At 38.5% G+C, this 144,179-nt stretch overlaps 3 protein-coding genes and 2 long non-coding RNA genes across 5 annotated transcripts; 1 reads left to right on the top strand and 4 right to left on the bottom strand.

Moving 5' to 3' along the window:
• Positions 1–15,714: 15,714 nt before the first annotated feature.
• LOC143852822 (strigolactones hydrolase CXE15-like) lies at positions 15,715–16,964 on the bottom strand. Its single transcript, XM_077362434.1, has one exon. It carries the CDS (start codon positions 16,922–16,924, stop codon positions 15,914–15,916), a length of 1,011 nt encoding a protein of 336 aa, XP_077218549.1. The 5' UTR covers positions 16,925–16,964; the 3' UTR covers positions 15,715–15,913.
• Positions 16,965–35,103: 18,139 nt separating this feature from the next.
• LOC143852879 (strigolactones hydrolase CXE15-like) lies at positions 35,104–36,427 on the bottom strand. Its single transcript, XM_077362518.1, has one exon. The coding sequence runs from the start codon at positions 36,309–36,311 to the stop codon at positions 35,301–35,303; it is 1,011 nt and encodes a 336-aa protein (XP_077218633.1). The 5' UTR covers positions 36,312–36,427; the 3' UTR covers positions 35,104–35,300.
• Positions 36,428–38,182: 1,755 nt separating this feature from the next.
• LOC143853500 (uncharacterized) lies at positions 38,183–41,271 on the bottom strand. The gene is made up of 2 exons (XR_013237144.1): positions 39,102–41,271; positions 38,183–38,404 (listed from the first exon to the last, which is right to left on the bottom strand). It is a non-coding gene; the product is annotated as an uncharacterized LOC143853500 (long non-coding RNA).
• A 5,977-nt stretch (positions 41,272–47,248) lies between these two features.
• LOC143852528 (uncharacterized) lies at positions 47,249–49,906 on the top strand. Its single transcript, XR_013236789.1, has 3 exons — positions 47,249–47,376; positions 48,279–48,348; positions 49,674–49,906. It is a non-coding gene; the product is annotated as an uncharacterized LOC143852528 (long non-coding RNA).
• Positions 49,907–55,294: 5,388 nt separating this feature from the next.
• Positions 55,295–120,777, bottom strand: DGS1 (dgd1 suppressor 1). The gene is made up of 14 exons (XM_077361983.1): positions 120,350–120,777; positions 107,557–107,671; positions 107,202–107,405; positions 92,183–92,320; positions 91,800–91,967; positions 89,267–89,461; positions 81,143–81,243; positions 77,261–77,350; positions 72,056–72,128; positions 71,953–71,981; positions 71,725–71,848; positions 61,505–61,615; positions 56,042–56,142; positions 55,295–55,690 (listed from the first exon to the last, which is right to left on the bottom strand). Exons 1-14 carry the CDS (start codon positions 120,577–120,579, stop codon positions 55,570–55,572), a joined length of 1,800 nt encoding a protein of 599 aa, XP_077218098.1. The 5' UTR covers positions 120,580–120,777; the 3' UTR covers positions 55,295–55,569.
• Positions 120,778–144,179: the final 23,402 nt, after the last annotated feature.

Consider the following 144,179-nt stretch of genomic DNA (forward strand, 5'->3'; position numbering starts at 1 on the left):
CAGTTGGGTCCGGACGTGACAGAATGATATCGGGTCAGGACGTGACAGAATGATATCGGAGCCGCACCTCATGCAGTACGGTGTGCCAACAAGGACGCTAGGACCTGAGGAGTTGGATTGTAAGATCCCACATCGGAAAGGGAGAAAAAGTTCCAGGGCTATATAAACACGTTTTCAGCATCCTTGGGGGTGGGCCGGCACGATCAGTGCTGCTTGGAAATAAAATCGGGCGGGTTGAGACCCAGGACAATAGTTATACAGTGGGGAGGGACATGACATTCTGAACTGTGACGTGCCGTCAAACCCATTCCAAACTAAGCAAGAAGCTGGTTGTTCATTTTCAACAACTGTAACCTATAATTAAGAAGTGAAGTTAGATTCTTCTGGTGAGGAAGTGAAGTGAGGTCCTCGGGTGAGGGACCGAACTGAACACTCAAGTTAACCCTCTTGTTGTGAGGCTTCTCGTAATACTCATTGTTTCGAGGAAAATTATAAAAAGAAAAGGGTCCTCACACTCCTTTCTAAAAGGCATTTATTGGGCCCTACTTTTGCTTTGAGTACCTAATCTGATTTATTGGTCCAAAATACAACTATAAGTCCGGCTGAATGCCACATAGAACACTTTCAACAAATGATCCAATGGCCTTGATCCGTAAGCATCATCTTGGGTTCGCCACGTAAATCTAAAACGTTGATTTTTGTGGTCTTTTATCTCAAGCAAGGGGTGTCTGTCGGTTCAATATTTTTTTTTCTTCCTTCTTGAGATTTGTAGTATTGACTGAGTTTTTCTCCCTGTTCTCATTGCTGCCTCGACTTCCTCGGTAGTGTGCTTGCATTTCTAATTAAATCTTACCATTTCAAAAAAAGTCATGGGATGTCCGTCCAGGATTGCACCATAGGGGCGGTTTGGATACAGAGATTTTATAATCTATAATTGTAAAATCTTGTACTATACAAGCTAAATTTTGGATCTTATAAGCTATAATTGGATTTATAAGCTAAAAACATATAGTATTGTACATTTTCTGGATTGTGAAATCCATGTTTCAGCTTATAACATCCATGTAATGGCCGCTTAATGTTGCAAAAGAAGAACACATGCAAAAGAATTGTTTGGGTTGGAAGATGGCTTTCCAAAGTGGTTGCAGGGTTTTCATAAAATAGTAAAACTAACAAGATGAAAGAACCTAAAGAGATGGAAAAGAGTTGGCTGGAAGCACAATTCCTAAGTACGTAGGATATCATAAAAATGATTGTATCCTTACACATTCTCTCAATTAACAAACCATGAGACTCCAAGGATCCGTAGATTTTGAAGGGCACATGAGGATCTTTGCTTCGAATGAAGTGGTAGTCAACTTCAATATGCTCATACTTCATGTAAAATTATAAAAAATTGACATTAAGCAAGAGCATGGTTTGGGTTGTAATCGAACTCCAAAAGGGAAAAAGTTTGGCGGAAGCAAAATTCTAAAGAGGTTATGATATCTAAAAATGATTATCTTTTAACAAGAACATGTGGGTCAAAAATGATATGACCATGTAAGGGGAGGATGCTGGGGTTCTGAAACAACCAGTTACTCACAAAAGCTTAAGCTGATGGAGATGGCATTATTTAATCTTTTATATTTTAACATTCCCCTCACGTGTGGTCCCTCTTCCTAGGGTTGGCCTACGCGTGGCACATGTGGCCCCTCTTTTGGGTTTGGCCATTGCATGTGGATTTTTGCTATCTGGGAGGTTTATCCGGGTATGGCCTTTGGCTCTGTTACTAATAATTTTGAGATATCAGTAGAAAGTTTATCTTTTTCATTCTTAATCAATGTATCGAGGGATTTTTAGTTACAATAGATATGAGTAAAGTTTTGGTAAACGGTGAATCCTTATCAAGATAACGATAAGAATTTCACCAGAGATTCTCTAATACTCCCCCTCAAGTTGGCATGTGGATATCAAGAACCCCCAACTTGTGAATGAGACAATGAAATTGATTTTTGCCAATAGGCTTGGTGAAAACGTCTGAAAGTTGGGTTCATGTGTGCAGATAAGCCAGTTGAAGGAGGCCAACTTGAATCTTTTCTCGAAAAAAGTGACAATCGATCTCTAAATGCTGCGTGCGCGTTTCACAAAACGACAAAATCCTGGTCGCCTCAAGTCGTTCAGGACATGACGCGTTTTACAAAACGACAAAATCCTGGTCGTCCAAAGCCGTTCAGAATGAATGGCCGGACAAGATATTCCACTGCAGATTCTGCTCGTCGAAAGCCGTTCAGAATGTATGGCCGGACAAGATATTCCACTCCAATGTTCTGCTCATCCAAAGCCGTTCAGAATGTATGGCAGAACAGAAATCTCACTTGATGATTCTGCTCGTCCAAAGCCGTTCAGACTGTATGGCCGGACAGAAATCTCCCGTGATGATTCTGCTCGTCCAAAACCGTTCAAAATGTATGGCCGGACAGAAATCTCACTTGATGATTCTACTCGTCCAAAGCCGTTCAGAATGTATGGCAGGACAGAAGTTTCACTTGATGATTATGCTCGTCCAAAGCCGTTCAGAATGTATGGCCGGACATGATATTCCACTGCAATATTCTGCTCGTCTAAAGTCATTCAGAATGTATGGCCGGACAGAAATCTCACTTGATGATTCTGCTCGTCTAAAGTCGTTCAGAATGTATGGCCGGACAGAAATCTCACTTGATGATTCTGCTCGTCCAAAGCCGTTCAGAATGTATGGCTGGACAGAGATTTCACTTGATGATTCTGCTCGTCCAAAGGCGTTCAGAATGTATGCCAAACAGAAGTTTCACTTGATGATTCTGCTTATCCAAAGCCGTTCAGAATGTATGGCCGGACAGAAATCTCACTTGATGGTTCTACTCGTCCAAAGCCATTCAGAATGTATGGCCGGACAAGATATTCACTTGATGATTCTGCTCGTCCAAAGCCGTTCAGAATGTATGGTCGGACAGAAGTTCCACTTAATGATTCTGCTTGTCCAAAGCCGTTCAGAATGTATGGCCGGACAGGATATTCCATTGCAATGTTCTGCTCGTCCAAATTCGTTCAGAATGTATGGCCGGACAGAAATCTCACTTGATGACTATGTTCGTCCAAAGCCGTTTAGAACATGTGGCAGGACGAGACCGGACAGAAATTTCACTTGATGATTCTGCTCGTCCAAAGCCGTTCAGAATGTATGGACGGACATGATATTCCACTGCAATGTTCTGCTCGTCCAAAGCCATTCAGAATGTATGGCCGGACAGAAATCTCACTTGATGACTCTGTTCGACCAAAGCCGTTCAGAACGTGTAGGCGGACAAGAATTTCACTCGGGAATGTTGATCGTCCAAAATCGCTTAGAGCACTTCCGCCCGACCAAAGACTTTCATTCCAAGGCCCTGTCCTTCCATCCAAATAGAATATGATCTACAGTTCCGCACGATCCACCTCCTATGTACAATCTCTCATGTTTCCCCAAGCCATCAACACGACTTGAGGAACCGGGGAGCAAATGATGGGGTATGAAAAGTAACCCCCAATCGATTGCCGACACGTGGCCCACAAAAGGGAGGACTCTCTAACAGGTTAACACCACTCCCAGGGGTAACCAGGTAATCTGTCAAGGGCAGGTAAAATTTGGTCCGCTCATGGGCTGACACCTGTCCAAGAGCACGCAATCCAACTACCCAAGGCCTTCATTATAAATAGCCTTCACAAATGCCAAGAGAAGGGACCGAATCCCTAAGAAAGCTATCATCTTTAGCTTTGGTTTTCTCAGTTTTGTATCAATTACTGACTTGAGTGTCGAAGGGCCCGTCCGGAGCTACGACTCCGGGTTAGTCTTCTGACCTCGTGTACTTCTGTGCAGGAGATAATTCTTAATCAGTTCAGCAGTTTGGACCCGCCAGATCAGCTTCTTCATCACTGCCTCATCTGTTACCAATTTTGGGCCTAACAGGTTGTAACATCAACATCAACAATATCTGAGAGGCATTGATTCAATTAGAAGAAAAGACTACCTCCTACTAAGAAAAGAATGCTCACTTTTTTTCTTTCATGTCTAGGTTTTCTTTGTTAGGATTTTATCGTTGGGGTACTTTTTTATTGAAGTATATAATACTATAACACAAAAACGTGAAAGCAAACGATGCGTACATTCCCTTACATGGGATGAGAAAGACTTTTTCTTAATAATTTCTTAATAAAATTTCACATTTTATTAATCAAAGGAGAAAAGGGGAGGAAGAAAATAAAGGAATTAATTGTAGCATGACTTGGAAAATGACCAAAAGAAATGTTAGATTGACATCGAGAGCGAGTATAGAGTAGTTAGCCCATGAATGTGACGTCAGTATCATTTGGACCGTTAATCAACAGTCTCATCAAACAATCTAACCCTCCGAGTTTTTATATGGTGGCCGACCGTTAGCCAACAAGGGCAGAGAGAGAAAAAACTCTCTCCCTTGATTTTTGATCCAGGTCAAACCCCCTTTTTTTACTCCCCCTGGATAAAAAATCAAGGGGGTTGATATTTTCTCTCTCCGCCCTTTACATGTAAAGGGCGGGCACCATATAATATCTCCTAACCCTCCAATCAGAAGATTTGACTTTGAGAGAAATTATATGGTGGCCGACTGTGAAATCACAAGGGCAGAGAGAGAAAACCTGCCACCTTGATTTTAGATCCAAAGAAAAGTAAAAAATGGGGGCTTTTGATGGATTTAAAATCAAAGGAGGGGGTTGTTTCCTCTCTCCGACCTTTACATTTAAAGGTCGGCCACCATATAAAATCTTTGACTTTGAATCAAAGTTAACAACTTCATGCAGTTTGCATTTTTAAGGCATATTTAACTTCGTACATTTTAGTTATGGAAACTTAATATGGAAATGAATCATATCACTGTTCATCGTGATCAAATTATGATACTTTGTGATCTTGGCCATCCAACCGTTAAAGATGCTCTCAATGAATAACGTCCGAAGATTACTAGAAGTATGTTTTAATGTAATTAAGCCTGTTAGCCTGGATGCTATGATCAATAGAATCCAGGGTTTAGCCTCGGCAGATCAAGGATTAAAAGAGAAACCCCGAGAAGGGATTTTAATAATTGTACGGGGGATTTGCTAGCGTCCATTGCAAAAGGCATTTGGCAGATGGTCTGTTGCATCTGACAACAGCCACACATGCTCACTTTTCACCAGATTTTGTCTTATGGACACTAGCAAATCCCATTATACGGTCTCGGCTTATACTTACTTTTTAAAAAGGCTTTTTGGGAACTGTAAAAACCTTTTGACAGTTCTTTAAATCCCACTGTGTTAAAATTAGCGCAAATCAACCTCTTCCAGATTGTATCAGCCTTAAGACTTCTTTCGGGGAGATTTCCCAAAAAGTAGTTTACAAGTGAAAACCAAGGGCCTGTACTAATTGTAATGATTTCAATCACAGTACCGAATTCTGCCCTGATATGGTGTCCAAACCTGCACCAGCCCCAAAACAAGTATGGAGACCAATTCCTCAAGCTCCATCCAGTTCTACCCTTCAGGTGAGGTCCATAGATCAAAAAGAGAAAGAACTTCCCATTTCAAATGCCTCCTCTCTTGCACACTCCAACAGATTCTCTGCATTAAAAGATGAAGATAGAGATCTTCACCAGCTCAGCAGTAAAGGAAAATCATCGAATGAGAAGACCCAAAGAAATAAATTTGATGTTCTTGGTGAGAAAGCTGCTGATTTGGAATGTCCTCCATTGGATAATTCTAGTGATGAAGGCCAATGGCAAACGGTGCAAAAAAAGAAAGACAAGAAAGGGAAATCTCCTCTTCTTCTCCGCCTTTCTCCTTCTTGTGTTCTTCCATCTATTTCAAAGCTGCCATTAAAAATTGGATAGCTTTGGGCGAGGTGTGCTGGCGTCTCTGGATCGGTTGCGTTTTCTCAGGCGCTCTTTTGGTTCTTGATCTTGGTGCTGGAATCCTTTTGTTGTTTCGTTTTGTCCCCCCTAGCATCATTTTGTAGGGATGGTCCCCCTTTTCATTTCTTGTTTTTTGCTCCCTTTTTGTTGTTGTTGTTAGTTTCCTCCTTCGCTTGTGATCGGGGTTGTTATCATTTTTCATGTTGTATCTTTTTTTTTCTTTATATATATATATATATATATCTATATCTATCTACTATAATAAGCCGGAAGCCTTTTTTACTGTTTACCCCTGCCGCGTGTCATCGTCCCTTCCTCCCCCAGCCTATTTTTCCCTGCTTCTTTCCGGTTGAACCCTCGAACAATTCGGATTTTTCCTCTTTCTCCACGTGTCCCAGCCATCCCAATTCCTCCCTCAGAGATATTTCTCTTTCGTCTTCTCTGCAGATATTTTTAAAGAGAAGACTTCTCCTGCAGATATTTTGAAAGAGAAGACGAGCTTTAATACTCATTGTCATCTTACCCTCATTATCAGATATTTTTTACTTTTTTCCATAATTGTCATATATTAATACATGTTGTTCGTATTTTTTTCGTAGTTTAAAAACTTTGTAACCATTTGTACGTAATTTTTCATTGAAAACTTTATACTTTAGCTAATTTATTTTTCTGTGTAATGATTACTTTTTTTTTGGGTTTGCTAGCAACATTTGCCGTGCCATCTTTTCACCGAGGATGGCTTTGATGTGTAATGATTACTTTTTTTTCGTTTGCTACCAACATTTGCCAATCGCATCTTTGCACCGAGATTAGATGCCACGTCGTTTGTACACGTAGCTTCTGTGTATACATCATCAGCCTTATCTCTTCCGATACGTGTCTAAAAGACAATTAAAAAAACCTCTCATCGTCGGAGATATTTTATTACGTCTCTCAGTTCCCTTCTCTCTCTCCAACGTCTCTGCATCTCAAACACCGAATTTGAAGATCTTGCGAATTGGTAAAACACTATCCAACACATTTGTGTTCTTTCTCAGTTTTTCTAAGATTTCTTGGGTTTTTCATGAAATTTTGTTAGGGCTTTCCAATTTTGTGGAGATTTTGTTTGGGTTTCTTGGGCTTTCATCTCCCCACAATGATTTTGGGTGTGTGTCCCAAAACCCTCTTTTTTTTTAAATTTTACTTTAGGATTCTAGGGTTTTGGGGGTTTCTACAAACCCTACTTTCTCTCTCTAACATTCCCTTGATTCTTCTTATTCTTTTCTCGATTGATTATAGGAACGAATGACTTGGGACTTGGATTTGCAGAGATTTGGGTAACATCGATTTTATAAATCCTAATCTTAACTTTTGTGAAATCCATCTCAAGGATTGGTTTAGGTGTGCTTCATTCGTCGGCTGGGGAATTGTGAAGTTTTATTTATTTCCTTTCTTCAATTTGATTATATTTATGTGTTTAACAACTAAGTATGGGTCGTTCTATCCTGGATGTAGGAGTTCTCAAGCCCAAAATGATGAAGAGCCATATGGCACAGAAAATGTATGTTTTTCCTTTCTTAAATGCATGGACAATATAATTTTGATTTTTGGGCTTTTAAGGCTTATAGTCTACACTTTAAATCTTTTTATTGAGTTGGTTCTTGGCTTTATTTTTTCCTGTATGATTGTGGATATTAGGGTTTTAAGTCTAAAACTGTAGAAGGGCTTTACATGGATGTTTCTTTTTCTATGTAATTTTGTTCGAGTTTTGGTTCAAATCCTCACTGTTTTTACTTATTATATTACCGTTTCTTTCTATAGTGAAACTTCTTATACCCTTCTTACTTTGGTTTACACTTTCAAATCACCTTCTCCATGCCATGTAATACTCAATATGCACATGGCTTTGTTTCTCATATCTTTTCCATCCATTTTTTTAATGTCCACTTCTCATTGCTGGCTTTGTTTATTTTCCCTATTTTTAACCCTTCCTAATTTTTGGGGTTTCTTTGAGAAGAGGTTGTGCAAACAGAGTTCTAGATTTCTTCATACAGAGTTTCCATCATGCTGATTTCATTCAGGTAAAGGCAATGATCTTTTTGGTTATAGATAATTCAAGCATAATATTTTGTAAAATTTCTCTCCTTATTGTTGTAGCATTCAACTGATGTATGGTATTCTCTTCTTTTTGCTATATCATCTCTGCTCATCAATAAATGCTGGGGAATATATTTTTATGAGTTCCGAGTTGTTTGTCATGTGATATGAAACTGGATTTGGAAGTTGACAGATGCAAGGAAAGGATAGATATTGATAGTTATATAAGTTAATTAGGAACTTTATATATAACTCGAGGCAGTTCCCACAACTTTGAATTTCTTCGGAGCACGCAATATTTGTGTAGCTTTCTGCTCACCGATTTCTTGATTCATGTCGATTCTTTTATCTTATTTTATATGTTGCAAATGCATCTTTACCGATTTTCCATCTTTACCGATTTTGCATCAAGTTTATTGTTCTATTTTACAATGTTTTAATCAAAATGCAATGTTGTCAATTATTTCATCTCTCTATTGTCAATTGTTTTAATGCTTCTTATAATTAACCATTATCTTTTTCTTTCTTCATCACCCGTGCATCGCACGGGGTTTTTACTAAGGTATGGATTTACCTCTTTGATTTTATTTCTAAGCTATGTTTGTTTTCTCCCTTAGATTTCATTTCGATCTTTTATAGCGTGTTTGTTATCCCTCTTTGATTTCATTTCAATCTTTTACAGTAATTAAAAGAGAAACTGAAAGAGATAAAAGAGAGAAACTGCAAGAGAAGGTATGGTTTTACCTCTTTGATTTGATTTCTATACCATGTTTGTTTTCCCTCTTTGATTTTATTTCTTTCTTTAATAGCGTGGCCATGACAAGGTAGACGAAATTGACCGTGATGAAATGAGCAAAGGTAACATCCTTGTGTGTGTGTGTGTGTGTGTGTGTGTGTGTGTGTGTGTGTGTGTTTGTTTTCATTGAACTTCAAAGAAGCTCTTATATTATTACTTTAGCCAACTAATTACTTCATTTCTGCTACCTTATCTTAAAAGCCATTATTAACCAAATGCATCTATATTGTTGTCCCTCAAAGGTTTTTCTATACATGTGCAAAACATAATTTAAGAAGAATCCATTCATTTACTTTTCAGTAGTTGTCTGTCCAGAAAAGTTTAATGGTATCTTTGGATGCATCTACAAATTTTTTGCTTATATCTTATATATGCACACAGTTTAGAAGTTAAATCTGATGATTTGCTAATGATGGTTACAATTGTTTTAGAAATGATTAATAGTGGCTTCTCAAGAGGCCTTCAAAGAGTAGAAAAACATGAGCAAAAAGTGCCCGATATGAAAGTAGAAAGACAGTTGGGTTTAATTTTTATCTAATTATGTAATTCCATTGCATTTTTTCCATTTTTATCTCCATTTCTTCACCGTGTGTTTTTTGTTCGAATCTTCGTGATTTGAGTTTTTAAGTGGTGGAGAGAAGAGGCTTAAGAGGCTATATATCTTCCTTGCAATCCGGGTCCTTTAGGAACCAATTATGTAGACAGTTTTGCAGTGTCGAAAAAAATTGCTTTGCCTGTTGCTATGTTGATTTACGGATGCTACGAGTGTGGAGGCCAAAGTTATTGAACAATATCTCACATGTATGCGTAAGCTAATCACTTGCATGTAATTAGTTGGGCATGACACAAGTAGTTGAAATCTTAATTTTAGTCCCTCACTTTAATCAGATCCGTTGATGGCTCTTGTGGTCATTAAATCATCCCCTTTGCTTAGAGAGGCAACTACGTCATTGATCGTTTGGTTATCCAGGGAGTAGGGACTTGAGATGTGTAATATTATGTAAAGGCTGTGCTTCTTTGAGCTTGCTTATTTTTACTCTTTGCAAAGGTTGTGCATTTGTAAAGGTTGCGGTGCCAATGAGAACAGATTTTAGAACATGTTACAAGGCCAAGGACCAAAAATGTGCCAAATGAAAATCAATTTATTAACAGCTAAGGAAGACCTATGCAATGGTCTATTAGAACTTGGACTCTTTCTTTAGTTACAAAACATTTTTAACCTCATATTAATTTATATCTAAGATGCACCTTTTTGTCGCGATAATACCTTCTTTCTAGGAATAACATATTCTTCTATGGAATAGCATATGTTATCATTGTATTTTCTTCTATGTATTTTTTTATCAGGTTCCTCTCCCAAGTTTGGTTTTTCTACATAAATTTTCATATATTGTGCTTAATTTTATTTTATGCATTAATTTCCTCATCATTCTTTCATGCATTCTTTTGGTCGCCCCATGTGATTGATCATCAAGTTGGAAACACTCACCATTCTATAGATGATGTGATAGACATTTTACTCCTTGCCGTTCTTGAAGGAAAATATTATCGGTTGCAACTTGTATAGAGAATGCCAAAAAGATCCACAAATGTCCCCTGGGGTGAAACAATGGAAGCTATAAGTTTTGGGGGCCATCGTCATTTTATTTTTCATGTCAGAAGTTTCACATACTTCCTTTTATGTTTTATTTTCAGGTCAAATACTTCTTTCAGGTTGAGTGTGGAATTTACACCTTAGCTGAAACAAATAAATGCCTCATATGCCCTCAAATTCACACTTTTTGAGTTTTAAATACCTCATGTGCCCTCAAATTACACGCAGCTTCTGTGTATACATCAGAGATATTTTGGCATCAGAGATATTTTTGGCAAATTTCTATTACCTGATGTTGAGTTTTTTTGTAGAGTTGAACGAGGTCTTTACCAGACAATGCCCATCCTTCCAACAATCTCTACATGCATGCCTGTCTTCCCATTCTTTTAAATTATTTTTATTTCTTCATTTTTCAGGATGCTATTGAATTATCCTCCACCAGCAAAACATGTTCTTCAAGATTTTTTCTTTTTCTTTTTCTTATTCGGCCCACTATTATTTGTTTTTTCCTCACATTAAGTGATTTCTTTCTGCTTTTGGATGTTCTTTATAATAGTAGGTTATATTTTTAACCTTTTCAGTTAGTTACAGATGAGAAGTTGGAAGAGGTGGGAAAAGGCTGGCTGCTTTCTCTATCTTTTTTTTCCGATCAAGCTTATACTTAACATTTAGGAAAAAAACTACTTTAGCCATACTTAGGCCTGGTTTGTTTTGGAGTTTGAGAATGGTTCTGAGTATTGGACTCACAAGCTGTTCTCAAATTCTAAAACAAACAGGGTCATACTTTTCCATTAACGCCGTGACTGTATTGCAAGAAAAATATTTTTTATGGAAAATTACATCAAGGAGGAGCTCGATAATAAGCACGGACACAAGGCATTGCCACATCATCTACAATATTGGTATACGTTTCCCTTTTGGTTTGAATTATTTATGTGGATTGATGGGATTTTTAATACATTTTGCGGCATTTTTTCTTCTTAATGATGATTTAGGTGCGTTTCTTTCTTTCAGTGTTTCTGGATCATTGGCCCCACTTTTTTATCCATTTCACCCGCTTCACTTCTTCGTGGCATCCTCCTCTTAAAAAAATAACGTACCAGTTTCCCTCTCTTTATATGTCTAAATTTCTATCTAAATAAAAGCTAAAACGTCTCCACTGGCCAGTCGATTTCTTTATTAAAATAGGCAAAATAATAGTCGGGATTTCTGCTTATAATTTACAAATATATCTTCTTATGAATGTTTCTTCTTTCATTTCTTTTCTTTTTCAGTTATAAAGCATTTTATTGAGCTCTCCGTGCATCGCACGGCGGGTCTTTACTAGTATATATTATAGCAGAAGAGAAATTAGAGAATTTTTTGAATATTTTGAAAATTCTGTGAGATTTACACGTCTGTTTCATTTCTTTAGCATAAAGTTATGCTATACTTACCTCTCTCTCTCTCTCTCTTATACAAGGGTAAGATTGTAAGGATGAGATTATTTCTCATACGTCCTCCGCCGCAGAGTCAGAGATATTTTTCCTATGACTTTTTAGTTCCCCTCTCTCTCTCTCTCTCTCATAGTCACATCAAAGCAGATTTGATAGGTCAGAGATTTTTTTCCTGAAAAATCTATAAGCTTTTCTGAAAAATCCATATTTGGAATTTCGTTCAAATATGGCATGAATGCCTGTTATTTCTCTCCAAAATGACTCCCCTTTCCTCTGCTAAAGGACGAAATAAACCTGTCTCCATACCGTGTGTGGAAGGAATAGATGTAAAGTCAACATTTATGTCTGTCCCAACCCCTCTCTCTATACAGTGTGCTGTTTTACTCTCCCTCTAATCTATTAGAATATCATATTATGGGGTTTGCTACCCTCCTTCTCAAAAAACACCTCCGCGCTGTTCCTTTGCATGTGATGACATCCATCTATGTTGATGATGACAGCATCTATGTTGACTTTTAACAGATTTTCTCTTATTCACTGCCGTGGCTGTCTTCGCATGCAAACGGCAGACGCTAGCAAATCCATCATATTATATATAAGTAACGTCTGCTTCTTGCATGCATCTGCTGAGACCACTTTTCTAAATTTACCTCGTGAAGCCATATCTCAGCCGTTTTTATTTACAAATGATGGCATCCACGAATTCACATGTAAAAGATTGTGGAGAAATGGCTTTCCGATAAATTGCCTAGCAAATTCCTTTTTTTAATATATTGTGGACTGTACAGCCCACACCATAGGATGATCCAAACCGTCGATTTGATGGACCACAATGCAAATAGGTTGGGCCCTATAAATCATTTCCATAGGATGATCCTAGCCCTCCAATCTATAGAGAAACTATGTATAATCAAACCTCAATAGATCGGAGGCTAGGATCATCCTATGGAAATTATTTTACGCCAAAACATATTTACATTGTGGCCTACCAAAACTCATCACACGGGTGGGAAGATACAATGCATGTATTCATCGGGATATGCTAGGCAATTATTTCACTAAAAGCCATTTTTGCGGCTGACTTTTGCATGTTAGAAAAGCCACACGGGCTCATTTTTTCGGCAGATTTTGTCCTCATTTTATTCATTTGAGGTGGTTATTTTCGTATGCAAAAGGTAGCCATGAAACTGCTTCCCACAAATTTTCCCTAGCAAATGCCACATTCAAAATTCAATTAATAAAAAATCTATAGGGTGATCTTAACCGTCCGATTTAGGAGGAATTATGGAAACCTCTATAGATTAGAGGGCTAGGATCAGCCTATGGAAATTATTTTTGGGGCACAACCTATTTATGTTGTGTTCCATCACATGGACGGTTTGGATCAACCTATGACGTGGTTCGTACAGTTCTTTGTCGACCCGTGCATCGCACGGGGTTTTTTACTAGTATATATATATATATATATATATATATATATATATATATATATATATATATAGAGAGGAAAGTGAAGCTACACCGCCGGCTTAAAATATAATGGGCCCACATTGTTTTGGTGATCCAAAGAATTCATTTGATTGGCCCTCACATAGATAGGGTGTCCACCAAAAATCAGCTCCATAGGATCATCCCAACCCTTCCAACTGTGGAGGCAAAAATGGACAAATTTGTGAAGGTTTTTACACGTTCATTTTTGCCTCCACAAATCGTAGGGTTGGGATGATCCTATGGAGCTGATTTTTGGTGGACACCCTATCTATGTGAGGGCCAATCAAATGAATTCTTTGGATCACCAAAACAATGTAGGCCCATTGTATTTTAAGCCGGCGGTGTAGCTAAGTTAGCTACACCGGTGGTGTAGCTTCACTTTCCTCTATATATATATATATATATATATATATATATATATATATATATATATATTTATTTATTTATTTTTATTTTTATTTTTCTGATAGGGGTCTGCCTAACCCCAGCTTACCCATCAAAAAAAAAAAAAAAAAAGTTCTTTAAATACTAAAAGACGAGATGCATGGGTGTATACCAAAACATGCTTGGGTTGCTATGATTTACCTTTAACTACAAGGAAGTACCTTTAACTACAAGGAAGTGATATATTTACCCCCCTTCTTCCCTCCGCCACCCTCTCTAGTGTATTAATTTTTAACGTAATTTTTTACTCTAAAAGGGGGTCGCCCAGGAAAAAAAAAGAGAGAAATTATATATCATTTTCCAAAATGAGGACTGGTAGGAAAATCGAAACCCAAAAACAGAGTCCCCATCATGACACGTGTACAAGAAGACAACAACGAAAGACAATACAGTGAAAATGACCAAAACAGCCGTCATTTTGACTTTCCGTCTTTGGATTTTTTTTCCTTCCAAAATATAATTAATTAATGCAAACATGCAAGCAAGTCACGTCAGGAGCAGAAGTCAGGACTAGCTGGTCGGCTCGGTGCGCTCACATGTGAAGATTTTTTCCCCAAGTCCCTGTTCTTCTTAATCTGTAAGAATGTCAGGAAACCAAACTTCTTTAATAAACTCACTCACCTCTTCCCATCTATCTTCCAAGTGGGACTAAAATTTCCCCACGAAAGAGATTGTACAGAATTAAAAACAAATTGCTAAAGAACAAATTAAAAATTTTCAATTATGGCCATGTCTGACTGTGATAGTTTTTTCATGATAAATTAGTGTCTCCAAGTGGTACGAGAGGGGAAGGGCAGTGGCAGAACCAGAGATTTGAGAGTTGAGGGTCAGAGAAGGGGCTAAAATACAAGGAAAAAGTCGATCATATTTTGAGTAGAGTTTTTATGTCACCTTTGTTTTTTTGGCTTTTCTTACCCTCTCCTCACTCAGTGGCGGGGCCAGGATTTATATATAAGAGGGGCAAAATAAGATAATATATTTAATCCAAAAAAAATTACATTGTTAATGAAAAACTCACTACAGTTGTCCTCGACGAGTCGATCATGTTCTGAAAGCAATGCATGATTGTTTCATTATCAATGCTACAAAAATATATCATTTTTAATGTAAGTAATCAAACTGTCAGTCATCCATTGATCTGCCATCCAATTCTGTAAATTTCTAGGGTTTTATCATAAATATCTAGGGCAAATCTCATCAATCAAATGCTTTAGTCTTCAGAAATACAAAAAATAAAAGAAAAAAGGAAAAAAATCTGCCCTTACCTCCTCCTTATTCTTCTTCTTATTCTTCTTCTTTACTTCTTAGAAGAAAGTGAGAGGGGTGAAGTTGAATCGAACGGCTTGAGAGTTGCCGAGTTGGGACGGTGGGACTATGGGAGTGGGAGGGGCAAAGTTGAATCGAACGGCTTGAGAGTTGCCGATTTGGGACGGTGGGATCATGGGAGTGGGAGGGGTGAGTAGTTTCCATAGAAAGGAAAAAAGAACTCTAATTTTTTAGTGTGAATTTCAAGTTAGGGTTTATTTTAGGGCAGTGATATTTTCCCAATTCCCCCCTTGATAGATAAAATCACCCCCCTTGAGTCCTTGACATTTTCTTTTTAAGTTTCAACGGTGAAGGAAAATGTCAAAGGTGGGGGATGAAACGTCAAAATGGAGAATTTATCCACGTGCAGTGAACCAATTTCATGATCCATGAAAAGTCTCATTATCCTACTTTATTTTTATATTTTGCTACTTTTCAACTGTTGTTTTCTAGAAAAGCGAAGAAAAACTTTTCCAAAACTTTTAAAACATGGACTTTATTTAGTTTTTTTTTCAATTCATGGGCGGCGGCTGCCCCCCTCATTACATACGTGACTCCGCCCCTGTCCTCGCACATTCCCCCTCGTATCCATTCCTCTCACACTCTCCCTCAGCATTAGATCAGCTAATATTCCAGGAAAAATAATTCACGGTGACCAAACATACCCGAAAGTATGATATTTTATTTCACATAAGAAAGACAAAGCAAGCGACAGTTGAAGAGATGGGAGAGGCAAAGGAGCTCCGGCTTACATCACTCTTGAAAAACACAAATACAAGATGCAAGAAAAAAGGTGGATATATTATTTAAAATATTGTAAGTGGGACCACATAGGCCAAAAGTGGGAGCCTCAGTGCCTTTTTATAAAGTCCGAGATGGCTTCGATTAGCCTATCAGTTTCCTCACGCGTCTTGGGGTCCGAGTCCACGGCTATCTTATTAAGGTAAAAAGAGTGGCTCACGCCTTGGCTTAGAAGCAACTCCACGTCTTTTCCAGCCTTTTTCATTTCCTCTATATATTCCAACTCGCTATCCCGAATCAGATCCAACTCAGCCACCGGAATCAAGAACGGCGGCAGCTCGAGCCCCGCAAGAGGTGGGGCCGCCGACCCCATTGGGCACGTGATCGGATGGTCCTTAGTGCTTCCAAGTGGCAATGACATAGCCAAGAACTTGTCTAACATGTCGAGTGTCAAGAAAGCCGAGTCGGATTGGTTCTTGATCTCCGACTTACTTCTCTCGGCTCGGACGAAGCCGGGGTGGATCGGAATCCCCCCGGCTAATTTGAGCGGCTCCAAGTCATCGGATCCGGCTCGAGCCGCCACCTCGTGTACGAGATTACCCCCCGAGGAGTCACCTATAAGGAAGACTCGGCTAAAGTCAGCTTGGGCTTCGAGCCACGGCTCCGACGACTCTGCTCTAGCCACGGCTCGGAGCCAATGGAGAGCCGAGTAGCAATCATCGATTGCGGCCGGGAGCCTGTGCTCCGGGGCTAGACGCATTTCGACCGAGACGCAAATGGCTCGAGCCGAGGAGACGAGCCGAGTGTAGAAATGATAGTACATGTACCACTCGGCTCGGCTTATACAAAAGCCGCCTCCGTGGAAGTGGAGGAGTAGTGGGAGTTTCTGGTTGTCGTCGGGTTTTTTTTCAGGGACGTAAATTCTGACCGAGAGGCCGGAATTTGAGTCTATGATTACATCCCGAGTTGCGACTCCGTCGGAAAGTTTTTCGTTGGGGGCAATAGGGGTGGCTAAGAATTCAACTTCCGGCGGTCCAGTCCACGTCCGGTCGACGGAACCGTCCGAAAAAACCCGGAGCCAACCGGAAACTTCGTCGACTAGAGTCTTTTCGGAGATCATGGTGAGAGTCCAATTCTAACTAAGAAGGGATGGAAATATGAGAAGGTCTCCGTTTCCCTTTTATATGGGAGTGGAAAGTGTTTTTTAGAAGGAAGAAAGAAGTTTCTCATGTGACTTTGTCTGGACTTAGAAAATGTAAAGTAGACTAGTCTGAAGAATACTAATCCAGTCAAAAGAGTGGGAACCTTGTTCTAAGAATATTTTACAAACGACTTTATTTATTTTGATAATGGCACTAACTACTTAACTACTTTGTTTTGATTAGCTCTCTGTGAGGTGTTTGGTAATTGAAATAGCCTTTGATAGCTGATTAAAAAGAAGAGAGTAGTGCCATAATAAAAATATGGTAGTGATCAGTCACCTAATACTATTATTTATGACTTACGATAACACATTAAATAATGAGTCTTACTTCAAACAAAATGATCAAAATTTACTCCTGTTCAAGGAATAATTTTTAAAATAATAAGGGGTTGAGATAATGTTCAAGGAATAATTTTTAAAATAATAAGGGGTTGAGATAATGTTCAAGGAATAATTTTTAAAATAATAAGGGGTTGGACTTTGAATCCCAACTTACCTACTTAAAAAAATTTAAATAATGCCCCAAATCTAATGAATATTTTGCTGTAATGTCCGGACAGAGAGACGCCGGTAAAGTTTGTTGGATACCCCTGGAATGGCAATGATTTTGAAAACTTTAACTCTTAAAACAATGGTAATTTGGCTATGGCTACTGATATTGGAACTACCATGTTTTGATAATTACACTAACTCTTCGTGTCTTTTATTATTTAAATAAGGGTTATTACCGTTCCCAAAAAGCTCTCAAGAAACCCATTAAAAAAGAAACGACATGCTGAGTTTGTGCAGTTATTGAAACATGGCAGTGCAAATATCAATAGGCTTTAGTAATTTTCACTTTCGTTTTTTATTTGTAGAACGTAGCTCCGTTTTTGAATTACTTTCATATACATGAATTACTCACTTTGAGTTTTTATATGGTGTAAGCCCTTATAGTCCCTTATTTTTTCAAAAGACTGGGTTCAACTTGACCGGTTTTCAATTTCCTCAACCCGACCCAACCTGATTTCCAATTCGGGTGGGGTTGGGTCGGGTTGACCCGATTTGATATGGTACCAATTGTTGACTAGGAGTGTAAATGGATATTCGGAAATTCGATTACCGTCCGCTTCTGAATCCGTTTAAAGTGAATATTATCCGAATCCGTCTCAAGCGGATATTATCCGAATCCGTTTATGAGATATCCGGCTCTTAGCGGATGCGAATATGGTAAATGGTATATCCGATCCGTTTAACATCCGAATCCGAGAAGTAAATCCTTTTTATTTATTATTAATAATATCATTAATATTTATTTTTAGTAATGACACACTATCTTTTGTTTCTAAAAGAAAAGTGAATTTTCTTTTTAGAAAAAAAAAAAAACAAAAATGGCCCAAACTTATTCCATCATATACAAAAAAAAGGAAAAACTCAAAAACCACTACCAACACCATCATCCATCCCCACCGCCTCCCTCTCTCTCTGCCTTTGTTTTAAAAGGAAGAAGAAGATCTCATATATTTTAGGGTTTGAGAGTTAATTTTGTGAAGAGAATGTAGAGGTCTAGTTTTAGGGTTTGGAAAATTCATTCGAGTAAGAAGGAGAAAAAAGATAAAGTGCCGCAATAAAATGTTCGAATTTACCGAATAAACGGATATGGATAATATCCGAATTCGAACAATATCCGGCGGATACGAATTCGGTAATAGATATTAAATATCCGTCGAATCCGAATCCGAATTCGGATTCGGATAGTGTATACTGTAATCGAATTCGGATATAGCCATATTCGCTCCGAATTCGATCCGTTTACACCCCTATTGTTGACCACCTCAACTCAAGCCGGGTTGTTTTGAATTTTGAGAATCAATAGTGAGTCACCAATAATCAATTTTTAACTCACAATCGGTTCTCAAAATCCAAATCAAACAGGGACTAACAATTAACAAAGGAAAATGTTATCCGCACTACTATATTTTGATGATGACACTCCTCACTTTATTAAAGTACGGTATGGCCTGCATCATAGGATTATCCAAACTGTCCATTGTGAACTGTGGAGACTATTTCAATGTTGAAAAAGAAAAACACATATACAGAACTTCTTCAGATGGAACCCAAATTCGGATTTCGGGTCGGGTTGGGTTGCCCGACAGTCCAACCCGACCCAACCCGATCCGATTTCCAATTCGGGTTGATTTTTCTCAGCCCAACCCAACCCGATTTGCAAAAAAGCTTAACCAGACCCAACCCAAATTCGGGTTGAACCCGTCGGGTTCGGGTTGAACCCGACCCGCGTGGGAACATCCAAGTAACAATGATGGTTTCAAATTATATATAGTGCTAATGTCCTCACCACCATATTTTATAATGGCAATACTCACCGTATTTTGATGATCACACTCCTCACTTTATTAAAATGTACGATATGGCCCGTACCATAGGATGATCCAAACCGTCCATTAGATGGGCCACTGCCTACATAGGTTGTGCCCCAAAAATAATTTCATAGGTTGATCTGAACCCTCCGATCTATAGCGGGTTATAGGTTAATCCAAACCGTACATGTGATGGAACACAACATCAATCGATTGTGTCCGTAAAATCATTTCCATAGGTTGATCCTAGCCCTCCAATCGATAGAGGTTTCCATAATTGTTGTTCCTCTTCAGGTGTCCGGAATCCGTCAATATTTTGCAAGTTTCCTGCATGAGTAATATAAAGTAGTTTTTTCGTCATTGTCATGTCTTTACCTCTTCTGGTAGTTTTTTTTTCGTAATTGTCATAGACAGGTACCCTGGGTCGGTACTTTTCATACGTAGATTACGATTTTACCCTCAAATAATTTCTCATAGAGATAGATGTTAGATATCAGCAAAGGGGTTAATGGTAAAAGAGTAATGTTGATGTGTCAATCTCACAGAAAAAGAAAAGAAATTCCTTTTTCTCTAGCTATATAGTAGTAGACTAGTAAAAAACCCCGTGCGATGCACGGGCCGACAAAGAACTGTACGGACCACATCATAGGTTGATTCAAACCGTCCATGTGATGGAACACAACATCAATAGGTTGTGCCCGTAAAATCATTTTCATAGGCTGATCCTAGCCCTCCAATCTATAGAGGTTTCCATAATTAAAAAAGCATAAAGGATGGGGGTGGGATTGAAATTATGTGGCTTTAATGGGTGCCTTTGTTAAAAAGCATAAAGGAGGGGGTAGGATTGAAAATATGTGGGTTGAATGGGTGCCATTGTTAAAAAAAGTTTCCGCCAAAATTTCTGTAATTTCGGCCAGAAATTTCGGCCGAAATTTTATATCGAATAAAATATTCTTTACTTTGTGGTACCAGATTTCGATCGAAATTTCAAAATTTCATGGGTCCGAAACTGGTACCGAAATCGAAATTTTAAACCATGCTCACTACCATATTTTGATAATGGCATGGAATAACATATTGATTCCATTGCCTGACTGTGGCAATCCAAACAAAGGCATAAATCATTTTGTATTTCTTGAATAGCGTGGGAACATCCAAGTAGTAATGATGGTTTCAAATTATATATAGTGCTAATGTCCTCACTACCATATTTTTTAATGGCACTACTCACCGTATTTTTATGATCGCACTCCTCACTTTATTAAAATGTACGGTATGGCCCGTACCATAAGATGATCCAAACCGTCCATTAGATGGGCCACCGCCTAAATAGGTTGTGCCCCAAAAAGAATTTTCATAGGTTAATCCTAACCCTCCGATCTATAGAGGGTTATAGGTTGATCCAAACCGTCCATGTGATGGAACACAAGATCAATCGGTTGTGCCCGTAAAATCATCTCCATAGGCTGATCCTAGCCCTCCAATCGATAGAGGTTTCCATTATTGTTGTTCCTCTTCAGGTGCCCGGAATCTGTCAATATTTTGCAAGTTGTCCGAAATGCAAAATATCAAGTAGTTTTGTCGTCATTGTCATATGTCTATACCTCTTTTTGGTAGTTTTTCCGTAATTGCCATAGACAGGTACCCGTGTTGGTACTTTTCGTATGAATAAGACGAAGAAATTGTGAGAAAAGCATAGACATCTAATAGAGATGTAAAATATCAGGAATATATCGATGATTTTACCCTCAAATAATTTCTCATAAATATAGATATTAGATAGCAGCAAAGGGGTTAGTGGTAAAAGAGTAATGCTGACGTGTAAATCTCAGATAGAAAGAAAGGAAATTTCTTTTTTAATATATATATATATATATATATATATATATATATATATATATATATTAAAAAAATGCTCTTAGACATCATATAAAATCTCATAATAATGAGCATAGACATTGATCATTATAAATTCCATTATTTAATAGTTAGTTTTATTTCTTACTAAACCTTTATTTCTTTATTATAAAAGGAAAACGGCGTACGATATTTATGCAAAAAATAAAAGAGACTTACTCTAAAAGGTATTTTAAATAGCCAATGCATGTGTAAATTGTAAGGACTTTAGTAGCTATAAAGATATTTACATATATAAGGTATATTTATATCTATAAGTAAAGCTGAATGTGGGAAGCTGAGGCTGCGCCACGTGTCACGCCCACATTCAGCTTTACACCGAATTTCTGTGTATAAGAAGAGAATTAATTAAAAACATCTACAATTTATATACACCGAATTTCTGTGTATAACGCACATTTAAGAACGCATTAAAGTGATGTGGCACACTGTTTCACACGTTTTCCTCTATCACACATAATTTTAAAATGTTTTAAGTGGATGTGGCACCCGGAATTTAAAACGTTAATATGGAAAATGCTTTTTTTTATTTTTTTATTTTTTTAACTTTCCTATGCATCCATATCCTTCTAACATGATTTATTGCCTATTTTTCATGGCACTAAATCCAATCAAATCGTTTCCTCATCCAATATATTTTCCTAAAATATTGCAATCCTTATCATATATCTTATCTCTATCCAAATCTACTCTAAAATCAAGGATTCCAATCTCTCTCTATTAAATAGCCTAAAATGAAAAAGAAAAAAAGGCCTAAAACCAAGGATTACAATCTCTCTCGATTAAATAGCCTAAAATGGAATGAAAAAAATGCCTAAAATCAAGGATTACAATCTCTCTATTAAATAAAGCTTTGTCTCTCTGTCTCTCTCTCTCTCTCTCTATATATATATATATTAGTTATAAATCTTTCTTTTTTAGGTCGCCCCGTGCATCGCAACCAGTATATATAATAGAGACCTATGCTACAAGTCACCATCGTGCATGTAAACACGCAACCATCATAAATGCACGTTCGTGACTTGACGCCCATTTCAGCCCATTTTTGCAAGGGCGCCCGAGTTTAGCTTTCATCTTTAATAGATGATTAGAAATTTCAATGAATAACATATTTAGGGAAATGATATCAACACTGCAATGTTTTAATGCATGTAGTGAAGCATCTTGTTATTTAATATTTAAAGAGCTGTCAAAATGATATTACAGTTACAAGCCAGTTAAAAAAGAAAAGACAAGCTAAGACCGCACATGTAATAAAACATAGTAGTGTTGATATCATTTTCCTATATTTAATAACTATAAATAAATTTACTTTTTTTTATTGATTAAATAAATAAATTTACTTGATACTAAAAAAAATAAACTTTACATTTATAAGGTTTTAAATGACCTTAGAGCCACCTAAGTTAGCAAATGGCAGCAAAGAGTCTCGAAATTTGAGAGAGAATATAACTAGTCTTTGGTAGAGAAGGGTGGAGGATATCCTATATCAAGAGTGAAGATTCTTAGATGTCTCGTCTATAGATAAGAGGAATAGGATCATCACACATAGATGACTTGGTGCAGGGCTATTTAAGTTGGGCCTATCAAATGAATGATTTGGATAATTGGAGTAGCTAGCTCATATTGTATGAAAAATAAGAATGTGGGTTGATACCATAGTCAGAGAAACATGAGTCGGAAAAAAAAAAAAACAGGACGGAAAAATCCAGGTTTTATCCGATATTGGTTCAAGAAATTGTAGTAAAAATACGGAAACATGAAAAACACGTTTAATGTTTCCAAAATTTTGTCATCAATTTACAAACTAAAACGGGTTAATGTTGGAAAATCCACCAAGGAAACGCGTTATGTTTAAAACTTTTTCCAAAAAAAAAAAAATGAGTTTTTTTGTTATAAAAGTTTTAAACTGAGTAATAAACGACAAACCTAAAAGCAACTTTTTTTCAAAAAAGGGGATTTGATGGGGACTATCGCAGAAGGCATTTCACGGACCGACTGTTGCATGAGAGAGCAGCCACATAGGCTCATATTTTATCTTATTCATTTAATCCATCCTATGTGGCTGCTCTCTCGTGCAACAGCCTGTCTGCAAAATGCCTTTCGTAATGTTCCCTAGCAAATCCCTTAAAAAAAAATACACCTCTTAAAACTGCATTTCGCTAACTACAGTTGATAGTTTGATACTGTACAAAAACATGGTAAACCTATGTCTCTTTATCTCTCTCCAAGTCCAACTTGAAAAACACTTCCGGCGTCCCCTTTTTGAATACTATCCTAACTTTCTTCCTGGTCAGACTTGGAGACTTGAAAATGAACCTTATTAGAAGAAGGGAGTCGTGTTCATTCAGATTTTAAAAACTTTCTTCTACCTTTAAACACTATCCTTGTTTTCTTCCTAGTCAAACTAGAAGACTAGAAAACGCGGGGAACGTAATTATTGTACAACTTGAGGTTGGGATTTTTTTATGTTTTTTCTTTACCATTAGGAAAACACTTACAGAACGTGATTTAGTTTGTAAAATAAAGAGGAAAGTGGAATTAACCGACTATTGGAGTCTACTTTCTTGTCTTCTTGCGCATGGGTCACAACACCGTAGAGCCCACAACATATGAACCAACCCTCTATTTAATTTTTACATAGAAGGACCTTCAATTCATTACAATGTACCTCAAAAAATAAATAAAGTGTTGTATACCCACCTACATTGTGTACACCACCATTTATTCTCATCCATGAGAATGGAGGAGTTGTGGCATGTCGTTTTCTACTTTTATCAACAAACAGTAGAAAACTCAGCATATCTTTCGTTTTTAATTGACTTTTGAGAGCTTTTTGGGAACCGGGACAGCTGTTTAAATAATAAAAGACAAGATGAGTTTGTGCATTTATCAGAGTAAACATTGCGGAAAGGAAGTGATATGTTCACCCCCCTTTTTATATTTGAGACACTCCCCTCTAGTGTACTTATGACTATTCTTGTAGAGGGTGGTGTCCCAAGGAAAAAAAAAAGGGGGCGAATATCTCATTTGGCTACTGATATTTGCACCACCATGTTTTGATAATGACAAAACCCACCTTGTCTTTCCAATTTCAATTTTCTTCTCAGAGCTTTTTGAGTGCTGTAATAACTTTTGACAAGGTGAGTTTGTGTCATTATCAAAATATGGTTGTGCAAATATCAGTTGCCTATCATTTCCCTTTGCAAAATTGCTAAATACTTTCCCGTGAAAAATGCATTGGAACTGGACAACTCTGTTTTATCATTCACGGCATATTTATTTTTGGTCGGGGCACAAACTTTCGCTAGAATTTTCAATGGGTCCCAGGTTTTCAAATCATATCTGATGGTTGACAAAGTATAGATTCTGACATGGACAATGACCAAAATCCCCTTTCACATATGCTACACGGCTCTTCTTCTACTTTTTACTTTTCTACTCTCTTTTTTCAACTATTTTCACCGTCTTCCTCCCGCCACTCTTCTCGACGGCGTGTTGGAGCTCCGGGGAAGTCATCCCTTCGAAAGGTTGCTTTCTTCCTCCCGCGAAAAGTGAAAAGTAGGGTTTTGCTGTATTTAGATTAGGTTTTTCAAACCGTTTCACTGTTATTTGAGGTTTGTTTTAGGGTTTTGCAGTTTTTAGATTAGGTTTTCTACCTTTCTTTCATCTGTTAATGGAAATCTGTTTTTCCATATTATTTAGGGTTTATTTGTTGTATGTGGGAGGAAGAAGATGAAGAAAAAAATCGATAAATTGTTAGGTTGTTTTTTCCGTTTTACTTCTCTTTCATCTGATAATGGAAATATGTTTTTGCATATTATTAGGGTTTATGTGTTGTATGTGGGAGAAGAAGAAGAAGGGAAAAAATGGAAAAAATTAAAAACTCATGGATAGTGGACTATCACTTTAAAAACAAACTCCTAGATAGTGGACTATCAATACATAGTGCATTGTCCAGGTATTTAAAAAAAAAAAAAAAAAACTCTTGGACAGTGGACTATTGATCCATAGTGCACTGTCCAGTTCTTCGACTCAAAACACAATATGACACGATGGGGGTTGTCAATTCTATATTTTGGGTTATCAAATTACCTTAAAGAAAGGTCATTAATTATCCAAATGGGTTAAGAATGTACTTTTCTAAATTTGGGGTTTCTACTTTGTAAAATGGGGTTATCAAATGAATTTATGGGGGAGTTATCAAGTGATAAAATGGGGTTTTCAATCCCCCAGAAGGGGTTTCAGGATTATCTTCTGTGAACACCCAAAATTTTAATACCAAAAATACCCCTACTTAAATTTTCGTCCACCCTTAAAACGGGAGGGCATTTTTGTCTTTTGAAAACCCATTAGGGTTAGAACTCTTAGTAGAAAACTATAAATACATCATTTAGGGTTCTACAGAGCATGACCTTAATTGTTTTTGCAGCCCTCGAAGAAAGAAGTTCGTGAGAACGGCGTGGGAGAATCGATCGCAGAGCCTTTGTCTGCGAATCCGGGTAGGAACTTCAAGTCTTAATTGTTTACGTAATTAAGAAAACTAAAGAAAAAAAATATAATTAATCTATTAGGATTGGCGTGTGTGTTGATCTAGGGATGGATTCATAGACCCCTAAGAAAATAGAATTTCGAATATGGAACTAAAATATTTAGGGTTTAGATTAATCCCTAAAAAGCTTAGATTAATTATGATAAATAAATTTGAGACTTTTGGAGCATGAAATTGGATTAGATGGATTCCTCTTGTCGATACGAATCCAACGGATCCATCACGCGCGAATCAGAGTTAAAACGAGAAAGAAATGTTAGATTGACATCGAGAGCGAGTATAGAGTAGTTAGCCCATGAATGTGGCGTCAGTATCATTTGGACCGTTAATCAACAGTCTCATCAAACAATCTAACCCTCCGAGTTTTTATATGGTGGCCGACCGTTAGCCAACAAGGGCAGAGAGAGAAAAAACTCTCTCCCTTGATTTTTGATCCAGGTCAAACCCCCTTTTTTTACTTCCCCCTGGATAAAAAATCAAGGGGGTTGATATTTTCTCTCTCCGCCCTTAACATGTAAAGGGCGGGCACCATATAATATCTCCTAACCCTCCAATAAGAAGATTTGACTTTGAGAGAAATTATATGGTGGCCAACTGTGAAATCACAAGGGCAGAGAGAGAAAACCTGCCACCTTGATTTTAGATCCAAAGAAAAGTAAAAAATGGGGGCTTTTGATGGATTTAAAATCAAGGGAGGGGGTTGTTTCCTCTCTCCGACCTTTACATTTAAAGGTCGGCCACCATATAAAATCTTTGACTATGAATCAAAGTTAACAACTTCATGCAGTTTGCATTTTTAAGGCATATTTAACTTCGTACATTTTAGTTATGGAAACTTAATATGGAAATGAATCATATCACTGTTCATCGTGATCAAATTATGATACTTTGTGATCTTGGCCATCCAACCGTTAAAGATGCTCTCAATGAATAACGTCCGAAGATTACTAGAAGTATGTTTTAATGTAATTAAGCCTGTTAGCCTGGATGCTATGATCAATAGAATCCAGGGTTTAGCCTCGGTAGATCAAGGATTAAAAGAGAAACCCCGAGAAGGGATTTTAATAATTGTACGGGGGATTTGCTAGCGTCCATTGCAAAAGGCATTTGGCAGATGGTCTGTTGCATCTGACAACAGCCACACATGCTCACTTTTCACCAGATTTTGTCTTATGGACACTAGCAAATCCCATTATACGGTCTCGGCTTATACTTACTTTTTAAAAAGGCTTTTTGGGAACTGTAAAAACCTTTTGACAGTTCTTTAAATCCCACTGTGTTAAAATTAGCGCAAATCAACCTCTTCCAGATTGTATCAGCCTTAAGACTTCTTTCGGGGAGATTTCCCAAAAAGTAGTTTACAAGTGAAAACCAAGGGCCTGTACTAATTGTAATGATTTCAATCACAGTACCGAATTCTGCCCTGATATGGTGTCCAAACCTGCACCAGCCCCAAAACAAGTATGGAGACCAATTCCTCAAGCTCCATCCAGTTCTACCCTTCAGGTGAGGTCCATAGATCAAAAAGAGAAAGAACTTCCCATTTCAAATGCCTCCTCTCTTGCACACTCCAACAGATTCTCTGCATTAAAAGATGAAGATAGAGATCTTCACCAGCTCAGCAGTAAAGGAAAATCATCGAATGAGAAGACCCAAAGAAATAAATTTGATGTTCATGGTGAGAAAGCTGCTGATTTGGAATGTCCTCCATTGGATAATTCTAGTGATGAAGGTCAATGGCAAACGGTGCAAAAAAAGAAAGACAAGAAAGGGAAATCTCCTCTTCTTCTCCGCCTTTCTCCTTCTTGTGTTCTTCCATCTATTTCAAAGCTGCCATTAAAAATTGGATAGCTTTGGGCGAGGTGTGCTGGCGTCTCTGGATCGGTTGCGTTTTCTCAGGCGCTCTTTTGGTTCTTGATCTTGGTGCTGGAATCCTTTTGTTGTTTCGTTTTGTCCCCCCTAGCATCATTTTGTAGGGATGGTCCCCCTTTTCGTTTCTTGTTTTTTGCTCCCTTTTTGTTGTTGTTGTTAGTTTCCTCCTTCGCTTGTGATCGGGGTTGTTATCATTTTTCATGTTGTATCTTTTTTTTTTCTTTATATATATATCTATATCTATCTATCTACTACTATAAGCTGGGAGGAAAAGAAGAGAGTTTTTCCATTTTTTTGAAAATTATATGAGAATTACACATCACCCCCAAACACATAAATGCCTCTTATGCCCTAAAATTCCAAACATCTGAGTGAAAAATACCTCCTGTGTCCTTAAATTCCCACGACATCTCTCTCTGCTCATGTGATCTTCTTTCTCATATGCCCTAAAATTCCAACACCATCCTCTTCTTTCTCATATGCCCTTAAATTCCAACGCCATCTCTCTCTCTCTCTCTCTCTCTCTCTCTCTCTCTCTCTCTCTCTCTCTCTCCTCATGTCTTCTTCTCACCCTTCTCTCCCCGTCACATCTCTATGCTCATCCAAAGGACGGAATTTTTGGGATTTTTTTCCCAATTTCAGTTCGTCTCCACTATCCATACCAGAGATTCCACCCAAAAATCCATTCCTTTTTTTGTATTTTTTCCTAACTTAGTTTCTGTCCCACTAAGTCATTTCTATCTGCCTATTTCAGTTTCTCTTCTACTCATCCAGAACCTTAGCTTTTGGGTTTTTTTCCCACAAATATTGATCTCAAGGTCTACAAAGGCAATCAACAGCTCCTACATGTTCAGATATTTGATCACAGGTAAGGATAGCATGTTTGTTACAGTGATTTCATTTAATCTGGAATGATTGGGTTTTTTTTTTTTTTACTTTATTTTTTATCTACAAATTCCCTGATTTCCTTTAAACTGGAATGATTGAGGTTTCTTATGCCCCCAATTACATAACATAACATGTTTATTGCAGAGATTTCAATTAATCTGGAATGATTGGGCTTTTTTCTCCTTTCTTTCTTATCTACAAATTCCCAAATTTCCTTTACTCTGGAATTATCGAGGTTTCTTACGCCTCCAATTACATTAGTTGCAGCTCCTCAACAGCGTCCTTCATTAATACATGCAAGAGATACGTTGGATTTTATAAAAGATGGATTTGTTAATGCTGAATCGTATAAAAGGTCATCCATTTAAACAAATACATAAAAGGCCATCTAATGAAACCCTAAATACTAAAACTCCCTAACTCATTCAAGTTATTGTCGATGTTGTCATCAACAACCCCAAGAGAAGATGCAACTCCAATCGGTTCTGTTATGTTTGAGGTATTTTCATGTGTTTCTTTCAAAAAAAGTAACTACGGTGACTTGGGAAATGTATGATAAGAATTTTTTTTCCTTTTTCTTTTCTTCAGATGAAGCTAAGAACTTATAAATTATTTAGTGCAATATGGCTCTTTGACTCATAACGTTTTGCAGGGTCTGACAAATCAATGCCTGTGTTGGAGTTCTATTATGTGACATCATCACATCTGCCAATGAGAAAATGTCAATATTAAGAGTGATTTGTACCGAATCCTTGACCAATGTAGACTAACTATATGATTTCCATTTTCAATTGCCAACTCTGATGCCTTATTTGTATTTCTTTCACTATTGGGCTAATATATTGGGCATTTTCTAATGCTTCTTTTTAGTTTCCATTCTTTTAATAATTTCTTGCAACTATTTTATCCTTTTTGGTGGATTTTAAGTAATCAATTCAGTTATTCATCATTTGGGTATGATTTTCATTACTCTTTTTTTCATTTTAAGCTTTAGATAGGTTTTTGGATCATTTCGTGGAATTTTAGGCCTTAAGTTAATTTGGTGAAGAAATTTGTTCTCTTTGATGGGTTTGAGATAATAGAAGTAGGGGTTGTTTGATCTTTTGAAGCCTTTAGTGGTTTTAGTTTAATGAAATTTTGCTTTTATTTTTTTTCTTTTGCCCTTCACACATAAATTCTAATTTTTTTTTTTGTTTTAAAAGAAAATAATTGAATGCATATTTCTTCAATCTTAGACATTGTCTTAATTCTATATTACAGGTGTATCATATACATATTTAAATATATATCTGATTGATTGAATATAGCTTCTATGATTTCAGGGCAACTTGGTTGGATTTTGGATGCAATTGTATAGGTGAGCTTCGGATCTATTGGATGTTTTAATATTTTCATATTGGACATTTTTCTAAATCTTCTTGGTTTGTAGCTTGTCGTTGTCATTCTTTTAATAATTTCCTGCAAATATTTGATCCTTTTGCTGGATTTTAAGTAATCAATTCAGTTCTTCATCGTTTGGGTATGGTTTTAATTAAGTATTTCATTCAATTTTTCTTTTCATTTGAAGCTTTTACATAGGTTTATGGAAACATTAGGTGGAATCTTGAGCCTTATGTTAATCTGGTGAAGAAATTTTGATGGGCTTGAGATAATAGAAATAGGGGTTGTATGATCTTTTGATCATCCAGGGAGTCTATTCATGAATTTTAAGCCTTCAGTGGATTTTGGGTCAATTTCATGTTTTCTTTTTCCATTCATTTTAAAATATTTTCCCTAATCCTTTTTTTGTTGGAGTTTCATGAACTTTTGCTGTTATTTTTTTCTTTTGCCCTACACATAAATTCTGTTATTTTTTTCCTTTTATATTCAATTAAATCAAATGTAAAAGATTTGAAGCATCTAAAAGATAGGTCTTCCCCTCACTAATTCTTTAAACCAATGAGTTCAAGACAATGGCTCTATCTATATCAGAAACACAGGAATTAGATGCCTCTTTAAATTTTAACTTGAACCAATTAGGTAAAGTTGAGCTCCTCAAATTTGATATGTTCCATGCATTTTCTTACTTCCACTAGATCATTATCCAACCCTTTCGAAACTGTAGTTAATAGCTTGAGATAGTGTTCAACCAATTAATAGTATGAGATAGTGTGCTTCTCTCCTAATAGGTTAGAAGGTGACTTAAAATTGAAAATAAAATCTTGACAATTTTAGAATTGTACTCTACTTTTGTGCAAGATGCCCAAATAAATTGTCAATTAAGCTGTGAGGGCGTATTTTCTAAAAAAAAATTCTTTTATTTCTGGATAGGTAAGCTGGGACAACCATAGAGTGGAGAAACGGTGCCTCACCATTGAGCTACATGCCCAACTCATGGAGTCTCGAAGTTGTCGAATTAGGATGATTTGGCTTTAAAATGAATTCCATATTAAAAGTCTTATATTCACGGTATAGGTACTGTTGTTGCACACTATAACTGTTGAACTGTGTCTTCTTTTTCATATTTTTAGGCAGAAGCTACATTTCCAATTTCCATCTTTATATGAATGTTTTTTTTTTTAAATCATAATTCTTTTGCCTCCCATGCAAAAAACAGAGTAGTAAGAAAGCAATGCAGAGATAAGAAGAATGCCAAACTCATGTGCTGGAAATATAGTTCATTTATTTATTTTCTTTACTTGAAATTCTCATGATTGACCATATAATTTCAATCTTACCCCCCCCCCTCCTTTATGGTTTTTTAATAAAAAATATATAGGGTGATCTTAACCATCCGATTTAAGAGGAATTATGGAAACATCTATAGATTGGAGGGCTAGGATCAGCCTATGGAAATGATTTTTGGGGCACAATCTATTTATGTTGTGTTCCATCACATTGACGGTTTGGATCAACCTATGACGTGGTCCGTACAGTTCTTTGTCGGCCCATGCATCGCACGGGTTTTTTACTAGTATATATTATAGCAGAAGAGAAATTAGAGAATTTTTTGAATATTTTGAAAATTCTGTGAGATTTACACGTCTGTTTCATTTCTTTACCATAAAGTTATGCTATACTTACCCCTCTCTCTCTCTTATACAAGGGTAAGATTGTAAGGATGAGATTATTTCTCATACGTCCTCCGCTGCAGAGTCAGAGATATTTTTCCTATGACTTTTTAGTTCCCCTCTCTCTCTCTCAAAGTCACATCAAAGCAGATTTAATAGGTCAGAGATTTTTTTCCTGAAAAATCTATAAGCTTTTCTGAAAAATCCATATTTGGAATTTCGTTCAAATATGGCATGAATGCCTGTTATTTCTCTCCAAAATGACTCCCCTTTCCTCTGCTAAAGGACGAAATAAACCTGTCTCCATACCGTGTGTGTGGAAGGAATAGATGTAAAGTCAACATTTATGTCTGTCCCAACCCCTCTCTCTATACAGTGTGCTGTTTTCCTCTCCCTCTAATCTATTAGAATATCATATTATGGGGTTTGCTACCCTCCTTCTCAAAAAACACCTCCGCGCTGTTCCTTTGCATGTGATGACATCCATCTATGTTGATGATGCCAGCATCTATGTTGACTTTTAACAGATTTTGTCTTATTCACTGCCGTGGCTGTCTTCACATGCAAACGGCAGACGCTAGCAAATCCATCATATTATATATAAGTAACGTCTGCTTCTTGCATGCATCTGCTGAGACCACTTTTCTAAATTTACCTCGTGAAGCCATATCTCAGCCGTTTTTATTTACAAATGATGGCATCCACGAATTCACATGTAAAAGATTGTGGAGAAATGGCTTTCCGATAAATTGCCTAGCAAATTCCTTTTTTTAATATATTGTGGACTGTACAGCCCACACCATAGGATGATCCAAACCGTCGATTTGATGGACCACAATGCAAATAGGTTGGGCCCTATAAATCATTTCCATAGGATGATCCTAGCCCTCCAATCTATAGAGAAACTATGTATAATCAAACCTCAATAGATCGGAGGCTAGGATCATCCTATGGAAATTATTTTACGCCAAAACATATTTACATTGTGGCCTACCAAAACTCATCACATGGGTGGGAAGATACAATGCATGTATTCATCGGGATATGCTAGGCAATTATTTCACTAAAAGCCATTTTTGCGGCTGACTTTTGCATGTTAGAAAAGCCACACGGGCTCATTTTTTCGGCAGATTTTGTCCTCATTTTATTCATTTGAGGTGGTTATTTTCATATGCAAAAGGTAGCCATGAAACTGCTTCCCACAAATTTTCCCTAGCAAATGCCACATTCAAAATTCAATTAATAAAAAATCTATAGGGTGATCTTAACCGTCCGATTTAGGAGGAATTATGGAAACCTCTATAGATTAGAGGGCTAGGATCAGCCTATGGAAATTATTTTTGGGGCACAACCTATTTATGTTGTGTTCCATCACATGGACGGTTTGGATTAACCTATGACGTGGTTCGTACAGTTCTTTGTCGACCCGTGCATCGCACGGGGTTTTTTACTAGTATATATATATATATATATATATTTTATTTTTTTTTTTTTTTTTTTTTTTTTCTTCTTCTGATAGGGGTCTGCCTAACCCCAGCTTACCCATCAAAAAAAAAAAAGTTCTTTAAATACTAAAAGACGAGATGCATGGGTGTATACCAAAACATGCTTGGGTTGCTATGATTTACCTTTAACTACAAGGAAGTACCTTTAACTACAAGGAAGTGATATATTTACCCCCCTTCTTCCCTCCGCCACCCTCTCTAGTGTATTAATTTTTAACGTAATTTTTTACTCTAAAAGAGGGTCGCCCAGGAAAAAAAAAGAGAGAAATTATATATCATTTTCCAAAATGAGGACTGGTAGGAAAATCGAAACCCAAAAACAGAGTCCCCATCATGACACGTGTACAAGAAGACAACAACGAAAGACAATACAGTGAAAATGACCAAAACAGCCGTCATTTTGACTTTCCGCCTTTGGATTTTTTTTCCTTCCAAAATATAATTAATTAATGCAAACATGCAAGCAAGTCACGTCAGGAGCAGAAGTCAGGACTAGCTGGTCGGCTCGGTGCGCTCACATGTGAAGATTTTTCCCCAAGTCCCTGTTCTTCTTAATCCGTAAGAATGTTAGGAAACCAAACTTCTTTAATAAACTCACTCACCTCTTCCCATCTATCTTCCAAGTGGGACTAAAATTTCCCCACGAAAGAGATTGTACAGAATTAAAAACAAATTGCTAAAGAACAAATTAAAAATTTTCAATTATGGCCATGTCTGACTGTGATAATTTTTTCATGATAAATTAGTGTCTCCAAGTGGTACGAGAGAAGGGCAGTGGCAAGAACCAGAGATTTGAGAGTTGAGGGTCAGAGAAGGGGCTAAAATACAAGGAAAAAGTCGATCATATTTTGAGTAGAGTTTTTATGTCACCTTTGTTTTTTTGGCTTTTCTTACCCTCTCCTCACTCAGTGGCGGAGCCAGGATTTATATATAAGGGAGGGAAAAATAAGATAATATATTTAATCCAAAAAAAATTACATTGTTAATGAAAAACTCACTACAGTTGTCCTCGACGAGTCGATCATGTTCTGAAAGCAATGCATGATTGTTTCATTATCAATGCTACAAAATATATCATTTTTAATGTAAGTAATCAAACTATCAGTCATCCATTGATCTGCCATCCAATTCTGTAAATTTCTAGGGTTTTATCATAAATATCTAGGGCAAATCTCATCAATCAAATGCTTTAGTCTTCAGAAATACAAAAAATAAAAGAAAAAAGGAAAAAAATATGCCCTTACCTCCTCCTCCTCTTCCTCCTCCTTATTCTTCTTCTTATTCTTCTTCTTTACTTCTTAGAAGAAAGTGAGAGGGGCGAAGTTGAATCGAACGGCTTGAGAGTTGCCGAGTTGGGACGGTGGGACTATGGGAGTGGGAGGGGCAAAGTTGAATCGAACGGCTTGAGAGTTGCCGATTTGGGACGGTGGGATCATGGGAGTGGGAGGGGTGAGTAGTTTCCATAGAAAGGAAAAAAGAACTCTAATTTTTTAGTGTGAATTTCAAGTTAGGGTTTATTTTAGGGCAGTGATATTTTCCCAATTCCCCCCTTGATAGATAAAATCACCCCCCCTTGAGTCCTTGACATTTTCTTTTTAAGTTTCAACGGTGAAGGAAAATGTCAAAGGTGGGGGATGAAACGTCAAAATGGAGAATTTATCCACGTGCAGTGAACCAATTTCATGATCCATGAAAAGTCTCATTATCCTACTTTATTTTTATATTTTGCTACTTTTCAACTGTTGTTTTCTAGAAAAGCAAAGAAAAACTTTTCCAAAACTTTTAAAACATGGACTTTATTTAGTTTTTTTTTCAATTCATGGGCGGCGGCTGCCCCCCTCATTACATACGTGACTCCGCCCCTGTCCTCGCACATTCCCCCCGTATCCATTCCTCTCACACTCTCCCTCAGCATTAGGTCGGCTAATATTCCAGGAAAAATAATTCACGGTGACCAAACATACCCGAAAGTATGATATTTTATTTCACATAAGAAAGACAAAGCAACCAACAGTTGAAGAGATGGGAGAGGCAAAGGAGCCCGGCTTACATCACTCTTGAAAAACACAAATACAAGATGCAAGAAAAAAGGTGGATATATTATTTAAAATATTGTAAGTGGGACCACATAGGCCAAAAGTGGGAGCCTCAGTGCCTTTTTATAAAGTCCGAGATGGCTTCGATTAGCCTATCAGTTTCCTCACGCGTCTTAGGGTCCGAGTCCACGGCTATCTTATTAAGGTAAAAAGAGTGGCTCACGCCTTGGCTTAAAAGTAACTCCACGTCTTTTCCAGCCTTTTTCATTTCCTCTATGTATTCCAACTCGCTATCCCGAATCAGATCCAACTCAGCCACCGGAATCAAGAACGGCGGCAGCTCAAGCCCCGCAAGAGGTGGGGCCGCCGACCCCATTGGGCACGTGATCGGATGGTCCTTAGTGCTTCCAAGTGGCAATGACATAGCCAAGAACTTGTCTAACATGTCGAGTGTCAAGAAAGCCGAGTCGGATTGGTTCTTAATCTCCGACTTACTTCTCTCGGCTCGGACGAAGCCGGGGTGGATCGGAATCCCCCCGGCTAATTTGAGCGGCTCCAAGTCATCGGATCCGGCTCGAGCCGCCACCTCGTGTACGAGATTACCCCCCGAGGAGTCACCTATAAGGAAGACTCGGCTAAAGTCAGCTTGGGCTTCGAGCCACGGCTCCGACGACTCTGCTCTAGCCACGGCTCGGAGCCAATGGAGAGCCGAGTAGCAATCATCGATTGCGGCCGGGAGCCTGTGCTCCGGGGCTAGACGCATTTCGACCGAGACGCAAATGGCTCGAGCCGAGGAGACGAGCCGAGTGTAGAAATGATAGTACATGTACCACTCGGCTCGGCTTATACAAAAGCCGCCTCCGTGGAAGTGGAGGAGTAGTGGGAGTTTCTGGTTGTCGTCGGGTTTTTTTTCAGGGACGTAAATTCTGACCGAGAGGCCGGAATTTGAGTCTATGATTACATCCCGAGTTGCGACTCCGTCGGAAAGTTTTTCGTTGGGGGCAATAGGGGTGGCTAAGAATTCAACTTCCGGCGGTCCAGTCCACGCCCGGTCGACGGAACCGTCGGAAAAAACCCGGAGCCAACCGGAAACTTCGTCGACTAGAGTCTTTTCGGAGATCATGGTGAGAGTCCAATTCTAACTAAGAAGGGATGGAAATATGAGAAGGTCTCCCTTTCCCTTTTATATGGGAGTGGAAAGTGTTTTTTAGAAGGAAGAAAGAAGTTTCTCATGTGACTCTGTCTGGACTTAGAAAATGTAAAGTAGACTAGTATGAAGAATACTAATCCAGTCAAAAGAGTGGGAACCTTGTTCTAAGAATATTTTACAAACGACTTTATTTATTTTGATAATGGCACTAACTACTTAACTACTTTGTTTTGATAAGCTCTCTGTGAGGTGTTTGGTAATTGAAATAGCCTTTGATAGCTGATTAAAAAGAAGAGAGTAGTGCCATAATAAAAATATGGTAGTGATCAGTCACCTAATACTATTATTTATGACTTACGATAACACATTAAATAATGAGTCTTACTTCAAACAAAATGATCAAAATTTACTCCTGTTCAAGGAATAATTTTTAAAATAATAAGGGGTTGAGATAATGTTCAAGGAATAATTTTTAAAATAATAAGGGGTTGGACTTTGAATCCCAACTTACCTACTTAAAAAAATTTAAATAATGCCCCAAATCTAATGAATATTTTGCGGTAATGTCTGGACAGAGAGACGCCGGTAAAGTTTGTTGGATACCCCTGGAATGGCAATGATTTTGAAAACTTTATCTCTTAAAACAATGGTAATTTGGCTATGGCTACTGATATTGGCACTACCATGTTTTGATAATTACACTAACTCTTCGTGTCTTTTATTATTTAAATAAGGGTTATTACCGTTCCCAAAAAGCTCTCAAGAAACCCATTAAAAAAAAAACGACATGCTGAGTTTGTGCAGTTATTGAAACATGGCAGTGCAAATATCAATAGGCTTTAGTAATTTTCACTTTCGTTTTTTATTTGTAGAACGTAGCTCCGTCTTTGAATTACTTTCATATACATGAATTACTCACTTTGAGTTTTTATATGGTGTAAGCCCTTATAGTCCCTTATTTTTTCAAAAGACTGGGTTCAACTTGACCGGTTTTCAATTTCCTCAACCCGACCCAACCTGATTTCCAATTCGGGTGGGGTTGGGTCGGGTTGACCCGATTTGATATGGTACCAATTGTTGACTAGGAGTGTAAATGGATATTCGGAAATTCGATTACCGTCCGCTTCCGAATCCGTTTAAAGTGAATATTATCTGAATCCGTCTCAAGCGGATATTATCCGAATCCGTTTATGAGATATCCGGCTCTTAGCGGATGCGAATCTGGTAAATGGTATATCCGATCCGTTTAACATCCGAATCCGAGAAGTAAATCCTTTTTATTTATTATTAATAATATCATTAATATTTATTTTTAGTAATGACACACTATCTTTTGTTTCTAAAAGAAAAGTGAATTTTCTTTTTAGAAAAAAAAAAAACAAAAATGGCCCAAACTTATTCCATCATATATAAAAAAAAAGGAAAAACTCAAAAACCACTACCAATACCATCATCCATCCCCACCGCCTCCCTCTCTCTCTGCCTTTGTTTTAAAAGGAAGAAGAAGATCTCATATATTTTAGGGTTTGAGAGTTAATTTTGTAAAGAGAATGTAGAGGTCTAGTTTTAGGGTTTGGAAAATTCATTCGAGTAAGAAGGAGAAAAAAGATAAAGTGCCGCAATAAAATGTTCGAATTTACCGAATAAACGGATATGGATAATATCCGAATTCGAACAATATCCGGCGGATACGAATTCGGTAATAGATATTAAATATCCGTCGAATCCGAATCCGAATTCGGATTCGGATAGTGTATACTGTAATTGAATTCGGATATAGCCATATTCGCTCCGAATTTGTAACGACCCGTTTTCCGTCGAGTCGCTACGAGCAAAAGAAAGTAAAAATCATGAAAATATTTTTTTTTTTTTTTTTACAAGCATCAACCACGATAGAATCTTATTACAACTTGAATATGTCTTATCATAACAAAGTATCGATAGAAATGGTAAATGACGCAAGGCGTCAAAATGCAAAGACTCCAGGAATAAACTCTCTGATCACACAGTCCCTTATCCCATGGTTCCTTCATTTGCAAATGCTCCGCCTTCTAATGCCTCAACCCCTGTGGTGGAGGAATCAACGTCAGAGCAGGGTCATCCAGAGACCGAGCAAAGTAAAAGAGACAATAATAACAGTGCATACAATATAATCCACATCCTCAATAATGTCTAGAAACAATATCATAAAGATTACAATGCCCATGGCAATATAAATAAAAGCAATGACAATAATTTCAATTTATACTATGTATGCAACAATTATGAGACATCACATTCCCCAGGTACATCCGGCTTTTCCCCCATTTATTTTTCGGTCAGTTCTTTTCTGACTTTTTCATTTTATTTTTCTGCCGGTGTCCTTGCCGCACGACTACCCACTACCCCTGTCTGAAGGTAGTGACGTTATGGACTTGGATTACGGTCTCGCATTTGCCGAGCCGGGGATACTATCCCTCGGGGATACTTTCCCTTTTTGGTTGGTTTGCCAACGAAAGGCAGTACACGCTTCTCGCGTTGGCCTTTGGACCTTAGGTCCCAGGATGATTCCACCACACCCTTAAGTTCCCCTTCACTCTACCCCATGTATGCAACATGTATGGAATTACTTACCTTTGCCTTTCTTCCTGCATTCATTTGATTCCAGGCAAGCGAGTATAAATTCACTAAGCAGGTATTTATCAAGCAATTTATAAGCAGAGCTATATTGCATAGACAATTATATTGAATACCATTACAAGACAAGGTCTAGCTGTCACCTGCCTTTTCAAACTTGGAAATGTGAGTGAAATTAGAACCTGAAAAGTCCCAATAGAGTAGGAAATGATTATCCTGAAAATAAGACCACACATACCATTATTTGTATAGTGGTTTATGCGAATACTTATACCCCATTTCTGTCAGATTTGGATTCAAGAATTACTACACCAAAAGCTCATAAATCTGGTATGTTTGGAACCCAAAAACACCCACACGTACAGTGTTAAATCTGTCCTGTTTTGGGCTCGGAGATACACACACATACAGTACATAAATCTGTCCCGTTTTTGGATTCAAGAATTACACACCCAAAGCTCATAAATCTGGTATGTTTGGAACCCAAAAACACCCACACGTACAGTGTATAAATCTGTCCTGTTTTGGGCTCGGAGATACACACACATACAGTACATAAATCTGTCCCGTTTTTGGATTCAAGAATTACACACCCAAAGCTCATAAATCTGGTATGTTTGGAACCCAAAAACACCCACACGTACAGTGTATAAATCTGTCCTGTTTTGGGCTCGGAGATACACACACATACAGTACATAAATCTGTCCCGTTTTTGGATTCAAGAATTACACACCCAAAGCTCATAAATCTGGTATGTTTGGAACCCAAAAACACCCACACGTACAGTGTATAAATCTGTCCTGTTTTGGGCTCGGAGATACACACACATACAGTACATAAATCTGTCCCGTTTTTGGAGACATAAGATGCTCTCATTTTCAAACACAACCTGGCCCACTTTTGGTCCTAAAATCTTCGACCAACAGTGTGAAAATCTGGTCCCATTTGGACCTCAATACTTATATATATATAGAACATAAATCTGGACATATTTGGTGATCTCGTTTAAGGTACAAAACAGTACTAGGATTTAAATTTTATAATTAAAATCTATAGATATATACGTACATGTAAGCACAAATTAAATATATACAAATTCTAGGTTTAAACCTAAGTGTATATGCCCATGTAATACAATAGATATTTCAGATTAAATACGGTAAATCAGGCACATAATTTCGCATATATCAATGTAAATATAATTTTTTTTTTTGATTTAACTATATAACAGTACGCACGTATTCATATGGTTAGGTAAGTCTCCTCCTTGTCTTTTCTTCCTCTCCCTCTATTCTTCTTTTCTTTCTTATTTTCTTATTTATTTTGTTTTGAACGAGTCTCTCTCTCTCTCTCTCTGCTGAAATTTTGGGCGTGAGAGGAAAGAGAAGACAAGGTCACGATTGTATATGCCCCTCCTTTTGCCTAGTTTCATTTGTTTACAACAACCTTAATTATTTATTTTTAACAGAGATATGGGTTTTGCATATGATGAAATCGTGAGATTTGAGCATGGTTTTTGTGATACATGAGATGTGGAAATCCAAGAATTTAAAAATAAAGACACTTACTTGTTGTAAAAGAATGATGGAGGTTGAAGAAGAATAGAAGGACCAATGGTTTCTTCTCTCTATTTCCTTACTTCTCTTTTCTTTCTTTTCTTTTCTTTTTTTCTTCTCTTCTTTTTTTTTTTTCTTCTTTTCTTTCTCTATTTATAGATGTATTTTCACCCACCATCTTCTTAAAATAAGATTAACAATAATGATTTCACCCACCATTAACAATAATGATTTCACCCACCATCTTCTTAAATAAGATTAACAATAATGATTTCTCCCACCATCTTCTTAAATAAGATTAACAATAATGATTTCACCCACCATTAACAATAATGATTTCACCCACCATCTTCTTAAATAAGATTAACAATAATGATTTCTCCCACCATCTTCTTAAATAAGATTAACAATAATGATTTCTCCCACCATCTTCTTAAATAAGATTAACAATAATGATTACTCTCTTAAATTAAGACTAACAATAATAATTAATCTCATTAATTATTATTTTTATTGGTAAGTGCAACTATAGTGGTTGTGGTGTGACCCGCTATTTGTGGGTCCTGCTTGTTGTGGGGCCCGCTGATGTGGGACCCGCTTGTGTGGGACCCGCTGATGTGGGACCCGTTTGTGTGGGACCCGCTAATGTGGGGCCCGCTTATGTGGGACCCGCTTGTGTGGGACCCACTGTAAATAGTAATTTTTGAATAGTGACTATTTGGTAATGCCGATGATTACTCACCTATATATTTTTACCGGTTATTACAGAATTCGATCCGTTTACACCCCTATTGTTGACCACCTCAACTCAAGCCGGGTTGTTTTGAATTTTGAGAATCAATAGTGAGTCACCAATAATCAATTTTTAACTCACAATCGGTTCTCAAAATCCAAACCAAACAGGGACTAACAATTAACAAAGGAAAATGTTATCCGCACTACTATATTTTGATGATGACACTCCTCACTTTATTAAAGTACGGTATGGCCCGCATCATAGGATTATCCAAACCGTCCATTGTGGACTGTGGAGACTATTTCAATGTTGAAAAAGAAAAACACATATACAGAACTTCTTCAGATGGAACCCAAATTCGGATTTCGGGTCGGGTCGGGTCGGGTTGGGTTGCCTGACAGTCCAACCCGACCCAACCCGATCCGATTTCCAATTCGGGTTGATTTTTCTCAGCCCAACCCAACTCGATTTGCAAAAAAGCTTAACCAGACCCAACCCAAATTCGGGTTGAACCCGTTGGGTTCGGGTTGAACCCGACCCGCGTGGGAACATCCAAGTAACAATGATGGTTTCAAATTATATATAGTGCTAATGTCCTCACCACCATATTTTATAATGGCAATACTCACCGTATTTTGATGATCACACTCCTCACTTTATTAAAATGTACGGTATGGCCCGTACCATAGGATGATCCAAACCGTCCATTAGATGGGCCACTGCCTACATAGGTTGTGCCCCAAAAATAATTTCATAGGTTGATCCGAACCCTCCGATCTATAGTGGGTTATAGGTTAATCCAAACCGTACATGTGATGGAACACAACATCAATCGGTTGTGTCCGTAAAATCATTTCCATAGGTTGATCCTAGCCCTCTAAACGATATAGGCTGATCCTAGCCCTCCAATCGATAGAGGTTTCCATAATTGTTGTTCCTCTTCAGGTGCCCGGAATCCGTCAATATTTTGCAAGTTTCCTGCATGAGTAATATAAAGTAGTTTTTTCGTCATTGTCATGTCTTTACCTCTTCTGGTAGTTTTTTTTTCGTAATTGTCATAGAAAGGTACCCTGGGTCGGTACTTTTCATACGTAGATTACGATTTTACCCTCAAATAATTTCTCATAGAGATAGATGTTAGATATCAGCAAAGGAGTTAATGGTAAAAGAGTAATGTTGATGTGTCAATCTCACAGAAAAAGAAAAGAAATTCCTTTTTCTCTAGCTATATAGTAGTAGGCTAGTAAAAAACCCCGTGCGATGCACGGGCCGACAAAGAACTGTACGGACCACATCATAGGTTGATTCAAACCGTCCATGTGATGGAACACAACATCAATAGGTTGTACCCGTAAAATCATTTCCATAGGCTGATCCTAGCCCTCCAATCTATAGAGGTTTCCATAATTAAAAAAGCATAAAGGATGGGGGTGGGATTGAAATTATGTGGCTTTAATGGGTGCCTTTGTTAAAAAGCATAAAGGAGGGGGTAGGATTGAAAATATGTGGGTTGAATGGGTGCCATTGTTAAAAAAAGTTTCGGCCGAAATTTCTGTAATTTCGGCCAGAAATTTCGGCCGAAATTTTATATCGAATAAAATATTCTTTACTTTGTGGTACCAGATTTCGATCGAAATTTCAAATTTTCATGGGTCCGAAACTGGTACCGAAATCGAAATTTTAAACCATGCTCACTACCATATTTTGATAATGGCACGGAATAACATATTGATTCCATTGCCTGACTGTGGCAATCCAAACAAAGGCATAAATCATTTTGTATTTCTTAAATAGCGTGGGAACATCCAAGTAGTAATGATGGTTTCAAATTATATATAGTGCTAATGTCCTCACTACCATATTTTTTAATGGCACTACTCACCGTATTTTTATGATCGCACTCCTCACTTTATTAAAATGTACGGTATGGCCCGTACCATAAGATGATCCAAACCGTCCATTAGATGGGCCACCGCCTAAATAGGTTGTGCCCCAAAAAGAATTTTCATAGGTTGATCCTAACCCTCCGATCTATAGAGGGTTATAGGTTGATCCAAACCGTCCATGTGATGGAACACAAGATCAATCGGTTGTGCCCGTAAAATCATCTCCATAGGCTGATCCTAGCCCTCCAATCGATAGAGGTTTCCATAATTGTTGTTCCTCTTCAGGTGCCCGGAATCTGTCAATATTTTGCAAGTTGTCCGAAATGCAAAATACCAAGTAGTTTTGTCGTCATTGTCATATGTCTATACCTCTTTTTAGTAGTTTTTCCCGTAATTGCCATAGACAGGTACCCGTGTTGGTACTTTTCGTATGAATAAGACGAAGAAATTGTGAGAAAAGCATAGACATCTAATAGAGATGTAAAATATCAGGAATATATCGATGATTTTACCCTCAAATAATTTCTCATAGATATAGATATTAGATAGCAGCAAAGGGGTTAGTGGTAAAAGAGTAATGCTGACGTGTAAATCTCAGATAGAAAGAAAGGAAATTTCTTTTTTAATATATATATATATATTAAAAAAATGCTCTTAGACATCATATAAAATCTCATAATAATGAGCATAGACATTGATCATTATAAATTCCATTATTTAATAGTTAGTTTTATTTCTTACTAAACCTTTATTTCTTTATTATAAAAGGAAAACGGCGTACGATATTTATGCAAAAAATAAAAGAGACTTACTCTAAAAGGTATTTTAAATAGCCAATGCATGTGTAAATTGTAAGGACTTTAGTAGCTATAAAGATATTTACATATATAAGGTATATTTATATCTATAAGTAAAGCTGAATGTGGGAAGCTGAGGCTGCGCCACGTGTCACGCCCACATTCAGCTTTACACCGAATTTCTGTGTATAAGAAGAGAATTAATTAAAAACATCTACAATTTATATACACCGAATTTCTGTGTATAACGCACATTTAAGAACGCATTAAAGTGATGTGGCACACTGTTTCACACGTTTTCCTCTATCACACGTAATTTTAAAACGTTTTAAGTGGATGTGGCACCCGGAATTTAAAACGTTAATATGGAAAATGTTTTTTTTATTTTTTTTTATTTTTTTAACTTTCCTATGCATCGATATCCTTCTAACATGATTTATTGCCTATTTTTCATGGCACTAAATCCAATCAAATCGTTTCCTCATCCAATATATTTTCCTAAAATATTGCAATCCTTATCATATATCTTATGTCTATCCAAATCTACTCTAAAATCAAGGATTCCAATTTCTCTCTATTAAATAGCCTAAAATGAAAAAGAAAAAAAGGCCTAAAACCAAGGATTACAATCTCTCTCGATTAAATAGCCTAAAATGGAATGAAAAAAATGCCTAAAATCAAGGATTACAATCTCTCTATTAAATAAAGCTTTGTCTCTTTGTCTCTCTCTCTCTCTCTCTCTCTATATATATATATATATATATATATATATATATATATATATTAGTTATAAATCTTTCTTTTTTAGGTCGCCCCGTGCATCGCAACCAGTATATATAATAGAGACCTATGCTACAAGTCACCATCGTGCACCATCGTGCATGTAAACACGCAACCATCATAAATGCACGTTCGTGACTTGACGCCCATTTCAGCCCATTTTTGCAAGGGCGCCCGAGTTTAGCTTTCATCTTTAATAGATGATTAGAAATTTCAATGAATAACATATTTAGGGAAATGATATCAACACTGCAATGTTTTAATGCATGCAGTGAAGCATCTTGTTATTTAATATTTAAAGAGCTGTCAAAATGATATTACAGTTACAAGCCAGTTAAAAAAGAAAAGACAAGCTAAGACCGCACATGTATTAAAACATAGTAGTGTTGATATCATTTTCCTATATTTAATAACTATAAATAAATTTACTTTTTTTTATTGATTAAATAAATAAATTTACTTGATACTAAAAAAAATAAACTTTACATTTATAAGGTTTTAAATGACCTTAGAGCCACCTAAGTTAGCAAATGGCAGCAAAGAGTCTCGAAATTTGAGAGAGAATATAACTAGTCTTTGGTAGAGAAGGGTGGAGGATATCCTATATCAAGAGTGAAGATTCTTAGATGTCTGATGTCTCGTCTATAGATAAGAGGAATAGGATCATCACACATAGATGACTTGGTGCAGGGCTATTTAAGTTGGGCCTATCAAATGAATGATTTGGATAATTGGAGTAGCTAGCTCATATTGTATGAAAAATAAGAATGTGGGTTGATACCATAGTCAGAGAAACATTAGTCGGAAAAAAAAAAAAAAAAAAAAAAAACAGGACGGAAAAATCCAGGTTTTATCCGATATTGGTTCAAGAAATTGTAGTAAAAATACGGAAACATGAAAAACACGTTTAATGTTTCCAAAATTTTGTCATCAATTTACAAACTAAAACGGGTTAATGTTGGAAAATCCACCAAGGAAACGCGTTATGTTTAAAACTTTTTCCAAAAAAAAAAAAATGAGTTTTTTTGTTATAAAAGTTTTAAACTGAGTAATAAACGACAAACCTAAAAATAACTTTTTTTTCAAAAAAGGGGATTTGATGGGGACTATCGCAGAAGGCATTTCACGGACAGACTGTTGCATGAGAGAGCAGCCACATAGGCTCATATTTTATCTTATTCATTTAATTCATCCTATGTGGCTGCTCTCTCGTGCAACAGCCTGTCTGCAAAATGCCTTTCGTAATGTTCCCTAGCAAATCCCTTAAAAAAAAATACACCTCTTAAAACTGCATTTCGCTAACTACAGTTGATAGTTTGATACTGTACAAAAACATGGTAAACCTATGTCTCTTTATCTCTCTCCAAGTCCAACTTGAAAAACACTTCCGGCGTCCCCTTTTTGAATACTATCCTAACTTTCTTCCTGGTCAGACTTGGAGACTTGAAAATGAACCTGATTAGAAGAAGGGAGTCGTGTTCATTCAGATTTTAAAAACTTTCTTCTACCTTTAAACACTATCCTTGTTTTCTTCCTAGTCAAACTAGAAGACAAGAAAACGCGGGGAACGTAATTATTGTACAACTTGAGGTTGGGATTTTTTTATGTTTTTTCTTTACCATTAGGAAAACACTTACAGAACGTGATTTAGTTTGTAAAATAAAGAGGAAAGTGGAATTAACCGACTATTGGAGTCTACTTTCTTGTCTTCTTGCGCATGGGTCACAACACCGTAGAGCCCACAACATATGAACCAACCCTCTATTTAATTTTTACATAGAAGGACCTTCAATTCATTACAATGTACCTCAAAAAATAAATAAAGTGTTGTATACCCACCTACATTGTGTACACCACCATTTATTCTCATCCATGAGAATGGAGGAGTTGTGGCATGTCGTTTTCTACTTTTATCAACAAACAGTAGAAAACTCAGCATATCTTTCGTTTTTAATTGACTTTTGAGAGCTTTTTGGGAACCGGGACAGCTGTTTAAATAATAAAAGACAAGATGAGTTTGTGCATTTATCAGAGTAAACATTGCGGAAAGGAAGTGATATGTTCACCCCCCTTTTTATATTTGAGACACTCCCCTCTAGTGTACTTATGACTATTCTTGTAGAGGGTGGTGTCCCAAGGAAAAAAAAAAGGGGGCGAATATCTCATTTGGCTACTGATATTTGCACCACCATGTTTTGATAATGACAAAACCCACCTTGTCTTTCCAATTTCAATTTTCTTCTGAGAGCTTTTTGAGTGCTGTAATAACTTTTGACAAGGTGAGTTTGTGTCATTATCAAAATATGGTTGTGCAAATATCAGTTGCCTATCATTTCCCTTTGCAAAATTGCTAAATACTTTCCCGTGAAAAATGCATTGGAACTGGACAACTCTGTTTTATCATTCACGGCATATTTATTTTGGGTCGGGGGACAAACTTTCGCTAGAATTTTCAATGGGTCCCAGGTTTTCAAATCATATCTGATGGTTGACAAAGTATAGATTCTGACATGGACAATGACCAAAATCCTCTTTCACATATGCTACACGGCTCTTCTTCTACTTTTGACTTTTGTACTCTTTTTTTTCAACTATTTTCACCGTCTTCCTCCCGCCACTCTTCTCGACGGCGTGTTGGAGCTCCGGGGAAGTCATCCCTTCGAAAGGTTGCCTTCTTCCTCCCGCGAAAAGTGAAAAGTAGGGTTTTGCTGTATTTAGATTAGGTTTTTCAAACCGTTTCACTGTTATTTGAGGTTTGTTTTAGGGTTTTGCAGTTTTTAGATTAGGTTTTCTACCTTTCTTTCATCTGTTAATGGAAATCTGTTTTTTCATATTATTTAGGGTTTATTTGTTGTATGTGGGAGGAAGAAGATGAAGAAAAAAATCGATAAATTGTTAGGTTGTTTTTTCCGTTTTACTTCTCTTTCATCTGATAATGGAAATATGTTTTTGCATATTATTAGGGTTTATGTGTTGTATGTGGGAGAAGAAGAAGAAGGGAAAAAATGGAAAAAATTAAAAACTCATGGATAGTGGACTATCACTTTAAAAACAAACTCCTAGATAGTGGACTATCAATACATAGTGCATTGTCCAGGTATTTAAAAAAAAAAAAAAAAAACTCTTGGACAGTGGACTATTGATCCATAGTGCACTGTCCAGTTCTTCGACTCAAAACACAATATGACACGATGGGGGTTGTCAATTCTATATTTTGGGTTATCAAATTACCTTAAAGAAAGGTCATTAATTATCCAAATGGGTTAAGAATGTACTTTTCTAAATTTGGGGTTTCTACTTTGTAAAATGGGGTTATCAAATGAATTTATGGGGGAGTTATCAAGTGATAAAATGGGGTTTTCAATCCCCCAGAAGGGGTTTCAGGATTATCTTCTGTGAACACCCAAAATTTTAATATCAAAAATACCCCTACTTAAATTTTCGTCCACCCTTAAAACGGGAGGGCATTTTTGTCTTTTGAAAACCCATTAGGGTTAGAACTCTTAGTAGAAAACTATAAATACATCATTTAGGGTTCTACAGAGCATGACCTTAATTGTTTTTGCAGCCCTCGAAGAAAGAAGTTCGTGAGAACAGCGTGGGAGAATCGATCGCAGAGCCTTTGTCTGCGAATCCGGGTAGGAACTTCAAGTCTTAATTGTTTACGTAATTAAGAAAACTAAAGAAAAAAAATATAATTAATCTATTAGGATTGGCGTGTGTGTTGATCTAGGGATGGATTCATAGATCCCTAAGAAAATAGAATTTCGAATATGGAACTAAAATATTTAGGGTTTAGATTAATCCCTAAAAAGCTTAGATTAATTATGATAAATAAATTTGAGACTTTTGGAGCATGAAATTGGATTAGATGGATTCCTCTTGTCGATACGAATCCAACGGATCCATCACGCGCGAATCAGAGTTAAAACGAGAAAGTTATGGCATTTTGAAGTTTTCGGGACGAATTAGAAATTCTGCTGGAAAAACCCAGTCCGCGATCTTAGGACTTCCGAAGGGGGACCAGTAGAATTTCTTAAACCCAGTCTGTGACCTTAGGACTTCCGAAGCATATCTTAAGACTTCTGAAGGGATGTCTGAACGCTGAAATTTTGTGAAACTTCAGAAATTCATAACTTATTCGTTTCTTATCCATTTTCGACGCTCTTGTACTCTACGGACATACCGGAAATGAGTTATTTCTGTTAAAAATAGTTTCAAGAAGTTTTAAAAATTTATAATAATTATAATTCCAAAATAGTAAAAAGGAACCATAGGACTGATATTAATAATGGAACTCATGGGGAATGTTCCTAATATTGATTGTAGGTAACCATGGTGTTCTGTGAAAATGATTTCGAACTTCAATCGAGGTGAATAATAAGAGAATATTCTGATGGGTTATCCCAAACCCTTTTTTACAATATTCTTATTGTTCACATGCTTTACTGTTTGAAAACCAATTCAGATTATTGATTATTGCACTCTATTGAGTATTGAAAACCATGATACCTTATAGATTGAGACTGCACACTATTATGAACCTTTTTGAACTACATGCTATTGAATACCTAACCCTTTTGAATTATCAAATTAGTTTTTCTTGGGATGCTAGTTTATTTATGGACCCTTAGCCAATGGGGGAATGCATAATACCTTTGGCACTTAGATACCACCGGCCAGTGTAATTACTGTTATATAGTAGACAGATATCGAATCAATAAACATAGCACTATCGATGTCTCAAGAAACTCCGACCTATCGAATCTGACATCCATATCGAATATTGAAATTGAATGATGCCTTATTTCTGAAATCGATGCCCATTGCACTACCAATTACTGTTATCATTGAATGTCCTATTGCCAATTGACTGTTGTTGTCTTTGAAGCCATATCTGTTAGTGTAGTTTCTTATTATCTCACATGAGCGCGTTTAGCTCACCCTTATTTAACATTTTCAGATCATGCTGAGTGATTCCAACTTGAGGTTGGAGCGGAACGGGAGACTTCTGGAAGTTTTAGTTATTTGCTTTATTTACATATTTAGTGAGTATTTGCTTTTAGTAGGCATTGGATAGACATAGTTTTATTTTATTTCAGTATTTGGGATGAGAGGAGATTGAATTTGATGTAATAGATTAGACATATGTTGGCTGGATAGTTTATGAATGATTAAGAATTATGGATTTTAATTTATTATGGATTAAGCATGGTTCTGTTTTATCGTTAACCTTGAATGCTTGTGAAGTCAACTTTACAGGTATGTGGCGTTGTTGCACCCTTAAGCCTTATGATTGTGGTTATTATGAATGTGTGTGGCTTGAGGCGTGACATCTTCATGGGGTTAACAAATACAAATTGTTGCAAATGCTCTATTTACAAATTACTTGCCAGTTTGCTTATCTACATCGTGGGTTTCAACTATGTAAAATTGGGTTATCAAATAAATTAATGGGGGGTTTTCAAGTATGCTAATGGGGTTATTAAGGAGGGCTTACTAGGTATGTAAATGGGGTTATCTAACTTCAGGCTGTTATAAAATGTGAGAGGAGAATCAGTTAAAAATGTGGAAGACGGTGAAGCGCTTTCGCATGCTAAACTTAAATATATACCGTGTGAAGCTATTAAGATGGTCTTATTACTATTATGTCAAGACTTCCACTGGGTTCTTCTCATTGTTGACATGGTGTTTTAGATGGAGTTTTAGGTGGGGTTTTATGTGGATTTTTTGTAACTATGTAAATATATGAATGGAGTTTTTATGGAGTTGATGTTGACTTTTTGTAAATTTGTGTTTATGTGCATCAATTTGTATTTGATAACCCCATTCAGATATTTGAAAACCCCTTCTAGAGGGTTCAAAACCCAATTTTAGGACTGGATAACCCCATGCAGGTACCTAGTAAGCCCAGCTAAGGCGGTTAATAACCCCATTCACATACTTAAAACCCCCCATTACTTCACTTGATAACCCCATTTTTCATAGTTAAAACCCCCTATTTAGATAAGCACATTGTTAAGCAATTTGTAAATAGAGTATAAGCATTTGATAACCCCATGAAGATATTTGAAAACCCCTTCTGGATGGATGAAAACCCCATTTTAGGACTTGATAACCCCATGAAGATGCCTAGTAATGTGCTTATATAGGTATCTGCATGGGTCGATAACCCCATTCACATACTTGATAATCCCCATTAATTCATTTGATAACTCCATTTTACATAGTTGAAATCCCCATCTTAGATAAGTACATTGTTAACCCATTTAGATAATTGATAACCCTATTTTAGGAATTAATAACCCCATTCACATACTTGATAACCCCATCATAACCCTCTTTTAGATAACTGATAACCCCAAATTTATGATCCCTTTTAGGTAATTTGATAACACCAAATTTCGACTTGACAACCTCCCGTTTTGCCCTAATGTGTTTTGGGTCGAATAACTAGACAGTACACTATGATTAATAGTCCACTGTCCAGGAGTTTATGCTTGCTTTAAAATTCCTGGACAGTGCACTGTCAATTGATAGTCCACTATCTAGGAGTTTGTTTAATTTTTTAAACACCTTGACAGTGCATTGTCCCAAAACCCTAATCTCGCCCTCCCTTTTCACCAAACCCTCATCCCACCCTCTTCCCCAAACCCTAATCTCTCCCTCCGTCTAAAAAATTCTGAGAAACTAAAAAACTAAAAAAAAAGCTCTAAAAAAAAGAGAGCAAAACTCTAAAAAACTAAAAAAAAAAAAAAAAAGCTCACAAAAGCTCACAAACATTTATGTCACAGATTCCAAGAATTTTCACTTATTAGACTTCATTTATTATCAATATTTTGTATCAATAACTCACATCTTATGAAAGTATATTCTTAACAAATGAGCTATCTAATTTCTACTGTATAAAGATTGCCCTCTATGGCATTAGACCTAACTATAGTTACCAGGGTGGGAAACGAATTTGGGAAACGAAACGTGAAGCGGAACGCATGAAAAAGATTATAGGGGAAATGAGAAACGAGAAACAATAGAAAATCGTACGAGAAACGTCTTAGGAAATGATGTGTTTTTTCCAAAATGAATTTCGTAAGTTCCACACATGTTTCCTATACGTTTCATATGTGTTTTCTACGAGTGTTGCATACGTTTATAATGCGTTTACACATTATTTACGTAAGTTTTCCATATATTTCCCATGTGTTTCAGAAACACTTCTCCAATTTTGTATCATATTTTGGAAACGTTTCCGAGACGTCGCCAAAAAGATTTTGACATTTTCTGTTTTGTAGTTTATCTTGAAAGGATTAAACTATGCTAGGAGAGAAGTCATGATAAAGTGAACGAGAAAATCCTCAGATCTCTATGTCCTACTTCAGTTGCTATGCTATGTCATTCATCTTTATAACGTGCTCTCACACACCAATGTGGCCGTCATACCTCATGGTTATCATTTTCATCGCTAGGATACACTATACACATGGACCAATTAACCTAAACAATGTAACATTATATGTTGTCATCATCGTTGGGCTGCAGAAGAGCTAAAATGCTGCTGTCTCAAGAGTGCGAGTAGTGCTGCTGTCTCAACCTAAACATATGAGAATCCCTTGCAACCCACTAATAATCCTAAGTGATCCTATTTTCTAATCTAATCCTTTTTGTTATTCATTAATTTATACAGTGACATCATAATGTAAACCTCTCAAAAAGATATTAACAGTTAAAACCAAAACACTAAGGTCACGTTTGGATAGCCGCAAGATTTAGATTTGGATTTAGTTGACATTTTTAACTGGATCAGATCCTAAAAATTTCCAAATTAGCTGCAAAAGTGTAAAAAATTCCGATTTTCAATTCTGTTCTGCTAGACATTATTTGGAAATCAATATTTGTGGCAATTTCCTTCACCGTCACTGCTCCTCGATGTTGCTCCGGCAGCAGCGAGACATCCCTCCCTCCCTCTCTCTCTCTCTCTCTCTCTCTCTCTCTCTCTCTCTCTCTCTCTCAAAACATGTACATGAAGATGAGGGATGTATTTGGTATCCAAAACTCAAATCCAAATCAAAATACAAATGCATGAGGTATCCAAACAGCCCCAGGTATCCAGGGGCCGTTTGGATACACGGATTTTAGAATCCAGGTTTTTAGTTTGAAAACAATGTAAAAGAGGGTATGAATTGCTGGATGTTGTCCTGGCAGCGTTTCTAGGATTTTAAGCAAGAAAATCATGTTTTAAAAATCTCTCCTTCATCTTGTGATTTCTAAAACCTGAAAATATGGGAGGATCTGCTACTCTCTTGCTGATGGAAAGAAGGGAGAGAAGTAAAAAATGAGTCAAAAACGACGGCTGGTCCTCTTCTTCTCTTGTCTCTAACGCTCTTTTACACTGTTTTCAAACTAAAAACCTGGATTCTAAAATCCGTGTATCCAAGGGGCCGTTCGGATACGCGGATTTTAGAATCCAGGTTTTGGGCCATTTGGATACGCAGATTTTAGAATCCAGGTTTTTAGTTTGAAAACAGTGTAAAAGAGGGTTCATGAATAAGCTGTTGTATGCTGTCCTAACAACATTTCTTGGATTTTAAGTGAGAGATTCAGGTTTTAAAAATCTCCCATGCATCCTGAGATTTCTAAAATCTGGAAATATGGGAGGATTTGCTACTCTCTTGCTCACGGAAAGAACGGCGAGAAGTCAAAAAACAAGTAAAAAATGACGGCTGGTCAGCTGCTTCTCTTGTCTCTTAGCTACAATTTTGAAGAAATCCCCCCTGATTAGGGCCATTTGGATAAGCGGATTTTAAAATCCTTGGTTTCTTCAAAATTGTAGATGGGAGGCAGAGAAGAAAGAGACCGGCCATCGTTTTCTGATTTCTCGCCCTTCTTTCTGACAGCAAGAGAGCAGTAGCTCGTCCTATGTTTCCAGGCTTTAGAAATCTCAGGATGGGGGAGAGATTTCTAAAACTTGAATTTCTCACTTAAAATCCAAGACACGCTGTCAGGACAACAGACATCGCCTTGATCACGAACCCTCTTTTATACTGTTTTGAAACTAAAAATCTGGATTCTAAAATCCTTGTATCCAAACGGCCGCGGATTTTAGAATCTTGGATTTCATCAAAATCATGAATGGGAGACAACAACAAAAAATTAGACCAGCCGTCGTTTTCTGATTTCTCGCCCTTCTTTCTGACAGCAAGAGAGAATGAGACCGTCCCATGTTTCTAGGTTTTAGAAATCTCAGGATGGGGAGAGATTTCAAATTGTTTCCAATCTTTGAGAATTCACGTTTGAAGAGAAAGAAACCGGTCCCCATCACCGACTATTGTGTAGCCTAGAATCATATGCTTGCCTTAATGGCCAATGACACGACTTTGGGGTTTTAAAATTTTACTCTCCGAATATAAAAAAATCTTTGGATTCCAACCACTTATTACATTACAACAATCCTATAACAAACCTAAGAAATGCTCCAAGGCACTCGACTGGTTTAGAGAAGGTTCAAAACTGAAAAGAACCTCAAACCTGTTGATCAAATGACCTAAAAGTACCATAATACACTCTCAGTGCAAAAGCCGAGACTCAAATGGGACTAAACCCGGTAAATCAATGGTAAAATTCTTGGAATCCTTGGAATAAATCATACAAGATTAGTGTTGGTATATGTGTAATTTCTAATTTGCAAAGGATATATCTTTGGGTGATGATAAATTCGCACGACCCCCGCCGGATGCACCCCTTAAACATGAATTACCGTCAAAAAGCATTAAAGTCTGCCCCACATACCTTCGTTTACAGGGGTGTGAATTATCGTACAGGGGTGCGAATTTATCATCACCCTATATCTTTTTTCTATTGTGAGTCCAGAACTTATTATTTTCGGGATTTAAATTGCAATTATTAATTTGGAATCCCTAATCAATTTTTTGCCTCAAAATCCATAACGAAAAGGACCTCGCCTTGTTTGGATAGCAAGAAAAACATTTCTCATTGAAAATTTTTCCTTGGGAATTTGTTTGAAATTGATATGATTATGGTTAAAAATTGAATAGGGTTGGTTCAAATTATCTATTTTCGTGTATTAAATAAGTAGGAAAGTTTAGAAATATTTTTTCTTTCCAAGCTTTTCCAGAAAATTCCCACAACCCAAACAGGGCACACCGCTGTCTTACAACCAAGGTTTAAAATTTCAGGTTTGGTACCGGTTTCGGACCCTGAAATTTTGAAATTTCGATATTACATTTCGGCCGAAATTACCAAAATTTCTGTTAAATGTTAAATTAATTTAAAAAAAAAAACAGATTTTATGGGTCAAATTTCTGAAAAACCGAAATTTCGGCCGAAATAAATGACCATTTCGGTTTTTAGTGGTTTCGATGTTACCGAAATTTCGGATTTCGGTCGAAATTTAAAACCATGCTTACAACCATTCTTGCAGCGCTTCTCTTTTTCCCTTGCAGAGAATGAGAAAAACTTAAAAACCACGAAGATATAGTTAGAAAATGTTTTTTTAATTAGGCCACACGGATTCAGTTAGGGCAACAAAATGCTAAATAATAATAAAATAAACGAAAAACAGAAAGCTGATTAAAGATTTCTAACTTTCCATTTTATTTAAAATTTCAAGTTGTGGCCAAAGCCCAAAACCCTTACCCTTCCGATACCAAAAAAAAAAAAACACAGAAGTAAAAGGCCTTCTTGCAATCAGAGAGCACATACATAACAAAACGACTAACCATTCATAAAAAAAAAGACTAATTCTACTTGGGTCTAAACCTGTTATGCTATCAAAAATGCTTAAGACCAATCCTTCAAAAGTTCTCTTTTTAAGAGTTACTCAAAAGAAGAAACAAAAACATCTATCTTCGCCTCGCCGCAGGAAGTAAGCAGTCATAAACTTGCACCATGCGTGATGTCGCAGCAAGTTTATATGAAGTGCTCAGTTCGGGCTTCGCTATATCAACAATATCCTGTCTCAAGCTGTAAAGAAACCTCAATAAGCTTCTTATGTGATCATGCTCTTATGATCAAGGAAATGACTTGGGGATGTCACAATTTAAGGGTGCAACTCAGGTCGATTTTCTTGAATTTGGGTTGAGCTTTTACCATAAAATCGGGTCGGGCTCGGGTTGATTCCAATTCATTTTTTAGCAAAAGCTCAACTCGACCCGACCCAAATTGCCCAAACCCCACCCGATTTTATTATAAAAGCTCAACGAAAATTCCCAAAAATCGACCCGAATGTGCCGCTGTTGCAATTTCCTAATAGTTCTCTATGATAAATAAGGTGACAAGCATAGGACAAAACGAGAAACATAAACTACAACTAACCTTAGCCATTCACCGGTTGCCCTTGCATGCCTTTCCACAGCCTTGTAAAGACTATCAAGATAATATAGTACCAACCCATACATCCATTGAGCATCTTCTTCCTACCACATGAACGGATAACATGGTCTTCAAGAAATAAATAGCAGGACATAGAATGCATTTACTGAACCAGCGAGAGGATTCCTTATAATTTACACACGACAGAATTCCCAATGCAAAACATCTCCAACTCTAAACAAAGTGGGAATGAGTTCAATTAGACTGCATTGTTATATGATGGAGGGACTTGTTTCAAGAGACCCATTGATAAGGCCATTCCTAGTTGAGATATGGTGGATAATTCTGGAGAGATATCAATGATCGATGTAGTGTTTTTGACAAGAAAACATGCTGTGAAAGGATTACAAAATTATCACATGAAGGAGGGCAGATTAGGAACAATGTTGCAATCCACTTGTGCAGATATACAGCAGGATTCAAGTAGGTGGCAAACTAGAAACAAATTCTTGTTTGAGTAAAGTGGCCATGAGGTCTATTGACTATTGATCTTCCATGCAGATATAGGCATCATAGCCATAGAAAGAATTTGAGAAGCAAAAAGTGAGACTGAAGCAGTAAATGTGGGAATAAAGAAGAGGCAAAACCATGGTTTTGAATTGCAGCCGAGAAATTTCGTTCGGCCAAAATATTTCGATTTCAGCTGCGGCCTAAATGAAATCCACTGGGTTCCATAATTACCAAATTTCGGTCGAAATATGCGAAACATGCAACTTTTCAAATAAAAAATCAAAGTTTCTGTCCAAATATCAGCATTTCGATAGAAACAATAACAAAAATCAACTCCACTTGCAGAAAAGAGAAGAACCATGACATTCCTTTAAGATATTTCTATAACACGATAAAAAATAAAAAGAAAAACCAGTGGCGAACAATGTTAATTGGATTTCAACCATAATTTTGTTCCGAATTGTTTCCGCGATTTTACAAGATTTCAGTCGAAATTTCATACCGAAATCGGTTTCGCAGATGAGTGAAACCAAAACTGAAATTTAGAACCTTGGGCAAAACATGAAATGAGAAACCCATAAAAGTTCACGTGAGAAATGCATTAAGAAACATCCATTGAAACGTCCAACGAACGTTTGCGAATCGATGAGGAAGCACTGAGGGAAATGCATATGAACTAGCGAAACATACAAGGAACACACCTGGAGCATATAAAAAACACTTCTAATGCATATTGGAAATGCCTTCCAAATGTAGGGAAAATGACTCTAATGTGTGTATTGGCAAGTCCTTGTGGGCTTTTAACTTTTTTTTAAAAAAAATTTGGTACTTTTTACGCAATTTATTTTATTAACATCTAATCCACAATTTGTGTGATTTGTGTGTGTGTGGAACGTTTCCAAGCTCTCCTTATATTTTGTGTTTCCCATATATTTTCCAAGCATTTCACGGACAATATTTTGCATACTTTTGGAACATTTCACGTGTTGCCCAAAATTAATTTCCATGTTTAGGATGAAATGTGTTTCCCACCCCGTAAGGCATTTTTGACATCTTTGGTCCTTACAACAGATAAGGCTATAGGCATATGGAATGGCAAGCGCATCCATGCTTCATAGCATAGTTACAAATATCCCTGACTTCTAAATATCGCGATTTTACCACAACATTTTGATAAAAAAAAGGAAAAAAATCCCAAAAATGACACGCAGTAGGAGTAGAAATAGGGGTTGGGACTCTAGCTCAATGGTTGAGGCTTTGTATTTCAACCTTTGAGGTCGCAGGTTCGATCCCAGCTTACCTACCAAATAAAGGAGTAGAAACATAGCAAAGAAATCAACAGAAGATTGAAAAATAAGTGATCACACAATCACAAAATATGGAGCTACAGTTAAATCCTTTATAAAATATTCGGCAAAAAGAGGGAGGGTTTAGAACGTCAACCTTGTGAACTTTCAAGTTAGTTCGTAGGCTTCGATTAAGTGGTTATTGTGAAACAACCAATTACTCCAAAAGCTTAAGCTGTTGGAGATGGAGTTATTTAATCTTTTATACTTTAACACTCCCCTCACGTGGGGCCCCTCTTTCTAGGGCTGGCCTACACGTGGCGTGAAACACTGGGTTCTATGGCATTCTAGTTGTTACAGAACAATGTATGGGAGTCTGAACTGGTGTGATGTTCTGTGATAAGTGTCATATCCAAGTAAGCTCGGTAGTAATGGATGTCATAGCATTCCATTGCTTCTGCAATGGACCTGGCCACAATTCGTTGCTTCTTGCTGCTCCAGGAAACCAGGCATCCATTTACTACAACGCAAAAACCTATTATAGATCATCTTGTATCAGAATCACCTGTCCAACTGAATATCATGCGACAAAAACTTCTCTATTTTGCTGTCCAAATCTGGTTTACATCATATGTAACATTGGGTCTGGTAAATATGAGGTGCTTAAGAAAACCTTCCATATTTCTGAACAGGAGGATATTTTACCTTTAGGAAACTTATCTACTTGACTATCACTCATCCTGACATTGCTTTTGCAATGTGTGGTTACTCACTGTGTGCAATCGGCCAGGGTTTCCTTTCGGCAAGCGATCCATGTGCATCATAAAATATCTTAAAGATGACCCCGGTAAAGGATTTATTTTTAATCCCAACGACCACTGAAGTGCTGGGAGTTATTCTTATTCCGACTGGGCAGTATATCCCTCTGACAGAAGGTCCACTAATGGGCATTGCACCTCTGTTGGAACTTAGTGTCTTGAAAAAGCAAAAGGCCATGTGTGATCAAAAGGTCCAATGCAGAGGTTGAGTATATATGGTAATGGCTCATATCCTCATACTACTGTGAGTTAATATGGGTTGACAACTTGGATGCTTAAGATGGGTTGTAAGATTGAAGAACAATTGAAGATATATTGTGAGAACAAAGTAGCCACTAACGTAGCCAGCTTTTATTTGTGAACACAGACACCTTCGTGTGTCGAGTTTTGACACACACAAGGTTGTCTGAAATGGCAACCCCTGAAAATCTAAAAATGGTGACATACCCTACACGTACATACATTATAAAATTCTGCAAATCTAGAAATGGTGACACACCGATACATGTAGCATTATAAAATGCATATTACTATCATAATTTGTATCAATATAAATACGATATTCATTTACCAAATTAGTAAATTTTAGGATTAATCAACTATAATCTATAACAAACATGAGATAATCAAATATCAATGCATTCATCTATTTAATCTAGTCCTCTTCAGTGTCCAATGCAATGAGACCGATAGGATACAATGAATATAATATTGGAATAAGAGTTTGGTTAGGGTTTTAGGCTTAGAAGAGGGGACGTAACAGCAAATAGTAGTTAAAGAAGAGATAAAAGAAGAGTTTATAATAAAAGAGGTAAACACAATATTCAATAGTATAACAGAATGTCACACTTGACACAAAACAAAAATGCATTGACACGCCTACATTAAGTCTACAATTGTAGCAAATACATTTAGAAATGTCAAAATGAGTGTTGACACACGTGGACACAGGAAATGATAGGACACGGGTGTCAGTAATAAATTCAAAGTGTTGACTAAATCGTTGGTAGCAAGCAATGTTGCACATCATGAGAGGACTATACATATTGAGACATATTGTTACTTTATTCGAGAAAAAGGTCTCAATTGAGCAGATCTGTAGAGAAATCCAAAGATTTGTTAGCATGCATCTATACCAAGGCTCTTGATTGTGATCAGTTTCAGAGGAATTGTACCAACTTGGGCATGAAATTTATCCTCCAGCTCGAGGAAGTGTTGAAGTTAGAGCTTTCGAGATGAAACTTGAAAGTTAAGAACAGAACCAGTTGACCCTGCTAATGGGAAAAGCCTAAGAAATAAATTGCGAGAAGCTAAATACTGATGGCTCGCTTATTGACAATAAGCTTGGCATTGGCTTCATTACAAAGGATGCTTTGGGCAATATTATGATAGGTGAATCCAGAGGGATCGAAGGAGATATATTCTCCGTATATCGCTGCACACCGAGAAGAGGGATCTGTACCTCCAGCAACAACAAAAATGGAACCATAGGCTTCTATGTTTGGAGCATTTCAAGGTATAGGTCTAACCACTGCAACTCCCACTTTCTGGCATGCTATAGTTCTACTCTCTCGACGATGAGAATGGGAGATTATCGGTAAACCAGATGCTTCGCGAACCACCGGTACATTTCGTTGCACTTTCATCACCCTCGAGAAGAGGCCCACTCCGATACCAACGATGTCCAATAGCTTTGATAGTAATGGCTAGATCTATAACTACCTCGTCCATTGAGTATAACAGAGAAAATGAAGGTATCACAATGAACATCGGGATGACACTGCACAATATGGTCCGAAGAATCAGCTCCCTGACTGTGGTCATAACTCGTCGATGACCTCTTGAGCAGCTTCATCTAATGAACGTTAAGTGAATCTTTCCGGTGCTTGGATGGGAACTAATAAGTAGCTGTCTACTGAACTTGGAAGTCGAGTGTCTAAAGAAAGAACCTCTACTGCAATCCCACTGGCTTGTTTGTTCTTCCTCCCGTTCTCCCCCCGCCCGAAAAGAAACAGGAAGACTCAATCGCTTGATAAAAAAAAAGGGCTAGGCTAATATACCGATCACTTCTCATCCCGGAGAGGCAATCAAGCTGGCAAATCATCAGCAGGCTGCTTAGGAATGGATGGATTCTCTCATGACCCAGCAACTGAGCAGTATAATTGTCATGATTATTAGTATGTAAAGGGTAGATTAGTGTCTTTTTCTTTTTAACTTACAAGGGGCATTCTTGTAGTATTCATAATTTATCAGTGAATAGATATAAGAAGGTAAGGAGTGAAGCATGCAAAGATCTTTCCTTTCAACCTAATTACTTTTCTCTCCTCTCCAGCCCCTTTTCTTTTCTCCTTTCTCACTTTCTTATCATCTTGCTCTCTTGAACACATAATTTGTGTGACAAGTACCAAGCTACCTTTGTGTGAATAGAAAACAACTGAGTGACATAGGGCATACATTTCTTAGTTGTTAGGGTAATTATGTGGTTAATATAGCAAATACTTTTGGACTTGTATTTGTAGGATAGCAAGTATAGCAAGTTGAACCTTATTTTAATTTGGATGATTACTGGCATTGCATACATAACAAAGCTTCTATATAACAAAAGAATTAAGAATGGCAAATGATATCTGCATTCCCATACTTTAATAATGACACTCTAACTTTATTAAAAATTATTAACCACTCTTCTGGTTGGTAGTTGTAGCCTTTTTGAGAATTCTAATAAACAGCTAATTAGGAGAATGAAAAGTAAAGAGAGTAGTGCCATTCTCATGACAAGGGAGTGTGGACATCATTTCCCTTGAGAAAAAAACATATCACAAAGAAGCTGCACATAGGGTTTGACATTTTACCATTCCCTGATCCAGGCAATTCTGAAATTGCATAATCCTTCTTTCAATTTCCACCACAAGAAGCCTTCTTTGAAGTCGAGCAATCCTACCTTTACCTTCTGCCCCTTTGTCCTGATTATGTAAACCATAAGTAACACGTGCATTAAATGAACAACAAAGATTCAAAACTGTGAGTGATATTTCTCAATGTCAAATGGCATAATTTTTCTATGATACAAATACAATGGACGACAACATTTTCCTCCTTCCAAACGTTTCGAACATTAGCGAACAAACAAGGATGGGCATGACTCACAAAGAAACAATGGATTTACTAAGCAAAATTATAAGACGTAAGAAGGCATATAAAACAACCAGTAAATATATAATCTCAATATACTAGTGATGACATGAAAAGAAATGCACTAACATGCAGAACCATGGACACGACAAAATAAAAGTTGAGATATAAGAGTTGACAATTTACAAGGGAAAATTTGTATTTTCCTCATCTTTTCACTTATTAGCAACATTCTTGTAAGGCTACTGATATTCACACTACCTTGTTTTCATAATTACACATTTACACTAACTCACCTTGTCTTTGAATATTCAGCCAGCCGTCAAAGGTTATCACGGTGCCCAAAAAAGCTCTCACAAGCTAATTAAAAAGGGAAAGACAAAGTGAGTCAGTACAGTTATCAAAACATGGTCGTGCCAATATCAGTAGCCTTCTTGTAAATATGATATAACATTAATATATAAGGGATAGAAAGAGTGATCGATATGCACTTCTAATGTCGCTCCCCACGATTTCTCCCATCTCCTTCCTACATTTCTCTTCCCCTCTCCCCGCTTCTTCACCCTTCATTCCAGGGATTTAATCAACATTTTCCATTCTCCCATCTCCTTTCTACATTTCTCTTCCCCTCTCTCCCCTTCTTCATCCTTCATTCCAGGGATTTAAATAACATCTTCCACTTGTCACAATTGTTCTAGTCGGTACGCGATGATCCTTGGATTGCGCCCATTGTATGAGTAAACCTACACAAGATACTGGATTGGTACATGTGACTTGAAGTTTCTTGGATTGTTTAGTGAGTAAGCAATCCTCATGTGTGTTTTATGGGTTCTCGGTGTATGTTGGGACCTTGAATTATCGTTGTTGCTTCAAGCTATTGTTTGTTTATTGTTTCCATTGTGAAAGAAATATATCAAACAGCAATACTACCAATTCTACCAACACTAGAAGTTCCAGAATGGTTGTGAATCAAATGAAGGCCTTGGATACTAAGAATGTGCATATGGTTCCAGTGCATGCAATTGATTAAGTCTAACTTAAAAAAACCTTGAAGACTATATGAGTACTCTTAGGTGTGTTAGAACCTATGATTTGTGGACACGGACACGAGTGTCGCGTGTCGACATGGACACGGAGTGTCGGACACGCCAAACCTTCATAATTTAGAAACGGGGACACTGGATACGTGTGTTGAGTTTCAACACAAATATGGAATAGTTTGACATGGCAACATCCAAAAATCTTGAAATTGTGACACATACACAAAATTATTGATTGTTAAACAAATATGTGTCCACACGCCCACATTAACTCTAACACTCCTAGAAATATATTTAAAAGTGTCCAAAGGAGTGTCGACACGGCTGGACACGCGTGTCATGTCGGACATGGCAGGACGTGTGTCGGCAATAAATTCAAAGTGTTGGCTAAATCATAGGTTAGAACACTAATGCACGTACATATGTAAATCTCCATTCCATGGGTATGGGAACGAGTGTCAGTATCTGAGTCTGACATGAATTCTTTTTACTCAGAAAAAAGGATTCACAAATTCAGTAATAGACTTCATTTAATTTTACGAATTTAATATGTTGACATAATAATATGGTTAAAACATGAAATATAGTGGGAATTTGAACAACTTATGTTAATGTCTTATTTTCATATAAAAATGTTAATATTAGGTTAATGACACACAAAAACTAGAGTAGATGTAAATTTGTAAGTTGATTTCAGAAAAAAAAAAATTGATATAAGAAATCTAGAAATGTCAGTTTGACACATGCCCAAAGTGTGTGCTTTTCCTGTTCAGTAGAATGCACGCAACATAGATGCAAACATACATACTGTTGAGAGAAGAAGTTGGGAAGAAATGAATGAGTTGAAAGGTCTCCCCCTCACTCTATTATATTTATATGAGAGATAAAGAAGTACAAAGTCTATTATGCCCTTAGGCATATCACATACTCTAACACCCCCCCCAAGCTGGAATGTATATATCATACATTCCTAGCTTGTTACAAATATCACCTAATTTAGACTTGCTTAACAACTTTGTAAACATGTCAGCCAATTGATCCACTGAACGAGTGAACTCAGTTCGTATCTCCCCTTTCTGAATTCTATGACGAATAAAATGGCAGTCCACTTCAATGTGTTCCGTGCGCTCATGAAACACTGGATTGGTAGCAATATGTATTGCATCTTTGTTATCACAATACAACTGCGACGGAGAGGAGGGACCAAAGCCAATCTCATATAGAAGTGAGCGCAACCAAATAAGTTCAGTGCTTGTATGTGCCATTGCTCTGTATTCTGCTTCTGCACTGGATTTGGCTATGACGTCTTGCTTCTTACTTCTCCATGACACTAGGTTACCACCTACAAAGGTACAATAACCAGTAGTCGACCTCCTATCTGCAGGAGATCCAGCCCAATCTGCATCAGAGAACCCTTCAATTTTCACATGGCCATGTCTTTTAAACAGTAAAACTTTTCCTGGAGTGCCCTTTAGGTACTTCAGGATTTGAATAATTGCAGCCTAGTGAGAAGTACGAGGGGAGCTCATGTACTGACTGACTAACTCTACAGCATATGATATGTCTGGTTTGGTAACTGTAAGATATACAAGTTACCAACTAATCTTCAATATCTGCCAGGATCCTCCAATATATCACCTTCTTCTGGAACCGGTTTCACATTAGGATCCATGGGTACAGATGCTGGCTTGACCCCAAGATAAGCACTTTAGAAGAGCGTGCTACCTCTATTCCAAGGAAGTATCTAAGGCAACCCAGGTCCTTAGTGGAAAATTCTTTTTGTAAGAAGGTTTTTAATTTTTGTATCCCTCTTGAGTTGCTACCTGTGATGATGATGTCGTCAACATACACAATCAGTAAAATGCAACCTTCTAAAGAATGATGACTGAACACCGAGTGGTCCACTGCACACTATTTCATGCCAAAGCGTATAATTGCCTCGCTAAACCTTCCAAACCATGCACGAGGAGATTGTTTGAGTCCATAGAGAGTGTTTCGCAGACGGCATACAGAGGAGGACATCTCCCCTGAGCAACATAACCTGGAGGTTGCTCCATATACACCTCCTCTATGAGATCCCCATGAAGAAATGCATTTTTCACATCCAACTGATGAAGGGCCCAACCACCATTAACTGCCAAAGAAAGGAGAACTCGAACATATGGAATCTTAGCAACCGGTGAAAAATTCTCATGGTAGTCAACCCCAAAGGTCTGAGTATACCCTTTCGCCACCAGGCGCGCTTTCAAGCACTCAATAGTGCCATCTGATAAGTATTTAATGGAAAACAACCATCGACATCCAACTGGGCGAGCTCCAGGTGGTAAGGTAACCAAATCCCAAGTCTCATTAGTGTGAAGTGCGCCCATTTCCAAATCCATGGCTTCACGCCAACCAGGATGAGCAAGAGCCTCAGCCACACTCTGCGGTAAGGAAACAGAAGACAAAGAAGAAACAAAACTCTGGAAGGAGGGTGAGAGATTATCATATGAAACAAAATTAGAGATAGGGATGTGTTGTAGCATGAGAGCGAGTGCATGATGCAATAGGAGAATCAGAAAGCTCAACAGAGATTGGCTGAGAGGAAACATGAGTAGAAGATTATGGGATCATCGCCTGATGGGATGACAGATCTGCTGGAGGTGGAGTGGGAGCAGCCTGGGGCCGTCGACGTTGATAATGCTTCGTAGTAACAGGAGGCTTTGGTGGTGCCACGGGAGTGGGCACAGGCCCAGGAGGTGGCAACGGGAATAGATGGAATGTCGAATGAAACCGGCAGTGCTAGGAAGAGGAAGGCCAGGCTCTGAGTCTGGAAGAGAGGTTCGATGCTCAAGGCTCGGAGTGAAGAAAGACTCAGACTCAAAAAATGTAATGTCCGCAGAGACAAACCATCGACGAAGGTGAGGACTGTAACAATGATACCCCTTCTGCGTACGCGAGTACCTCAAGAAAACACATTGCTCGGAACGAGGATTTAGTTTGTCACGACCCGGACCTAGATGGTGGACAAAACAAACACATCCAAATACACGAGGAGTAAGGGGAAAAGGATCCTTCCCAGGATGTATCACTAGGAAGGGTGATTCCCCATGAAGGATAGAAGAAGGAAGGCGATTAGCCAAATAACAAGCAGTACGGACAGCCTCACTCCAATACTGCTTGGGTACCTGCATTTGGAAGTGGAGAGTGCGAGTTACCTCAAATAAGTAACGAATCTTCCTCTCAGCGACACCATTTTGCTGAGAGGTGTAAGCACATTATCAGTGCGAAGACATTTGATATTGCAATTATATTGATTTTGGATTTCAGCATGAAACGTGGGAAAAGCAAAGAAGACCTCAGAATGGTCTTTAAGTAAATACAGCCAAGTCATACAAGAATAGGCATCAATAAAGATAATAAAATACTTGAACCCAGTTGCAGACGCGACCCTAGAGGGTCCCCATACATCATAATGAACTAACTGAAAAGGACTAGAGACTCTACTAACAACTCGGGAAGAAAATGACACACGATGATGCTTCCCGAGCTCACACGACTCGCACTAAAAAGATGATAGAGGGCCTGGAACAAGATGCATCTGCTGAAGCCGCTAAAGCGATGGATGGCCGAGGCAACAGTGCCACTGGTAGGCATCCACGGAACTATGCAAAACAGTAGGCGGTCGACAGTCCAAACGATACAGCCCATCCGCCTCACGACCCAATCCAATAGTCCTCCCCGTCGAAAGATCCTGAAAAACACAATAAGGCGGATAAAATGAGACAGAACACTAAAGATTTTTAGTGATTTGACTAGCCGAAAGTAAACTAAAAGGAGGTTTAGGAACACAGAGCACTGAAGATAAAGTAAGACTGGGGTGGGAAGACACGGTCCCAACACCAGTGATGGGAATAGTAGACCCATCAGCTAGTGTGATGAATTGAAAGCCAGAGGGAAAAGACCGAAATGATGACGAGTAGTGTTACCGGTCGTGTGGTTTGGGGCTCCTGAATCAATGATCCATCATGACCCGGAGCTTGACAGAAGAGTAGTGGGTGAGCTACCTGGCTCGGCAAACCCTGAAGTAGGCGGACGGTTAGCAAGATGAAAGCGCTGAAACTCCTCATAGTCAGCGCGAGACAGAGTGAATCAATCATCGGCTGGTGCAGGAACAGAGGTAGTGGGAGTAGGAATATCGAAAGAACTAGTAGCACTGAGGTGGGCCGAGCGCGCCTGACGAAGATCGGGATGAAGTGTGTAACAAGTGTCGATGTAATGGCCCTCTCTCTGACAGTGAGTGCAGACAGACCTCCCACGGCCACCTCCCTGTCCCCCACGGCCACAACCACGGCCAATGGAGGCACCACCACGACTGGAACGGCTACTGCAATCATAGGCCGCAAGAGCTGATCCATCAACAGGTACGAGGGCGAAAGAATTAGCAGGTGAGCATTGCTGTACACGTGAGTATCCTCGAAAAGTGAAGGAATATCGCCCGAACTAATAATCTACTGACGGAGGTGTGTACTCCAGGCCCAAGCTCTCAAAGTACTGAACAACCCGAATTTAATTCCTCTAGCAAGCAGTAACACGAAGATCTGTCGTGAGAGGCATGTAGACATCAAGTTGCTGGCAGAGGGCGACAAACTGGCTATAGTGAGTAGTCAGAGAAAGGTCACCACACCGAAGACGGATCCACTCTAAGTACGTGGAACAAATACGACTAATGTTGGCAACGCGAAAGTAGATAAGAGTGATCTGATCCCATATCTCTTTGGCGGTCGGAAGCAGCATCAGAGGGCCAGAGATCTGAGGAATCATACTCTGTCAAAGGAGAGAACGAATGAGAGCATCCTCCTGCTCCCAACGATCAAACGTGGAGTCAGTTTTAGGTGGCGGTTCACGACAAATAATATGAGCTTTGCCACGAGCAACAAGATAGGTCTCGACAAGGACCCTACAAGTAACATAGTTTGCCCCATCAAGGCGGACAGTAGTAATAGGCGGAAAGGAACTCTCAACCGAGAGTGCAGAAGAAGAAGAAGAAGCCGAAGAAGACATCGGACTAACGACAGGAAGCACTCTTGTCGAGGGATTCTCAATCACAGGATCCATAATGGCAATAACAAGTAGAAGAACAACCTCAACAACATCTAGGCACAGAAAGTGAAGTAGATGTCAGAGGATTGGGCAAACAAAGAAGAGCACTAACCGCGGCTCCACGAAGTGAAGAAAACGAGAGTACAAACGTGGATAGAAGCCATGAAGTAGAGAGGTAGAGCCGCAAAAAGGAAATATGGAGACATGCCAAGAAAAGATCTAGAGCATGTGGACTAGAAGAGGGATAGGAATAGGATCAAGGAAGTAGGGGTTCTAGATAGAGGAAGGTAGGTGGGTAGGGGTGCAAGTTTGGCCCTGTCAGCCCTGACCCGCCCTGAGCCCGAACAGGGTCTGGGCTGGATTTTCCAACCCTGAGGGCGAGGGTCAGGGTTCATTTTTTAGGCCCTGACTCAGGGTCGGGTCGGGTTCAGGGTTAATACCTCGGATCAGCCCGACCCGACCCTAAGTTTTCTATTATAAAATTGAACCATCTGTGCATGTTTCTTTTGCTAATGTTTTCTATTATCTTGGATTGATGTTTCTTTAGATTATTATTATTAACTGTCTCTGCTACCCTTCATGTTGCTGAATTCATAGTCTTATTTTGTTCCCTTTCTCTGTTTATTGATCATTTTGTTCTATATGATATGTGGTTGCTTTATTTTTGGCACTCTTAACTGGTATTTGCACTAGGGTCAATCAGGGCCGGCCCGGCCAGGCTCGGGCCAATCAGGGCGGGCCAGGGCCACGCTGAGCCCGGTAGGGCGGGCAATGGTTTGAAGTTTTTTGACCCTGACTCAGGGTCAGGGCGGGTTAGGGCCGAGATAATGGGATCCAGGGTTGGGCTAGGGTTTTAAAAAACCCGACCCAATCCTGTTGCAGCCATATAAGTGGGTTTAGTTCTTTTAAACATTGACACACAGTGTCTGTCCACTTTCCCCTCCACCGTTGATTGGGTTAGGATGATCCTATTGATTTGATTTTTGGTACACACCCTATCCATGAAGGGCCTTCCAAATGAATGCTTTGGATCACCCAAAAAATGTGGGGCCACATGTGTTTTTGAGCTCGAGCTCAAATAAGTTTATCTGAGCTCGAGCTCAGGAACACTTTCCTCATATATATATATATATATATATATATATATATATATATATATATGAGCAGAAGAGAAAAGGAGATAATTTTTGAATTTCTCCCAAAATTCAAAATTCTATGAGAATTACACATCACTTTTTTTGACTTTTTTAAACAAAGGCACCCATTCAACCCACATATTTTCAATCCTACCCACTCCTTTATGCTTTTTAACAAAGGCAACCCATTAAAGCCACATAATTTCAATCCTACCCGCCTCCTTTATGCTTTTTAATTATGGAAACCTCTATAGATTGGAGGGCTGAGATCAGCCTAAGGAAATGATTTTCCAGGCACATCCTATTGATGTTGTGTTCCATCACATGGACGGTTTGGATCAACCTATGATGTGGTCCGTACAGTTCTTTGTCGGCTCGTGCATCGCACGGGGTTTTTTACTAGTATATATATATATATATATATATATATATATATATATATATATATATATATATATATATGAGGAAAATGATTGTGAGCTTGAAGCTCATATAGCTTATATGAGCTTGAGGGCCCAAACACATGTGGGCCCACATTGTTAGGATGATCCAAAGCATTCATTTGAAAGGCCCTTACATAGATAGGATGTGTACAAAAAATCAGCTCCATAGGATCATCTTAACCCATCCAAAAGTGGAGGGCAAAATGGACAAACACCGTTTGCCACAAATCTGCCCATTTTTGCCCTCCTCTTTTGGAGGGGTTAGGATGATACAATGGAGTTGACTTTTGGTACACACCCTATCTATGATGGGGCCTTGCAAATGTATGGTTTGGATCACCACAAAAAATGTGGGACCCATGTGTTTGGGCCCTCAAGCTCATATAAGCTATATGAGCTTCAAGCTCACAATCATTTTCCTCTATATATATATATATATATATATATATATATATATATAGCAGAAGAGAAAAGGTTAGAATTATTTGAATTTCTCTCAAAATTCTAAGAGAATTACACATCACTTTTTTTGACTTTTTTTAACACAGGCACCCATTCGACCCACATATTTTCAATCCTACCCCCTCCTTTATGCTTTTTAACAAAGGCACCCATTAAATCCACATAATTTCGATCCTACCCCCCTCCTTTATGCTTTTTTTTATTATGGAAACCTCTATAGATTGGTGGGCTAGGATCAGCCTATGGAAATGATTTTACGGGCACAACCTATTGATGTTGTGTTCCTTCACATGGACGGTTTGGATCAACCTATGATGTGGTATGTACACTTCTTTATTGGCCCATGCATCGCACTAGGTTTTTTACTAGTATACTATATAGCAGAAGAGAAAAGGAGAGAATAATTTGAATCTCCCAAAATTCTAATAGAAATACACATCACTTTTTTTTACTTTTTTTAACAAAGACACCCATTCAACCCACATATTTTCAATCCTACGCCCTCCTTTATGCTTTTTAACAAAGGCACCCATGAAAGCCACATAATTTCAATCCTACCCCCCTCCTTTATGTGTTTTAATTATGGAAACGTCTATAGATTGGAGGGCTAGGATCAGCCTATGGAAATGATTTTACGGGCACAACCTATTGATGTTGTGTTCCATCACATGGACGGTTTGGATCAACCTATGATGTGGTCCGTACAGTTCTTTGTCGACTCGTGCATCGCACGGGGTTTTTTACTAGTGTGTGTGTGTGTGAGAGAGAGAGAACAGTGTTCCTGCGCTGCAGCGCAGGGACGTTATCTGCGCTTAAGTGGTTTATACCACCTCCCATTGGTTCGTTTAGCGGGTCCACCTTTGCGGGCCCAGAAAAAACGACCAATGGGAGGCGTTATAAACCACTACAGCGCAAGGAACTCCCCGTGCTGCAGCGCAGAAACTCTTTCCTCTCTCTCTCTCTCTCTCTCTCTCTCTCTCTCTCTATATATATATATATATATATATATGTAACTTTCCTAATGTTATTGGCCTTTTCCAGGAAAAGTTTTTCCTGGAAAGTATTTTCCCCTACACCATGTTTTGAACTTTTGATGGCTAGGATCTACAATTTTACACTTAATCCGGTGAGCCCATCAACTCTATCCAAACCCATGCATATATCATGGGACCAACTATTTTACACCACATGCTATGATGGGGTGGGGACCATTATTTAATGACCCTACCTAGGAGGGGTGGGGCCCACCATCTCTACCCAAACCAATGCAAAAGGTGGGGCCCACCATTTTACCCCTAGTGTTATTGATGAGGAGGTGTCCACTATCCAGACCCAAGCCTATGCATTTGACTGGGGCGCACCATTTTACATCTCATGTTTTAATGGCGTGGGGCCCACCATTTTACACCCATGCATGGGACTGAATACTAGTATGTATGTACAGACACACACACACACACATATATACTTACACACATATATACATACACGTACGGAATAATATAAATGCATTACACATATATGTGAACCGAACATTATACAAATCTGAAACACAGTTTTCTATAATAGCAATAAGAGAATTGCTAGCGTCCATCGCAAAAGGCATTTCGCGGCTGGTCTGTTGCACATCAGACCAGCCACCTCGTGAATGGAGACAAAAGCTGTTGTCTTCTTTCACGAGGTAGCTGGTCTGAGATGTGACAGACCAGACGCGAAATGCCTTTTGCGATGGACGCTAGCAAATCCCTATCAATAAAGATCTACATAATTATCTCACCTTTATAGCCCATGTTCGCACAAACATGAGCAAAATAAGAGAAAGAAAGAAGGCTGGCAATGCTGCAAGAATTGCAAAATTGATTTCATTGGCCCTGAGAATCTGATTCAATTCAAGCATTGCCCTGTGTGGCAGAAGTCATAGGCAAAAATACAGCCTCAGATGAGAATTTATACTGCAAATTTTTTAATGATTTTCTCCTCAAAGAACACAGACAATTTAACTCACGTCTCAATATCCAGTTTCAGCTTCTGAATCTGCAATGATACAGACCCACAGTCAAGTAACATGAAAGTCAGATTGCTGACAACCAGAAAATAGTTTGAAATACCTGAATAAGCAAAGCACGAGCAAGCTCTCCTCCCAGAAGATTTTGAATTGGATGCATAAGCTCCTTCTCATACCTGCATTGTAGATATTTATGAACCAAGTTCTTCAAATTTATAAAATAAGGGTTTCTAAATGTGCCAAAGAAGCCATAACTCAGCCTATAATAGTTCATTAATTTGAAAGGGAAATGATATCCCCCCCCCACCTCCCCGGTCTTAATGCTATTCGTTAGGTTGTAAAGGCAAAGAGAAACGTTAAGGGGGGTGAATTTATCTTCAAGCAGTAAACTACTCTCACAGAAACCGTTAAAGAGGGGGATTTTATCCAATTGCAAAAAGGATTGAAAGTGTTAAAGTTAAAAAGATGATAACGCCTTTCTCCAACAGCTTAAGCTTTTGGAGAAGTTGGTAAGTTATCATGGTATCAGTGCCAAAGGTCTCGAGTTCAAACCTCCCGGATAGCAAAAATCCACATGGGATGGTCGGCCCAAAGTGGGACCACATGTGCCAAAAAGAAAATAAAAAAAGAAAACAAATAAATATCTTACAGAAGAAAAATGTGGCTGTTTGGAAGGAAAAACAAGTATACCATTATCTAATAAAACTGATATTTGTAACAGAATGAAGAAAACCAAATCGAGGAGATATGTCACAAGCAATATTGTGGGTTATCTATATTCCAAAACCAGATTATATAACAGAAATGGAATGAGAAATTAAGGTTTCTTCCCCCATTGGCAAACTGGGGGAACATTTGACACCTACTAATCCTTGAAAGCAGATTTGTGAAGGCGGATTAATTTTATCCTTCACATAAGCCTTGTTAGTCTTATCCATCATCTGCTGTTGGTGAGGACCAGACCTGGATAGGGATGATTTCCGTTTGCATTATGTAATTTAACTCCAAATTTACACCCTTTCCTATAGCTCCCCGAAAAAAGTTAAATTAGTGCCTCCAGCCACTTTTGAGGTATATTCAAACACGAAGGAAATCTCTGCTCCAGATTGCTGAACTTGAGGGTTTATTGTAGATAAAAACATCTTAAACTCCACTCTTACCTATTCCATGCAACAATTCCATAATTCATTTGTCAAACCTAGTATTCAATTACAGGAGTATCTTTCAAAAACCATAATAGTATCTATGTGTCACTCGAGTCTTCTAGAGGAATCTTTGAAAATGGTTAAGCCTCCCACAAAAACTTTGAAGATGAGAGGAGAAAAGGAGAACCATTTGGAGGCAAGGAAAATGAACTGATTAATTCATCACTACTGTTAAGAGAACTTTTTATACTCAGCATCTAAAAAATCCTTAGATATTGTACATACTCACAGTTTTGACATTCCTCATAAAGCTGTTATAATTCCTTGAAACATTGACAGCTTCTCTACTTTCAATAGAGGAAGAGCTTGAAGAAAGGTCATGAGAGTTCAATAGTTCCCCTCCCCACTGTTAAATTTCCACTAAAATCAACACGGAACCAGTGTTTAAAAATGTGGAAGCGGGTCAAAACGCGGCCAAGAAAAATCCTCGTCGACTCGACGTGGACGTGGCCAAGAATGCGGCTGACACGGCTGAGTACTAGCTTGACACTGTCATAACTAGGGAGTGTCAAAGGAGTTTTTATTGACTCTGTAGGGAAAACAACAGAACGCGGCCAAGGGAAAAGGGATTCGACTTGGGGGAGTCCACGATGGAGCGGGGGAGTTTTAAAACTATGCACAGAACAACCAAAAAATTTCCGTTTCCATTCCCACTGAAACACATCGCATTGCGAAACCGAAATCATAAGTGTCTTAGAGGTACACTATACCGGGATATGTTACATAATTATATTCATATGAATTGCATGTCAAATATGATATATAGATTATTATGTATAAATTTTTATATGTATTACATGTAAAATGTGGTATGTACTTAATTATCAGCGCGACAGTGCATGCCACTAGGCATTTGATAGTTTTTTACTATGTATTTGTGCTTATTCTAGCACTTCCAAAAGTTTTATCTTAAATATTCATTATTTGCATCTGCACCAAAATTTCCCCCCGAAACTGAAATGAATCCATTTCCATCAAGACCGAAATGCACACCGAAACCAAAACTTGCAACCTTGCATCTCACATCCTTGATCTTTACAAATCGCAAGGAAAATTACATATTGCCCTAGATAGTTTAACCAAGGGAAAGAAAGGAAAATGTACACATTGCCTAATGAATAACAAACTTAGTGAAAACGTGACACAAGTGAATAACAAACTTAGTGAAAAAAATAGTAATAAGAAAGAGAATTGGGATAAGATGAATTTTCATGATATAAACACAAGTGAAAACATGAAATAGTAATCCTGCGGCAAAATAAGTAAGAACACAGTCACAAATACAAGTTACATGAACGAACAGATTACAGAACCAAATTTCACCACAATAAAAATTATACAAACATAAAAATCAATGATATCCCTTCTTCTTGTTAAAGAGTCTTTTTTCATATGGTTTCCCTTCCTGTTGATATGAACAAAAGTAAAAGCATGAGACAGTAATAAAATGAATAGGCATAATAATAAGTTAAGAGCATAATCACAAACAGAAGTTAAAGAAAGTAACAGATATTAAAGGAAGTAACATAATCACAATTAGTCGGTTGACGCGGCAAGTAGTCAGTTGACACAGTCTAAGTTGGGAGAGTCAAAGAAGTTTTGATTGACTTTGTAGGGCAAAATGCGAACTTGGACGAATGCGGCAAAGGTAACAGGGAGTGGACTCAGAGGAGTCCATGATGATGGGGAAGGAGTTTTGAAGCTGTTGTCGCTAATGGGTCTTTTTCATATGGAGTTAAGTGCGCAAGTCGTACGTGGGCATATACCAATGTGCTTTACACATGTCTCATTGGGAATTGAATGGTGCACACATTTAGAGGGTGAAACAACGAGCATCAATGCTTTCAAAACCATAGTTTTAAGTTTCGGTTGTAGAAACTCCATAAAGTTGATCTTTTGCACCCGCTTCAAGTCATGATGTCTAATCAACCAATCTTGGGGTAAACAGTTTCCACCGCTTATCTTTACTTACACTTTCCTCTCGTACATAGGGAATGAGAATCAATCTTCTTACTGCGAATTCATAAGCTGAGACCGAAATCCAAAATTTCGTCAATATTGATTTTTTTTCCAAAAATATACTAAAATTCTGAAATTACCGAAATTTCAGCCAATAAATTAATACTTTTTTGTCTTTACCGGATTTCGGCCGAGGCGGAAATTGGTACCGAAACCGAAATTTAAAACCATGTTTAAAACAAGGCAGCCAATCGTTATGTTATGACACCCGTGACAGATCAGTTCAAAACTGAGGAATGACTCAATGACTTGAGGCTTACCACGGGGACAATCAAATCGGGTCCACCCAAGAAGCAGGTTAGATTATACATTTTGGCTGAACGTGCCATTACTGGCTGAGGTACAATGACGGGGACTATCCAAAATAAGGTGTTGATTCATGAACTTGTTTTAAAGACCATATCTGGAATATACTAAATGAAGTTCAAGTGTGAATAGTTCGCAGATGGATATGGTTGCTCAACTCAACTCAACAAAGCCTTTGTCCCAAACTAGTTGGGGTCGGTTAAATGAATCCTTTAGAAAAATTTCATGAAGAATGTGAAAGGAATCTATCCGGCTCTAATCCTAGCTCTAGTTGGGTTCTTCTACGTGGATCATTTTCTTCCATTCTATCCTATCCAAAGTCATGTTAAAAGCCTTTGTCCCAAACTAGATGGATATGGTTGCTAACTAAATTTAATGAAATATTGGTTGTCTAGCTTTCATATTTTAGAAGTTGACATGCGTTCAAATTCTTCTCATCTTTGTTAAGTTTAATTATTTTTTACGGGGTAACATTGAGGATTACAACTTCCAAGTCTCTAGGCTTTTATGCCAAACCTCCCAGGATCATGCATTGTTGTCCCTCGTAGTTTTAAGGTTTTCAACGAGGCTATGATTTGTGACCAGCACACCTTACCAAAAAAAACTAACTAACGAAGTGAAAAAATTTGAAGCAGAGGAACACTACAGGAAGATGTGAGCTTGACTCCAAAGGAAACAAATGTAAGCTCAAGAGGAGGACCAAGAAGGAAAAAAGTTCAACACGAGAATACAAAAAACAACCATAAGCAAAATGCTCTTTGCAGATTACACCTACCTCTCAAGGCTTTTACGCCACACCTCCCAGGATCAAGCATTGTTGTCCCTCGTAGCTTTAAGGTTTTCAACAGGGCTATGATTTGCTATGAAACACGGATACAGGTACGACACGATACGGGTACGTAGATATGTGATTTAAAAAAAAAAAAGGATACGGGTACGTTGGGGGTACGCTGAATGTAATATAATTTTATATTTTATTATATATTTATAAAAATTTAAAAATTAAATAGTGATTTAATTGTTGGTCTCCTTCTCTTGTCTCCCAACTACGATTTTGTCGGGCTCCTCCGAAGAAGTGATACGGTCGGTCTCCTCTCGTCTCCCAACTACGATTTTGAGGAAATCCAAGATTCTAAAATCCGTGTATCCAAACGGCCCCTAAATGATCTTATCTCCATGTTGAAGATGATCACAGTGAGGATTTATAAAAATAGAATACGGGTACACTGGGCCCCTGGAGAGTGCGGGTGTGCCCGGTTATGCCCTCATCCTCCCAATGATCTTTGGGTACGTACCCAGTACGCACCCAAGGAGTACCCGAGCACACCCGCACCCAAGGAGTACCCGAGCACACCCGCACCCAAGGAGTACCCGACATGGGTGTGTGGGCCTCCGGAGAGTACCCATGCTTCAGAGATGATTTGTGACAGGCACACCTTACCCAAAAAAAAAAATCAACTAACCAAGCTGTCGTTAAAATATTAACTAACCTAGCAATACGTTTACAAGTGTCGAAAGGAGTGTTGGCACGTGTCGTGTCGACACGCGTGTCAGCAGTAAATTCAAAGTGTCGGCTAAATCATAGATATTAGGGCACCTAAAAATGGTTCCGAATCAAAAGCAGCAGGAGAATGAAAAAATCATAAATTCCAGCTGATAAGAAGCATCTTTTTCTTAAGAGAGAATTTGTCATTTCAAACATCAACCGATACACTAAAGCAAAAAAAAATCCTGATCTGATGTACTCTTGAAGTTTCCTATCAATGAGAAGGTTTCACCTGTCCATAACTATTTCCAACATGTTCTGATCTGATGCATTCGCTGGAAGTTTTTGACCTTTTGTTTGCTCACTGAAAGCTAGCAACATTCTGCAAAGGCAGCAAAAGGTTGCAAGATTAGACAGAATTACAGATTTTTGCTTCAACTTACACTAGTGATCCAATATCAACTATTAAAGAATACGATGCATATGATATTCTTCATGGAACAAGGGTAAAAAACATTCATAAATAATTCCTACAAAAGGCGAAGAACCAAATGGGACAAACTAAAGAACAATTCATGCATCCAATTGATGGCTGTCCTTGTCCTAAAAAATGTAGAAAAAGGGAAGGAATAGATTACAGCAAAATGCTTAGCTGTGACTAAAATGGTGCAGTAATCGGAGAGTAAAGTGAGTAGAACATATTCTAGAATAATCATCAAAATGGATAATTTGACAAATAAAGATTTTAGCCTCAAACTAGAACTTACAAGATCCAGAGAGACCAGTGAATAACAATGTGCAGGGTTACCATAAACATGGTCACGTTGACTGCAGCGTCAGATTGAAGAGATTGAGGTTCTTCTGTTAGAAGTATGTTATGTATACAAGTGTAGTATTGATTTATTTCTGTTCACAAGCACGTACGTATGTCTCTTGAGATCATTACCCTCTATGACAACAAGAAAAAGAGTTGACACTCAATGCAACCCGGCCACTTGTGGAGGACCAACATATCATATCCAACATGATAAGATAGCAAAATTCGTACTGCATACCATTAGTTACAAAGATTGTGTTCGGGAATAAATCGGCGAGGCAAATGTTTGGAAGATTCGGGAAATATTTGGGAAGTGCTACCATTCAAAAAAATGTTTGGGAAGAGCTGGGAAAAACATATATTTTTTCTATTTGGTACACATCTATTATGCATATTTAATTTTCTGAATAATACAATAAAAATGGAAGGATGAATAATTGCATGTGATTGCTATATTTAGATGTGACTTCAGTTCTTGTTTTGGAATTCTCATGAGATTTACAAATAATATATTTGAATTGAAGAATTATTCATCAAATTTGAGCTACATTCAAAAAAACAATCGGGTTTAATTCGAAAAATTCACATTTAATTAAAAAAAAAACTGGAATTTTTGAATTGTCCGAGATTCTTTAAAGCTTAAAATGGGGCATTCAGGAACTTCTTAAGAGTTTTTCCATTATATACAAAAAAAATTAACTGTCTCAGATACTTCATGGATCCTTTATTGGTATAAATAACTATCATGTTTCAAACACATATCAGTCCTCAAATTGATTCATTCATTTTGCATTTTAGTGTTGGTATAATGTACAAGAGAGGAAGAGAGTGCAAAATCAATGGATTCTGTGATGCCGATTATGCAGGAGATCAGTCCACGAGAAGGTCTACTAGCCTTGGATCAGGAGTGATAACATCGTCCAGCAAAAGGCAACCTACTGTGTCTTTATCAACCACAGAAGCTGAGTATCGAGCTGCAGCGATGGCAGCTCAAGAAAGCACCTGGTTAGTAAGATTGCTTAAAGAACTCCATCAACCAGTGGACTACACAGTAGACTTATATTGCGACAGTGAAAGTGCAATTAAGCTCGCGGAAAATCCTGTGTTCCATGCCAGAACAAAACATGTTGAGGTGCAACATCATTTCATAAGGGAGAAAGTCCTGAAGGGGGAAATCAGGTTGGTGTCAGTTCGAACAGAAGGTCAAATAGTAGATGTACTGACCAAAGCGCTCTGTTGGAACAAATTTTCAAGATTTAGAGATATGATGGGAGTGGTGGATAGGAAGTTGGTGATGAGATTCAAAGAAGACTTGGATCTAATCATAATAAGGCACTTCTCATTGTACGCATGTTCCTTTGTTTTCTTTCATTAAATCATATTTTCTCAACTTAAGTTCCATTCTTTCATCATATTGTTACTTTAGTTTTCTTTCCAAGCCCGACATTTTTTCCTTTTTTTTTTTTGAATGGTATCATTTTTTTATGGGTTTGAATGGTATCATTAAGCTCTTCAGATCAACATTTTTTTCCTTTATCTATCACATTAACCCTAATTTCAATCACTCGACCAAAACCAATCACTTTTGCTCGTAATTCTCAGTATTCATGTCATTTTTTCTCTTCCTTTTGTTTAACCGTAATTTCAACCTCTCGACCAAAACGAATCACTTTTGCACGCAATTTTCACTATTCATGTCAAGTTTTTCTCTTCATTTTGCCACTTTGCGCCTATTTATTAGTAAGGTGCAGGTTAGTGATCTCCAGTTAATTACCATGGTCACTTAAGTCAAACTTAATTCAAGCCTTGGTAAGGTTCTTTGCTTTGCATCGAATTAAACCACATGCTCACTATTTGTGCGGGACACCAACAATTCCTTTGAGTTTCATTCTTGCGAATTCACTCCTCGAGTGAGACACTTAACACAGCTGTCAACAAATTCGTCCACTAAGAAATGAGACTACATAAGCTCAAGAACTTCAAAGCGAAACAATTAAAAAATTCACTAAAGCTTTAGTCGCATTTTAGAATCTCGAAAGCTATTTCCCATTTATTTTGTTGGAAAACCAAGGTTTCGCATGTTATAGAACCAAAAATCCAATGCTTTACATCCGACCAATCTTCATTTCCCTTCAATAATCTTTACTCCCTTTTTTTCTTGACCATACAACCATTCACGCCATATCTCTCTCTTTTTGTTTCCTCTTTTGATTCCATGACTCCATCTCCACTTATTTTCTTCACTAACTTTACTTAGCCCAACTTGCTACACTATCACATGATAACTCAACCTCAAATTGAGCTACAAAACAGCAAAAAATAATAGAGAAAAAATTGCCACTTTTGTAATTCAATTCGAAGTTGAATCATTCGAGTCTCGAAGGCATGAGGCCAAAACCGTGGTTTTGAGGAAAGTTTATTTTTGGTCACAAGAGTAGCAAGATGTGGCCTTCTATTCAGGAAAAGGAGGGCTGGTCGTAGGACCTGGATAAAATGCATGTTAGATGACATCAAATGAACATTCACCTTGCTAAAACCAGTCCATAAGCACACATCGCTAGCTTTCCAGGTTTAGGTTTTTTTTTGTTTTCCAGGTTCTGGGATTTACAAGTGTGGTTCTCATGTGCTGAGATGAGAGAGAGGGAGGGAAGGAAGGAGTGAAAGAGTGAGTATAGCTATTTTCTAGTAAGAGAAGGGAGAATGAAAGGAATGGGAGAATTTATCATGTCCCTTCATAATTGTACCATGAATTTGTTATAATCTTGCTTTAAGATGGCATAGACAGTTACATGGGATGCAAACTCAAGAAACGGAGGTTCAAGTTTCTGTTGCCAAAGCAAAATTTCAGGAGCAGGGGTGCAAATTCTCACAACTGAATCCAACTATGTTTCAGTCTAGCATGTAAAAGGCACAGAATAATTGCTATGCCCTTCACCATTACTGCCTGTTACATGGTAGGAGGATCACCCATATGTAGCAAAACTTTCAGATGGAATTGATTTGCAACTTCTTAGCTCTTTTCTTTCAACAATTTGTTGATCATCGGTCATGAAATTTTAAGAGCTTTATTGTTTAATCTCCTTTAGCTATACTTGATCATTTTTGATAAAAAATATTCGAGGTACATTTTTTTCTAAGTGTTGATTCTACGCCTTTAGCAAAAATTGAATTTTGGACAGGTTTTGCACACAGGAATCAGTTTTAGATAAGTATCAGTATGATTATCGAAAGTAATGGGGCATGGATGAAGGCAGAGATGCAATTAATAGCTAAATTATGAAATTTAAATGCAATGTAGGCTCATATGATCCATTAAATTAAATGAGAAAACCTTTCATGAATGTAGAAGAATTTAACTTATGAAGGGAATTCGCAGTCAACTGCACTTCTTCGAGCTCCATTACACCTTTATGTCTCCTTCTGAATGTCTCAAAGAGTTCATCTCTGATAGCCAGAAGCTGAAGATTGACAAACTTAGGTCAAGAGGTGCAATCATATAACTACCTCAAAATCTATATTTATTGAGCAAGGTAAATGGAACTTTAACATGCAAGCTAAATAAGTCAAAATGGCACAAGAGAGTTACAATTCATTTATTATCATCATTATTATTATTACATTTATAAAACAAAACTAAGCTATAGAACCCAGAAAACTACATGCTCTGCCAAACAAATTTTGTGTGTAAATGTAGATACAGAACTACTACAGTAGATGAGAATATGATAAGGTGTCCAAAAGGATCAAACTTCTATAGCTGGGGAAGAAAATTTACAAAATGAAAATCAATAGATATCTATATTAATTGTAGAATCAGTGCCGTTCACTTAAAATGTATAACCAAAAAAAACACAAAGGGAACATATGGTGGACTACGAAAAGGAAAAGGATAATCATGTCAACCTAATATAGTTTATTTCATTGGAGAATGTTCATTGAAAGAATATTGTAGGCTCTTTAGGCCTGCATTTTTGTTTGACATGTCCCAGTGACAATAGAATACTAGAGAATGCACTCCCACAGGGTAACCCTGCGGCGAACTAAGCAGTATTCTAGTTAAATGGATTACGAGGTCCAGGGTAGATTGGCTATGAAGTAGACCGAGAAATACTAGCATGTTATACCAAATGAGAAACCTTTCTCTCATTAACTTCCCCAATACCAAAATGTGCAGACACGCATCCATAGAAAATTCTAACAACTCCAAGTTAATTATAGATAATTAGCGGAGGATAGTTTGATTACAGTTAATGACATCCACTGACTATCTACAAATAATGATGGCTGACTACAGTTGGTGGTGATTGTCTTACCATAATGAAATCTGATTAGAGTATGAGGCAACTAATTATACTTTATTTACTTAGTCTTTTAAAAAGTCAAATTAGTCATATACAACACGAACTGACCTAATTATGAATGGTTAAGCCAACATCAAGGATCAAATGAGTACACTTTCAGCTGCAAACATGACTAGTGAACCTAAATTAGAAACCTGGTTCACCATGTAATCTAAAAGAATCTCAGGTGTCATGTCATATATAGCTCTGTTTTGTTTTAGCACTAGACTAGAACACTGATATTTATCAGTTATGGTCCGCCTTCTATAACAAGAACACAGACATCAATCTTGATCCAGGAAGGATTTCATAAACAATGAACTGGATTAGGATATAGAAGACCATTATTAAGTGAATTCCAGAAATTTAACATGAACAGAAGAACACAAGAAGACAAGATGCTTAGTTTTAGCTGTAAAGTAATATATGAAATTGTTAGCATAGTGTTGATCTGGCTGAAAGTAGCTCACTGTAACAGGAAAAAAGAGAGAAAAAGGGTAAAAAATCAAAATCAAAGGATTTAAGATGCTTATAAGCTGCTTATATTAGCATAGTGTTGATCTGGCTGAAAGTTGCTCACTGTTAGCATAGTGTTGATCTGGCTGAAAGTTGCTCATAAGCTGCTTATATTAGCAATACGTGACGGGAAAAATGATGGTGAAGCACAAATATGGGTTTAAGATGCCTCCGGCAAGAAAAACAGAGAAAAATGGATGAAGAAAATGAGAATGACAAAAAAAAAGCAGGACAGGTTTAACATGGCCTTGAGAGGGGAAAAAACATGTCTATATATCTATCTACATATACATACATGCATGCCATGTTAAATCGAACCATTATTTCAGCTTCTGGGGTTGGCCTCTTATAGTCATTACATTTCGGTAAAACATGGATATTCTTGTTGACATCAATCATTTATTAATTATTTTCAGAAAAAAAAATCAATCATTTATTAATTGAGAAAATTGAACAAATTATGCAAGTTCCAATTTACATAACATGAAACCTATTAGTTTGAAGAGACTGCGTAGGATTCACAGTGACTGGAAGGTTTGGCACCACAATGCCGCCTCTTTGCCACCTAGGGCCAAGAAAGAACCCTTGTTCATATTTCCTATGATGAACATAGAGCCTATCGGAAGAAAAATTATATATATTTTGTATGAAGACAGCAAATTAGATAATCAAGTTGCCACCTAGAGCCGAGAAAGAACCCTTGTTCGTATTTCCAATGATGGCATAGAGCCTATCAAAAAAAGTGAGTCTAAAAAACTCATTTGTTAGAAATGGTGTTAGGGTTAGAAGAGAGGAAGAAGAAGATGAATCGAGATATGGAGAGTCTCCACTAGGGAGCTCCTCATGTAAATGACGTATATATAGGCCCAAACTAGGGCAACAATGTACAATGAATACAATACCCCTAATCTACTAGTAATGACTAAACTAACCCTAATACATTATTCAACACTCCCCCCTCAAGCTGGAGTGTATACACTATGGAACTCCAGCTTGCTACAAAGAAACTACAACAACAACTAAAACAACAACAAAAGACCATACATCAAAAAGTACAATAAGCCCATACACACATCCAGCTTTGTATAACACTCCTTAAGCTGGTGTGGTGAATACATAATGAAATACATAATAAAAGACAGCAACGGCCAAGAGTACAGCAACGAGATTGATGGCCATCAAAAAGAGTAGCTCTCTCTGAAGTAGCACTACGGTGAGAGCGATCAAACAGGGCCTCCCCCTGAATGAGAGCACGACAAACAGATCCACATATCAACGAGCAATGGAGCGCCATGGCATGAACCAGCAACGGTTCAGCAAGCAAATTAGGCACACCAAGGTCACGCACATGGGAAACAGCGAAGCACCACGAGCAGAAACACCAACTAAGCAGCACCACGCCAATAGAGATGACCGCCGATGAGGAAACTATTGGAGACAGGGTCGACAGGGAAACCGTCGCCTAAAGATACGAAGAAGAGAAGAAGAGGAGGAGGATAACCAACTAAGGATGGGGAAACCATCGTCTGGTGACAAGGTCGACGGCATGAACATCGTCGCCTGGAGATAGGAAGGAAATGAGGGATAAGATAAACCAACCAACGATGGGGACACCATCGTCTGGAGACAATGTCGATGGAATGAACATCGTCGCTCGAAAAGGAGCCGACCAACGATGAGGACACCATCGCCCTGAAAAGAGAGGTCGACGAGAAAAGACCATCGCCTGTAAGAGAGCCCACCAACGATGGATATGGAAGCCATCGCCAGGAAAATGAGGGAGAAAATAACCAACCAACGATGGGGAAACCATCGTCTGGAGACAAGGTCGACGGCATGAACATAAAAGAAGCCGACCAACGATGGAGACACCATCACCCGGAAAAGAGGTTAACGGGAAAAGATCGTCGCCGATAAGAGAGCCGACCAACGAAGGATATGGAAGCCATCGCCTGAAAAAGAGGGGATAAGGCATAAACCCGAGAAGACAAAGACTGACTACGGAGCACAACAACACTCACCCTCGAGCAAAACTACAAGAGCCCGGAGACTACAAGACAACACAAGACGTCAACAAGAGAAGACCATAAGAAAACAAGACATGAAGACAACACTAGAAAACAAGACATGAAGAAAACAATACGAAGAACACCACCAACACTCCCCTAAGAAGACAACTAAGAGGAGAACAAGAAGAAAAAGAACAACATAACAACACTCCCCCAAAACGACAACATAAGAAGACACACCACAAAAAGGACAACCACAAGACAATACGAAGGAAAAGACAATGACAACACTCTCCCTCAAGTTGAAGGTCGAATACCTTCAACTTGCAACAAAAGGAAGACAAAAAAGGCAATACACCTCTCTTGGACATTTCATTGAACACTTGGTGTGCGCCTCGAATAACAACTCAAAGGAAGAGAAAATAAAGAGATTTGGAGGGAGTTTGGGTGTTTTGGGAGCCATTTGCCTTCCCCAAATGAGAAAGTACGGTAAAAAAAGGGATATGGGATTGTGAGTTGAGATTTGGAGTTTTAAGTGGAGAGCCAAAAGGGATTTGGGAAGAAGATTTCTTCCTAAATGAATTCAAAAGATAAAGGAATAATGGGTTGAGATCTGGGGTTTGTGCTAACCCAAAAATGGGTTTGAGAGGCTCACATGGGGAAGGGGCATTTTATGATTATTTTTTTTTGGGTTTTTTTTTTTGTCTGATATTTAAGGAAAACCCAAAGAAGGGTTGCCATAATGCATGCGCAAGGAAAGAGAGGAATCGAGGGTTGCGGAAAACACACAAGAGGAAGCTGAGATTTCTTCTTCTTCTTCTTCTTTTTGTGTTGTGGATTGACGGCAAGCCCATTTTGGCAATCGAATCAGAATAGGATGGCATAAAACTGAGAACATGTTCTTCTGCTCCTTGTCTGAATGATGCATATTCCACACAGCCACTACAATGAGATACCGTAGAAGAGACCGAACAAGGTTAGGGTTGATCTTCTCGAGAAGAAATCTAAAATTAATGTGTGCCATGATTTGCAGACACATTTGAATCTAATGAGATCTTTTGCAGGCAGTCGAGAGAGGATCTCCATGCAAATATCACCCTTCAAATAACCAGATGCATCCATCAAATTCACAAGATATATTAGAAGTGAGGCTATCAGTATAAAGAAAGAGAAAATAGGTTAGCGCAAATAGGTTTTGGGGTTAGCGCAAATAGGTTTGCGCACAAGTCAGAGAGATACGAGACGGAAAATAGCTATAGAGAGAGGATTTACGAGGAAAGAGAAACGAGAGATATTTTAGGGATTGAGAGAGAAGATAGGATTTGTGGAGAGAAAATATGAAGAGAGAATTTAGGATTTTGTGGGTATGAAATAGAGTAAACAAATTAGGAAAAAAAGGAAAGGGTTGTGCAAGAGGAGTAATGAGAGAGAGATTTAGGCGTGAAATGTAAATGGCATGGATTGAGGATAGACTCTTCTTCTCCTTTTCCTTTCCCTAGGATCTTTGCTTTGATACCATGTTAGAAATGGTGTTAGGGTTAGAAGAGAGGAAGAAGAAGAGGAATGGAGATATGGAGTCTCTCCGCTAGGGAGCTCCTCATGTAAATGATGTATATATAGGCCCAAACTAGGGTAACAATGTACAATAACTACAATACCCCTAATCTACTAGTAATGACTAAACTAACCCTAATACATTATCCAACATCTTTTTCCCCTTGATATTAGCGAATTCCATCACCGGGAAGATCTTGATCGAGAGAGAAAAAGAGAAAAAGAGAAAAAGAAACGTAAAGAAGAAGGAATAAAGGAGAAAGCAAACCCTACAGGGAGAAATATTCTTCGAATCCTAAGTTTAATTCCAAAATTTCTGTAAAGAATGGACTACATGGAGGAATTATTAATTTTTTGTTGAGCAATAATAGATACAACGGCGCCCCTGCATAAAGAGCCACAAAAGGGCCCTTCATTGGATCCACGTCATCAAATGTAACTGATTTTACTTTTTCAACCGATTTTAAAATGTAACTGAAAATGGCGTGGATCCAATGAAGGGCCCTTTTGCAGCTCTTTATGCAAGGGCGCCCTTGTATCTATCATTCCTCTATTTTGTTTTGAAGTTTTATTGAAAAGCATTCGTTTAATATGCATTTGTTTTTTTAAAAAAATCCAAGATTTGCTAATATTGACTTGGAAACTGATTTAATGCATGTTAAAGTGAATTCCTAGATTTTCGTCACCAACATACATGTAGTTACAAGGGATGTTAATAAACTAAGAAACAAATGACCAGAGGTTCTTAACTTAAATATGAGAAAAGAGTTTCTACACACTAGTGTAGAGAAGTTATCTACACACTAGCTTAAAATACAGTGGGGGCCACATTGTTTGGGTGATCCAAAGCATTCATTTGATTGGCCCTCACATAGATAGGGTGTGCCCAAAAAATCAGCTCCATAGGATCATCCCAACCCTATAATTTGTGGAGGTAAAATGGACGTGTATAAACCTTCACAAATCTGTCCATTTTTTGCCTCCACGGTTTGAACGGTTAGCTTAGTTATAAATTCCGTTCCGGTCGCCGTTCCGTTTTGGCTACCGGAACGGAACGTTCCGGTGTTCCGGCCGTTTCGTTCGGCGTTCCGGTCGAAACTTTCCGTTCCGGTCGAAAAAAATAGTTAAAAATATGAAAAAAATCCTAAAAAATTAGAAATTGTTAGACAAATATAAGAAACACTTAAATGAACTAAAAGACATATTTATTACTTAAAAACCAAAGTTTAATACAACTAAGACATAAAAAAGTAGAACATAGAAGAGCAAAAGCCAAATACATAGTGCCAGCTGCCAGCCACATCTATAAAACGGTCATAAAATGAGGGTAGAAGTGTAAAAAACAGTCCCCAACAGCTATAATGGCATTTCTGTAATTTTTGAGATTTTTTTTTTTATTTCGAATTTTTTGGAAAAAGACGAAAAATGCCCTCCTAACAACTATAAAACGGTCACAAAATGAGGGCAAATGTGTAAAATACACTCCCCAACAACCATAAATGAATTTATGTAATTTTTTGGATTTTTTTTTTATTTCGAATTTTTTGGAAAAAGACGAAAAATGCCCTCGCAACAACTATAAAACGGTCATAAAACGAGGGCAAATCTGTAAAAAAACAGTCCCCAACAGCTATAATGGCATTTCTGTAATTTTTTGGATTTTTTAACTATTTTATTTCGAATTTTTTGGAAAAAGACGAAAAATGCCCTCCCAACAACTATAAAACGGTCATAAAACGAGGGCAAATCTGTAAAATACACTCTCCAACGGCCTTAATGGCATTTTTGTAATTTTTTTTGAAATTTTTCGAATTTTTTTGAATTTTCCGCATTTCCGGCCGGAACAGTGAATTCCGGCCATTCCGGCCGGAATTCCGGCCGGAACGACCGGAACGGACCGGAATTCCGACCGGAACGGAAAATATGCCCATTCCGTTCCGGAATCCGGTCCGGAACCGGAATTCCGGTCCGTTCCGGCCGGAACGGAACGGAATTTATATCTAAGACGGTTAGAATGATCCTCTGGAGCTGATTTTTTGGGCACACCCTATCTATGTGAGGGCCCATCAAATAAATACTTTGGATCACCCAAACAATGTGCCCCAAACAATGTGCCCCCCACTGTATTTAAGCTAGTGTGTAGATAACTTATCTACACTAGTGTGTAGAAACTCTTTTCTCATATTAGAAATTAGAATGATTATCAACTATGGCATAATATTAATCTTTCTAAAGCATGTTATTTAGCTCAATCTAGATATTCTATCTGTATGGAAAATGTTACTCATCAAATGCAGCTTAAAATAAATACGGAATAGAAGATCTTACCATGAAATGCAACTATAAATTCTAGGGAAGAAGGTCATATCATAAAAATTTGAGATGCCGACAATGTAAACGCTTTCTCATGAACACAGTAGATGAAAAAGCACAAAGAAAAAAAGATTAATAAGAAAAACTATTCTTCGTATAATATTCAAATGCTCAAGATAGATTCCAACTTGATCTATGTTGGACCAATTTTCCTCGGTAAACAGAAGAATTCATTAAATAAGAAAAAAGGATCTATATGGAACATAATCGGCCTGATGGAGGTTTTAGTCAGAATGCTAAAACAGAGGTTTAGGCCAAAAATATTAAATATAAATAGTGTTTCAAAATGCGGAAGAAAATCCAAGTCAAATCGGTACAAGGCGGTCGAGTACTCAGTTGATGCTGCTGAGCACTTAGTTGACCCGGTCATAACTAGGGAGAGTCAAAGGAGTTTTTATTGACTTTGTAGGGCAAAATGCGGGACACGGCCAAGGGAAAAGGGAGTCGACTCGGGAGAGTCCATGATGACGCGGGGGAGTTTTAAACTATGGTATAAACAAATCCTTGTTGTCCAAGATTTACACTATCAAACATGCTTGAATATGAGAAATATAAAGTAAAAAGCATCCCCAAGTACAAGATTCAAAGATCTGAAAAATATGTAAGATCCCCCATACACTTAATTCTAATAGCATAGATTCAAAAAGTAAAAGCATCACATAAATAAGAAACTCCATAGCGAATCATACCGGCTGCTCTACATGATCTTTACAAAAACCAACCGTTGACTCCCTTGCTTCGCGGATCCAGTTGTCAATGTCCGAACTTCCCATCAAACTACTATGGCGTAAGAGCCACACTGAACAAGCTGAGAGGCCAACTGCTCCACATGTATAACGAAACCAGTACAAAGTCATTCTCCTTGGTTTCCGATACCTAGAAACCTTAATGAGAAAAAGAGAGGGAAGAACTTAAGAAGGGGTACTACAAGCAGAACTTACTGACAATAAAGCTAACATGAGAAAGGATAACTTGGAAACTATAGCACATTCAGCCACAGATGCATGTAGCCATTATAGCCAATTCATCTAATTTATCATATATCTCAGCGATTTCAACAACAATGCAAAAGTAGCAACTATTCTTATTGAAACCGAGCTTCACTGAGATGAGGGCAAAAGTACATAAGCTATAGGAGAAACATAATGTTTTAAAAGGGGTTGAATTAAGTCAAAATTCTTTATGAAGGCTTGGCCATTCTTGAGACTTACCTAGATCAAGCATGAAGCTCAAAAGATGACCCGCATTGGAGATTGCTCCCCAAGAGATTATAAGAATTTTTCATGCATAAAAGCCATGACGTTCCTTTGGTGACAAAAAAACGGATGGAATCTACACAGTATTGCAGATATTGTCTCATACATGTCATCATACTAAAGCATCATCTTCAATCAAAACATGAATAACTGATGCACAATTACATACATTCATGTGATAGAGTTCCATCTATCACATGAATGGAACTGTGCTGCCAGCAAACATTCAAGCAAAGATTCCTAGGGAAGATTTATTCTATTTCATTTCATTTTCTGTCTAAAGAAGCACTTGAGGGATAATCAGAAGTCTTATTCGTCATGCATTGCGTGATAAAGTAGGAACAGGATATGGGGTTTGAAAACTTGGTTTACGGAAGTTGATGAAGTGTCCTCCACCATGCAGGTACCTTGATGTATTAGAAGAGATCCCTCATCTCAGCTTGTGCAGACAAACACATCAAAGTTAATTTGGTCATTCGAGGAAAAAGGGTGAAAAAGCTAGAAATGGGAGCGGAAATACCACCCCATATATGTATATGGACGTGTATGTATGCACATACATTCATATCTATATCACCATCCCCATAATGATCCCTCCTAAGCTTGTGCAAAAATAACACACACCACCCCCCCCCCCCCCCCCCCCCCGCCCTCGAAACCCATTAAGGGTTTTTTTTTTCATTTTAAAAATATGGATGTTAAAAGGGTAGGGTCAAAAAAGGGGGAGGACGGCTAGAAATCATACCTCCCATCACTATTCGTATGTGAGCATAGCCAAAGATGACACTCAAAACCAGATAGATTAAGTAATACCTCCCACCCAACTTTTAATTGGGAATGAGACTAGCCTTGCTATTGGAGGGACTCAATTTGACCCACATTTGGAACTACCCTATTTCCAGAAAAATTCTCCTAGGATTGATCTAAATACTTACTGATTATTGCTGTCGAAGGTTATAAATATTTACTAAAGGTTATAAATATTTAATGATCTAGGATTAAATAATCAAAATAGTCCTTGTTAATAATAGAGTGACAAATACATATTAGACACATGATTTTAAATGTCCACCAAAACCGACACAAAATAACCGAAATGCTGCTGTTTCTACCCAATCCAAAATGATACCGAAACCGAAACGCATACTGAAACCAAAAATGTAAATGCAATAGTGGTATACTATATCAGTAAGGATTACATAATTATATTTATATGAATTGCATGTGAAATGTGGTGCATAATATGTATACATATTTATATGAATTACATGTGAAATGTGGTGTGTATTGAATTGCCAGTGCATGCCACTTGGTGTTTGATGTTATTTCACCATTATGAATGGTTTCCAAGTGTATATTGGGGCTTATCCTAGCATTTTCAAAAGTTTCATCTTAACTTTCTATCATTTGCTTATCTTTTCATATATTTCTGTGATTTTACAGGATTTCTAACGAATTTTTCGATCAAAACCGAAACGTTTCCATTTCGGGCAATCGAAATCGGAAGTTAAAGCCCTGATTAGACACCATAAATTATGATACACGAGATAATACTAGAACATTGGGCATAGACTGCACGCTTCAAATGTAAATACTGCGCACAAGTACAACACCTGTTTTGACTGCAATGGTAAGCTAATTACAATTTATGTATATGTAGCAACAGACAGGGACCACAAATAAACTACTTATATTTTCCTGCAATTTCAACACAAAATGGAGAATCCAAGTGTAATATTAACATGTACAACAAAGAAAAGCTTCCATGCAGCCAATATATTTAAAAACAGCAATAAAGAATTGGTGTCATGTAGCAAGTAACACACAAAAGCAGTAATATGGACCCGGTTCCATGTAGCAAATATGGTTAAGAGTAGTAATATAGACCATAAGACGTGTTATTCCCCAACTTACTATATTGAATAAGAAAAACAAGCTTGAAAACATGAAAAAGAAAATTACTCACAAGGAGCGATAAGAAAGAATCAAGTCTGTGGAGATTTTGATAAATCAAATTGATAGCATCTCTTATTTCACAATCTGTCCACTGTGACCTTCCCTCGTTAATCTCAGGCAATTTCTCAAACTGAAGGGAAAATGAATTGCTTCCATCCGCATATATAGAATAATCACTCTGCAAAACAATTGCAATACAGTCATAAGAATATAAGAAAAATAAGAGGTAGGGTTATTTTTGCATAGTTTATAATAAATTACGTGACCAAATTTAAGAAAACAGGAGAGAAATAAGAGTGAATGTCATTTTCCGTAGTTTACAACAAATTGTGTAACGAAGTTAACAGCATGCAAGGAAACAATCTGAAACCCTGCATGAACATACAAGGCAACCTGATAAATTTCATGTGGATGTCCAATTGATGCTTCCAAGTTTGAAAATAAGCTGTTGATGGTCACCAATAATGAGGGCAATGCCTTGTCAGTGTCCTTAATCAAAGATTCCCCAAATTTATCGACCTCCACATAAACCTGCAGGAACCACCAGAAAACAAATTGAGTTAGCAGAACTAAAAGATAGTTATAATAGATAATATATATTAGATAAATGGGATTTGCTAGTGTCCATCGCAGAAGGCATTTCGCGGATGGTCTGTTGCATCTGACAGCAGCCACAGAGGCTAACTTTTCAGCAGATTTTGTTTTCATTCACGAGGTGGCTGCTGTCAGATGCAACAGACCATCTGCAAAATGCCTTCAGCGATGGACGCTAGCAAATCCCTTGATATATATAGGGTTACGATACTATGGTCTCAAGTCCAATAAGGCCAGGATTTATATTCCGTACGTGTCAGCAAATGTGCATGTGAAACCAGCACCAATAGATGGCTAAGATGGGCCCTAAAATAGAATGATCATGATCTAAACATCTCACTGATTACTGCCATCCTAGCCTTCCGATCAATGGCTAAAAATTGTCAGTTGCTGATATTCAATGCCATCGAATGCAAACCAATTGTGAGATGACCATCCCATGGCGGGGCCCTTCTAGTGTTGTATGTCCCACATGCCAAACCTGTGCCTCTTGTAGTATGGTGGAGCTTGGTCCATTTGGACCTGACTCCATACAGTCGCAACATAAATACATATATAAATATGGGCAAGAGACTATAGTCCTGGTCCAATTGGACCCACCTCCACCATAGTATATGTGGCACAGGTTTGGCGCGTCGCATCCATAATATGCATGTCTGTCAATGCGTATGGGTGCATGTGTGTATAATTGTTTGGATTGAGAATAGAGAAAGAGAAGAAAGGCAGAGAACAAGGAAGAGAAGAGACCGGGGATGAAGGATTCTTTCAGCAACATGAATTGAAGGTATTTCCCTCTTTGTGACTTCAATCAATCTTAAGTCATACTTAGAATATAGCCCTGTGGGGCTACAATAAAATATACCTCAACACTCCCCGTCAAGCATGGCATAATGCCAATCATACCTAGACTACCCAAAACTTTATCTAACTTGGATCTTATCACCCCTTTTGTAAGAACATCAGCCAATGATCTAAACTCTTCACATAAGGCACGCTTCTTGAGAATCCACCTTCTCTATAATAAAATGCTTGTCTACTTCAATATATTCGTTTGATCATGTTGAACTGGATTGTGATTAATGCTTATGGCAGCTTCACTATCACAATAAAGCTTCACAGGGCTGTCCATCTTTATCCTTACTCAAACAACAAAATCTTCAACAAGAGAATCCCTGCAACTCCACGAGTCATAGACCTATACTTTGCTTTTGCATTTGATCGTGCTACCACAGATTGTTTCTTGGTTCTCTAAGTAACTAGATTTCCTCCAACAAAGGTGAAAAAACATTTGGTAGATCTATGATCATCTGCAGATCCGACTGTCTACATCGGTATATGTGTCAACGCAAATAAGCCCGTGGTAAGAAAACAGTAAGCCTCTCTCATGAGTTCAACTATCTCAATCCCCATTTCCACCACAAGATGAGATGATCTCGGAGCATGCATACATTGGCCAACCACACTCATTAAATAAGCAATATCAGGTCAGGTTAGTGGTAAGTATAGCAGACAACCAACAAGGCTCTCAAATGGCTCCTTAGTCAGAACTAAGAAGATTGCCAACAATTTCATTAAACTTGTCATTAGGGTTGATTCGGAACACTGCTCGACGAGCACCCAACACTACAGTTTCTTTCAATAGATATAGAAGATACTTTCTGTAGGATATATAGTTGTCAACTCATGACTCAACTCGTGACTCGATTTCTTAATTTTGTGACTCGTGACTCGACTCGACTCGTGACTAGTAAGAGTTTTTGACAAAAACAGAAATTTAGTTGAAAAAAATATCATTATATCTCAAAAGACGAAGCATGTAAAAAATATAACCCAATTGCACATAGATAAAGCACTAAGCCAAAAATATGTATCTATCTATCTATCTATCTATCTATCTATAATATTTACTGAGCACATAACATTCCAAGTGTCATTTCGCCTTTTCCGGGAAAAGTTTTTCCTGGAAAGTATTTTCCCCAACACCATGTTTTGAACTTTTGACGGGGTGGGGCCCATATTCTATACCCAAGAATAGCATGGGTAGGGTCTACTATTTTACACTTGATCCGGTAAGCGCACCAACTCCATCCAAGCTCATGCATATATCGTGGGACCAATTGTTTTACACCTCATAATGGGGCCCAATATTTAACAACCATGCCTAGGATGAGTGGGGCCCACCGTCTCTACCCAAACTAATGCAGAAGGTGGGGCCCACCATTGTAACCCTAATGTTATTGACGAGGTGGTGTCCATCACTCCTAAGCAAACCTATGCATTTGACTGGAGCCCACCATTTTACATCTCATGTTTTGATGGTGTGGGGCCCACCATTTTACACCCACGCATAGCATAGCACTGAATACTAGTAAATAACTATATGCTTGTAACTTTCATGCACAAAAATAATTAAGTTCTAAGTTCCAACTTCCAAGTTTTCAACCATCAAATCAAGAAAGCCCAGGCCCAGCGACTCGATTTGACTCATATGAGTCTTAATTTTTCAACTTGACTCGCAATGACTCGTAAGAGTCACCAAACGACCCGTAAGAGTCTTCAACTGAGGCGACTCGCCTCGAAATCCCAATGACTCAACTCGACTCGAGAGTTGACTCGTACGACTCGTAAGAGTTTGACAACGATTCCCCTTATCAATCGAGCTACTCGATCACAATAAAATATTTCAACTTACCAAAGTCCTTAATTTTGAATTCAGCATCCAAAATACCTTTTAACCGATCAATCTCTGTAGGAAAGTTACCTGCCACAACAATGACATCCAAGTATGCAATGAGTGCAATTGAGAATTCCCATGAATAATACTTAATGAGGGTATGATTTGCATAGCACTAACTACGTCCAATAGTTTTAACTGCTCTGTTGAACTTATCTAATCAAGCTCTAGGAGATTGTTTTAGCCCATGGATATCTTTCTTCAATCAACATGTTTTCCTTTTATTTCCCAGATATCAAAGAGCAGGATGTGATTGCATGTACACTTCCTCCTATAAATATTCATTAAGGCATGCTTCACATCTAGGTGGAATAGTGGCCATGATTGATTTGATGTGAGAGAAAGTAGCACCTAAATGGAATTAATTTTTGCTACAAGAACACATGTCTCACTGCAGTTGGTTCCATAAGTCTCTATGTATACCCTTTAGTCACTAACCTCTATATCTATCAAATGATTCATCTACCTTATGATTCACCGTAAAAGACCCATTTACAGCTTATTGCCTCTTTCCCTTTGGGTTGATAAACCATTTCCCAGATCTGATTTTTAGCAATGCCCTCATCTCTTCCCACATTGCTTCCTTCCACTTTGGTTGGGGGATGGCCTCTGCAAAACTATTCGGAATACACATAAGAAACAGAAGAAAGAGAGGAAGGCACGAACAAAGAAAGGCACTTTGGCTGGGAGATTGCCTCATATGCAACAAATTAGTAATAAGACGTGATGTACTATGAAATTTTCCTTTGTCCATGTTAGAAGACATGATAGAAGAGAAATGAGTGAGTTGAGAGAAACTCCCCCTCACTACTCTATTCATAGAGGAGAAATGCAATAGTGGTGGCCACCATTGTGGACTTTTACATGGTAGGTGGCCACCATATTTGACATACAATTTTGACATGTGTGTGGCTGCCATTTTGGACTTTGGCAGCCACCTCATTTGGCATTGCACAGACACCACATTTGACATTGCACATTGCACATATTCTAACACTCCACCTCAAGCTGGAATGTATATATCATACATTCCTAGCTTGTTACATGCATCTTTCAATTTTCAAGGTCCTAAAGCTTTGGTGAACACATCGGCAAGTTGATCTGTGGATCAAGTAAACATGGTGCAAATCTCTATTCTTTGGATCCTCTGGCAAATGAAGTGACAGTCCACTTCAATATGCTTTGGTTGCTCGTGGAAAACTAGATTGTTGGCAACATAAATAGCTAACCTATTATCACAATACAACTATGATGGTCTTGAAGGAGAGAAACCAATCTCTGACAAGAAGGAACGCAACCAAATTAACTCTCCAGTCGTACATGACATAGCTATGTACTCGACTTCTGCACTAGATTTGGACACAATATCTTGCTTTTTACTTATCCATGACACCATATTACCACCAACGAAAGTACAGTAACCAATCGTAGATCTCTTGTCCGCTGGAGAACCAGCCCAATCAGCATCAGTGAATCCCTCTACAATCTCATGTCCGTTCTTCCTAAAACATAATCCCTTTCCTGGTGTGCCTTTCAAGTATCGGACAATCTAGAGTACTGCAGTCCAGTGAGATGTGTGAGGAGGGCTCATAAACTGGCTGACCACTCATACAGCATATGAGATATCAGGTCGAGTAACAGTCAAATAAATCAACTTTCCCACTAATCTCCTGTATCGACCTGGATCCTCAAATAACTCTCCTTGTTCAGGAAGAAGTCTTACATTTGGGTCCATAGGAATAGATGTTGGTTTTATTCCTATGGAGCATGTCTCCTCTAGAATATCTAAAGTGTACTTTCTCTGTGATAGTGAAAGACCATGTTTAGAGTGAGAAACCTCAATTCCAAGAAAATATCTGAGAAGACCCAAGTCCTTTGTCGCAAATTCTTCCTGAAGGAAGATCTTCAATCTATGTATCCCATCTTGATCATTTCCAGTAATTACATTGTCATCTACATAAACAATCAAGAAAACATATCCTAGAGTGATGGCTAAACACGGAATGATCAACCGAACATTGTTTCATGCCAAAACGCATAATTGCACCACTGAAACGACCAAACCATGCCCTCGGAGATTGCTTCAGCCCATAGATAGCTTTCCTAAGGCGACACACTGATGAACCCATCTCCTCCTGAGCAACATACCCAAAAGGTTGCTCCATGTAAACTTCCTCAGTAACGTCGCCATGTAGAAAAGCATTCTTCACATCCAACTGATAAAATAGCCAACGAAGATTAACTGCAATAGAAATCAACACTCGTACGGAGGGAGGGTATTTTCGCAACCGGAGAAAAAGTCTCCTGGTAATCAATACCAAATGTCTGAATATAACCCTTTGCAACTAGCCTCACTTTGAGACGCTCAATTTTCCCATCATGCTGATATTTAATAGCAAATACCCAACGACGGCCAACTGCCTGCGCACTAGAAGGTAAGGGAACATGATGCCATGTGCTATTTGAGTGTAGGGCATCCTTCTCAACATCCATTGCAGCTTCCCAGCCAGGATGAGCCAATGGCTCTATAACTGAATTTGGAATAGAAATAGAGGAAACACTGGAAACAAATAAGCAAACTTTGGGTGAAAGATGATCATAAGAGACAAACTTTGAAATTGGGTGAGAAGTCGTACGAGAACAAGTACGACTGGGAATAGAAGAATCAGAGATAACAATAGGATTACCTGAAGAATGATCATCATCAGACATAGAAGAAGGATTGGCCTGTTGAGGAGATGGAGGTTGAAATACCTGTCTATGACCCCGGCTGTACACTTTCGTCACTGGCAAAGAAGAAACTTCCTAAGTATCTGTCGCAGGCTCTGCTGAGGAACAATCTGTAATAGGCTGTGCAGAAGAGGAATCGGGAGTAGTGGGTATAACATCAAATCCTGTCAAAGGGAAAAATAAACTCGGCGGCTCAACTGCAGAAACCTTTGAATCAAAGAAATAAGGAGTATCTTCAAAGAAAGACACACTAGCAGAAACAAACGTTTTGCGCAGGCTAGGACTATAGCATTTGTATCCTTTTTGAGTTCGTGAGTAACCCAAAAATATACATTTCTCAGAACGAGGGTCCAACTTATCCAGTCCCGGAGCTAACTTGTGAACAAAACAAGTACAGCCAAACACAGGAGGTAGTAAAGGAAAAGGATCACCTAGGGGATATAGACCTGAGAAGGGGGTCTAGCCAGAAAGTATGGAAGATAGTAGGCGATTTCCTAGAAAACATGCCATGAGTACGGCATCACCCCAATAGACCTTTGGTACTCGCATTTGAAACGTGAGTGTGCGAGTCAGGTATCTGATTTTACGCTCGGCAACCCCATTCTGTTGAGAAGAATAGGCACTAGAGGACTGATGAATAATGCCTCGAGAGTAAAGGAATTGAGTGAAACCTACGAGAAAAATACTCCTCGGCATTGTCAGTACGCAAATAAGAGATAGAACATTTAAACTGATTTTCAATTTCATAATAAAAGCTAAGAAAGGCATTAAACACATCAGAACGTTCCTTGAGAAGGAACAACCATGTAGTGTGAGAAAAATCATCAACAAATATTACAAAATACTGATAACCATATAAAGAAGTAGTCCATGCAGGACCCCATACATAAGAATGAATAAGTTCAAAAGGTCTAGATGACCATCGACTACCACGCGAAGGAAAAGACACTCGATGGTGCTTTCCCAACTTACAAGACTCACATGAAAACGACTCAATAGATTTCATAATAAAATGAGATTTCCGTAATTTGTCCGCAGGAGGATGACCCAGACGAGGTACATGCGTAGGAGTAGCAAGGGCAGAACTAGCGCCATCAGATGTAGCAATAGAAGCAGTAAGCAGCGAAGGACGGAGCTCTGGGTGTAAGTCATAACAGTAATCAATGGTGTGTCCCTCCAACCGACAATGGGTACAAAATCGAGGTCCACGTCCACGATCACTCGAGAAGTCCCTACCACGGCCACGACCCGTAACATCCCGACCACGGCCACGTCCCCAACCACCTCGGCCAGCATGGCCAAATCCACGGCCACGGTTAGTACCAGAAGAGGTAACAAGTGCAAACCCATCAAGACGATGGTCAGTCATCAGAGTAGCCTTCATACGTTGTACCCTAGAAAATGTGTCCTGAAGCGATGGTAGGGTACCAGAACTAACAATCTGCTGGCGTAACTGCATAAAATGAGGCTCTAAAGAATCGAGATATCGAACAACGCGCAATTACTCCTGACGATGCTTAAGAACAATTGGATCTACAGTAACGGGCATAAGCAAACCTAACTGCTGACAAAGAGACTGATAAGAGCTAAAATGCTCTAATAGAGACAGGTCACCACGTTGAAATCCTAACTAGTCAAAGAACAGATCACACAATCCGGTGACATTATCAGCACCAGAATATAAGGTTGCAGCATACTCCCAAACTTCCTTAGAGGAGTCAAGAAACATCATATTGGCTGACACCTGAGAATCCATACAACTCCAGAGAGAAAATCTGACCACAGCGTCCTCTTGTTCCCAACTTCCCATTTCTCAAAGGTGGGATCCTTGGTGGTCGGAGGAGCATCCTCAAGAAATCGTACTTTGCCACGACCAAGAAGGTAAGTACGAACTCCTCTCCTCCGGGGAGGACAATTCTTCTCATCCAGTCAAATTGAAGTCATCTGAGGAGGGGCCTCCGCATGAGAATAGCCAGGAGAAGGACCAGTAGCCGAAGAAGAGACCCCATCAATTTTCAAAGAAACCAATGGTAGCGAAGAGGTATCAGTGAGTTCCATAAACGATGACTAAATGGGATAGACTGTGAAAAACAATGAAGGACCAACCAAATCTCCAACAATCGACGATCAGGCCACCACAAATATAGTTGAATCACAAACCCGAATAACCACGAGCAACACCATACGTGAAAGCTACCACCACTAGGCACACCACCGACTAGCAACCATCAAGACTACCAATCAACACAAGCCAACAATCAACCAAATCACCAGTCACATCAACCACCAATACCATCGAATCACCAATGCCTTTTGGGGTGGATAAAGAGACCCACGACACACGGATGAATGGGATAGAGGGTCTCTGTAACACAGGGAAGGGTTGGGGGCTTTCGTAAAAGCACAGAGAGAGGCTGGGGATTCAAGTCACGATTAGGGTTAGGGTTAAGAAAGATCAGTGTTAGAAAAAATGGAAAAAAAGAATAAAAGAATGAAGGTGGTGATTAATCTGGGGGTTGGTGCCCTGATACCATGTTTGAAGACATGATAGAAGAGAAATGAGTGAGTTGAGAGAAACTCCCCCTCACTAATCTATTTATAGAGGAGAAATGTGAGAGTGGTGGCCACCATTGTGGACTTTTACATGATAGGTGGCCACCATAATTGACATACAATGATAGGTGGCCACCATATTTGACATACAATTTTGACATGTGTGTGGCTGCCATTTTGGACTTTGGCAGCCACCACATTTGACATTGCACATTGCACATATTCTAACAGTCCAAGACAATTGGAATATCTAGATCACTAGCAAACTCATATTTTTTTGAAAGACTCAACACTTGAGCTCAGACGTGTCACCACTAGCAAACTCATATTCAACATGACTAGACTCAAAAGTGGGAGAGCTGTAGGAGAAATACTGTAGGACTCTATTCCAAAGTATCTGTTTGGTTTGGAGTGTTTAGAGTGACAGGACTGTTGTTGCCGCCTTTCTTTTCAGTCGCCACCCATGCACCTATAAACTTTCAGCGCCTTCGGACCCCGGTAGGAGGAATAGGCTCAACCATAGGAATTGGGACAGGAAGCATACACCTCTCTTCAATTCAACTACTATGCTCTCCCTCAACGAGGCAGAAGATGATAAGAATGGAGTGGACTTGAAGAAGGTAACATCCACTACATACCTTTTTCCAGACGCATGATCAAGAGACCGATGTCCCTTTTAAATAAAAAAGTAATTGAGGAACAGTGAGAGGTACAAGGAGAGCTCATATACTAACTGACTACGCCTACGGCAAATGAGATGTATGGGCAAGTGACTGTGAGATATATGAGCTTGCCAACCAACCTCCTTTATTTAACAGGGTCATCTAATAAGTCACCATGTTCTGGACGGAGTTTCACATTAGGGTCCATGGGTACAGCAGCAGGTTTCACCCCAAGGTAATCTGTCTCATCTAATAAATCCAACACGTACTTCCTTTGTGAGAGAGAGAGAGAGAGGTCCCTAGTGGAGTAGGCTACTTCAATCCTAAGAAAGTTCCTCGGGCGGCCCTGATCTTTACTGGAAATCTCTTTCTGCAAAAGGACCTTCAATTTCTGTATACCCACAGAGTTACTGTCAGTAATGATAATATCATCAACATATACTATCAGAAGAAGCCACGGTCTGATGAATGAACAAAGAGTGATCGGCGGCGCATTGTTTCATGCCAAAACGCATGACGGCCTCACTAAATAGCCCAAACCATGCTCGAGGAGATTGTTTCAAGCCATAGAGAGATTTTCGCAAGCGACACACTGAGGAGGACATCTCCCCCTAAGCAACATACCCATGAAGTTGCTCCATGTACACCTCAATGAGGTCGCCATGAAGAAAAACGTTCTTCACATCTAGCTGATAGAGGGGCCAACCACGGTTATTGCTTGCGACAGGAGCAGTAAAGAATGAGGCGGACTCAACGAATGTTACATCGGCGGAAACAAGGAGGCGCCGCAGCCGAGGACATAACAACAATAACCCTTTTGAGTGCGAGAGTACCACAGAAAGACACACCGCCCTGCTCGAGGAGCCAACTTATCTAGGCCTGGGGATAGGTGGTGAACGAAACAAACACAACCAAAGACGGGTGAAGTGAAGCGTAAGGGATCCCCCCTGAGGATGCAAAATCGAGAAGGGGGAGGTACCATCTAAAACCGAAGAAGGAAGCCGCTTGGCCAGGAAACAGGATGTAAGGATGTCATCACTCCAATAGAGTTGAGGAACTCGAATCTGAAAGAGAAGAGTGGGAGCCATATCAAGTAGGTAGCAAAGTTTCCTCTCAGCAACACCATTTTGCTGAGAGGTGTAGGCGCAAGAGGACTAATGAGCAATGCCATGGGAGGATAGAAAATCACAAAAGGCAACAGAGAAGTACTCCCTAGCATTATCAGTGCGCAAACATTTAAGAGTACAAGCACATTGTGTAGTGATCTCAGCATGAAATGTGCGAAAGGCATGAAGGACTCAGAGCGATCCTTGAGTAGAAATAACCAAGTCACACGAGATAAATCATCGACAAAAATCACAAAATTTCGATAACCAAAGAGAGATGTGGTCCTTGAGGGACTCCATATATCAGAATGCACGAACTCGAAAGGAGTAGAGACTCGACTAAGAGCTCGAGATGGGAAGGACACACGACGGTGCTTCACAAGCTCACAGGATTCGCACTGGAAAGAGGGAACATGACTAGGAATAAAGGGTGACTGTTGAATCTTTTGTAGGGAGGGATGACCAAGACGACAGTGCCACTGATAAGGATCGGCCAATGTATGCAAAACAGCAGGACAGAGAACACAATCAAGGCGATAGAGATCATCCACCATACGACTCGAGGCAATCGTCTTCCCAGTCGAGAGATCTTGAAATACACAACAAGAAAGGAAGAAAGAGACAGAACGGTTAAGATTCTTTGTAATTTGGTTTACAAAAAGTAAATTAAATGGGGACCGAGGAACACACAGTGTTGAGGACAATGAAATAATAGAGTGAGGGGAAATAGTACCAATACCAGAAATAGGAGTAGTGGTCCCATCGGCCAATGTAATAGTATTAGAGGCAGACTGTAGGGGTGGAAAAGAACTAAGGGAGGCAGAGGTACCCGTCATGTGGTTGGAAGCCCCAGAATCAATAATCCAATAGCCGGAGGTAGTAAGAAGCGAAGCTAGTGAACCACTGAGATGTGCAAAGGGCGCAGTAGGTGCTCGGCGGTGCGCACGCAAGTGTAAAAACTAAACATAGTCGACCGTGGAGACCGGATCATTATGTGCTACCAATCTAGCAGCAGAGGTATAGGCATAGCAAGAAGGCACATGATGTCCCGTTGTCTAATAAGGATTGAAATAAGGGCGCCACGCCCACCAGCGACACGGCCGCCTGCAGAATCACGGCCACAAACACGGCCCCAACGGTCTTGACCTCTGGCAAAGCGACCACCGCCAGAGCCAGAATAGTCACCACCAGTATACGTGCCAAGAATAGATGTATCAATAGAAGGGGTACTAGACCCATGAGGCTGCACAGGAGAGAGGGTCCCTCTGAGGAATGGAAGGGACCCGTCAAGAGAGGCAGAAGTCATATGTGGGAAAGCAACCTCCACAAAACAGGAATAATTAGAGATGGTAGTTGAAGATGGAACAGTCGATCCAAGAGTAGGATTTGAACTAACATGAGGATCCATGATGACAGGAATAGAGAGAAAGCCGCAAACTATAACAGCGGCAGAGGATAAACAATAGAGAGGTGACGAATCACACGACGGGCCCGGCCATGATACCACGACTACGATGAAGAAACATAGTAGAACAAGACATATGGTCACTAGCCAAGAGGAGAATAAAGGCAAGAAATGAAATTGGAGGCACAACACCCCACTCTGACATTTGAGCAAACATGTGGCGTGCGCTGCGGCTTCGTAGAAGAGACATAGTGGAGGTAGACATAGTATGATTACCAACGAGGAGAAGGGAAACAATCGAATGAGATCGGAGTCTCTGGAAGGAATAAAAAAAGGACCTAAGATGATTTAGGCCAATGAAGAGAATGGGTTTAGAAGCCCAACAAAAGAAGGAGGTGAAATGTAGGTTGAGAAGAAGGTTAGATTGGTTTAGGTTAGGGTTAGAGGTTCCATGGCAAGGGAGGCCGCGCGCGCGCGCGCGGGGGGGGGGGGGGGGGGGGGGGGGGGGGGGGGTTTAAGGGTCCATGGCAGGGGGGCAGCGAGGGAGGTGATGGAGAGTGGGGACATCAGGGAGGCAAGGGAGGGTGGGAGAAAGGGTGTCCAGCAAGGGAGGGTGGGAGAAAGGGTGTCCAGCAAGGGAGGGTAAGAGAAGGGGTTTCCGGCGAGGGGTAGAAGAAAGACGGCAGCGAGCGTGGGGGAGGCTTTGCGCGACAGGGTGGAGTGGTGTGGACAAGAGCGTGAAGAGAAAGAGGAGTTAATGGAGGAAGGGAAGGGTGGAGGAAGAAGAAGCAAGGAGTGCTTCAATGGAGGTCCCTAGGGTACCACAACCCTAGGGCTCTGATACCATGTTGAGGGAGAAGAAGACGAGAAGAGAATGAGAGGGAAAGAGAGAGTTGGGAAGATCCTCCCCCTCCCTTATGTATTTATATTAAAGAGAGAGAGAGTACAGAGACCATAATGCCCTTAGGCAAATACATACACCTTCTACCATGGTCCAAAAAGGCTACAAAACCCCATGAAATCAAATTCCTTAGTCAAGACATAGAGCCCAACAAACCCATACATTGAAAATCAAACAGCACAGATACCATCTTCAACTTGTACAAAAGATATTTCATAAACTAAACCACTCTATTAGAAAAGATGATGAACGGAACCATCTTCCAATTAAACGTCCATACAAATATGTATCTCCATGAAAGTCCAATTCCTTATCGACAAAACCAATGAATAGAAAATCAAACAAAGCATATTTCATCTTTTCACCTCCTGAAAAACCTGTTTCATAAACAAAAAGTCCATTTCATAAACCAAACTATTCCTTTCAAAAATCAACTTATGATCAATGTATGACTTACACCATGAATATCAAATTCCTAATAAAATTAGATCAAAACTTAAGAATTACCACTTGCCAGAGTAAAAAGAGGAACTATTTATAGCCAAAACTTAGTAATTTACTCGGATAAATTTTCAATCGTTCCCAATGATTTCACTCTCTTCTTCTCTATCTCCCAATGATTTCCTTCTCTCGTTCCACGGTTCAAGTGCAGAAGTCGAGATCGAGCACCAAAAATAGAGAGATCAAGAGATAGATAGTAACATTCCTTATGTGCGAGAGATAGGGTTGTAGATGGAAGAGGGTATGAGAGAGAAAGAGGGGTAAGGTTTTCGAATGTGCAAGAGGGAGAGAGCACTCAAAATAGAGAGATCATGAGAAACAGTTACATTCTAGACCTAATGCGAGAGAGATAGGGTTTCAGATGGAAGAGAGTGCAAGAGAGAGAGGGATAGGGTTTTCGAATGCACGAGAGAGAGAGAGAGAGAGAGAGAGAGAGAGAGAGAGAGTTGCGTGTCAGAGAGAGACAAGACTGGAGAGGATTAGAGCTTTAAAATCATAATGAAACCTCCTTTACTACTTCATTACTAAAGTACCTCGGTTAGACAAGACTGGAGAGGATTAGAGCTTTAAAATCATAATGAAACCTCCTTTACTACTTCATTACTAAAGTACATCGGTTCAGTTGTAGCACATATTGTAGAAAACGTCGGGGAAAGGAGCTAAAACTGGTCAACTTTCCCTGGGTCATCTCAGTGCCAGCCTGGCTACCTAGGCTTCTCTCCCTGTTTTTCGAAATATCCGACGTCGCGGGCTATTAAAATCCATCTTCCGCAAGCGAATTTTTTATGGAATCTCTCTCTTGCTCTCTCCGTGGTTTTCCTTGTCACCATTATTCCACCCTATTCGGTTGCCCCTCCCCCGCTCCAACAAGATTCACCACCGCTCTAGTTTTTCACTTTTCACTTTTCACGACAACATAACAGCCAAATGTTCTTTTTTTTTCTTTTCTTTTCTTCTTTTTCTTTTCTTTTATTTTTTTCCACGTCAGTTCCTTGGGTTTTCCAATCTGAGAAACGCAATTGAAATGAATCTTAGGGAGGTCCATTTAGCTTGAACTAGTTTAGACATTTGCCCCATAACAAAACTTGTTTACATGAAAAAATCATTTAAGTAAAGTCCACATTTACTTCAGATTTTACACGTAAATAACTGAATACATCCCATTTGAATTCAATAAAAATAGTCTCGAGTTCAAATTCCAATATAATAAAAATTCAACTTTCTTATTCATGATCAAAATCCATTTTTTTAGGGGTTGGGCCTTAAAGTCCACAGTATTTTGTTAATCTTAAAGGGTCATAATTTCTATCATGTCCAAACATTACTAAAATCCAAAAGTTCGGTGAGAAAAGCCTTATATTTTTGGTTTCCAAAATATTTTCATCTGTGTATCTCAAAATTAATTATATCTAAAAGGTTTTCATTTATTTAGTGTAAAGTATTAGAATTACAAGGGTGTTCAGTTAAGTCCTCAAGTCGCAAGAAGGGAATCGGCCCATCAACTATAATGATTTGATCTTAAACACTTTTAACATAAGCTATGGATATCGGGTTCTTACACCATGCACAAGGTACTACACATTTTACCTTCTATATTATGCCTTTATTTTCTTCCAAATATGAATAGTTATCATCTTGTCAGCACCGGCCAGTCTTATATAATAGTAGGGAAAGGAATGGCTCGGAAAGGCAGCAGTAATATCAAATCAAGCCCATGCATATTGGAAGACTGAAATTCATTCCTTATGGCCTGTAGTGAGGAAGTGAGTTTTTCTTACACAGTTACAGAACTTAATGACAAATTATTGAAAAGTACATGAAAACATTGCCAGCAGTTTTATAATGAACATCGTGAACATATATGAAAACAAGCATAAATGAAACATGGGAAAAAAAGGGAGAGTCCCAAGCATCCGTCTGACAAAAAAAAAGACCGGCAGACTCCGAAGCATCCGTCAGAAGTAATTGTGTTTCTTTTTTGGGTCCAGAGGAAAGGCGGCATGTCCGTGGCATGTCCCCCTCTTGTATTTCTTTTATTCAACCAATAAAATTTAAGGTGCCGGACCGGGTTCCTAGATAAATTCCGGGTTAATATTAACGTAGTCAGAATTTAAAACATGGATTGGAGACTGGCCAAAAACAAAACATTAATATATCAAAATTAAAAAGCAGGGCCTCAACAAATGCACACTATAGTTATGGTTAAGAAAACAAGATCAAACAAACCTCTGCAAGAAATGTCGCCAGGCAATACTGGAGATGCGTTAAGACAGCAATTCTGTCAGATATCATAGTTAAAGCAGAATGGCAGAGACGTTGCATGGGCGTCCCATCTGTAACACATCCACGTATCAACTGAATTGTTCCTTCAATGAAAGCCCGTGGGCCTCTTTCAAAAATCATAAAGTATATTTTCCGTGCATCTGCTCCCTGAACAATAGGATATGATGGATATCAACCACAATTTTTTAGGAAAAGAGCCTATTTACATGATTTTTCATACTCCTAGAATAAGTTTGTCTGCTTCCCTACAGGAAAAAAATTCTGATTTAGCCCAATATTGAGCAAGTGTAACAAGAACCTCTGCCCGTGACTGCCAAAAGAGTAAACTCTTCTGGATATCATGCAACCTTGAAAGGATGTGCTCCAAAATATCCTCTAAAGTGTCAAAAACTTTTGATCTTTCTGTCAGAACCCTGCAGATAGATAGCATGCAATTATATCCAAAGGGACACCAGGTTTAAATATCAAACTATTAATAATATGAAAGATATTAGTCCAAAATTAAGAATAGTGTATTCATGATATATCTTTCATGAGATTAGGTCCAAGTATGCTAATTTGATGTAGAAGAGCATATGAACTGTTTATCGGGTTTTTAAAGTACATGGTGTATTCATGACATATCTTTCATGAGCTTAGGTCCACGCACACTTATTTGATATATAAGAGCATATGAACTGTTTTATCTGGTTTAGGTACATGAATGGGTCGAGCTTAACCATTCAAGTTAACATAAATAATCTGGATTACCTTTAAGTATAATTAGAAAATTCGCTTAATTGTTTTTTGCAGATTTCTAAACTTGAAGCGTCCCAATAATAGAACACCATAAACAAACATTGGAACGCAAAGAAATGGCATCAGCAATCTGAAAAAAGTAAAACAAAAGAAACCTTCATTTAACACAACTTAAATTCATATTAAAGTGAAGGGAAGAATAACAAATAGAAGCATCCAAGCCAGATCAAAGTAGCCAAAGGCAAGGTGGGATAAGTATAAGCATAAAAGTTTAAGATGTTGAGAATGGTCGCGTTATACATCTCACATGTGGAGGGATATTTATGTCTTTCTATGTATCACACATACATACTGTTAGAGAGAAAGGGTGTGTAAGTTAGGGATGCCTCCCCCTTACACAAGCATTTATAATAACAAGAGAATAGTACGAACACAGTTATGCCCTTAGGCATTCTACATATTCTAACACTCCTCCTCAAGCTGGAAAGTATATATCATACATTCCAAGCTTTTTACAAATATCACTCAACTTAGCTTTGCTTAAAGACTTTTTAAACATATTTGCCAGCTGATCTACAGATCGAGTGAAGACTGTGGATATCTCTCCTCTCTGGATTCTCTGGCGGATAAAATGGCAGTCCACCTCAATGTGCTTCATTCGTTCATGAAAAACTGGATTGGTAGCAATAGGTAGCCTTGTTATCACAATACAACCTAGAGGGGGAAGAGGGAACAATACCAATATCAGACAATAGTGAGCGCAACCAGATAAGCTCTGTACTCGTATGTGCCATGGCCATGTATTCAGCTTCAGCACTGGACTTGGCTATGACATCTTGTTTCTTGCTTAGCCATGACACCAAGTTCCATCCTACAAAGGTACAGTATCCAGTAGTCGACCTTCTATCTGCTAGAGATCCTGTCGAATCTACATCAGAAAAACCTTCAATTCTCATATGATCATGCCTCTTAAACAACAAGACTCTTCCTAGAGCACCCTTCAAGTACTTGAGAATCTGGATTACTACAGCCCAATGAGAGGTATGTGGAGAGCTCATCGACTGATTAACTGCCCCTACAGCATACGGAATGTCTGGACGAGTATCTGTAAGGTATATGAGCTTCCCAACCAATCTCCAATATCTTCTAGGGTCATCCAACAAGTCCCCATCTTCAGGAATAAGCTTCACGTTAGGATCCATGGGTGTGCATGCAGGTTTCACTCCAAGATTTCCTGTCTCTTCTAATAAATCCAACACATGCTTCCTCTCTGATAGAGAGAACCCTCGAGAAGAACGTGCCACCTCTATCCCAAGAAAGTACCTTAGGCGTCCCAGATCCTTAGTAGAGAATTCTTGCAGCAAGAATGTCTTCAATTTCTCTATAGCCCCTGAATTGCTACTAGTGATAATAATATCGTCCACATACACTATAAAAAATATACAACCATCTGCAGACTAATGATTAAAAACTGAATGGTCAATAGCACATGGTTTCATTCCAAAATGCATGACTGCTTCACTGAATCTTCCAAACCATGCTCTTGGAGATTGTTTTAAACCATAAAGAGACTTTCTCAGGCGACATACAGAGGAGGCCATCTCCCCCTGAGCTACATACCTAGGAGGTTGCTCCATGTAAACCTCCTATGTGAGGTCGCCATGGAGAAAGGCATTCTTCACATCGAGCTGATAAAGAGGCCAAGCATGATTTACTGCCAGAGAAAGTAACACTCGGAAAGAAGGAAACTTCGCAACATGTGAGAATGTCTCAGTGTAATCAATGCCAAAGGTCTGAGTATATCCTTTGGTGATGGGGTGTGCTTTCAAACGCTCAACAGTCCCATCTGGCTGATACTTAACAGAGAACACCCATCGACATCCAACAGGGCGAGCACCATAAGGCAGAGGAACTAAATCCCAAATCTGATTAGTATGAAGCACACCCATCTCTAGATCCATGGAAGCACACCAACCTGGATGAGAGAGAGCTTCGGCCACAGACTGCGGTAGAAAAACAGAGGACAAGGAAGACACAAAACCTCGAAAAGCAGGGTGAGATTATCATATGAAACAAATTCAGAAATAGAGTGCGAGTGCGGGAAGCAATAGGGGAATCAGAAGGTACCATAAGTGAAGGAAGAGATGATACATGACAAGGAGAACTCTGGATCTCTGGCTGAGAAGATGAGGCTTGGAGAGGTGGTGGATGATCTGCCCGTCGAAGTCGCTGGTAACACTTCGTACGAGCAGGAGGCCCCGGAGGTGGAGAAACTGAGACAGGGACAGAGATCGATGCAAGTACATCCACTAATGAAGATGGTGACGAATGCACAACAGGGTCCTAGAGTACAGAGAGAGGGAGAGCAATATGTGAGTCAGGAGCAGGACTTTGGGGTGCAAGAACCTGTGGAAAGAAGGGGTCGGACTCAAAGAAGGTCACATCAGCAGAGAATAACCATCGACGAAGACGAGGACTGTAGCAACGATAACCTTTCTGGGTACGAGAATATCCCAGAAAGATACATCGCTCCGACCTAGGGTCTAACTTATCACGACCAGGGCCGAGAATGTGAACAAATCAAACACACCCAAACACCCTATGAGTGAGAGGAAAAGGATCTTGCTGAGGGTGGAGAACCCAGTAGGGTGAGTCGCCATGAAGAATCGTTGAAGGAAGACGGTTAACAAGAAAGCAGACAATAAGGACATCATTGTTTCAGAAGGATTTTGGTACTCGCATTTAAAAGTAAGGTGCGAGCCACCTCAAGTAAGTATCGGAGTTTCCTCTCAGCCACACCATTCTGCTGAGAGGTGTAGGCAAAAGAGGACTGATGTAGGATGCCATAAGTGGAGAGATAATCTTGAAACCCATTTGAGCCTGGGAAGTGTTCGTTAGCATTATCTGTGCGTAAACATTTGAGAGTGCAATTATATTGTGTTTGAATTTCAACATGAAAGGCTCAAAAAGTAGAAAAAACCTCAAAACGGTCTCTAAATAAAAACAACCATGTCATATGCGAATAATCATCAATAAAAACAATAAAGTACTTACAACCAGTTGAAGACACGACCCTAGAGGGCCCCCATACATCTGAATGGACTAATTGAAATGAACTCGAGACTTGACTAACTACTCAGGGAGGAAAGGACACACGATGGTGTTTCCCGAGTTCACATGACTTGCACTGAAATGAAGAAACAGATCCGCGAACCAAAGGTGTTGCTGAAGTCGTTGATGAGAATGGTGGCCCAGACGACAGTGCCACTGATATGTGTCGACAGAACCATGCAAGGCAGCAAGAACTGAGCGACACTCCAGACGATAGAACCCATCTACCCCACGTCCCAAACCAATCGTCCTCTCAGTCGAGAGATCATAAAAGAGACAATAAGATAGATAAAATGAGACAGAGCAATTTCTAGTCTTAGTAAGCTGGCTAATAGAAAGTAAACTAAAGGGAGACTTAGGAACACATAAGACTGAAGAAAGCGGAAGGCCAGGGTGAGGAGAGATACTACCAACACCAGAGATAGGAATGGTGGTACCATCAGCAAGAGTAATGGACTGAGAAGCAAAATGAAATGGACGAAAAGAACTAAGCTGAAACGAGTTACCAGTCATGTGGTTCGAGGTACCCGAATCAATAATCTAGAAAGCAGAGCTACAGAGAAGGGTAATGTGCGAGCTACCTGGCTGTGCAAAGCCCGCAGTAGGATGGGCGCCCCAGTGAAGACGCTGAAGCTCCTCAAAGTCAGCCCTGGGGACTGTGAAAGAATCACCGGACGTCACTGGCTCAATACCAAGGGAAGGAGAGCAGCTGGAGAACTAGCAGTAGAAAGATGGGACGAGCAAGACTGTCTCGCTGACAGTGTGAACAATAAAGAAAGAAGCCTTGTCTGCTGCTCTTGCAACAAATCGTTTACCGTTGCCTACTACTACTACTTCCTCTTTTTAGATTTTGATTCTTCTTATTTGTGTTCCCTACGTCTAAGTGTTCCTCTCATCAACATGTTTTTTTGGTTTCTCATCCCAAGCTTTGTTTGTTACTATTGATAATCACTTTATTCCTTATATATATATATATATATATATATATATATATATATATTGTTAAAGTATAAAATATAAATAACGCCTTTCTCCACCAGCTTAAGCTTTTGGAGAAGTTGGTTAGTTAACATGGTATCAGAGCCAAAGGTTTCGAGTTCAAACCTCCTGGATAGCAAATATCCACATGAGATGGTCAGCCCAACTTCTCCAATAGCTTAAGCAAAAAACACCGGACGTCACTGGCTCAGTACCAAGGGAAGGAGGTGCAGCTGGAGAACTAGCAGTAGAAAGATGGGACGAGCGGAACTGTCTCGCTAACAGTGTGAACAATAAAGAAAGAAGCCTTGTCTGCTGCTCTTGCATCAAATCGTTTACCGTTGCCTACTACTACTACTTCCCCTTTTTAGATTTTGATTCTTCTTATTTGTGTTCCCTACGTCTAAGTGTTCCTCTCATCAACATGTTTTTTTGGTTTCTCATCCCAAGTTTGTTTGTTACTATTGATAATAACTTTATTCCTTATATATATATATATATATATATATATATATATATTGTTAAAGTATAAAAGATAAACAATGCCTTTCTCCAACAGCTTAAACTTTTGGAGAAGTTGGTTAGTTAACATGGTATTAGAGCCAAAGGTCTCGAGTTCAAACCTCCTGGATAGCAAAAATCCACATGAGATGGTCAACCCAAAGTGGGACCACACGTGCCACGTATTTGCCAAGTGGGCCACACGTGCGGGGGAGTGTTAAAGTATAAAAGATAAATAACGCCTTTCTCCAACAGCTTAAGCTTTTGGAGAAGTTGGTTAGTTAACATATACATACATACATACATACATATATATATATATATAGAGAGAGAGAGAGAGAGAAAAGTGTTGATGCACTCAAGCGCACCATTTTTTTTGTGCCCTTAAGTGGTTATAACGCCTCCCATTGGTTCGCTTAAGCAGGACCCAACATTTAAACGAATGGGAGGCGTTATAACCACTTAAGCGCACCCAAAAAATGGTGCGCTTAAGCGCACCAACATATTCCTAATATATATATATATATATATATATATAATATGTGTGTGTGTGTGCCATTTGTTAAGCAAGATTGGTTGCTATGGATCAGGTGCTTCAAGCTCTTCATGAGATATATATGGGATCTGGTTCATTATCCTTCGGATGCATCTATGATTGGGATCACATGAGTCGATTCCATTAAGCTAAAGTAAGATGGCACAAGGACACAAACAAGAGTATGAGATTGACAAAAAAGAGACAAAAACACCATTGGAAAATATGGTTATAGTTCGTACTCTCATTGGCATATCTTCTACATAACAGTGGTCTCTATCCCAGATGGATGTTAAGAACACATTCTTACAGGATGATCTTCTTGAGACAGTATACATGAATCCTCCATGTCCTTTCATTCCTTATCATCCATAAAGTCCCTTTATAGTCTGACACAAACACCAAGAGCGTGGTTTGAGAAGTTCAGAACAGTAGTGGGCAATGGATTCCAGTACAGTGCCTATGACTGCTCTCTAGTCTCTATTTATTCTACGTAGGAAAGCAGAAATCACTATCCTACTTATCTAAATAGATGGCATCATCATTTTGGAAGATGATTTGGCAAGCAATGAAGAGCTTAAGTACTTTTTCCAGTATATATTCATGATGAAAGAATTGAGACCACTGGCATATTTACTAAGCTTCGAGGTTTCAATATCATATAGAGGCATATTGGCCGGTCAGACTAAGTAGACCAAATATTTCATATCCCTTGAACATCTTACAAATGGCAAGACTATGGACACACCTGTAGAGCCCAATGCGAAGCAGCGAAGTATAATAAGCAGTCAAATGGCACACATCTAGATGATCCTACTTTATATCTAAGACTCGCGAAGAGTCTGATTTTTTTGGCCTTGGCTATACTAAACATTGGGTATTCAGTATTCAGTCAAGATTGTGAGTCAGTTAGTTTCATCTCCTATTACATTGCATCTCACATAAGAAGATACTTATGAGAGAAGATAGGCAGGATTCTCCTTGTTTCCATCATCATCACTTGATTTGGTTGCATATGCCAATGCTGATTGGGCAAGGTGTAGTTCTACTACAGGATGATGTATGTTTCTTGGAGATTATTTGATTTCATGGAAGTGTAAGAAATAAGATGTAGTCTCTAAGTTGTCAGCAGAAGCAGAATATTGATTCATGTTTGTAGACTCCACTGAGATAGTGTGGCTTCGTGTGCTTCTTTCAAATTTTGGTATTCATATTCTCCATTCACACCACTTTATGGAGATAGTAAGTGTCAATTAGATTGCCACTAATCTCATTCTTCATCTGAGGAAGAAGCATATTGACGTGGATTGTAAATATACACGGCCATGTTACTTTGAGGGCGGATCTTGCTTCCATATTTTCGGCCTCACTTTATGGAGATAATAAAAGTGTCATTCAGATTCCCACTAATCCTGTTTTTTATGAGAGGACGGAGCATATTGAGGTGGATTGTCACTATATATGTTGGTGTTACTCTAGAGGGTGGATCTTGCTTTCATATCTCTGATCTTACTTAATGGAGCATAGAGTGTCATTCAGAGTGCTACTAATCCCATTTTTCATGAGAAGATGATGAACATGGATGTGGATTGTCACAATGTATGTCAGTGTTACATTGTTACTCTAAAGTGTGGATCTTGCTTCCATATATCTTCACATAGGTTGGCAAATATCTTCACAAAAGCTATGACATGAGCACGACCAAGCTTTTTGGTTAGCAAATTTATGCTATCTGATCTTCTGCATCAATTTGAGGCGGTGAGTAAAATAACCTAATTTGAACCTTTTGCATACTACAAATCTATACCATATTGTGGTGTATATAACCCTTCGGCTTCTGTGTATCACATAAGGGCTCTTTTGTAAATTATGTTTTTTTATTAATATATATAGAATCATTTGATTGTTTCGGTTAATGATTCTGACCAAAATCTATTAGTTGAGAACAACCAAAATATTGATTTCCAAATTTCTTCAATCTTGTTATATGAATAAATATCATTATTTTCACCAAGCTACTAGTTACCTGTGAAAAACTCATCATTCAACAGTTGTTATTTTTTCTTAAGAAAATGTTCAACGAGATTCAGCCAGCCTGAATGGAGCCCAAGTTGACCAATTTGAAAAAACACCGATTTCTTTTGCTTATTCAGCACGTATATACACATTACTTAAAAGTCTCCAGCCACAGCAATTAAATAGGAACTTTGATGTTCCTCTCATATTTAACTGCCAAAGACGGCCCTGATGAATTTCTTCTGAACTAATGAATTTAGCATTCTTAAAACTTTTTAAACGAGCACAAAGAAAGAAATACATCTAAGCATTTTAATGGCTTCATAAATAGCCCAATTCGATGAAGAAAGGGACTTCAGCAAAATAAGACAAGAACCTACTTCAGATGCCGAACATTCTTAATAAACCCATGGCCCAATTTGGCCTTTTTTGGTCGGTTCAAGGTCAATTTAACCTTGTTTTTACTGGTTTAGACCAGTTATGGGGATCTTTCGATGCCCTAAGTCTAGTTATGGGGTGTGTGGACCCATTTAAGGATTGAATTTTATGCTGAAAATTCTTTCCACGTTTTTAGTCTATTCTTTCAACCAATTTGATGTTCTTTTAGACTTTGAACCTTTTTCGAATTGGATTAGTGCCTTTGGGCGTTTCTTGGGTTTGGTTATGGAATTGTTGTTAAGTAGTAAGTAGTTTAAATCCAGAGATTTTGGAAATGGAACCCTCTGAAGGCTTTCAGAGTAAATCTGCAAGATCCAGGGTGCTGTCATGTGCCACTATGACAGGCACATGATTATAAGGTTCCATTGATTGATCTGAAATCATTCATTACTTATGTATAAAGGTTCCAACAAATAATTTTGATATGGCTAAAGTCTTGTGGAAATTTATTTTCCCTCGTCGGTCCTATTGGCCAAGTTGTGCAACTGATTGATATCAGAATCCTCGGAATCAGGTCAACCTAAATTAGCGTGAAGTAATATAAGATTAACAAATCTATGTCTAGGAATTTGATCAGAGACAAAGATCGTCTAAAAACACTTATTAGGATAAGTCTAGATCAAATCGACATGGTTTAAGATCCAATCACAATCATAAACAGTGAAGATTAAAATTTATAGATTCAACCAAAGATTAGCATCTTTCAGTGAAAGTCAGTTGATCTAAAGTAGTCAAATCAGCATGGTAAATAGAGAATAATTTGATCTACTAGATTAGTTAGCTTCAACACTGTAAGCACCGAAGTTTGCTATACCAAATAAGAAAAGTATTTAATTAAAAAGACTAGTCATGGTCTCTACATGTAAAGCCTACATCTGTCAAGTTCTGTGAAAGTCAGTTGACGGGAAAAGGTGATCAAAGAGCTTCCTCCATGAAAGATTACAAAGTACATCCTACGGTCTAAAACCAAGACCTTACATAATATCCCAACCCTAAACCAACTTCAAAAGTTTTACGCAAACACAGAAACTATTTGATTTTGTAGGGGCATAGAAAGTGTACAGGAGATAGATTTTTTTTTAATGGTACAGGAGATAGAATTCAAAACATAAATAAAACAATCTCCACTTAAGTTGAATTCCATTATCCTCTAAAGATGCTCCTTGTAAATTATAGGATGCCTAAATCAACTACGCATTATATTGACCTAGTCCAATAAATGCTTGAACTTCTGCAAGACATAAGCGGATCACAATCACATCCCTTGAACAGTAATTCTCCTAATCAGGCTTCTACCTATCAGCAGGCGAATTTGATTTCTCTTTCAACGCCTTGTATTAGACCTTACTAAATCAACAGATCGTGAATATTAACTTCCCATAACTCAAAGTTGTTTTCTTATTGAACTTCTCTACCTCAAATGTCACATTCAATATTTTCACGATCACCACAATAGCAAACCAAACCTATGATATCGGTTTATTTTACAAAAATATTGGTCTAAGGTTTGTTGGAGACAAAAAGATGTAGAGAAATTAAATAAGTACACAAATGGAGAACAAAAAAGATTTACATGGTTCGTCACATTCAGTGACTTGCCTAAAATACCCCGAACTGTTAAAATACTAAGATATTAAATTTGGTAGATAGACAAAAAAAAATAGCCCAATTTGATAAAGAAAGTAACTTCAGCAACATAAGCAAAGAACCTACTTACTACAGAGACCGAAAATTACCAATAAACCCATGCCTCAATTTCTTCTTTGATTCCAATCAATCAAAGAAAACTAAAGAAAAGGAAAGAGAGAGCCATAGAGAGAAAAAACTACTAGGAGTCTGTCCAATGAGATCCAATATGATGACTATTGAATAACATGTAAGGGTAGTTTAGGTATTATTGCTAGTATTAGAGGTATTGTAGTCTTTGTACACTATTGCCCATTTGCCCTAATTGCAGCCTATATATACACCATTTACATTAGGAGCTCCCTAGTGGAGTCTCTGCATCCTTCAGTCCTCTTCTTCTTCCTCTCTTCTTACCCTAATCTCATTTCTAACATGGTATCAGAGGGGATGGGTTGATCCTCGAGAAGGAAAGAAGAAGACTCTATCTCCCTCCACGCCATCATCTCTCTCTCTCTCATTCTCGCGTCTCTCTCGCTGTTTTTTCTGTTTTGTCTTTTGGTTTTCCACTTGTGCGACAAACCCTAGGGTCTCTCTCTCATATCTCGCTCTCTCTGGGTATGATTAACAAACCCTTGTTAATCACACCCAAAACCCTCTCTGTGTGAGGGCACCCTCTCCGTACCTTCTTCACATGCGATTGTTAATCGCATGGTGCGATTACTCCTCCCTCCAATCGCATGGTGTGATTAGTATATATGATGTTATCCCCCTCTTGCGATTATTTCTCAGTTGCAACTACCTTTTACTCCTCTGTCTTGTGATTACTCCATTACTTCATCTCTTGTGTTGTGTGTTGTGTTGTCTTCCATGGTCATTTGTCTTCTATGTCTTCTATGTCTTTTATGTAGTTCTACAAGGCACACACCAAGTGTTTTCTCAAATGTCTAAGATAGGTGTAGTGCTTTGTTTGTCTTCGTTCCTTTGTGTTCTTCTCCATGGTGCCCTCCAAGTGTTTGGTGAAATGTCTCAAAGGGGTTTGGTCCCTTGATTGTCGTCTTTTTGTTGCAAGTTGAAGGCATTCGACCTTCAACTTGAGGGGGAGTGTTCTCATGTAGTTCTTTGTGCCTTGTCTTCTTGGGGAGTGTTGTTATGTTGACTTTTCTTGAGGGAGAGTGTTATCGTCTTCTCTTTATGATCTTCGTTCGTCCCTTGGTGATTGTTATTGTCTTCTAGTCTTACTTGCCTTGTTGTCTTCGCCTTATGTTCTTCACCATGTACGTTGTTTCGTCTCTTATGTGTTCTCGGCTTTATGCCTTATCCTTCTTCTCCGGGCAATGGTGACCCTATCGTTGGTCGGCTCTCTTATAGGCGACGGTTTCCCCGTTGACCTCTCTTTTCAGGCGACAATGTTCATGTCGTCGACCCATTCTCCAGACGATGATTTCCTCATCTTTTTTTTATAGACGATGATTTCATCATCGTTGGATGGTTATCCTCTCTCTCTCTCTCTCTCTCTCTCTCTCTCTCTCTCTCTCTCTCTCTCTCTCTCTCTCTCTCAGGCGACGGTTTGGTTTCCCTATCGACCTTGTCTCCTATGGTTTTCCCCACGGTTGTTATCCTCTTAACCTGGCGTTGTACTACTTCGTCATTGTTCGTTGTGCGCACTTTTGGTGTACCCTATTTGCTTGCTGGATCGTATATGTTCCTACCATGACGCCTCCATTGCTCGTGATATGCGGATCTGTTCGTCGTGCTCTCATTCACGGGGAGGCATGATCGCTCACGCTGTTGTGCTACTTCAGGAGAGCTGCTATCTTTTATGGCCATTGATCTCGATGCTGTTTATTGTGGCCGTTGCTGTCCTTTTTGGTATTATGCTTTCATTATGTATTTACCACACCAGTTTGAGGAGTGTTATACTGGATGTGTGCATGGCCTTATTGTACTTTTTTGATATATGGTCCTTTTGTTGTATTTTTAGTTCTTTGTTATAGTTCTTTGTAGCAAGCTAGAGTTTCATAGTACATACACTCCAGCTTGAGGGGGAGTGTTGAATAACATGTAAGGGTAGTTTAGGTATTACTGCTAGTATTAGGGGTATTGTAGTCTTTGTACACTATTGCCCTAATTGGGGCCTATATACATCATTTACATGAGGAGCTCCCTAGTAGAGTCTCTCCATCCTTCAATCCTCTTCTTCTTCCTCTCTTCTTACCCTAATCTCATTTCTAACAATCACGAACGGAAAAAATAAAATAAAGCAAATTGGTATGCTCATCCCACGTGTACTCAAGAGGCACCATTTAGCAGTCCTCGGACTACGCGAATCAGTAAGCATTTCGTCCCAAATCGTCCAGCAGTCAGTGCGACATTTGGGCATGGCCTATCCAGGGTAGTTCTCAGTGGATGAGCTATTGGAGATTGGGGCGAACTTCCAATTTAGATGGTCCGATAACAAGTTTCCTTTTGCCCCTTGGTTTCTTGGTCTTTACCCATGTTTCTATCGAGCAAAGAGAGGTTGTGCAAATGTCTTGTATTCTGGCATTATATAGGACCTTGACAGACTGATTTGCGTGATGCTTAATTTTTCGATTTCTACTAAAGGGTATTTCGGTAATATTCTCCATGTAGTGGCATTGATACACTACATTGATATATGAGCCAAATGTTTGCGTTACGGGTTTTAGGCTTTCTTTGTGTTTTCTCGGCCACGAAAAAAGGGTTTTAGGTTTTCTTTGTGTTTTCCTGGCAGCGAAAAAGAGGGTTTTAGGTTTTCTTTGTGTTTTCCTGGCAACGAAAAATGGGGTTTTAGGTTTTCTTTGTGTTTTCCTGGCCACGAAAAAGAGGGTTTTAGGTTTTCATTGTGTTTTCTTGGCCACGAAAAAGAGAGTTTGTAACCCTAGAAAGAAATAGTGAAAATCGTCTCCCGTGGACATAGGCACACTACCCAACCAAGTAAATCTCGTATTTTTTGTGGATTGTGTTCTTTGCATCGTTTCTTGATGTTCTTGCTGCCATGTTCAATCCTTGTTTAAAAGGTACTTCTTGGTTTTCTACACATGGACAAAAATAAACTTGGAAGCAGCAAATATCAAAAGAAAAAAAAAAGAATGAGATCAAACTAAGGAACAGAGAACGAAGATCTTACAGAGAACGATTGAGATAATTCGATGGTAATGGAAGTGGCAGGCCTGATTTCCTTCTCCTGGATCTGTTGAGAGATCTTAAAATGTAGAGATTTGAAATCCTTGTTAAGAAATTCGGATGTAGAGAGGGAAGGTAGCTGAGAAACCTAGTCCAGAACCGATTTGAAAACAAAGAGATGATGTTTTTTACATCTACAGCCTTGTTTTCAGGGTTATCTGATGAATTCGCCATGGGATTTTTTCAAGGGGAACTCTGCAATTTCTGATTCAAAGAAGTTAAAGAGTCGTTAGGGTTGGGACTGAGAAACGAGGGTTTTGAATTCCATTTTACAAGGGTTTGAATTTTAGGGCTTTTTGCGCACGTGGAAATGGAAGCTCTCTTCCCCCGGCGGGAATGAGGGGGCTCAATAGTGATATATTTGGCTCCTTTTCTTCCTCAAGCCACCCCCCTAGTATACTTATGACGAGTTTTTGCATGATGTGTGGCCCTATGGTGCATTATTTTTCGGAAAGTACTGTACGGCCCACTCTGTTGGATGATCCAAACCGTCCATTTTTGGGGCCACAACGTCAGTAGGTTGTCACTTATATCATTTCCATAAGAGATACTAACCCTACAATCTGTAGGGTTGTCACTTATATCGAAATGTTTTCTGATGCCCAACCTATTTTCGTTTTGGCCTAACAAATGGACAGTTTGGATCATCCGGAGCTAGAACTCTGGGGAACCCTCCGACACTCAAGTCAGTTGGGAGATCAACATAATGAGGAGTTAGCATCATAAAGTAGTGTGTCACCTCAGGTTTAGAGGCGACTGGCGAGGGTTTCCTTTTGAGCGGGTGCGGGTCACCTAAGTGCTGACCCGTAGGGATGCGGGTCATTTTTTTACCCAACCCGTTCGACCCGGACCCGCATGATCCAACCCAACCGGCCGTTTGCCAGGTCTGTATATACGTAGTACCTCGTAAATAATCTCTATCTGGGTTTCCATAATGTGCAGTCTCTAGGGACTGGAGGGTTAGGATCATCCTACGGAAAAGAATTACAACATACGGCCTTTTTTGTTGTGGCCCAACATATAAACGGTTTAGATCATCCTATTAAGCTGGCCCTGCTATACTTTTTGAAAAATATTGACTTATACCGCCACACACCAAATAAAATCTCCCAAAATGAAAAGTTAGTGTTTTTTTTTTACTGCTCTGCAATTCCTTACAGAGATTCGGCTATTTCGTGCATTAGGCGATGAATTTTGGCATGTTTAGGCATGGTTCTATCCCTATCTGCGATTAGTTCATATTTTTTCCCTTGCATTTTCCTCGGCTTTTTTTTTTTCTTCTCAAGGTTTTTTTATGGTAGTGTTTGATGGATAATGTCTGTCATAAATTCTAGCTAGATTGATTGTGTACTGAAAGTAGAAACACTTTCAACAACCTTTCTCTTGATTTTATGTTATGTTGATTTTACTGAAATTTTCCGCCAATTCGGCGAAAAAATGGTAGTTTGAAGAATTCATAGAAAAGAAAATAGAGGTTGTTTCTCATCTGTCTGTTAGTTGCAATTTAAACTTCATTGCACAAGTCACAGCTGTATGATAATGCAGGAAGTTCAGATTAATAGGGTAAAAACCAAGTTAGAAGGTACCCCTCTTCTCATGTCTTTCCTTTTTTTCAGAAGCAAAGTTACAAAATGGCAATCTCTAATTCTCATGAAAAGTGGATTTTGCCTAAGGTTCGGATCCACCGAACAGAGAAAGCTTTTGATTTTTCAAAAGCAGTTCAATGTCAGTAAGGATCAAGTTCAGGCCTTGGCCACTCTGCTCTTGACATCAGATTGGGTACTTATGATTTAGCTCATCTGTCAATTCTTTAATCTTTTGCCCTTTTATTGTTCTAGATTTTCTTCATGTATGGATTTTGGTTATTTGACTTGTGCCTTATCCGTTTGGTTGGCGGAATTGTTTGGTTGCCGGAATTTTTTTGGTTCTTGGGATTTTTGTGGAACAAAAAACTTCTTGGGAGATTGGTGGGAGAAAAAAACTCCCTGGAAGTATCCCGGTAAAATAAAAATCCCATGTTTGGTTGACCGGACATGGCTTTGTTTGGTTGCTTGAACTGTTGGGAAGAAACAAATTCTTCTGCAAACTTATTTTTGGTTCCTGGGAGTTATTTTTTTCCTTCTTGGGGCTTCGTGCGGGGTTATTTTGGTTCCTGAGATTATTTTGGGCCCACCAACCAAACGTGGGTGAATCCTGTGGAAATTCCACAAAAGTCCCAAGAATAAAAAAATTCCAGCAACCATTCTTTTGATAAGTTCTGAGCACGAATAGTGTATTTGCTTCCCTTAGACTTGTGGAAAATTTATGTTTAAGTCAAAGTTAATGAAAACAGAAATGTGATAAAGGGTTGATGATGGTGACTTTTTTTAAAAACTCTAGATGGTAATTTTATATGTGTGATGCCTTTTGTATTTCATAGAGGATTGGTTTTCAGTTATTGATTTGGCCTTTTGCATTAGAGAAGATTAACCTAAAATTTGGCTAAAAAAGGCTAGATTGGAATTTTCAGAAATCATCAGGGTTATGTTGTATTTGTTTTACGTTTCAATTTGAAATTGAAGAGAGGGCTTTGGGATTTCATTACAAGTATTCGGGGTTACATGCTTTTATTGAATGGTTCAAATGGAAAATCAAGCGATGTGCATTTATTCATTGCGATCATTATACTTCTAAATGCATGTTTTTCTTTAAAATACTGACTCATTTAATGATGTACGTGAATGGAAAAAGTTGCCTCTTCCCAACATTATTTCATTGCTTATATTTTGCCAAATAGCGTAATAGAAGGCTCAAGTTTTGAACTAATGACCTCAATGAATAAATGCATATCTGTGTTGCATGGATTCTTTCACCCTTATGCCGACTCCGTATCGACACGTCTCCACACGCGAATTGGCCATGGATTCACGTGGGTCACACCGGGGCTCTTGTCGTAGCCGTGTCCTGCACGAATCCGGTTTTTTCGGATTTCGGGCGAATCTAACTCTAACATTGTCTCTTTTAAAATGTGAATCCTTTATATTTTCCCTTTAAACATGTTTCCTTCTTAACTTTTTTTTTATATGACAGCACAACCCATACTCTTTTAATAAAACCCTAGGGCCTCGACCCTAGAACAATGACCCCCTTCTTTCTTCATCTACTCTCTTAACAAAAAACTATAAGGCATCCCTTCCTCCTCAAAATTTTCATATATATATAAAGTTTTTATTTATTTAAAATTTACCGAATCCACCAATCCTACTTTTTGGGGTTTGCCGAATCCGACACCTTGAATCAGTGTCGAATTCCGACACGCGAATCCAAATCCATGCAACACAGATGCATATAGGATGATCCTTCTCCTGGACCATTCGATAAAAACTTGTAATGAAATCCCTCTTTCCAATTTCAAATTTATTTCTTAGACAAATACGACTTAACCCTAATGATTTTTTGAAATCCAATCCAGGCTTTTTTAGCCAATTTTTCTGGTCTATCTTTTCTAATGCAAAAGGATAAATCCATAACCCAAGATTAGTCCTCTAAGAAACACAAAAGACATCACAAACAAAACTACTTTAGCTCACAAATTCATGGTAAGCCACTTGCAATGCCAATAGTTATAGTTAAAAATATAAATCACCATCTAGAGTTAAAAATAGAAGCCATCATCTTCTATCTTATACTGTTCTCGAAAAATCAGACCTATCTCTGTATGACTTATTCGGAGGATCTTATGCTAGCTTCGTTTGGTTGCCATAATTGTTTTGGTTCTTGGGATTTTTGTGGAACAAAAAACTTCCTGGGAGATTGGTGGGGGAAAAAAACTCCCTGGAAGTATCGCGGTAAAATTAAAATTCCATGTTTGGTTGACCGGACTATGGTGGAAAAAAAATGCTTTGTTTGGTTGCTTGAACTGTTGGGAAGAATAAAATTCTTCTACAAGCTTATTTTTGGTTCCTGGGAGTTTTTTTTCCTTCCTGGGGTTTCATGCGGGGTTATTTTGGTTCCTGGGATTATTTTGGGCCCACCAACCAAACGTGGGTTTCCTGCGGAAATTCCACAAAAGTCCCAAGAATCAAAAAAATTCCGGCAACCAAACGTAGAGAGAAAGGAGATGAGTGAGTGGTGGGTGGAAATGGAAACTAGCACCATTTTTTCACGGCTATAGGAGATTGCCATTTTTTGATTTTTTCCCCTAAAAAATAGGAAAATGGTTTACTGGCTACCTTTTTAACTAAGTTTTCACCGTATTTAATTTGAATCGCCTATTCTATCTTATGATTTTGGCTTGGGTGACAAAGCTTAAATTGCTTCGCGATGGAGGTGTGTTACGAACGTGATTGATCTTCTTAAAGGGAAGATCAGCCTCTTGATCCACTTCGAGGGAAGGATCAATCCTCCTTTGAGCAAAAAGAGACAATTTCTAAGATGGTTTCTTCATTCCTTTCATTAACAGTAGCATGTGCTTATATAAAGCACTTACAAATAAACATAGAATATGATAAACATAGAAAGATCTTATTATAATAATAGAAATAGCCAAATAAAGATTATCCTAATCTAAGTAGGTATCCTAATCTAGCATAACTACTAAATATATCAAATCTTACCAGATTTGATATTTCCAGATTTGATATTATTCACCAAAATATCTAATTAATTTATTCCACCCTACGTGGGACCCATCTAGGCATGTAATCACGTATCATTCCACCCCTCTTGGATTCAACCTTCTCCTCAAGGTTGGAGATTGCGGCCCAACTGGTGAAAAATCCGATCTTGAGCATTTCCCAAAAATTTTCTTCTGACTCCCTCATTTCCTTTTTTTCTTCATCTTGCGGTATGTCATCATCAATGGTTGAGACAACTCCATTTTCAAACCGGTCTCATCGCGACGTTCGTCAAAGCTCCTGCATTGTGTGTTTTTGGAATGATTTGGATTTTGACGCACGAATGGTGGCGGATTAGGATCTTCCTGATGGCGTGCAGGCTGAGACGAATGACGGATTTTTGGGCGACGACTTTGTCGAGATTGACAACGCTTATTTTTTGCACTTTTCATTTTTCCTATTTGCTTTCTTTCTCCATTCTTCATTTTCCTTCTTTTACTATTTCGCTGTCTCTTTTTCATTGTGCAGGGCTTCTCGATCGTCACGCTGATTTTTTTAAAGTCTTCTACGATTCGTTGTTGTCCTTCCATCATCTTCGAAAGAAGTGCTTTAATCTCGTACAGATCTTCACGTATTGATTCCCAAATCTCCGAAGACACAGCCATGACGCAGGATCGACCGCTCTGATACCAATTGTTACGAACCTAGATCGGTTCGTAACGTTATTGATCTTCTTAGAGGGAATATCAACCTCTTGATCCACTTCGAGGGAAGGATCAATCCTCCTTTGAGCAAAAAGAGACAATTTCTAAGCTGGTTTCTTCATTCCTTTCATTAACAGTAGCATGTGCATATATAAAGCACTTACAAATAAACATAGAAAGATCTTATGATAATAATAGAAATAGCCAAATAAAGATTATCCTAATCTAAGTATGGATCCTAATCTAGCATAACTACTAAATAGGTAAGATTTGATATTATTCACCAAAATTCTAATTAATTTATTCCACCCTACGTGGGACCCATCTAGGCATGTAATCACGTATCAAGGTGAAACGACCTCAAGAAGTTAAGATTTTTTTGTTATTTTATTAATTGAATTTCTTGCATTTGGAAAGGGAGCAAGATTTGCTTGGAGGACTCGATCAATTGGGTTATTTTCTCCCTAATCAAGCTTAACACAAGTCCCCCCTCAAATCTCAGATACGAACTGGTGGTGAACATTCCCACTCAAACACTCCACTCAAACGCTCACTCAATCCTTCAACTACTTCAGCTACACAAGATATTTTTATTGAGCACACATTTTCTTGAAAACTGTAAATAGCTAGGATAGGGTGGAGATAGAAACTACCATGTATATTTGTAGATTGCTGCAGTTATATAAGGATAAAATGCTTCATCAGTGAGGCTAATGATTCATTTGACGGCTCTGATTGATTGGTCTCTTGGTCATATATATGTAGGTTTTTGGGTCCTTTTCTGTTAGGAATCAGGTTCCTTATTCTTTACTGCAATGGTTCTTCTTTTTCTTTCTTTCTCTATTTTTTTTTGGTTGGTTAGATGGGATTAAACCTACAGCCTCAAGGTTTAGATACAAGGCCTCAACCAATTGATCTACAGTCCCAACCCATACTCTTCTTTCTCTTTCTCAATGGAGCGACCGTATGGCATTGATTGTTTGAATTATACTCTGCGTCTGATTAAATTTTTTCTCCGATTGTCCATCCGCACTCTTCTAATCACATAGTTGTAGACAGATGTGTCTGACCACCTTTCTTATTGTTAAAGTATAAAAGCTAAACAACACCTTTCTCCAAACAGCTTAAGCTTTTGGAGAAGTTAGTAAGTTATCATGGTATCAGAGCCAAAGGTCTTGAGTTCAAAGTTCAAACTTTCCGGATAGCAAAAATCCACATGCGATGGTTGACCCAAAGTGGGACCACATGTGCCACGTGTTTGCCAAGTGGGCCACACGTGCGGCCGGTGCAGGGGGAGTTTTAAAGTATAAAAGCTAAATAACGCCTTTCTCCAACTGCTTAAGCTTTTGGAGAAGTTGGTAGTTTAACACTTATTTTATTGCCTGATTTCTCATCCACACCACACTTTGTTTTGCGGGTGGCTAGGGAAATCACCAAGTGCATTTTTTTGAACTTCTTTCTGGTTACGTCTGATCACCTTATTTTATTGCCTGATTTCTCATCCACACCCCACTTTGTTTTGTGCGTGGCTGTGGAAATCGCCAAGTGCATTTTTTGTACTTCTTTGTGGTTACAATGTCTTCATTCTCTCTGGAAGTGGTTTTTTAGCGTATCTGGAGACTTGATTAATTCTCACAACGTGGAATTTCTAACGTAGTATGCTTCCTATGATCATAATAGGTGCTTTCTTATTTCTAAATTAGAACCAAATTGTGTATCTATTTTATTATTCTTGTCTTCAGAAGTATGCTCATTAATAAGTAAAATGCAGCTACTGTGCCACTGGCAATGGAGTTCAAAACCTGAAAAACATCCTTTGAGGCTATACTGATGAAGTTTGTAAGAAGTGTCAATATGGTTACCAATTTGGTTGTAGAACAGAAGATGAGAATTTGGACTACGTGATAGTCCATCATTTTTTTGTTTTATGTGAGAAACATGGTATTGGACGGGAGCTTATCCCCTTATAGTTTCGATATCATCATTCTGTTAATCAAACTCATTTGTAGAGAGGCATAAACTTCTGACTGTAATCAAACTCATTTGGACTGTATATTTTCTCTCTCTGTCTAAAGCAGATAAACATACAGATAAAATCAAATATAATGCTACCCATTTTATTTGGTAATAAAATGCTTCCCACTATAAGGAGCTTATCCCCCTTGTAGTTTTGATATCATCGTTTTGTTAATAATGATTTTTCTGAACGTAATCAAACTCATTTGTGGACACTGTAATCAAATTCATTTGGACTGTATATTTTCTCTGTCTAAAGCAGATTAAGCATACAGATAAAAACCAAATAAAATGCTACCCATTTTTGAAAAAGGACATGCATTGTGATATATTTGCGGCATTCCACCTGAGGAGATATTCTACTTACATTTTCCACTACCCAAAATACCCAAAACCTATAGGAGGTAGTGCACCCATCATCATGCATTTTTTTACTTTGTATTGATTAATTTTTGCAAGTTCTAACTCATTGAGTTGGGTTGGTCAGGGACTGATGTGTGAACATGAATTCGTGGGTCGCGACACGGATACGAGGTGTCTGACACAGCAACCCCTAAAAATCTAGAAACAGAGACATGCCCGTACACATACTCAACTCAACTCAACAAAGCCCTTGTCCCAAACTAGTTGGGGTCGGCTAAATGAATCCTTTAGAAAAATTTCATGAAGAAGGAATCTACCCGGCTCTAATCCTGGATCTAGTTGGGTTCTTCTACGTGGATCATTTTCTTCCATTCTATCCTATCCAAGGTCATGTTTTATGTTATGGAGACACGCCCGTACACATACTTATATATAAAATTAGTGATTACAAATCGTAATTTGAACAAAATAAATAGGATATTCATTTAACAAATTTATAAATTTTAGGATTAAGCGACTATAAGTCTCAAAGAAACATGAGATAATCAAATAACTGTGTATTCATCAATCTAGTCTAGTTATCTTCAGTTTTCAATATGCATTCGGTCAAGACAATCATTTTATAAATATTGAATGACTTTGTGTTTGTATTAAATGATACGTACACTTTGTTTTTTGTTTTTTTGGTTGAAATGTACGAACACTTTGGTTTGTATCATCAAACTGAAAAACCAAGACATATCGGGTGGTACATCTTTGCATTAGCTGATACTTTAGTAAACCATGATTGTCATATGTGTAATGAGTTTACCATCTTCCCGCAAATAAGATATGCCCTTTATAAGGGACTCAAGCGTGGGAAGCTCATGTTGGGTATATCATATAACCCATGTATGTTCTAATATAAGCCCAATAGGTAATGGACCAGGTGTAGTGGGCCCATTTGGGCTGGAGCCCATTAACCTCTTCTAACCCTAGTGTATCTCTATATATAGGGGCTGGAGGCAACAAACTTGGTATTCCAAACTAGATACCTTGGGTGTAATGCTTTAAGCATCCTGCTTAAACCCTAATAACCCTAACAATCTTAAAGCATTATTGGTTTTAGGGTTTCATCAACGCCCACAAAAGGAAGAAGACGGATTTCTCCCACAGCCTCCATCTCTTTCTTTCACTCGACAGAGACTGATGTTCTTGCGTTTTATTTTTGAGAGAGAGAAGCATACGAAAGCATCAAAAACCCTAGCCGTCTTCTCTCTCTTGTTCGGATTTTTGGGCGTGGATTTCTACTCGTCAAAGATTTTTTTTTTTTTTTGGGCGTGTCTCTCTCGGAAACAACTGTTTTCGATTTGGGATTGGTTTAAACTTCTAAAGCTTTGGATCCCCATCACCGGATTCGATAATAATCACGACGGAAGTTTTTTGGCGTGGGTTTTGTCTGCATAAATATTGTTTTTGGCTGAGGGTTCTCTCTTGGGAACGTCTGCCTCTCTCTCTCTGGTTGGAATAAAACAATCGGAGGTTCTCTCTTGCCGGAGACTCGTTGCCGGACTCACTTCCAGGTGGGATCTCACGTTCAGAAATTCAGAGCAAAATAAGAGGACGTCTCCTCTATCTCTTGTCTTTGGGACACAAAGGAAGTTGGCCTCTCTCTACTGTGAGGATTTATTCTCCACAGAGATATTACTCTCCATCACAGCAGAATCGTCTCTGTTTTTATTGGGGATTTGTAGTAATTTGAAAAGAGAGAGAGAGAGGGTCGATCTCCTACCTATGCTTGCCATCAGTTGGAACCCATATTTGGTTGAATCCTGCAGTTGGGTACCGAATCCTTCTCCTCTCTCAACCGAACCAAAGTGGGTTTGTTGAAGCCATTAAGTTGCAGCCCTCAATCATTTCATCACTGTTGCTTGTCTTTATTCACGAGAGGGGACGATCTCACTGTTGCTTATCTTTATTCACGATAGTGGGAAAGGACAAGGCCAATTTGTTTGGTTGCCTCCCACAACCGAAGCAGTTTGGATCTTTGGTGGAGTACAAATTCTTATTGCCGAATCGTCTTATTGCCGAATCTTGTTGGTGCAAATATTGTGCTGCAATTCTTCGTAGTTCGGTTCTTGGATTTTGGTTCGTGGAACGGGTCTTGGCGCCGTTCTTGGATTCTGGTTCTTGGAACGGTTATTGGAATTTGGTTCTGCGATTCGCCAATCAGGTGCACTCTTTCTAATTTTTAATTTCATCTGAAATATCCAATGGAAAAAATTTCTATGCCTTTTGAGATGGTCAAACTTCACTCATTTGGTGGATCTGAGTTTAACTCATGGAAGCGAAAGACTCAATTCAGTCTCAAATATATGAATTGTTTTTACACTGTTTTGAGTACCTTTGCTGAGACGGATGAAGAAGTTGATGAATCTCAATGGCTTAGAGATGAGGATTTCTGCAAAGACTACCTGTTGAATTGTCTTTCAGATCGTCTTGCAGAAACCTATAGTAAATTTAACACTGCTAAAGCAATATGGGACAACTTAGATGCTCACTTTAAGAAGGAAGAAGAATTGTCCAAGACCCATCTTGTGGACAAATTCATGGATTTCAAGTTTCAAGAAGACAAGGAAATCACTCCTCAAGTTACTGATCTAGAGAATTTGAGATCTAAGTTGAATAATGAAAAAATAGCTGTCTGTGATTCGTTTCTTGTGGGTGCAATTATATATAAATTACCATATGCATGGCATTCTTTCAAAACCGAGATGTATCGGAAAAAGGTGCAAGTGGGACTGGATGATCTCAAGCGATTCATTCGAATCGAAGATGAGAATCGAGCTAGGAATAACTTGGAGATGGTTAGACAGCAACAGTCTGCTGCTAACGCGGTAACATATCCCAAGAAATTTCCTCGGAAATCCAAGTCACCTAAAAGTGAACATCCCAAGTTGGAGGCCAAAAAGACTATCTTTCAGAAAAAGAAGGGCAAGTGCCACAACTGTGGGAAATGTGGTCACTTTGCTGCAGAATGTAAACAACCTAAGAAGGCTAAATCTGACACACCACAAAAGGAAGCTCATATGATGGTGGACAGTGCTGCGCCTAAGAGTTTTATTGCCATGTTAGGCAATGGTAAGGCCAGTACTTCTTCAGACTGGTGGTTAGATACAGGAGCCACCTGCCATGTTTGCAACTCAAAGAAACTTCTTACGGATGCCGTTGGCGTGAAAGAGACCGTTACAGTGGCTAGTGGAGCTGAGGCACAGGTGACTCACACTGGAACTGCGAACCTGGTCCTTTCTTCAGGTAAAATACTCACTTTAAAAAATGTTAAAGTAGTTCCTGCTATTCAAAAGAATTTAATTTCTATTAGTCTTTTAGACAATGCTGGCATGTGTTCATCTTTTTTGGGTGGTAGAGTAACTTTAACTGTTAACTCTTATTATTTTGGCTGTGCTTTCTTAATCGATGGTATGTATAGACTGAGTTTAGCAAATGAAACCGTTAGTCAGGTTAGTTCCACTTTGATTGATCCTAAGTTGTTACACACTAGATTGGGACATGTGAACTATAGGAAAATGGTCACACTTGCTAAAACTTATAATATACCTTTAGATACATCGATTAGATTTGACAGGTGTGAAGTGTGTGCACAAACTAAGATCACTAGAAAACCTTTTCGTTCGGTTTCTAGGAGCACACAACTTCTTGAGTTAATACATTCTGACCTCTGTGACTTTAAAAGTTTCACTACTCGAGGTGGTCGGAAGTATTTAATCACATTTATAGACGATTTTTCTAGATATTGTCATATTTATCTCCTAAAATCGAAAGATGAAGCTTTTGATAAATTTAAAATTTTTAAGAATCGTGTTGAAAATCAATTGAACTTGAAAATTAAGCGATTTAGGAGTGATAGAGGAGGAGAATACACTTTGACAGAGTTCAAGGAATTCTGTGCCTCTCAGGGCATAATACTTGAAACTACTGCTCCTTACTCACCTCAATCTAATGGCATAGCTGAACGTAAGAACCGGACGTTAACTGAAATGTTAAACTCTATGTTATTGACAGCTGGCATGCCTACTAGCTATTGGGGAGAAGCAGTTTTAACTGCAAATCACATCCTGAATAGAGTACACCACTCTAAGTTGACCACTACTCCTTATGAGTTATGGCATAAACATCCTTGTAGATATGACACTCTTAAGACTTGGGGTTGTATTGCTTATGTGAGGATACAAGACCCTAGGAGACCTAAGGTAGGACCTAGAACAAACACTTGTGTTTATCTAGGTGGTGCAGAAGATAGTGCTGCTGATCGGTTTTTGGATCTATCTACCAATTTGGTTATAGAATCTAGAGATGCAGTATTCTTTGAGAATAAATTTCTCAGAGATCATGGTTTGAACCTACCTGGCGATACTGAGATGGTTACAGAATCGCATGTAGAGTTTGAACAGAATACTTCTGACACCTGTCCTACACTGATTTCTACATCAGAACCTTTAAGGGTTTCTACAAGAGATAGAGTACCCAAGAACTTTGGTGAGGACTTTGTGACCTACCATGTCGAGAATGATCCATCAACCTATAAGGAAGCGATGAGATCTAGGGACTCTTTGTTGTGGGCAGAAGCCATTGATGATGAAATGAGCTCTCTGCTACAAAATCAAACTTGGCAGCTAGTCGATTTGCCAAAAGGGGCTAAGACTGTGGGCTGTAAGTGGATTTTGAAGAAGAAACTTAATCCTGACGGATCCATAGCTCGGTATAAAGCACGTTTAGTAGCTAAGGGCTATACTCAAGTCAGTGGGATAGACTACTTTGATGTTTACTCACCGGTCTGTCATTTGGCAACGATAAGAATTCTTCTTGCTTTGGCTTCTATTGAGAAGTATGTTGTGCATCAAATGGATGTAAAAACGGCTTTCCTTAATGGAGACCTCACAGAGGAAATCTACATGAACCAACCTGAAGGGTTTGTCATGGAAGGTTTCGAGAACAGAGTTTGTAAGTTACACAAATCTTTGTATGGTCTTAAACAAGCACCTAAATTGTGGCATCAAAAATTTGACAAGGTAGTAAAGAGCTTTGGTTTTCAGACCAGTTATTCAGATAAATGCCTTTACTATCGTTCTGTGTCGAATAAGGTTGCGATTATTTGTTTGTATGTAGACGATATGTTGATTCTTGGTTCCGATCTCTCTGTAGTGAGTGACGTGAAAACCACTTTGGCTCAAGCATTCGACATGAAAGATCTTGGTGTGGTTGACACCATTCTTGGTATGAAAGTAAGTTTTGAAAGGCAAGGGATTACTCTTAGCCAAGCCCATTATATTGAAAAACTACTTTCTACATGGGGATACAGTGAGTGTAAACCGATTGAGACACCATTTGATTATACCAAGAAGCTGATCTCTAATGGAGGAGACAGTGTGAATCAGTTAGATTATTCTAAACTGATTGGTAGTCTCATGTATGCTATGAGTTGCACTAGACCAGACATAGCCTTTACAGTTGGCATGCTGAGTCGTTTCACTAGTAATCCTGGCCATGAGCACTGGGATGCCCTTATGAGGCTGATGAGATACCTTAAGGGTACTCAAGGATATGCTCTATGTTATACTGGCCATCCTCCTATCCTGGAAGGGTATTCTGATGCATCATGGGGATCAGAATTAGGAGACAGTAAATCTACCAGTGGTTATGTTTTTACACTGGGTGGAGCCGCTGTTGCATGGAAGTCAAAGAGACAGACTTGTATTGCTCTGTCATCTATGGAATCGGAACTTTATGCTTTAGCTTCTACAGGAGATGAAGCAGAGTGGATAAGAGATCTGATCATGGACATTCCATTGACCCATTTAAAGATTAACTCTTTAAGTTTGTTCTGTGATAATCAAGCTACAATTACGATTGTGAAAAACTCACTCTTTAATGGTAAGAGGAGACATGTCAGGCTGAAACATGCCACGCTGAATTATCTTCTAGAACAAGGTATTATCACTTTGGTTGATGTGAGATCGAAGGATAATATTGCCGATGCTCTTACGAAGGGACTGAACAAAGATCGAATATTCAAAACTGTGGGGGAGATGGGGTTAAAGACTGTGTAGACGTGTCTTAACCTACATTCATATTATTTTGAATTTTTCGAATCTCCCTATCTTGGCCAAGATAAGCACTTGATATGTTTCAATGATGTTTACAGTTATCTTTATGTCATTCCACATTTGATGACATGTCCTTCTTGGGAAAGGTTGTTTCATTCCAAACTTGATGATACAGCTTAACTCAATTTGGATATGATGCCTGTAACATTCCAAATGGAAACATGGAATGGTTCTTTGTAAAGAAACTGTTTAGGTCTGGTTCTTGATTGAAACTTGACATTGATGCTTATTGATATTGATATTTATTTTTCAGCCATTATGAAATTGTACTAAGTTCTTCTGGTAGAACTAGATACTTTTAGTAAAATACACAAATGATTGGATTCATTTTTTAATGAAATTCATATTTGATAATTTACAGGAATTGGCGAAAATGGAGGAGATTGCCTCAATTTGGATCTTGATGAGGATGACTTACTTGATGAGTGAATCCTTATAGTGCAGTGGAACTATTATTTTCTTTTCCGTTGATTAAATAGTTCACCTACATATAAAACGGCTTATGTTTGAGTTTAGATTATTTCTAAAACTCTTGGTTATTCTTTAAAGTATTTTTGTTTTCAGTTGGATTACAAATCTTTATTGATATGGTGATATGGATGATTCAATAATTTTGTTTGGACATCACATTATCTATCTATTGGATTGTGCTATATGTAGAACATAGGAGGAGATTGTTGGGTATATCATATAACCCATGTATGTTCTAATATAAGCCCAATAGGTAATGGACCAGGTGTAGTGGGCCCATTTGGGCTGGAGCCCATTAACCTCTTCTAACCCTAGTGTATCTCTATATATAGGGGCTGGAGGCAACAAACTTGGTATTCCAAACTAGATACCTTGGGTGTAATGCTTTAAGCATCCTGCTTAAACCCTAATAACCCTAACAGCTCACTAACTTAAGTAGATGCGTTCATGTGCAGAAACATCTAATGGATGTTTTAGGACCATCCATCATAAGTTTGCGCTCTCAAGTAGAGTACATACATAATTGTGGGTCAGCTTGAAGATGAGGAGGGGTAAGTGTCACTTCCATGTTCCTTGCTAATGATGTTGTTCTTTAGTGAAGGTGTTACAATGATGTATTAAAGGTCCTTTGAACCACCTAAATATCAGAGGATCTTAATGAGGTGAGGGGCCAATTCCTTCCTGACAGGCTAGAGTACTTGGTTCAAAAAAATCGGTATGCCTCAAGCAGTCGGAGTCAACTTGTAAGTGAAGCAGTTAACATCACTCATGCCTGATCTTTTTGACATGGCAGAGGAAGATAAATTCTTCCTCTTCATGAACGAGCTTAACCACGGACTGAGCAAGAACTCCAACGACTTGGAGTACATCACTCGGCTCATGACTTAGTGGAAACAAAAAGGATGGTGGATTTCACTATAAAGGAATCTTCCGAAAAATCTAAGACCCACGATGAGTTAAGTGGAGATAACAAGTCAAATCATAAGATAGAACAAACGAACAAACTAGAAGATAAGAGCAAAGTCAAAAAAAAAAATTTGGTAGGTAAGCTGTGAGCAAAGCCAAGTCTTATGAGAAGACAATTACTTGCTTCATATGTGATGGAGGTTATCAAGGGACTAGCCAAAGAAGGAGGCCGCAATGTGATCAATGTGATCAATGTCTTAGACTCTTCAATGCAATCAAGGTCAAGCGAGGATTGCTAAACCCTTAACATCAATGGGAAGGCCAAAAGGGCCTTGGTGAACATAGGATTGGCTCACAACTTCATGTCAAAGGACTCCAATCAACTAGGCCTACAAAGGGATGTAACGGCCATGGAATCGGAGGCCGAGCCTATCAATGGGGCAGCCAAAGACATGAAGCTCAAGATCAGTGGGAAAATCGATGGATGGACGAGAATTGCCGACATTGCAACAATTCTCTAGGACGACTTCTAAGTCATTTTGTCCATGAAGTTCCTATGTCCAACAAAAGTTAATTCTAATGCAGCATTTTGAAGTGATGAGAATCATGGAGGAAGGGTTTTGCTGTGTGGTGGTTCTCGTACACATGGAGGAAAGTAAAATTGAGACAGTCTCAATCTTACAATTAATGGCCTCGCAAATGATGCTACAAGCCTAGCCATGAGGTTGGAATCTTTCCCAGCCGACCCGATATTCGATGGGAGGATCAAGAACCTTAGTGAATAATCAAGGAAGTAGTCGAAGGGGCTAGTGAAATGAAGGCACAACAAAGATGCTGGCGAAAAGGTGAGAGAGGATTGTCACAGGGTGGAAGTCTCTGAAGAACCTGAAAGTGTATAGATATTTATAGAAGTGTATTGGAGTTTCTAGACTATTCTTGTAGATTCTTTGAGTTAAGAAGCTTCTAGCATGGTCCTAGACTCTTAGATGATCGCCATGTAACACAATCATGTTCATTGGTATGAAAAGAGGGCTTCTAAAAAGGCGGGAGCTCCTCATCTGCAAATAATTTCTGAACCTAAAAATTCAAGCCTTGTAAGCTCCATTGTATAATACAAACATTCTTTCCATTCCATTCTTGTGTGCTTCTTTGCGAGTGTCTTAAGTGTCCTCTTGCCTCTTGTCATGTGCAAAGCTAAGTCACATTGGTCAGTTGACTTGAGGTAATGCTGAGGCATTGCAGAAGTATTGCACAGATGTGAGGCTAAGGATTGCCAAGACCATGAAAAATTGTTCAAAAGTTTTTAATGTAGTAGTTTTGCCTTAACAATTGAGGGTTTGGTTGGGATTGAAGATATGAGCCAATACCTCTGATGTGAGGTTTGAACACGCAAGGGTACACAAGGTGAAAGAAGCATAAGGTTGCACCCTAATTGCCCTTGTGACCTCTACTAGTACTCTAAATGCTTAACCGATGCTTAACTAAGGAGAGGGGGATAGAGAGAAGGGGGAGTGAAATTTGTATTAAAATGTAAAAGAAATTATAAAGTAAACATCAATACAAATGCCATTTGGCCTAATTCATGCTCCAATTCTTCTAGTCTTGCACTCTTGCTTCAAAACTTAATGATGGACGACGATCTTGTTACATCAATACAAATGCCATTTGGCCTAATTCATGCTCCAATTCTACTAGTCTTGCACTCTTGCTTCAAAACTTAATGATGGACGACGATCTTGTTACGATACTCTTCTTCTTGTTAGGATACGTTGTTCATTGTCATTTCCTCTTTGCTTTGGGCTTGTTGAAGTGGTTGTCTTTAGATGCTCAAGACGTCATTAGAGGAGGGTTAGGTTAGGAGAAGGAAGCTTGGCAACGGGGCATCCTATAAGCTATGAGAGGAGGCATTTTATTAGTAAAACTAGGGGGTATTTGAGAAAGTGAGAGTTTTCTAGAGTTAATGTGGTTAGCGTTAGCTGGAGTTAGTGGAAAAACTTGAAAATTTTGAGGATTTATATAGAGCTGGGAGAGACTTTTAAGATCAAAAGTGGAAAAGATGATGTAGCAATCCATGGTAGAAACATGCAAGGATATGTGAGTATTTTGTCTGAACCTTCACACTGGGTCAAATCTCATTCATGGCCTAGATAACTAAAGGCCCTATCATTGCCTAGGGCGTAGGTCTTACACTCCCAAGTGATTTAGATGCAAAATGAGCTACCCTTTTGCGTACACATTTTCCCCTTACAATAGATCTAAGGACTGGGAGGCAAGCTTCGTCATTTACCCAGGGTAGCTAGTGGTGAAATAGCATGGGGCTAGCCATTATGAGGTGGTGACCCACTGGGGAATCAAAGGTAAGATTTAAGGGTTTCATGGGATAAAAGGGAATTTCATAGAAATTTTGCAATTTTGGATAAATTAGAGATGCTCCTGCTTTCACCTCTCCCTGTGCTTTTGCTTTCTCCATTTATGCCTATTCCTTAGAAAGTAAGCTACCTTTCGCGTACATTTTTTTCTCTTACAATAGATCTAGGGATTGGGAGGCAAGCTTCCCCGTTTACATAGGGGAGCACTTGGTGAAGTAGCATGGGGCTGGCCATTATGAGGTGACCCACTGTGGAATCAAAGGTAAGATTAAGGTTATCTTGGGATAAAAGGGAATTTCATATAAATTTTGCAATTGTGACTAAATTAACGATGCTCCACTTTTTTTGGGTGGACTACAGCTTCCTTGAGCATGTGCTGAATGCACTCCGTTTTTTTTAAAAATTGACAGAATATATATATATATATATATATATATATATATATATATATATATATTAAATTCATACGGAGATTACATAGTGGAGGGACAAGGAGTTCCTTAGTAAGTACATCGATGGCCTAGGAGATACCTCCAGGTCCCGAGAAGAACAAAAATACAAAAAACTTTTCCCCTTTCCCGGTTCCTTTTACATACTTCACACCCCAATAGAATTTCCAACTTTACGATCTATTCATGATTAATGTCCCATTCATGGGTGCCGCCGCTTCCAATTTCCATTTTCAATGATAAGGTAAAAACTTCATTTCAAACCCTTTCCCATCCATATGTCACTTCAAGCAGCTATGCTTTGTCGAAGAACTTCTTTTCTCCCTGATTCCACCTCTTACAGTAGGAAGACCCTCCTAAACCCAACAATCCTTTCAACTTAGCACTAATAATAATACTAAGACAGTCAGAGAAACCATTAACGCTCCCAAACCCCAAGAAGCAGCCTTATATCTAGCTTCCATTGGGAAGTATTCGGATTATTAGGAATCCAGTCAATCTCTCTTTCCTTCATATGGCTTCCTGAGGATGGCTTTATAGAGTAATTGGTTTGTTTTTGAATTTTTTATCGGGGGAACAACTCACAGGATGGCTCTCTGAACCTCCAAGATTGGCTCTCTGCTTCCACAAAGAGCATGAAACAAAATCCCCAGACTTGAAATCATGCTAGAAAGGCGCGATCCGGTGATCCTTTTTTTTTAGAATGCCCAGGGTCTTCTTTGGCTTTGGTTTCTAAGCATTAGCTCCTTTAGATTTACTTGGTCTAATTCGCTTTAATTCTTGATCAGAAAGAGGTCTCACCTGCCCACATGCCCCTTTTAATACTAATACAGATCCCAAGAGATTATCATCAATCCCTGAGGGATCTATAACCTTGGGAGCCTTGGGATCACCGCCCTATTTCTTTGATGGGGATTTGAAATTTGAGTTTGAATGGTAGGATCCCGAGGACCCAACGGTCTTCCTGCAGGGATTCCTCCACTGCAGGAAGATTATTTTAATAATATTCTTGTCCCTTTTGTGTGAGATGTCCTTCCTATGTTATGTCTTGAAAAACAAAATATCGATTGCGAGATAAAATGATAAATTGTGAGTGTCTGCACAATTGTTTTAACAAAACCACCCTTCCTTGCTATCCAAATTACGCCTCTAATGGCTCCAGATTGTAGGCCTCACCATTGATTGATCAAAGCCTTGAAATTACACCAATAGGTTGATCTACAACTTTACTTTCTAACCATCAATTTCCAAGCCATTGATTGAATGGTTATGATCGACCTATCAAGCCTAACATTCCCATCCTAAGGTTTTAAGTTTAGGTATGCATTTCGGACCTGACGAAAATGGAAATGTGTTGGTTTTGCATTTTGCATAAAAAATTCAGTAGAAATTTTGTAAAATCATGTAAACATATTGAAACATATGTAAATGATGTGCATTTAGGATCAAACTTCAGGAAGAGATGATGAAATAAACACAAATCCACACTTAAAAACTATCACATAAGCAAAAACTCACACATAATAGTTTAGCAATATTGAATAGCTTGTGATTGAGCAATTAGCTCAAGTTATTGAGGCATTGTATCTCTACCCTGAGGTCTTAGGTGCATTTCCATCTTATCTACCAAAAAAAGAAAGAAGGAAAAAGAACATTGAAAACCTGCTGATATGGACTGTCGCGTATGTCTGATAATATAGTACATACCATATTTCACGTATGTAATTCATATAATTATGTATACATAATACATAAATCACATTTCACATGCAATTCATATAAATAAAATTAACACATTCATATATTATACTACTAGTACCTACAGTTTTGGTTTCAATATACATTTTGATTTCAGTATCATTTTGGTGAGGATGGAAATATTTTGATCATTTTGTGTCAATTTCAATGGAAATTTAAAACCATGGCACATCCATGTCAGACCCACATCAGTCGGTGGATTTGTTGAATGGGAGCATTTCACAAGAGTGATGGTTTGTGACCATTATATGATTGCTTAGTGGTTAGTTTCAGTTAACCCAATCATGTTTTGAATGTATAGTTTGCTTGCAGCCTACAGTCTAAATTGCACCTGAGATATAATTAGATTGCACACCCAAACTGATTCCAAATGGTTATGAATAGAAATGATATAAGCAAGACTAAAGATTTGATTCACCCTTATGGATTGCTTTCAACATGCAGTTTGACTCTTATGAAGACTAGCTGAATGGGAATGATCCACATCATTAGCTCTACATTGAGTGATTGCTGTATGCACTTAGTGATGTAGACCTACTTGGGTTGCTGCCACACATTCCTCAAGGTGGTGGGCCCCATCCCAATCCCCATCTAACCGTGATATCATGATCGTGATGTATGCACTCTACATTAGATCCACTTCAGTTTAATTTTGTTAATTGTGTGGTAATTAAGAGTTAGGCTTAGATTATCCAATGAAGAAAGAAAGAGAGAATGAAAGGGGTTTGCTAAAGTCCATGAATTTTGATTAGGCTTAATTTTCTAAGTTTGTTAGAGACCAATTAGATGAAAGATTTGTTTTGAGCCATGGAAGGTGAATTAAAGATATGATTAAGACTCTTACGCTTCTTCTCACAGAGACGCAAATGGTATCACATCCCTAATCCTATTTTCTGATGTGAATAGAATATTGTTAATGATCTTTTAGTGAAGGCTTATATGGACTAATCACTCATCACTAAAACGTGTTTGCTCAAGTTCATGAATTTTGATTAGGCTTAATTTTCTAAGTTTGTTAGATACCAATTAGATGAAAGCTTTGTTTTGATCCATGGAAGATGATCTCATGATATGATTAAGACTCTTAAGCTTCTTCTCACAGAGACGCAAATGGCGTCACATCCCTAATCCTATATTCTGATGTGAATAGAATACCGTTAATGATCTTTTAGTGAAGGCTTATATGGACTAATCACTCATCACTAAAATTTGTTTATTTAAACTCATTGCTTACTGGGGAAAATGAAGGAGACTACGTGTAATCCACTAAATATAGCTTAAGAATCTTAAAAGAGTCACATAGATCTCTCCTCTTATTTTAAGATAATTCAGAGAGAAGGGAATGACGGAATGACGGAATGACGGAATGAGATGAACCCATGTAAGAGTTCACATGGAATGTAGGATTGGGCCCACCAACATGGGTTCAGCAAAAGTGTGATTTAGACCGTTAACTTGATGGGCCACCATCACTCGGATTAGATAATGATCAACATCTGTTTTGAGGATTTGCCAATTGTATTCTCGTTTTTGTCTTTGTTTATCTATTTGTTGGCACTGGATATGAATGGTTAGGATTGCCCAATTAGAGTGTGTGTGGTAGGGCTGTAACTTGGGTCGGGTTTTATCTAACCTGCATCGATCCACGAAAATAACATGGGTCACGAAAATAACATGGGTCGGGTGTAGAAATCAAAACTCTTGGGTAGGGTCAGGTTTAAAAACAGAAAACCCGACTCAATCTCATATGTGTGTACAATGACTTTCTTAAATATCTCTTGAACAACATAACAAATTATTTTCCAATATATTGATACAATTGTTTTCATTGAGATGATCATGTCTGTTATGTGAAAAATATAGTGTCCTTAAATTTATACACTTGATGACATAAATTTAGAGATTTTTGGTGTGAAGATTTGTTTGTTTTCTACATTCTTTAAAATTAGTCACTATCCTATGCTAAAAATGAAAACTCGACCCAACCCTAGAAACTATCTTGGCTAGGGTCGGGTTTACGAACCTCGGGTTTTCGTGTAAAAAATTAGACCTGACCCGACCGGAGATAATTCTCGGGTAGGGTAGGGTTTCGGAAAACCCGACTCGAGTTGCACCCATACTTTCTGGGATTTGACTTCTCCATCGAGGGGCCCACCGAATAAATGGTCCGGATTGGCCCCTCCGAATGAATGGTCCGGAGTTTTTGGGATTTGACTTCTGATGGTGCTCCTGTGCAAAATCTCATTCTCCTGCGCAGTTTTACAGGGATCTAGAGAAATGGGATCTTCTCATTCTTTTATTTCTCTTATTCAAATTCTTGCAGAAAATGGTTGCCAAAAATGCCCTTCCATGAGTTTTTTTCACAGCAAAAATTTTCCCTATTTCTTATGAAACTACAACCTTGCGATTTTTTCTCATAAAATGTTTCCTATCAAAATGTATTTTCTGGTCAATGGGCCACCTCGGGGATGAATAGCCAAGAAATCGAACCAATCGAATGGATAGCTTGCTTTCAAATATTCATCCTAGTGCAATATTTTGGGCTCCTGGCCGAGTATATCTGGCTGCACAAAAGCTGGGATGACTTAGAGATTTTGCTTGGCATTTGGGTGCCATGTTAGCCAAATTCCTTACTTGGTTGCCAGTATAGCATTGAAATTCTTGGAGACTCCAAATTATTCCTCCTGGTTAATCATTACATGTCTCCGTATGTGTCACCCTTGTTCCCTCCCTACAATATCCAAGCCCAAAATCACAAAAAAAGAGGAACTTTGCTTGGATTTTTGGGGAATGAAGCTTTTTTTCCCTTTTTCTCCCTCTTCCCTCTCTACATTGATAATGACCCCCATTACCAAAGCCTTACGAGGTTGACAACCAAACACTACTTACCACCATTCTGCTATGTTTGGTTGCTGGATGGCTCCAGGGGTGGATGTGGAATAGGGAGTCAAATTGGCTTTCGGTGGAATGGAAGTCAAATGGGATTTTAGGGGTGTATTAAAATCAGTTGTTTGGTTGTCATGATAAAGTGTGGAAGTTTGGTGGGAAAAGACTCATTTATTGAAGAGTCATTTCAACATACTATTCCAACTTAGATTCCACAAAAAAAACTCTGAATTTGTGGTTTACAATTCGGCTCCCTTTTTCCTTCCACGTCAGTAGACAAGGATCCGACAATCCCATTAGTCAAATGTGCTTTTGGATGAAAAAAGCAACCACACGTTGTATTGGATTTCAAATCCTGTCCAAATGCTTCAAAAATTCCTACTTTTTTGGCAACCAAACACACCATTAGGCAAGTTCTAGGCAAATCCAATACTTGTCTCCTCCTTGTTGACTACTTATTCTACTACTCTTCAAGTCCATGCCGCGGAACCAAACAGCTATTAGAATGGTTCACCTCATTTACAATTCCAAACCTCCTATTTTGATACTTAGACCCTCTTCCTTTGTTTTTATCTTCAAAACAAAGAGTGGTGGTGTCTTTGTCAAAATCCTAAAACCCGTTTACATATCAAGAGGAAATGACGTTTGAAAATGTTCCTGCTTTCTGGAAGTCGGCAAAAAGCTATGGGCAAGCTGTTCAGTACTGAATATGTCTGCTGATTGGACGGTTGCGATCTCAGGCTAATGCCTGCTAAGTGGGCCCCATCAACCCCCATTGTTAGGGACCTTTCCCACTTCTGAGCGACATTTCAAAGTAGAACCGTGTATCCCTCTGTCAAAGTGGGGAGCACACGGTATATTTTCTTTTGTAAAAGAAGACCCAATAACCCCATTCTAGACAAATGGGTATGCACGGTTGATATGGCTTATACAACTCTAAGGTTAAGATATGGTATCTTCACCTCCTTGTTTTTAACAAGAGGTTGTTTGACGTTCGACTAATAGACTAGCCTAGAAATCAGCTTTTGCACGGATTTGGGCTATGGACAACTGGACAAGGGTTGTGATTGAAGAACATTTTTTGGTGAGATCT

The sequence above is a fragment of the Tasmannia lanceolata genome, unplaced genomic scaffold (assembly GCF_043159265.1).
Source record: "Tasmannia lanceolata isolate RefF3 unplaced genomic scaffold, GAP_Taslan_0.1 ptg000019l, whole genome shotgun sequence".
Lineage (NCBI taxonomy): Eukaryota > Viridiplantae > Streptophyta > Magnoliopsida > Canellales > Winteraceae > Tasmannia > Tasmannia lanceolata.

What these genes read in the sequence shown, in the direction of transcription:
- LOC143852822 (XM_077362434.1), bottom strand. Translation starts at nt 16,924, where the DNA reads ATGATCTCCGAAAAGACTCTAGTCGACGAAGTTTCCGGTTGGCTCCGG.
- LOC143852879 (XM_077362518.1), bottom strand. Translation starts at nt 36,311, where the DNA reads ATGATCTCCGAAAAGACTCTAGTCGACGAAGTTTCCGGTTGGCTCCGG.
- DGS1 (XM_077361983.1), bottom strand. Translation starts at nt 120,579, where the DNA reads ATGGCGAATTCATCAGATAACCCTGAAAACAAGGCTGTAGATGTAAAA. An exon ending in CTCGTGCTTTGCTTATTCAG is followed by an intron (nt 71,982 to 72,055) that starts GTATTTCAAACT and finishes GTATCATTGCAG; the next exon opens with ATTCAGAAGCTGAAACTGGA. An exon ending in ATTGCCTGGATCAGGGAATG is followed by an intron (nt 56,143 to 61,504) that starts GTAAAATGTCAA and finishes TTCATGTGGTAG; the next exon opens with GAAGAAGATGCTCAATGGAT.